At 46.0% G+C, this 127,653-nt stretch overlaps 1 protein-coding gene across 1 annotated transcript; it reads left to right on the top strand.

Annotated features, from left to right (window-relative positions):
* The first annotated feature begins 42,996 nt into the window (after positions 1-42,996).
* LOC115464394 (histo-blood group ABO system transferase-like) lies at positions 42,997-123,037 on the top strand. The gene is made up of 8 exons (XM_030194776.1): positions 42,997-43,061; positions 72,565-72,651; positions 88,234-88,263; positions 91,301-91,330; positions 115,119-115,172; positions 119,280-119,309; positions 121,659-121,694; positions 122,962-123,037. Exons 2-8 carry the CDS (start codon positions 72,584-72,586, stop codon positions 123,035-123,037), a joined length of 324 nt encoding a protein of 107 aa, XP_030050636.1. The 5' UTR covers positions 42,997-43,061; positions 72,565-72,583.
* The last annotated feature ends 4,616 nt before the right edge of the window (positions 123,038-127,653 follow it).

Genomic DNA, 127,653 nt, shown 5'->3' with positions numbered 1-127,653 from the left:
TAGTTGACAGTTTATATAAGTGAAACAAAAAGCTTGATGTTTCACTTATATATACTGTCATCTATCACATTTGCTTATTTCCGATTGATGAAGAAGGGCTACCTTTGAAAACTAATCAAAAAATGTAGTTAAGTTAGTCCAATGAAAAGGTATCATCTTATTTTATTTTCCATGTTTATTTGTTCTATTTCTATTGATTACCAACACGGCTACCACATCTCTATAACTGACTGGAAACCAGTGCAATTTTTTAAAGAGTGGAGTAACATGGTCACTTTTCTAGCATGGTACACTACTCAAACTGTCGTGTTCTGCAAAGTTGAAGATGCTTTAATCTGATTTTGAGAGACCGCAGTAATAGTACAGTAATCCAAATGTCACCTATAAATGCTTGATACAGAGTATGCAGTGAGTTGATGTCTAGGAAAGCTTGAAGTGATCTAATTTGAGAAGAAAGAAACCCAGCCTTAATACTGATGAGATTTGCGGTAAGAAGCTTAATTTCAATCTAAAATAACTTCCAGGTATTTGAATTGATTGGTTGGACCAAGGTACCGAACAGAATGGGGTGTAAATGAGGGATGGGGGCGATTGGCCTGTAATCCAGCATGCTGTTGTTTTTTGAGGATTCAGAAAAAGCTGCTGCTCCAGTAACCTTCTACACTGTAACGTGGAGGGGCATAATCGAACTGGGCTGGCCATCTATATGGCCGGCCCCGTAAAGCGACGTCCCGACTGTATTATCAAACAAGATAGCCGGCCATCTTTCGTTTTGATAATATGGTCAGAGCCGGCCAAATTTCAACATTTGGGCCGGCTTTAGAGATGGCCGGCATTGGTTTTCAGCGATAATGGAAACAATGGTGGCGATCTCAAACCTGGCCAAATCCAAGGCATTTGGTCATGGGAGGAGCCAGCATTTGTAGTGCATGGTCCCCCTCACATGCCAGGACACCACCGGGCACCCTAGGGGGCACTGCAGTGGACTTCAAAAATTGCCCAGGTGCATACTCCCTTACCTTGTGTGCTGAGCCCACCCAAATCCCCCCAAAAACCCACTCCCCACAACAATACACTACATAGCCCTTAGGGATGAAGGGGGTCACCCATTGGGTACAGTGTTTGGGGGGGGGTTGGAGGGCTCCCTTTACCACCACAAGTGTAACAAGTAGTGGGGATGGGCCTGGGTCCACCTGCTGAAGTGCACTGCACCCACTAAAAACGTCCAGGGACCTGCATACTGCTGTCATGGAGCTGGGTATGACAGTTGAGGCTGGCATAAAGGCTGGCAAAAAAATGATTTAACATTTTTTTTTTGGATGGGAGGGGTTGGTGACCACTGGGGGAGTAAGGGGAGGTGACCCCAATTCCCTCCGGTGGTCATCTGGTCAGTTGGGGCACTTTTTGGAGGCTTGGTCCTATACCTTCTGCATGGTTGAAAAAACATACGTTAGAAGTCCAACGTTTATGTACCCAATTGCCATGTTGAGCCTTTGATGGGATAGTCCCCACTATTTGAAAGAAGCGCTAGTAAAACCTAGTCTAAAGAAATCTTCATTGGATCCCTTATACCTACCAACTATAGACCAGTCTCTAATCTTCCTTTTCTATCCAAAGTTATAGAGACAATAGTGTTTAGCCAGTTGCAAACTTATGTCGATTCAAAAAATTTGTTACATCCCAGACAATCTGGTTTTAGGAAGGGTCACAGTACAGAGACTATTCTGACTTCACTGTTAAGTGAAATCCATGCTAAATTAGAGCTCGGTTATATTGCCCTGGTGTTTCATTAGATTTGTCTGCGGCCTTTGACCTGATTAATCATAACTTACTTCTTGATAGATTGAGTGAGATTGGTATTTCAGGGACAACTATGAAATGGTTTATATCCTTTCTCACGGATCGTTCATTTAAAGTAGTTCAGCAGCAATCCTGTTCTACATCATCAACCTATCATGTGGAGTTCCTCAGGGCTCGGTTTATCTCCACTACTGTTTAACCTATACATCAGTTCCCTGGCGCTCCTCATTCAAACAATGGGTATCAGTTTTTATTCATATGCAGATGATTTTCTGCTTCATTATGTTAGACCATCAACATAGATCTTACACCCATTCAATATGCTTGGATAAGTAGCAGACTGGTTGACGACATATCAGCTGGTACTGAACCCGGATAAGACTATAACATTTTGGATAGTAGGGCAGGCACATATCCCCCTGTGGTACCTATGCTATTTGGTCAGAATATTCCAACAGTTAAGTCCTTTAGATATCTCGGGGTCATTATTGATTCCACACTGACTTTTGAGGAACAAGTATCCGATGTAGTGAAAAAATCTTTTTTTCATCTGAGGTGGCTTCGGTCAGTTAGAAATTCAGTAAGTAAGGACTCCTCTCAAAACACTGACATCTGCATATATTACTTCACGTTTAGACTACTGTAACATTGTATATGCTGGGATTACTCAAGCAAACTTAAAGCGATTACAAAGAATTCAAATACAGCAGCACGTATGATCTGCAGGGCCCGGAGGGATGACAGAGTAACACTTTTACTGCATCGTCTGCACTGGCTCCCGGTTGAAAGCAAGAGTAAAGTTTAAGGCTCTTGTTCTGACCCACAAAAGCCTTTTACACATTAAATCCTAGCTACTTGTCGAATTTAACAATTCCCTACACCGCATTGCGAACTCTTAGATCCCTAACAGATAACAGGTTAGTTATTCCCCCTCTTGCTAAGGCTAGATGGGAATCTACACGGAGATCGGCTTTTTTTCTATTGTCACCCTCCCTTTGGAATGGCCTTCCAAAGGAGATTAGATTAGAGAAATCTTATCTCCATTACCGAAAAACTTTTGAAAACCTTTTTCTTTATAAGCTACATAGAAAAGAACAAGAACTTAGCATAATGAGATAAGGTCAAAAGAAAAAAGAAAAAAAAGGGGTAGCTTAACTGTATATTAGATTTTTTAATTTGTACTGATTTATTATGTAGTTTATTCTGGTTTGCTGTGCTTCCTGTCATGTAATGGAATTCCTAGTTTGGTTTATTTGTATACCACGAATTGTTTTTATACATATGTAAACCGTTCTGTTTTGCTGTTGCAATAAGATACGGTATATAATTAACATTAAATAAATAAAATAAATAAATAAATAAAAATAAATGGACCAAGTGAAGCCGGCCAAGTGCTCGTCAGAGCCGGCCTTCTTTTTTTCCATTATCGTCCGAAGCCGGCCATCTCGTAACCACGCCCCCATCTCGCCTTCCATACCCTGCTGACATGCCCCCTTTAACTTTGGCCGGCCCCTGCAATGGAAAGTAGTTGAAGCCGGCCAAAATCGGCTTTCGATTATACCGATTTGGCTGGGTTTAGGAAATGGCCAGCCATCTCTGATTTGTGTCGGAAGATGGCCGACCATCTCCTTCGAAAACAAGCAGGATAGTAAATGATGGCAGATAAAGACCTGAATGGTCCATCCAGTCTGCCCAACAAGATAAACTCATTTCACATGGTATGTGATACTTTATATGTATACCCGAGTTTGATTTGTCCTTGCTTTTCTCAGGGCACAGATAGTAAAATTCTACCCAGAACTCTTCTTGTCCTAAAACTTCTGAAGCTAACATCGAAGCCCCTTAAAATTTACACTCCAGGCTATCCATATCTATCCAGTTACGATCAGGGCGTAGACAGTAGAAGTCTGCCCAGCACCAGTTTTGCTTTCCCAATTACCGGCGTTGCCACCCGATCTCCACTAAGATTCCGTAGATCCATTCCTTCTAAACAGGATTCCTTTGTGTTATCCCATGCATGTTTTGAATTCCAATACTGTTTTCATCTCCACCACCTCCTGCGGGAGGGCATTCCACGTAGCTACCACCCTTTCCGTGAAAAAATACTTCCTGACATTACTCCTGAGTCTGCCACCCTTCAACCTCAATTCATGTTCCTCTAGTTCTACCGCCTTTTTGTCTCTGGAAAAGGTTTGTTTGCGGATTAATACTTTTCAATATTTGAACGTCTGTTTCATGCCACCCCTGTCTCCTTTCCTCCAAGGTATACATGTTAAGGTCAGCAAGTCTCTCCTCATAAGGTTTGCAATGCAAATTCCATGCCATTTTTGTAGCTTTTCTTGGCACTACTTCCAGTCTTTTTACATCTTTAGCAAGATGCGGCCTCCAAAACTGAACACAATACTCCAAGTGGGGCCTCACCAACGACTTGTAGAGGGGCATCAACACCTCCTTTCTTCTGCTGGTTATGCTTCTCTCTATGCACCCTAGCAACCTTCTGGCCATTGCCGTCGCCTTGTCACATTGTTTCTTCACCTTCATATCCTCGGACACCAAACACCCCAAAGTCTCTCTCCTGAGTCGAGCTTCTAATCTCTCCCCTCCTATTCAGTGTCTCTCTCTTGGTTTCTGCATCCCAAGTGCATCACTCTGCACTTCTTGGCATTACATTTTAACCAGTTATTCACTGCTGGGGTACAATTTCTCGTTCGGTTTTTATTTATATTGTTGAATACTACCTAAAAAAACACTATATTCTAGAAAACCTCCTAGTGTATAATATGTGTTTATTTTTCTATTTTTTCTTTGCTATTGTGCTCAGTGATAAAGGAAACCGGCTGAACCCACTCACAGTAGTGAACTGTGATTATTCCCGTTCTGACATCATCGCACCCCTACCTCCACCTTCTCTTAATTGTCTTAATTGCTATGCTATGGTTGAATATAAGTTGTTAAGTTGTAAATATCAACCAGGTATAACACGCGACCTTATCTTGGCATAGGTGAACTCTGTGTCAGGGAAATGTTTTTTGATTGGTCCGTTCGGAATCCCAACTCCAATAATTATTGATTAGACTGCAGCTTGTAACATCTGTGGCTCTGGTGCACAACCTTGCTTATCCTTCTTGTTCCCTACAGGCAAGAATGTTCCGCATGTATGCATCCTTAGGGGAATGGAGTGGCTTCAGGTGGAGCTGTACAGTCTCAACCTCTAACCGACCAGGAAACGCCGGCGCATGCGTGGTCGGTTGGGAGGTTGAGACTGTACAGCTCCCACTGAAAGCAGAACAAGGAAGACACAGAACTAGATTAAAACTGGGGCCCAGAAACGGGCAAGACCAGGACAAGGCAAGGACTGGATCCAGACAGATTAGACTGAATAAGACAAGGCAAGGCAACAACTAGACAGCAAATAAACAGGGCAGGAGCGAGACAACAAGAACAAACAGAAGCAAGACTATAAACAAGGCAGGAACAGGGATTCAGGAACGGACTGGCTTGGCACTGGAACAGGATTCAGGAACAGACTTGGCAGCTTGAACAGGATTCAGGAATGGACTAGGCTTTGGGGGCTTGGAACAAGATTCAGGAATGGACTTGGCTTGGCAGCTGGAACAGGATTCAGGAACGGACAAGGGCTTAGCAGCTGGACAGGATCAGGAATGGACTTGGCTTGAATAGCAGGAACACAGAGTGAGGCTTGGATTGCAGGAACGCCAGACAGAAGATGCATCAATGCAGGACAAGGCAGTCCAGAGAAGCCACAGAGCCAGATCACTGTGGAAAAAAGGGGTGAGTCTGGACGCAGGGGCATGGCCACAACCATGACAACAGCTATGTTGCGCATAAAGCTGGTTAGTATCTGCTGCTAACTGCAAATATTCATCTGAGGATACTGGTTATCTCCTACTGAATTCCACAGTAGGCACTAAAATGCTATTTAACCAGCCAGGAGCCATTCCTGGCTAGTTAAATAGTTTTCATATCGGCCAGTTGTTTTTTTTTTCATGTTTTTATGGTGACAACTACTTTTAGCGTTACTCCAAGTAATGTACTACTTTAAGGGAAAGGGGATGAGACTTGTTATACTGCTTTCTGTGGTTACAGTAAAAGCAGTTTATATATTATATACAGGGGGACAATGGAGAGTTAAGTGACTTGCCCAGAGTCACAAAGAGCTGTAATGGGAAGTGAATCCCGTTCCCCTGGTTCTCAGGCTGCAGCACTAACCATTAAGCTACTCCTCCACTTTAGCCATAATATAGCGAAGACACTTACCTGTAGCAGGTATTCTCCAAGGACAACAGGCTATATATTCTCACAATTGGGTAACGTGATGCCACTTTGCCCGGTCCCGGAGTTTGTATCAAGCTTTTCACAGAGCTCTTTGGAGCGTGAGGCACGCTCCAGTGCGCATGCGCGAGTGCCTTCCCACTGTCACAGTCTCAGATGACTAAGTATGTGGAGCCCTTGGGCTACTGCCGTTGAGCAGCACAGCAGGCAAACCCCCCAACCAGAACTGGACTAACAAAACAAGACAGAAGCTGCAGAGGTAGATAAGCAAGCAGGAACACATAGGACTAGAACTATCAGAAGTGCTCCTAAAGCACCCACCCACTGCGCGAACACAAGACCAACAGTACATACTATAGCGTAGAAGATGATTCCAAGGGAGGTTGGGAGGGTATGTGAGAATATATAGCCTGCTGTCTTTTTTTGTTTTGTTTTGTTACATTTGTACCCCGCGCTTTCCCACTCATGGCAGGCTTCAATGCGGCTTACATGGGGGCAATGGAGGGTTAAGTGACTTGCCCAGAGTCACAAGGCGCTGCCTCTGCCTGAAGGGAATTCAAACTCAGTGCCTCAGTGCCCCAGGGACCAAAGTCCACCACCCTAACCACTAGGCAACTCCTCCACAGAGAATACCTGCTGCAGGTAAGTACATTCACTTTCTCTGAGGACAAGCAGGCTAATATTCTCACAATTGGGGAATACCTAGCTACCAGGCTACTAGGAGACCACAACCAATGATGACTTGTACCTCGCAACAGCGAGGTCAAACATAGAGAAATCGTCGGAAGTGAAGCCTGGGAAAGAATAAAAGGGTCTAGGCGAGTGAGTCGAATTCTAGAATCCAAAGTAAAAGTGCATTACTATTCCATCAAATCAGTAATGGGAAATGCTGCCACAGGCATGCTACCAGGGCGGAAAGAGATGTAATGTGTGGATGAGAGAATACAACAGCTCAACCAAGCTTCCTAATAGAAGCAAACAATATAGTCATGACGTTGACACAGCAAGTCTGAAGAGGATAATCTTGGGTAGCCTGGCCTGGGGCACGAAGGAAAAGAAAAAAAGAAGGAGGGTAGCTAAACAGACATTTAGCATTCCTGATGGCAAGCCACCTATTGTAGGAAGGAAGGTAACTAAAGGCTAGGGAGAAAACCTGTGGAGCTGAGGCTGCATCAGGGATAGATCAGTGTCCACTTGCAATGTAATGAGTGGAAAAACGTGCTTGCATGCTGAGACTGCATGAAGAATGGAGGCAAGAGAAGCAACTAAGGTAGATCAAACCCCGATACAACCTGAGGTAGGAACCTAGGGTATGGCAGAGAACCACTCCATTGCGATGAAAGAAGAAACTGCTGACAGGGCCAAAGGTTGTAGCCCCAGGAGCCTATGTAATAGCCATCAGAAATAAATAGGTTGAGGTCGAGAATTTCCTTGACAGGAAAACAAAGAGCATAAGAAGCCTTTAAGAAATGGGAATGTTGATACTGAGTCTCAGAAGCCTTTATACAAAGATGAAAGCACTGAGGGAAAGTGAGGCGAATCTCCACTGAGTCAATGGTAGACTAAATCAGAAAGATGTAGAAGGTATGCCTACCAGTTGGCAAACCTAAGCCATTAGAAAAGAGAAACACTTCTCAAGAGGAATATTCTGAACAGCCAGAAAGACTTGTGGAGACACTTTCAGAAAAAAAACCGCCAGGAGACGCGTAATGTGCACAATCTCGATAAGTCCAGGCCGTGCGGGCCAGAGACCGATGATGGAATGCAGAAGAAGCCCGCTCCCCCCGTTACGTTGGGATGTGGGTTGGAGAATACTCCATGGTCGATGGCACCTGAAAGAGATTCCATACAGAGGAATTTAAATCTGGCAGAGGACAAAAAGGATGCATAAGAGTGTTGGCTCTTCAGTACTACCTGCTCGACCACAGAGCCTACCCCAACAGGGAGATGAGAGGAGACGAATAGAGAAGATTGTTTTCCCAAGGAAGGGGAAATATAAGTGATGGTAGACTGTTTGGACCTAGACGTGGAACAAAATGGAAGGACAGGTTATGTACTTGAGTAACCATGATAGATATCACAAGGATGTTCCAGAAAAGGAAGAACCTGGAAAGAACATCTCTTGGAATAGACCTATCTTGTGGTTAGATGCCCTAGTACAGTCAAATGGCCAGACTATTAGAATTACCCATCCAAAAATTGGCCTGAAGGAGCAGCCGACTACCCTGTGCCACATTTGTGCGGTCCCCTGACACAGAGGGGCAAAATTGGAGCATAGACCATGGGAATGAGTAGAGAGTAGCTGAATAGTTGCAATTATTGTGAATATCTCAGGTCATCCAGAGTGTCAGAAACTGTTGTTTCCAGGCTGATGGAACAGTTATGCAGAAGCCTGACAAGGCAGCTTCACACTCTAGGTTAATGGTAGGGTACCATAGGAAGATGCAAAGTCAAAGACCCAGAAGAACAGTCCTAAGGACTAATGGGGCAGACTCATTCCCAAATGTAAAGCAAACGAAACATGGGGACATGTGAAGGACATCTTCTAGGGTCCCCATGGTCCGATACCACAAAGAAGCTAGAGTCCACCAGGAGATCCCATGGGAAAAAGAGGCATGGGTGTTGTATGGGTGGTGGAGGCCATGTAATCACAACCTGAAACAGTTGTGAAGGTGGGAGCCACCGACAGGCCCAGTGCCATGTTCCAAGAGTGACCAGAGTATCCATATCCCATAGGGGAAGAAATGCCCCAGTTAGGGCGAGTATCTAGCAGGAGCCCAATGATGTCGAAGTGGGAGACAGGAAGCAGATGGAGCTGGGGGTAGTGAAAATTAATCCCCATAAGTCCAGTACCCAAAAAGTGCTCCATATGGACTCCTGAGCAACGGTCATCGATGTGCTCTGCATGACCCAAATGGGCAAAGAAATGGACTCATGGGCAGCACAGAGGAGCTGCAAAGAACATGAGACACATGGTGAAGTTCTTGGGATTGAACACAAAGCCAAAAGGCAGCACGTGGTACAGGAGGTAGAATATCCTCAGTCAAAATGAAAGAGACTGCCCATGGATAAATATCCAGCTACTGCAAAGAGCAGAGCCAATGACGGTCCAGAACCATGGGGAGTAGAATGCTTAAGTAAAGAACCCATCCCAAACTGTTATTTGCTGAGAAAGTAGAAAAAGAGTCAAAGAGGCAGGATGAAAAGTACCCCCCTTGCGTACATTGATACAATGAAAAACAAGGAATAGAATTGCAGCAATCATACCCTGGTGACACGGACTCGACTTGAAAGGCCTTCAGAAGGGCAGTGAGATATTCCAGAAAGAACTTCTCATACTGAGAACTGATTTGAGGCCGCTTCCAGTGGACAGGCTGTCTGCCTGAGGCACAAATAACCATGGCCTCTGTGCAACCAGGAGGGCGTAGTTGCACCGACTAGTACTAAAGAACTTTCCCTCTGGAGTCATCCAAAGGGGTACACTGCTGCATCTGGAGAGCCGTCCAGGTTAAAGCGCATTCAGAAGATGGAACACACTGGGGTTGAAATCCATTATGGCTAGCAAGAGGAGGCAATAAAAAACCTCCATTTTGTCTCAGCGAAGAGCTTCCTAGACAAGCAGGAAGTCAGAGAAGGCGCCCAAGAGGATAGAATGCAACGGCAGCTGTGCAGTCCATGAAGAAGGCAGTGAACCTTTCGAACAGTGTTCTAAAAGGTCATCTCTCCAGCACTTGACAGCCACCAACCTCCAACTAACATACAAAAGCAGAGAGATGCAGTCACCAAGGATCACGTGGCCATAGTGGAGGTAGAACTGCTGGAAGCTGCAGCCAAGACATGCACCTGACACAGTACTGGTGAAATCCCATCTGTTGCTCAGTCAACTGATGAAGTGACTTGACTAGCTCTAATGGGAGAGAAGCTGCCAAAGTGAGTGTGAAAGAAAGCTCCATAGTATATGCTCATGGAGAGGTAGCAAGACTGAAATCCAGAGAAGGGCCATGAAACCCTGTATTGAGCTTCCGAGTGGATCCATGGTACTAGCATCCCAGCTAGTGGACACTGAAGGATAGCTCGTAGCAATCCATACTCCTGTGAATGTTAATCCACCTCCCCTCGAGGGAGGAGCAAGTAGAGCCCAGGAAAACCAAGAGAGTTCTGAAACTGGTGCATGCAGGCTATATCTATGTGAGGGAGTGGACCACAGAAGTACCCTCCGTACCCCTCATGAGAACCTCATGGAAGAGATGACGGACCAGGATTAGTACAGATCTCCTTGGAGAAGACTCGTAGCCCAGGAACTCAAATAGGAACAACAGTTCTCCACCTCCGAAAGTAGTGAAAAAGCATTCGCCATGTCCCTGAAGGAAAAGACAGTGTTGTCAATGGAGAAAACGTCTGTGCCCATGGAGGGAGGGTGGGTGCAGATGAATTTGAAATGATGCCCTCTCTGATTGCTGTTGGGAATGTGGATCTGACCCCCATATGCTCTTCACCGGAGCCAGCCAGGAACCTATCATGGGTGGCCTGAGATTGAATCCTCCTCATCTGAAAAGAGGCAGTACCCCGAAAGGGTTATTGAGGATAGGGCTCCAGATTCGAGTTGCATTAAAACTGCGTGCAGCAGCATTTATCAACACAGGCAGTAGTCAACCCCAGTGCCGAAACCAACACTGGCAGCAGAGGCTACACTACTATATGGGGCTGATACAAAAGGCACGGCAGATGCATGTACCATCAACACCGTTGTGGATCAAGGCTCTCAAGTGGTGTGTCAGGAGCAAGCACTGTCGACGCTGATGCTTCAGAAAAGAGCAGAGCAGGTGCAAATGGAGTGCTAAGTGCAAGCACCTTCAAAAACCAATGTCCCAGGATTGAGGCTCATATGTCAAGAGGCATGTTGGGCACAAGCACCATCGATGCTGATGCTGTAGAAGAGAGTGGAGTCAATACAAACGCATAGCAGGCACAAGCACCTTTGATGCCGATGCCCCAGGATCGAGGCTTGGATGTCAAGAGGTATGGGAGGCACAAGTACCTTCAATGTCAATGCCTCTTGAAAAAGATGAAACAGTTTAGAACCACAGTGTAGAAATGAACTGCTGAAGGAGAAACCATTTGGGCTTAGTGAAGAAGCATGGCTGACACAAGCACCATTGATGCCGATGCACTCCAAAGGAGGCCAGGCTTCAAGGAGCAGGGTCCTGGTGCTCCAAGACTCCTGCAGAAGTAATAATTGGAAGGTCTTGTTTGGGCCATGTAGTGTTGAGCCTCAGAACCAGAAAAACCCAACACCCTTCCCAGACAAATTCCTTCAGCTGAATTTCTTAGTACCACCGGCTGGGTAAAAGTACCAAAAAACAGTTATAAACCACAGAAGCTTCTCACCTTATCAACATTTATTCTTACCCAAGAACATGAAAAATAAGAAATAATAAAATTAGGCACAACACATAAGAAACAGGATATTGAGGGAGCATAGATAAAAGCATGGAAATGGTTGCATATTCCTTAGTCTATTGAGATAGACTGAGGAAGATTTTCATCAACCCCCTTTGTCTACATATCAGGCAGTTATATAGAGTTTCTCAGCCCAAAATACAAAGAACTGTTTTTTTCAGGAACACATCATAAGTCATGCAGGATATGTCATTTGTTTCTTACAACTGCCCAAAAGGCACATAAAAATATATTGCATTTCCTTAACAGTTACATCTTCAGCACACCCTAAATAAAAGCACTCTTTACTTCAAAGGATTCAGGACTCTTTTCCCACGACCCCCCTGCAATTATGCCATTCTCCTATCTGTCCTGACTACAGGATTTTCGCTGTCTCTCTCTGTTCTGCCAGGTACTCCCCCCCCCCCCCCCCCCCCCCCCCCACACACACACATGGAACTATAGTTCTGCATCTCTCCAAAAGGCTAATAAACACACTCATGGCAAACAGTGAATGGCAGGCTCATTGTCTTTCACTTGCTTGCTCAGAGGAAGGGGAGGGGAGGGGTGAGGTACTTGCTTCACACCTGGCCTGCTCAATATCATAGAAGTTTACAGAAAAAAAAGAAACCTTCGCTTCTTATTGTCTATAGACTACTTCTTAGATAGACTGGAACTGCATAATCTAGGCAGTGGCGCAGCTAGGGTAGTTGACACCCGGGGCCAGTCATTTTTTAACACCCCCCCAAATCCAGTACTAGGCATACTGAGAATACAAAACACTCAGGACCTGTAGAGCAATTCTACCATACCATAAGCAGTCATTTCTACGAGTCACACAAGGAAAAACACTACAGTGAGCACTAGAACATCAATTCACCTATTGTAAAACGAAACCAGACAGAATAGTACAGATCGTCGATCCTGCACAGTCAATGCCAACCGAAAGCCATGTCTTTTTCACAAACACAGATACACCCTAATCCACTATAGAATAATAATAAACTTTCTATTTAGACAAAAATTAAACAACCCCCAAGATGCCAGACTCTGCATACCATGCAACACCACAGAAACAGAAAATGTCTCTTAGTACTGTGCAAAATATAAAGACAGCAGATGTAAATTTGAAAAAACTAACAAATACCAATCACCACTTTACAAATTAACAAATAGAAATAAAACAAATACAGAAAATAAAATAATACCATTTTATTAGACTAATACATTTAGCTTCCAGAGGCCAAAATCTCCTTCCTCAGGTCAATACAGTATAGTGCTGTTACAGTATCTTATCCTGACCTGAGGAAGGGGGTTTTGTTCTCTGAAAGTTAAGTCAAAATGTATTAAAATTAGTCCAATAAAAAGATTACCTTATTTACATGTTCTATTTATAAACATTTATTAACACAGCTACAATACTATATCCTAAAAAAAAATAATAAAAGTATATATTTACAGTTTGTTACTACTACTACTACTACTTGTTGTCTCTGGTTTCTGCTTTCCTCATCTTCTTTTCACTGTCTTCCTTCCATCCAGCATCTGTCTTCGCTCTCTCTCTGCCATCCAGTGTCTGCCCTCTCTAATGTCCCTTCCACCCACTGTCTGCCCTCTCTCTCTCTGCCCCTTCCATCCACTGTCTGCCCTCTCTCTCCCTTCCATCCACATCTGCCCTCTATTTCTGCCCCTTCCATCCACCATCTGCCCCAGTCTGCCATTTTTCTCTCCCCCTTCCATCAACATCTGCCCTCTCTCTCCCTTCCATCCACATCTGCCCTCTATCTCTGCCCCTTCCATCCACCATTTGCCCCAGTCTGCCCTCTTTCTCTCTCCCACTTCCACCCACCATCTGCCCTTTCTCTCTGCCCCTTCAATCCGTCTGCCCTCCCTCTCTCAACCATCTAGGGTCTGCCCTCCCTCACGCTCCCCCCTTCCATCCAGGGTCTGTCCCCACCCTCCCCAATCCCCTTCTCCCCTCTCTGGGCACCCATCTGGGCTCCCCAATCCCCTTCTCCCCTCTCTGGGCACCCATCTGGGCTCCCCCACCCTCCCCAATCCCCTCCCCTCTCTGGGCACCCCCACCCTCCCCAATCCTCTTCTCCCCTCTGGGCACCCATCTGGGCTCCCCCACCCTCCCCAATCCCCTTCTCCCCTCTCTGGGCACCCCCACCCTCCCCAATCCTCTTCTCCCCTCTGGGCACCCATCTGGGCTCCCCCACCTTCTCCAATCCCCTTCTCCCCTCTCTGGGCACCCATCTGGGCTCCCCAATCCCCTTCTCCCCTCTCTGGGCAACCATCTGGGCTCCACCACCCTCCCCAATCCCCTTTTTCCCTCTGGGCACCCATCTGGGCTCCCTACCCCCCCCCCCCCACCCTCCCAATCCACTTCTTCCATCTGAGTCCCCTCTCCCACCCGACCCGACGTGACCCGACACACCTACCAGCTCCATTGTCCTGCTCCCACCCTGTCCTGCCTTAAAACAAAATTTTTTGAAGCGCCGAAGTAGCAGGCAGCACCTGCCCAGCTAGTAAAAATCTCCTCGACGTCGCGTCGGGCCTTCCCACATTCAGTCCCGCCCTCCTCTGAGGTAACTTCCTACTACCGCGAGGGCAGGCGGGACTGAATGTGGGAAGGCCCGACGCGACATCGAGGAGATTTTTACTAGCTGGGCAGGCGCTGCCTGCCACTTCGGCGCTTCGAAAAACTTTGTTTTAAGGCAGGACAGGGTGGGAGCAGTGGGAGCGGAGCACCCCCCACCAGCTGACACCCGGGGTGGACCGCCTCCACCGCCCCGCCCTTGCTACGCCACTGAATCTAGGCCTTTATACGTATACACCATCATCTCCCCCCTCCCCTGGAAAAAGAGAAGACTGTTCCAGTCTTCAGTGTTCAGCCAAAGGAAACAAGATAGGGTGCAGCTGTACTTACTACAGGGGCAAATAGTGGCTGGAGAGGAGGAGGAGAGAGAGAATGATACTAAAAAAAAGTATTCGAACCTGTGTCCAGGAACCAGGAGGAGAAATTAAACACAAGCAGAGGTAACCAATGTGTCTCAGTATAAGAACTTCGTGGGGAATAGTTATAAAAAGGATTTCAAGTGGAGTGCATAATTTGTGTAAACAGGGGAAGATACAACCAAGCAAACAACAAGATAGGATAAATACAACAATAAAGCATAACAGTCCAATAAAAAGAGATCTGAAGGTACCACCTAAATTAGAGAACCAAGAGGTGAAAATATCCCACCTGGACATGTCTAATAGGCACTTGTAAGTGTCTGCAGCAACAGCTATCATGTCTTGTACAGCATTAATTACAATCTCAGACTTAGAGTTTAAAAAAAAAACACAACATGTGGAAGAATTAATCACGGCACATACACTTTCTGTGTGTGCAGGGAGTATATCTACTGCAAAGTGTGTGTCAGTAACATATCAAATGATATCATTAATTTGGGTTTGTAAAGCTAGGAAGGCCTTACTCTGATGGTGTGCAGTGATTTCTACCACAGCCTACAAATGCCTAATGGCTACTCCATATTCAGCAGCATAGTCAGGGTCCAAATGGCAGCCAGGCTGGGGGAGAAATTACATCATGAACTTGTTTAGACAATGGGGAAGTGCACTCTGGCATGAACAGGAATTGGATTAACCTTGGTGTATGAAACAAACGAAAGGAGTTGGGCCAAATAGCAAGTACCTTTCCATTTCGGGGGTAAGACCTGGTAGGCCCAAGAACCACAAACCCAATAATGACCCACTAAAAACATAGTAACACAGCAACACAGTAGACGACGGCAGAGAAAGACCCGCAAAGTCCATCCAGTCTGCCCAACAAGATAACCCACATGTGCTACTTTATGTGCATACCTGACCTTGGTCTGTATCTGCCATTTTCAGGACACAGACCGTAGAAGTCTGCCCAGCACTAGCCCCACCTCCTGACTCCCAACCACCAGCCCTGCGTCCCCCCACCAGCTCTTCCACCCATCTGGGGTTCATAACTTAGCGTGTGCATCAGCTGCATGGACAATGCAACAGATGTGCATTCATTCCAGAATCTACAAAATAAAGTGTAAGGGCCATAGAAAGGACAGGGGTTACCAGTACGGACATTGTGCATATTAAAGGCTGCCAAGTGGGCAGTGAGGGGGTCTAGGTAACTGGAAAAGAAAGCAGAGTGATTAAGAGATGACTGGGATTGCCACGTACCATTAGGAAGAAGGTGCATGAGACAGACAGAAGTATCAATATTGCCCAGAGCAGGGCCCGATCCCTTGTTAGTAAAGTAGAAAGGAGTGGGGGGGGGGGGGGGGGGGTAGTTGGATCAAACAAAAAGAAGCAAAACAGAACAAATTAAAGGAATACCACAACTGTGCATGTTCATACACAGAACCACTATGACATGACATAGAATGTAATTAGGGAAAACATCTGTAGAGAGAAAACAAGCTAAATTACCAGAGATGGACTAGGAGGCAGGGGGATGGCCAAGTTAGAACTAGGCACTAAGAGAGATGCGCAGAACTGGCCAGGCATGGGATCTATAGGTCATTTTTCCCAAAAGTAGGGCAACAAAAAAAATAGCAAAAGGGAAAGATAAAGGTGAGAATACATGACAGGGGTAGAGGATAATTTGCATTTTTTTCCTTCCCACATTAGAGGTAATACAGTAATACAAGCAAACATAACCTTCCCAGAAAACAAAATGCAAGACCAGTGAGTGTCCAGAAATTTGAATATAGCATGAGGGCCTATGCAAGGGAGGTCCACACAGAAATAAATAAAACACAGGGCAAACCCAGGAATGTAGCTACCAGAAAATAAATCAACTGATTCACAGAATATTGTAGCTTAAGAAATACAAAATCAGGCAAAATAGTTCTAAGAAGAAAAAGGGGCAATGATAATTTGAATAAGTCCATTAAGTCCACAAAGAGCAAATAACATTCTGTAGCAGTAGTGTATAAATGTCCAAAACGTAAGATCAGTCTGGTGTAGGCTGTGCATCGTGGAGAGGTGGTAGCAAGCATCAGAGTTCTGATTCTGGACAGCAAAAGGTGTGGACTTGCAGACTTTCAGTGGACTCTTAAACCAAGGCTAGTCCATAGGCGGGGTCGGTGGTTTCTCAGGTAGACCCAATCCGCAAGTTGGTAGGGACAAATTGGCACCAATGGCAAGTCTGGCTCTGGTGGGTATTATTGAGAAATAAATAGACATCATTAGTATTCTGAGAGACAGATAGAGAAAAGGTGGGGCAAAAATATCCTGCAGGTAAAAGTAATCTTTAAGGAAAACAAAGTATACTTTGGAAAGAGAGACAAAATTCTGTACTGAATGTGGGGAAAAAGTTACACTTTGCCTGTAGTTAATGTACTAAAATGTTGGTTAGTGACAGGACACAAGTAGTTAATGTGCTTAGTAGGGCATTCAGAAGAGAACACTTTTGTTAAATTTTACACACAACCAATATGTATTCAGGAGAGAAACTATTTGTACATGCTGATTGAGCTACCCACAAAATTAAAGGGATCAGAAATGGTCACTTATACTAAATGTATCTGATGGGTCACACAAAAAGACACAAACAAAGGACAGAGTTTGAAAAGGCCATATATATCAGATCTATCTTGTCGGATTCAGGAGTGGACTCAATCTGCAAATAAACACAGTATTATACAAAATAAAAATCATGTATGGTATCCAAGTGCATTACCAAAACAGTTTCTGTGAGCTCATATGTGCACAAATGAACATAGCCATTCCAAAAACAGAAAAGGCACAGGCATTACTTTTTAAATGCTCCTTACAGAATCTTTTTACCTCTGCAGTTGGTAAAAAGAGGCTCTTTGGAGCGCATTGAAATAAAATTAAAAGACAGAAAATATTTCTTTATATTAAAATTATCTGGATGACATGTATGAATGAAACCCTGATTCCATAAAAATCCTAATTTTGTAACTTGAAGTCTGAAAGAGAAAAAAGACACTCAGAAATTAATTCACAAGGTCACATATCTCCACTGTGCTGGTTATTTCATTCTTAAGACACTCATTCACAGATTTCTTCATACTTTCTCTGAGCAAACAGAAATAAAAACAAGCAGCACAAGTCTAATGACTGAGCAACAAATCATTCAATTGGTTCCCCTTACTAGTTTTTCCTAAAGAACCTCTATTTTTATTACATTTGTACCCCGCTCTTTCCCACTCATGGCAGGCAATGGAAGGTTAAGTGACTTGCCCAGAGTCACAAGGAGCTGCCTGGGCCAGGAATCGAACGCAGTTCCTTAGTTCCCCAGGACCAAAGTCCACCACCCTAACCACTAGGCCACTCCTCCATCTGTAGTCAGAATGTTTTTTTAAATCATAGAATACCACATGCCTGTGAACACAAATAATAAATTTTAACAAGGTAAAGATACCGTAAAAGTGCAAACCTGCCTGACAAAAGAGGCAACAATAAATATAAAATTAGCTGAAATGCAGCATGAACTTTTCTGGTTCCTAGTTCTGTTGGTATTAACACTTTGTTTTAACATATAAGTGGCAGGGCTTCTTGCTATATGCAGAAATCTACAGAACTAAATTTGTTTTTAGGAAAGCGCTTAGTGTCAATTAATTCTTATATCCTGTTAGTCTAATTTTAAAACTAAAGGCTCCCTATAAAAAGGGATGACGGGGAACCACATATTTTTCTACCAATCTTGTAAAAACAAACTTAATCACACTGGAATGTGGACCAATTAATTTTCTAATAGCTTAAACACATTCTGAATGTGACATTTAAGAATTCAAATAAACAGTAGATTTGGACACCTAATTACAACTGGGAATACTAAGGCAAACTGTTTTAACTTTTCAGGGGAACAGAGCAAACCCTGGCCCTGTCACTAATAAAAGAAACTTTTGTATAGGTTTTATTAGCAGTGTCATTAGTTCAGCTCACTTGCATTCACTAAATTGTTTCAGTGAAGAAGAAAAGGTAACTTAATCTTGTATCAGTATGGCTGAAAGGAGGAGCAGAAAAGTTCACATACCCAGGAAATACAGTGCAAAAGACAGGGAGAGAGAGAAAAAAAATCATGAATAAATTTTGCTCTTAAATGCCTCTACTAGATTCCGTTAATGGAGGGGATGCACAACCACTTTGGGCATAATTTAGGACTTTAGCAGTCCAGCGCTCTATCCTCAGGTAATCTTAGCAATACTAAGCACAAGTTTTTTAGCTGTGCTATATTTACTAAAGTTCTACCCTCCCCTACACTTGGCTTAGACCTGTTTGAACAACAAAATGTCTCAAAATACATAGGGGCTGCACAAAGGTAAAACAGAACAAAGAGGAATCCTCTTAATGCTTCAGTTGAAAGGTGTTACCAATAAATTTAAACTTCACAAAACAAACTGTTTCCTGTAGTGTTTTTACATATTGGTGAACATCTTCTCCCGGTGTCATCACCCTGCTAGATACATTACTAAAATTGCGGGTGTCCCTATATCGCTGTCTCAGGGCTTCCCAAAGCGCATTAAGCATGGGGCCAAATTCAGCTCCATCGCTATCAGTGCTTTGCAATGTCACCCCTGGAAACCCTGCCATTCTAAAGATTTCATCTGTATTACCTCCTACCAACCTGGCTGGTAGTGCTTTCACGTCGCCGACAGCTACAGAGTGGCCAGGTGTAATCTGTTCAAATTTAGCTATAAAAGCTGAGGCTCCCTTTTCCAGTGGAGGTAAGGACCTGCATACATTTTCTAGGTCCATAAAAGACCATGGGACATACTTTAATACAGGGGCTCCAGTTCTGTCCAAATAGTCCTTAGTAAAGTAACATAGTAACATAGTAACATAGTAGATGACGGCAGAAAAAGACCTGCATGGTCCATCCAGTCTGCCCAACAAGATAACTCATATTTGCTGCTTTTTGTGTATACCCTACTTTGATTTGTGCCTGTGCTCTTCAGGGCACAGACCGTATAAGTCTGCCCAGCACTATCCCCGCCTCCCAACCACCCGCCCCTCCTCCCAACCACCGGCTCCGGCACAGACCGCACAAGTCTGCCCAGCACCATCCCCACCTCCCAACCACCAGCCCCGCCTCCCAACCCAGGCTCCGGCACAGACCGTACAAGTCTGTCCAGCACTATCCCCGCCTCCCAACCACCAGTCCCGCTGCCCACCACCGGCCCTGGCACAGACCGTACAAGTCTGTCCAGCACTATCCCCGCCTCCCAACCACCAGCCCCGCCTCCCGATCCTGACTAAGCTCCTGAGGATCTATTCCTTCGGCACAGGATTCCTTTATGCTTATCCCACGCATGTTTGAATTCTGTTACCGCAGTGGAGCCGGCCTACGTGTGTGATTAGCCTGCTTGACTGCTATCAGTGTCTTGTCCTGCGTGTCTGACTTCTGCTTACTCCGGGTATTATTTGCAGGTACCTTTATCTGTTTCAATTTATTACTTCTTAGTCTCTGACTATCAGTCTGTTCCATTTCTGCACCCTCCTGTTCTTCCTGTTCCCCACCTTCATCTTCCTTTTTATTTACCTTTATAATCTTTCTAATTTCATTCCCAATCCTCCCTCTTTTATCCATTGTTCTACATATGCATCCATCATTAAAGGTCCCTTTAATCCAGTAAGATTCAGGAATCCACATGCTGTAGCCCACATACTATCGCCCTCCTCGGTATCGGAATATTCAGTATACACCTGCTTCACTGTTCCTTCGGGGAGATTGGGGGTATCACACTGAGCTGTCCCACTTGAAGTTGTGGGTACAGGAGCAGTGGGACCCCACCCTGCCTGTCCTATAGATGGCTGTGTGTCCGGCATTGCTTTAGGCTGTGCCGGTAGTTCTTTTTCAGACCTGTCTATAGCTGGGGCAGAGGGGGATGGGTGCTGTATAACCGGTAGCGGTAGGCCATATGGGCAGCTGCACCTGATTTCAATGTTTAGAATCTGGGAGCAGTGCTGCAGACCCTTCCCCTAGCAATTTCAGCTCAGGCCCGCCCACCCAGCTGATCTCTACAGACTCACAGTGGTGACCTGGCGGGCGGCAGCACTAAAGCATAAAGCAGCAAAGCTCTTCGATTCCGTCCTTCGCTTTCCATTTCCTGCCCTCTCAGCGTCCCGCCTTCCTCTGATGTCATTTCCTTTCAGGCGGGCGGGACGCTGAGAGGGCAGGAAACGGAAAGCGAAGGACGGAATTGAAGAGCTTCACTGCTTTATGCTTTTAGTGCCACCGCTCACCAGTTCGCCGCTGCGACTACAGAAGGAAGCCATTTAAAATCTCTGTTTCTACTCCCCTGTGCAGCCGTCGCCATTCACTTAAAACACAGCAAGCAAACCAGTGAGCTGCTGTGCTGCCTGCATCCACGTTGTCTTCTTTATTCAGCAGAGGGTGGTGAGCAGAGGGAAGGATGGGACTGGGAGGGATGGTGAGCTGAGGGAAGGAGCAGAAGATAGATGGGACTGGGAGGGTTGGTGAGCAGAGGGAAGGATGGTCTGGGAGGGGTGGTGAGCAGAAGGAAGGAGCAGGAGATAGATGGGACTGGGAGGGGTGGTAAGTACAGAGTATGGGGAATGGGGGACTAACGAAGTGGGTGAAAGATGGGGGAGGAATTTAGGAGACTGGGTAAGGGAGAGACAGAGGGGGGAATGGGAGTGCTGGAGAGGGAATGAGAGGGAGATGGTCAAAGGGGAGAGAGGAGCATCAATGGACATGGATGGGAGGACAAGGACCAGGGAGAGAGGAGAAATTGCTGGACATGGAGGGGAGGGCAGGGGAGAGAGGAGAATTTCTGGATATGGATGGATGGAGGGGGGCAGGGGAGAGAGGAGAATTGCTGGATATGGATGGATAGATGGATGGAGGGCAGGGGAGTTGCTGGACATGGGTGAATAGAGGGGAGGGCAGGGGAGAGGAGAGTTGCTGGACATAGGTGGATGGAGGGGAGGGTAGAAGAGAGTTGCTGGACATGGATGGAGGGAAGGGCAGTGGAGAGAGGATGGTTGCTGGACATGGGTGGATGGAGGGGAGGGCAGGGAAAGAATTGTTGGACATGGATGGAGGGGAAGGAAGGGAAGACAGGAAGGAGATGCACATGGATGGAGGGGAGAAAGAAGAAATTCTGGACATGGATGGAGGGGAGGGAAGACAGAGGAAGGAGATGCACATGGATGGAGGGGAAGGGAGAGAAGAAATGCTGACATGGATGGAGGGGAGGGAAGAGAGAGGAAGGAGGTGATATGAGGGAAAAGAAAGAAAGGAGAAAAACTGCACATGGATGGAGAAAGTAGGCAGAAGCTGGATCCACTGGACAGTCAAGTCTGCGGAGGACCCAGCTTTTACTTACGGATGTAGAGCAAGAAATGAAGAAGAAAGGAGGAAAGTAAAGAAATAAATGGAAAGGAAGCCCTGGAAACGGAGTTAAGAGGACAGATAGCAGCAGAATCAGATACTGGGCCAGCATGATCAGAAAAACAATGTCACCAGACAACAAAGGTAGAAAAAATCATTTTATTTTCATTATAGTGTTTGGAATATGTCCACTTTGAGAATCAGGTGCTCAACATTAAAAGTTTATATTTATTTATTTACTTATTTATGGCATATTATCCCACATTAAACATGAATTAGATTGGAACCTGGGATCATTTAATTTTTTTTTTCCTGGAGAGAGTAATGCATTGCCTCCACCCCCCCCCCCCCCAGGCTCTCTCCCCGGCTATAGCCAGCTCTGCAATTTTGAGGGGAGGTGGACCGGGGGGGGGGGGGGGAGGGGGCACAGAGGTGGACCGGGGAGAGAGCCTGTTGTTAAACATTTACCAGCAAACCACTGTCTAGTGCCCACCCATCCAACCTGTTGGCCCACCCAAAAATTGACTTCTGGCTACGCCACTGCCCTAGCATACACTGCTTGGAGACTGCCGGGTCTGTGCTGCCTGATCATAACCACTCAGGGGCGTAGCTAGGGGTGGGCCTGGATGGGCCCAGGTCCACCCAGTTTAGCCTCAGGCCCGCCCGCCCAGAAGCAGATCCTTACCGTGACCATCTCCCACCCCTGCCGCAGCGCTTTATTTAATGTCAGCGCTGCTGTTACAGTTTCCCACCCCCGCGGCGGCGCTTTACACTTTACCTAACAGCAACACTACAGACGCAGTGCTGACGTCCGACATCCTGCTCTGGGGCTTTCCGCGTCCCGCCTCCATAACAGGAAGTTACATCAGCGTGGAAGGCCCCGGAGCAGGACGTCGGACGTCAGCGCTGCGTCTGTAGTGTTGCTGTTAGGTAAAGTGTAAAGCACTGCCGCGGGGGTGGGAAGCTGTAACAGCAGCGCCCACAACATTAAATAAAGCGCTGCGGCAGGGGTGGGAGAGGGTGAGGAAGTCAGTGGGGTGCTGCGTGCTGGCCCAGTAAGGGGAGGCAGGTAGGGGAGAGAACAGAAGGGTGCTGGACTTGCCAGGGGCAGAGGGTTGGAGGGAAGGGAGAGAGGTTTTGGGATTTGCAGAGGGGAGGTTGGAGGGAAGGGAGGGAGGTTTTGGGATTTGCAGAGGGGAGGTTGGAGGGAAGGGAGAGAGGTTTGGGGATTTGCAGAGGGGAGATTGGAAGGAAGGGGAGAGGTTTTGGATTTGCAGAGGGGAGGTTGGAGGGAAGGGAGAGATTTTGGATATATAGGGGGGAGGAAGGAAGGGGAGAGGTGCTGGATATGCAGGGCGGTGGAGGTAAAGGGGAGAAGTGTGCTGGATATGCAGAGGGTTGAAGTGAAGGGGAGAGGTGCTGGACATGTATGGGGGCTGGATGAAAGGGAAAGAGGTGCTGAACATGTAGGGGGGCTGGATGAAAGGGAGAGAGATGCTGGACATGTGGGGGGGGGTGCTGAAGGAGAGGTGCTGGATATGCAGATGATGATATGCAGAGGGAAGGGAGAGAGATGCGGGGAGAAAGAGCCAGATGCATAAGGGGAAGGAAAGAGAGGAAGAGAAGCTGGTTGGGGGGTGGGATCAGAGAGGAGAGGGACACATTGGTGTGGAGGAGGGAGAAAGGGGACATAGGGAAGTATACAGATACAGAAGGGAGATGATGGGCATTAGGTGGGAACATGGGGACAGGGACACAAATGTGAGATGCTGTATGGGGATGGCACATGGGCACAGAGGGGTAATGCCTGACCAAGGGGGGGGGGGGGGAACGGGGATATGGAATAGAGATAAAATGCTGGACACTGGAGAGGGGGATATATGGACACGGAGGGGGAGAGAGATACCAGAGAAGGGAGAGAATAGGAACGCAGAAGGGATATGCTGGGCATGGGGTGCATAGGTGCACAGAGGAATGATGATGGATGAGGGGATATGAACACAGGGGAGATAATGAACAAGGAAATATAGGAAAACAGAGATGGGAGATGGATGATGGACATGAAGAAAGAAGAAATGTCAAATAGGAGATCCTGGCAAGTGAGTTAAGAGAAGACAGAGGGAAGCAGAAACCAGAGACTGGGACCAATATGATTTGAGAAAAAATGACCTGACAACAAAAAGGTATAAAAAAATATTTTATTTTCAATGTTGTGAATATAATATGTTGGATTTGGAATGTACATCTTGCCAAAGTTGATGGTAAACATGGCTGGGGTCCAGGAAAGAAATCTAGGAAAGGACCCCAAAGTCCATTACCAGGCTGCGCCTTCAGCTTCCAGCATGCAGGCTTTCTCTGGCCAAGGAACCAAGCACAATTGCCCTAGTTGCATCCCCTAACACCATCCCTGGCATGTGCCATCTTTATATTTTGCACAGGAGCAAATGCCTTTCTTTCTTGTTTCTCTGGTGTTGTACTACATGCAAGGTCTAGTTTCTTGGGGTTTCCATTTAATTTATATTTCTAGAGTTTGTGGTCACTTATTCTGTATTTGGCATTTGTGTCTTGTGTGTGTGATTGAGGTATTCTGTTAGCATGAAGTTTCCATGTAGCATTCTGTAGTAATTTGGCTTGCTCAGCTTTCCTGATAAATGTATTTGTATTTTAGGGCCCTACTATAATATTTAAGGCACTTCTTTTTCATAGGTAGGATCTTTGTTTTTGGAAGTTAGTGTTGGCATGGTAGATTTGTTCTAGGTTCTGAGTGACTTTTGTTTTATAGATTTTTTTAAAGTTAATTTATAATATGTCTGTAATTGAGATTACACTAGAAAACAAAATTTCTTTATATGATGAGTTTTATGGAGAATTGTCCTTGCTGTGCTCTGTATCCATTGTTGGTGGACGGCCAGGAGGTTCTCTGGATGCAGAATGTGTTTGGCTTCAATACCATATATGTGTTGGAGGACCATGGCTCAGTGGGGCTGAGTAGTGCACTCTATTGTACTTCCCTTAGCTCTAAATTGGCCTGCAGCCACTGAAGCCTGCACTGCAACCCTCATTGAAGTTATGGGGAGTAGGGGTAGGGACAGAGCATGGGTGCATCAGGTTTGCTGTTTTTTTCTTTTTCAAAAATGTTGGCAACTCTAGTGCCCACCCATCCAACCTGTTGGCCCACCCAAAAATTGCCTTCTGGCTACGCCACTGTAACCACTGTTTGCCGTGGTGTACCATAATCCCCACAAATTTAAATGTCTCTCCTTACTGTATTTCTTAGTTTTAGTGCATTCTATCCACAATTTTAAAGCTGTTAGAGTTTCTTTGTCAAAACTGCCTGACTGAGGCCAATTAATGCTCAAAAGTTTTAGTACCACTAACCCACTTCTTATCAGGGGCGTATCTGCGTGGGGCCTCAGGGGCCTGGGCCCCCGCAGATTTCGCCCTGGACCCCCCTACCGCTGCCAACCCTCCCCCTCCGTTGCTCGCCTACCTTCGCTGGCGGGGGACCCCAACCCCCGCCAGCCGAGGTCCGCGTCCTCCTGCCGCTGCCGGCTGCCTTTGGTCCTTTAATTCTTCCATTGAAGCTGGCGCCGACGAAAGTTTCTTTTGAGTCTGACGTCGCTGCACGTTGTACGTGCAGGACGTCAGACTCAGAAATTGTTTCTGAGTCTGACGTCCTGCACGTACAACGTGCAACGTGCAGCGACGTCAGATTCAAAAGAAACTTTTTCGTCGGCGCCAGCTTCAATGGAAGAATGAAAGGACCAAAGGCAGCCGGCAGCGGCAGGAGGACGCGGACCTCGGCTGGCGGGGGTTGGGGTCCCCCGCCAGCGAAGGTAGGCGAGCAACGGAGGGGGAGGGTTAGCAATGGCAGCGGCTGGGGGGAGGGGGATCGGCAATGGCGGCGGTGGCGGCGGGGGGGGGGGCTATAATGTGCCCCCCCTCTCTGGCCCTGGCCCCCCCTACCGCCGCAGTTCAGATACGCCCCTGCTTCTTATGGCATGCCAAAATTTCCTTTCGAGACCAGCTCTAGAGGAGTTTGCATGATTACAACAAAACAAATTCTATCTTAAAATCTTAAAGCAGAAAGAGGAAAGAACACAGAAGAAAATATAAACATAAACCCCAAAATAAACCCCAGTACTTACCACAGCCGTCTTCCTTTTTCTCACCGTTCGCCGTATGTCCTAAGAACCGTACCCTCGGTCAGTTGCTAGTTGGGACCAATTCTCTGGACTTTGCCAATTGCGACATGTTCACCTGTCACACCTGGAGGTTCTGATCCAAATAGAACCGAGCACAAACACCACTTTTGTTTGGGCCATGTAGTGTTGGGCCTCAGAACCAGAAAAACCCAACACCCTTCCGAGACAAATTCCTTCAGCTGAATTTCTTAGTACCACCGGCTGGGTAAAAGTACCAAAAAACAGTTATAAACCATAGAAGCTTCTCACATTATCAACATTTATTCTTACCCAAGAACATGAAAAATAAGAAATAATAAAATTAGGCACAGCACATAAGAAACAGGATATTGAGGGAGCATAGATAAAAGCATGGAAATGGTTGCATATTCCTTAGTCTATTGAGATAGACTGAGGAAGATTTTCATCAACCCCCTTTGTCTACAGATCAGGCAGTTATATAGAGTTTCTCAGCCCAAAATACAAAGAACTGTTTTTTTTCAGGAACACATCATAAGTCATGCAGGATATGTCATTTGTTTCTTACCTGTGGTCTTCAGTATCGACGCGATGCTCCATACCGACTTTTCTGGGCACCGATGGCGATGCACAGTATCCACATTGAGTCCTAGGTACCGACAAGGACAAAGTGAAACCTCATGTCCCAATCCGGTGCCAAAAACTGTAGGGTTCAGGGACTCACATAGCAGCCGCTGCCGAGGCAGGTGCCAAAGCAAACGCCAACGTCAACACTATAGACATCGATGCCAACATTGACATCGAGGCCTCAGATAGCACCAAAGAGAGTTCCCTGTGAGCCACTGACTAACTGGGTTCTGGCTTGAATTTGAAGACACAGAGCACAGTTAGAAGGGGTATGTAGTCATTCCAAAAGTGGCTCCTAACGGAAAACGGTGAGACTCGATGTTGTTGAAAAAGAACGAACCACCAGAGAACAATGAAGGGAAAAATCCCACCGGACCTCAGGACTAAATAAGGCCTACAGAGCTGCGGTAAAACAGAAAAAAATTAAAGAAAAAAATAAACAATCGAATTGGTTAAAAGAACCAAAACAAGGCACATAAGTGAAGAAAAGAAAACAAAAAAGGCACAAAAAGAAATTCTGTTAAGAACTGGAAGCTGTGAGGAGAGAAGTTATAAAATGTGTCCTCTCACCGCAGAAAAAAATAGATTGTTGGTCCCGCATTCGCACGGCGGGTGGGAAGGCACTCACGCATGCGTACTAGAGTAATGTTGCATTCCAAAAGAGCTCTTTGAAAAGCTCGACACAAGCTCTGGACCAGGCAACTCGGCATCGCGTTACCCTATTGTGAAAATATTAGCCTGCTTGTCCTCAAAGAATATACTTATTTATTATGATTTCATTGCTATAATTCATGTCCAGATGCTATCATGCATAAGGATGTGCCACTCAGAATGACAGTTATTGTCAAATTTATTTATTTTCTTAAACTGTTATGTAACTAACGTTTTGATTATTCATGAATATTATGTTAATGTGGATTATACCTTGCTTTGAATGGTTTTGATTAAATGAATAAAAAAAATTTAAAAAATTACTTCAGTTTTGTTCAGCCTCCTGAACACGCCAGAGGGGCGTGTTATTTATAGAGAGTTCTTGTTATGTATCAATCAACAATTTGTTGTATTGTGTGCTGTGAAGCTGTACTGGGATTATTTCCACTGACAGTTTTCTTAGAAGAAAATATTCAAAACAGGCGGATTTTGTGATGAGTGATGATTTAGTATCTGTTTTAGGATTTTGATTTTTAATATATCTTGTTTATGTTGTTTGAATATTTAGTTTGTTTTTATATTATGTATGTGATTATGTAATCCACTGAGAACTTTGGATCAAGTGGAATAAAAGTTTTAAAAATATATCCTTGTCTGAAATCTCTTTGAACTATAATTAGGATACCTTGAGCCCTGGAAAATTCCATTCTTCCTTCCCCCTCCCCTACTGGAAAATCCTGCAGCTAATCCATAGGACATGGTATTAAGGGGTCCTTTTACTAAGCTGCGTAAGCACCTACGTGCACCCAACATGCACCAATTCTGAGTTACCGCCCGGCTACCGCATGACCCAGGCAGTAATTTCATTTTGATGCGCGTCCGGTATGCACGTCAGAAAATATTTTTATTTTCTGGCACGTTGGCGGTAATCGGCATTTGGGCGTGCGTTGACCATTACCACCTGGTTAACACATGAGACTTTACCACTAAGTCAATGGCTGGCGGTAAGGTCTCAGACCCAAAATGGACACGCGCCAATTTTCGTTTTGCCACACATCCATTTTCGGCCCAAAAAGCAAAAATGCATTTTTTACAGGTGCACTGAAAAATGATTCTGTGCGCGGCCAAAACACGCTACCACAGGCCATTTTTCAGCGCATCTTAGTAAAAGGACCCCTAAATGAGCCCTGCTATTTTTTTTTTGGCAATTTTCAGTCAGTAGATTCAGGACATGGCTTCCAATTCCCTTTGTTCCCCAGACCCATGAAGTTTCTTACTATCAAGTGCAGCAATTCTGCAAAGCACTGAATATTATAAAAGCCACTATCCTTCTGTGCCTTAATCAAGATCTTCCCACCAAAATAGCCAGGAAACATTGTTCTCTGTTTTTGGCCTAGATGTCTAGCTCCATCAACACCTTTATTTCTGTTGAGATATAGGCCCAGGTATGTGTATCATCAATCAGCTAGATTGCTGGACACACACTTGTTCTGTTAATATCCAACCCCTCCACACTCTTGAATTGTACTAACTTCCACACAATCCCAATTTCCTGGTGTGATCAGTATCTTATTCTTTTCTCTATATATCATCCTCATCTATCCCATCTATTTCCTCTGGAAGATGGGTTAGGAAGCTTAGCTTGATAGATTTATCAGCTCAGGCACCATTTTCTGATGTATTTCCCCACGACGTTCAGTACTGCTTATGGGATGAGCAAACAGAGCCTCCGAGAGGGGGGGCAGGGGGGACAAAATTCCCCGGGCCTCCAAGGGGGCCCCAGCACTGCAGTCCCCTGTCTCACCCGCCCGCCCTTGGCTCCATCGACTGTCCGTCACCGGGCCCCCTGCATTCAAATTGGCAGTGCCACGGCCTCACCTCCCTGTGAAAGCAGCAGATCGCCTCCCTTCGGGCCTTCCCTCCCTGTGTCCCTCCCTCATCTGATGTAACTTCCTGTTTCCACGAGGGCAGGACACAGGGAGGAAAGGCCCGAAGGGAGGCAATCTGCTGCTTTCACAGGGAGGTGAGACCGCAGCGCTGCCAATTTGAATGCAGGGGACCCGGTGGCAGACAGTCAACGGAGCCGAGGGCGGGCGGGTGAGACTGGGGACTGCGGCGCCAGGCAGCCTGAGTGGTGATTGGGGGGGCTGGGCGGCGGCCTGGGGGGGCAGCGGCAGCTTTGGTGCCCCGGGGCCCGGCTCAGTCGGCCCTGTGAGCAAATATGTCTATGGAATACTCTACTTTGGAAAAAGCTGGATGAGATTGCCTCTATGCAGTTTTTTTTTTTTTTTTGGGGGGGGGGGCTCTTTCCACCAAAAGACAAAGAAGTCCCTGGCACCATCAGGCACTAATTCTGCTGAAACAAGTTAGATGAGCTGAGCATCTGTGGTGCAAGAATAAAAAGGAGAATTACCAGATCTGTAAACACCAACAGTGTTTATTGATTCTGGCAGGCAATTGTTCTCAGTTTTTTTCAAGTACTATATTTCCTCTCTAAAGTATCTTCTCTGCATTCTTCTGTTCCAGCCAAGTTAACTCAAAATACAGTCCTGACTACCATTTCCTCATTGAACTCACAATGGGCCTCCTTTAATGTACCTTCGATAGAAGAAATTAAGTCCACCATTTTGGGTTTGAACATCTCATTAAACATATTCTTTAGTCCCCTCTCTTGGCTTATTACCTCTCGTTCTGTTAGTGACTAGGAATTTAACTCATGGAATTATTCCTAAATCTCTTAAGTCTACGGTGATTAACCCTCCTTCTATAATTATTCTACCCCTGCCTCATCCAGCTGCCACCAGTATGCCATCAGATAGGGCTAGGATTGTGCAGTATTCTAAGGAGCCCTTTTACTAAGCTGCGTAGTCACCTACGTGTGCCCAACATGCATCAATTGTTAAGACTCTCATAGACTTATTACTGTAAAGCCATGATATCAGAGTATAACCTTGGCACATCAATCACACCTGAAGTCTCTATTATTTTTCTGAAGTCTCTTTTATTTGAAATAAATCACAGATAATTTACTCACAGACAGATGTTCAGAAGTGCTGTTCCAGGGCACAGAGACTCCTTAATCTGAGAGCTGTTGGAGGTGGAGATCTGAGGAGAGGTAGCTTTATTGCAGGAGAGAAAGATAGTTGAACAGGTAGAACTGGTCCAAAGCTAGGTGACTGGAATATGCGATATCTCATTAGGGAGGAGATATTTTCAAGGTAAAAAACCAGGTTCGTTACAGGGAGTTTCAGCAGGACAGAGCTGTCTGGAATAAGATGGTGCATGCTCCATGTCTCTGGCAAGATGGTGGAATGCTTCATAGCTGAAGGGGCAAAGAGGTGTTGAGGCTTCACACAGGCTCAGGGAGGAGCAGATAGAGACCAATGGAGACAGAGCCTACCATCGGGTAGCAAGGGGTAGTCCTAGAGGATGGCTCTCGGTTAGAGGGAAAGGTCATACCTGGCTGACCTCTCAGGACAGAGATAGTAAGACTGAACAGGAAATGATAGCAAGTAGACACAGGAGCCAGGCTTGGCTGAGAGAGTAAAGAGGTCTGGGCAGCCTCACTACCAGTGGTAACTGTTCTTGCACAGATAAGCAAGTGTGGCTGCACTGCCTGTGAACTACATTACCCACAATGCATTGCTCACGTATCTTTGTGGTGAGAAACTACAGCACTGAAAGTCTTTAGAAATGAGAATAACAGTAAAGGCATTAAACACCTTTTAGGATCACATTTTCCTTGTCATCAAGCAGATGAAGCCATTACGTATGGGTTATGTCCATCAACCAGCAGGGGAGATACAGAGCACTCAAACTTTCACAGTGCCCTCTTGGCCAGCTAGCTCCACTGCCTCTTCAGTATTCTCTATCTCCCTTAGCAGGGTGGCTGCAGCTTGTTCGAGCTCCAGAAAAATCTGCCGGGAGGTGGTTCCTGGCTTGCCAGTTGTTAACCGGGGTGTTGGAGGCTATAGCAGCTTCACTTTAAAGGCACATAGGTTAGCCCTCTCCCTGCCTTACCCATACCTCTGTGGATGTGGACATATTGCCTTGCTTTCCCTGTCCTTACCCACCAACAGTGGATGCAGGCATATAGGTTTGCCCTTTCCCTGCCTTTCCCACTCATCTGAGCCTCCGGAGTCTTCAATACCTCTGCTTTCCTCACAGCTTAAAAAAAAAAAAAAAAGTCGCGTCGCGTTTTTAAACGCAGAGACGCTGGAACAGAGGTTTTTGACCTGATTTTCAGCAGGATCGTAGTTGTACACTAGATCCTTTGAGGTAAGAGTGTTTTCCAACTCCTCCGGGGTGGGCCCGCGATCGGGGTGATTTTGGCGCGAAACCGCCATTTTGGGTTTTACCGCCGTTTTTCGGCGATGGCTGCAGACAATGTAAAGCGCTGTTCCATTTGTGGTAAGCGCAAATCAGCAGCAGGGCTCTGTAAATCGTGCTGTATTGGCGTAGGAGCCGGCCCGAGCATGGCGAGCGATGTTTCTTCCCGCTCTGAGCTGGCAGCGGGCTCCATTTTGCTTACACCGCATGGCGCGGCCTCCGTGGACACGGAGAGACCTGAGCCGGGTGGGGCACCTCGAGATGAGGTTATTTCAGGAGTGGCTAGCACCGGACAGGATTTGGGTGCCCAGGGTGAGATTTTCTCCCCGGATTTTGTGCTTTTGCTGCATATAGCATACATGATGAAAAGAGCCTTTCCTCAAGGGTCGCCTGAGGCTCCTCTGATTGCCCCCCCCCGATGGATTCTGGCCTGGGACTGCCCAGTGAGGTTTTTTTCCCGGATGCTTGGCCTAAAGATAAGCGCAAAAGGGTTAATTCCCCTTCAGATTGTGGTGCACCTTTTTCCCCCCCCGTGGTCGGGGTGTGAGGATTCGGAGAACTCTGACAGACGTTCTTGGTCTGAGGAACCAGAGTCAGGTGTGGATTTACCACAGGATCTGGATGATCCCTCCGCGGTGAGGATTTTCCACCGTGATGAGCTGCCAGCGCTTATTTCAGATACCCTGCAGGCCCTCTCGATTGAAGATCCTGACAGTGGCATGGCCTCCCTCGGGTAATCCCAGGATGGCTAGTACCAAGAAAGCTGCTCGGGCCTTCCCTTTGCATGACTCCATCCTAGAACTTGTTTCGGCTCAGTGGGCTGACCCCGAGGGACCTTTGAGAGTTTCCAGGGCTATGGGGCAGTTATACCCTCTGCGTGAGGGACATATGGCTCGTTTTCAAATGCCTACAGTGGATGCCCTAGTCACTGCGGTGACAAAGAGAACTACCCTCCCTGTTGAAGGAGGTGTTGCCCTGAAGGATGTTCAAGACCGTAGGCTGGAAACAGCGTTGAAACGGTCCTTTGAAATTGCAGGTCTCACTGTTCGGGCATCTGCATGCAGCTGTTATGCTGTGAGAGCCTGCCTAGCTTGGCTGCAACAGGCAGTGGCTCAGCCCGGAGATGGAGCGGAGCCCTTCTTGGATGTGGCTCCGCGGATGGAGGTGGCCTTGTCCTTTCTGGCTGATGCCCTTTATGACCTTGTCAGAGCTTCGGCTAAACAAATGGCAGTAGCAGTGGCGGCTCGCCGTCGTCTGTGGCTACGACTCTGGGCAGCGGACATGGCCTCTAAGCAAAGGTTGGTGAAGTTGCCTTTTCAAGGACTTCTCCTATTTGGTGAGGAGTTAGAGAAAATTGTGAAAGGCCTGGGTGATCCAAAACCCCAGCGCTTGCCCGAAGATAGGCAGAGGCCTTCCTCTAAGGGCCAGGCGGTCCACTCCTCGTACAGACCTCGCTTCCGTGAAGCTAGAAGGTACCGCCCGGGGCGTTCTGCTGGGTTCACTTCACGTGCCCGTGGTCAGCAGAGGAACTCCTTTCGCTCGTACAAGCGTTCCGCAGCCGGTGGCTCAAGACCAGGAGTTCAGGGGCGACCCTCTCAATGTTGGTGCGCCGGCCCTCTCCTCGATGCCTGTCATCGGAGGACGGCTTTCCCTCTTTGTCGAGGAGTGGGCCAAGATTTCCTCAGATCAGTGGGTTCTGGACCTGATCAGAGATGGATACAGAATAGAATTCAACGCCCCAGTAAGAGACGTGTTTGTGGAGTCCCGATGCGGTTCTGCCGTCAAACGGGCAGCGGTGGAGGAGACTTTACAAGGTCTGATTCAGTTAGGGGCAGTGACCCCAGTGCCTCCCGCCGAGCAAGGCTGCGGCCGATACTCCATCTACTTTGTGGTGCCGCGAAAAGGTGGGTCCTTTCGCCCTATTCTGGACTTAAAAGAAGTGAACAAGTCCCTGAGAGTGCGGCATTTCCACATGGAATCCCTGCACTCCGTCATTGCGGCGGTTCAGCCAGGAGAGTTTCTCACGTCTCTAGACCTGAAAGAAGCTTACTTGCACATACCGATTTAGCCCCCGCACCAGAAGTTTCTGAGGTTTGCGGTGTTGGGAAAACATTTCCAGTTCAGGGCCTTGCCTTTTGGCCTCGCCACAGCTCCCCGAACCTTTTCGAAGGTAATGGTGGTAGTAGCTGCTTTTCTCAGGCGAGAAGGTATCAGGGTTCACCCGTACCTAGACGACTGGCTCATCAGAGCAGACTCTGCAACAGAGAGCTTACAAGCTACAGCCAGAGTGGTCTCAGTACTGCAATCTCTAGGCTGGGTCGTCAAAATGGCCAAAAGTCACCTGTCCCCTTCACAATCTCTAGAGTTTTTGGGGGCCAGGTTCGACACAGTCTCGGGCTATGTGTTCCTACCCGAGCTAAGGCGGTGCAAGCTTCAGAATCAGGTCCGTCTGCTCCTCAGGATGCCCCGCCCGCGAGCTTGGGACATTGTCCAGCTGCTGGGATCGATGACAGCCACGATGGAAGTGGTACCCTGGGCGAGAGCGCACCTGAGACCTCTACAGTATTCCCTACTCCGGAGATGGTCTCCTATTTCTCAGGATTACCAATGCAGACTTACTTGGCTCCCTGCGGCCCGTCTCAGCATGGAGTGGTGGCTCTCGGACAGCATGCTGCGGCGAGGAATGCCGCTGACGCTCCCCGTTTGGTGCCTAGTGGTAACAGATGCCAGCCTGAAGGGCTGGGGCGCACACTGCAAGGGGAAGCATGCCCAGGGTCTATGGACACCCGAGGAGTCGGAGTGGTCCATCAACCGCCTAGAGTTGAAAGCGGTATTTCAGGCGCTTCTGGCCTTTCAAGTGACCCTGGAAGGATTGGCTGTCAGAGTGATGTCGGACAACACGACAAGGGTGGCCTATATAAATCGACAAGGCGGAATAAGGTGCAGAGCACTAGCCGCGCAGGCCGAACTGATTTGCCACTGGGCCAAGCTGCATCTTCAGTGTCTGTCGGCAGCTCATATTGCAGGTCAGAGCAATGTGCAGGCCGATTATCTGAGCAGGCATCAGATCGATCCAGCAGAATGGAATCTGGCAGACGAAGTATTCCTGCAGATCTGTGCCAAATGGGGCAAGCCCGTGATGGATCTAATGGCGACAAGTGCCAATACCAAAGTCCCGTGCTTCTTCAGCAGACGGAGAGATCCTCGCTCGGCGGGGTTGGATGCCTTGGCTCAACCCTGGCCTCCGGGTCTACTTTATGTGTTTCCCCCATGGCCCTTGATAGGGCGCCTGCTCTTGCGGATTCGGCTGCACCCAGGAGAAGTGGTCCTCATTGCCCCGGATTGGCCAAGGAGACCTTGGTATGCAGACCTCCGACAAAGGCTCCTAGAGGCTCCTCTGCCGTTACCTCTGGTACCGAACCTGTTGACTCAGGGACCGGTAGCCATGGAGGATGCCAGCCGCTTTGGTCTTACGGCATGGCTATTGAGAGGGCGCAATTGAGGGATAAAGGTTATTCCAATAAAGTTATTTCCACTCTCCTGCAAGCCCGCAAGCGGTCCACTTCCGTGGCTTATGCCAGGATTTGGTGCCTGTTTGAGTCTTGGTGTGCTTCCAGAGCCATTGTTCCAATGCGGGCTCCTGTCTCGCTGATTCTGGACTTTTTGCAGGAAGGTGTACAAAAAGGCTTGGCCTATAATTCCCTGCGGGTGCAGGTGGCAGCGTTGGCCTCCCTTCGTGGTAAGGTGGAAGGCGTGTCTTTGGCTGCTCACCCAGATGTGGCACGGTTTTTAGAGGGGTGCTTCGGCTCCGACCTCCAGTGCGAGCACCCTGTCCAGCTTGGAACCTGGGGCTAGTTTTGAAAACCCTGCAGGTATCTCCTTTTGAGCCGCTTCGGCGAGCATCGGAGAAAGACTTGACACTGAAGGCCGTTTTTCTGGTGGCCATTACCTCGGCGAGACGGGTGTCAGAGCTCCAGGCGCTGTCCTGTAGAGACCCATTTCTGCAATTTTCAGAGTCCGGAGTCACGGTTCGGACTGTGCCTTCCTTTATGCCTAAGGTGGTTTCAGCCTTTCACTTAAACCAGCCTATTTTCTTGCCCTCTTTTTCAGAGGAAGAGTTTCCAGAATCTTTTGGGCAGCTGCACCTTTTGGATGTGCGCAGGACTCTGCTGCAGTATCTGCGAGTTACTAACTCTTTCAGGACTTCTGATCATCTGTTTGTTTTGCTATCCGGTTCTCGCAGAGGGTCTCCAGCATCTAAAGCCACTATTGCCCGCTGGCTCAAAGAAACTATCTTTTCAGCTTATCTGCTGGCCGGCAGGGTTCCGCCTGTAGCCTTTAAGGCACATTCTACTAGAGCGATTTCTTCCTCTTGGGCTGAAACTGGAGCACTCTCTCTTCAAGAGATATGCAGTGCAGCAACATGGGCTTCTAAGCTCTCCTTTGCCCGACATTACAGGCTGGATGTGGCTGCCAGGAGGGATGCGCGTTTTGGTGCACAAGTGCTAGCGCGTGGTGTGGCTTGTTCCCACCCTATCTAGGGATTGCTTTGTTACATCCCATACGTAATGGCTTCATCTGCTTGATGACAAGGAAGGGAAAATTAGGTTCTTACCTTGGTAATTTTCTTTCCTTTAGTCATAGCAGATGAAGCCATGAGCCCTCCCTGTATGATTGTCTGTATGCTGTGAATCTGTTTTTCAGGTTCTGTTCTAATTTCCTGAAGTTCCTTCCTTGGGAGAAAGTTGGAAAACAATCTTCAGGATTCATGTTCAGTTTAAATTTAGGAGGATGTGTTCATTCCCTCCAGCATGTTTTTTTTGGAGGATGTGTTGATTCTCTCCAGGAGGCGCGTGTGTTCCCCTCCAGTTCTATAAATAGGAGGATGAGTTCATTCCCTCCAGTGTGTTGGGAGGATGTGTGATTCCCTCCAGTAGGCGCGTGTGTTCCCCTCCACTTATACAATAAGGAGGATGAGTTTATTCCCTCCAGGAGGATGTGCATTCCCTCCTTTATGAGTTCATGCCCTTGTGATGGGCCATCGTTCGCTGTGAGGAAAGCTCTTGTGATTCCCATTGCGGTTTGCCATACTGCTTTGGAAGCTTCAAATACTGAAGAGGCAGTGGAGCTAGCTGGCCAAGAGGGCACTGTGAAAGTTTGAGTGCTCTCTATCTCCCCTGCTGGTTGATGGACATAACCCATACGTAATGGCTTCATCTGCTATGACTAAAGGAAAGAAAATTACCAAGGTAAGAACCTAATTTTCCCATAAACTAGTGCGAGGCTGGGGGAGGAAGTGACGTCACCGATGTAAGCGGTAGCCTGATCGAAGAGCTCCGTGGGTTAAAGCTAAAAAGAAGCGTCTACCCCATGATAAAAGCGAGAAAAGCAACACAGTGAACGAGGGAAAAGGATAATAAAAGCGTATGGCGGCCAGAAAGAAGCTGGCGAAGTATAAATACTTGGCGGAATCGCCACGAGTTGTAAAAAAAGGGAGCGTGGCTCTCCTGCAGAGCGGAGCTAAAAGGGCGCCGAATGAGGAAGAAGAACCAGATAATGAGATGGAGGAGCTCAGCGCGGGTGAGACCGAGATAGAAAGAAATGAAATCATCAGATGGTTCCAGGAGCTTAAATCAGAGATGATAAATACCAGGAAAAGCATCCAGTCAGCTGTAGCAGAGCTCCGGGAAGAAGTAAAGGATATGGGCCACCGTCTAGTTGAGACTGAGGAACGAACGGAAGCTTTAGTGGGAGAGTTAAAAACCCTGAGAAAGAAAGTGAATACGGAACAGCAAATGAGACTGAATATAGAGCAGCAAGTAGAAGATTTGGAAAACCGCTCCAGGCGGTGCAATCTACGCTTCAAAGGCTTGCCGGAAGAGTCTCAATATAAAGATGTAGAGAAGACTATAAGAGAGATCTGTGTCTACATTTTGAATCAGGGAAAAGACTCCCAGGAAATACAGGAGGGGCCCACAATAAAGCTTGATAGGGCTCACCGAAGTCTGGGACCTCAGAGGAGTGATTTCCCCAGAGACATAATTGTTTGCTTCCACGATTTCCAAGTTAAGGAAGCAGTATGGCGGAAAGCACGTGCTCTGGGGGAAATTGCATGGAGCAATGCAAAGGTGCAGATTTTTCAAGACCTGGCGAGAGCTACTCTACAAAAAAGGCGGGACTTTAAAGATATAACTAAATACCTGCAAAAAGCTGGCCTGCGATATAGATGGTTATATCCCAGTGGCATCTTGGTATCAGTGGGCAGTCAAACAAGGAAAATATTGCAAACAGAAGATGCATGGAAAATATTGGCAGGGCTAGGGTGCACGGACCTGCCAGAAGCAACAACGGCACCACAAAGCTCCCAAAAAAACAAGACCGCTAAAGGTGCGGGGGGATGGATTCAGCAAAGCAGAGGCAACGCCAGTAGAAGTCCAGCACACGAAGATCAAGAGCATGAGAGAGACGCAGAGACTTGAAAAAGCTTCTTGTCTCAGGGCAATTGCCCGGATCTAAATCTGGTTGTATGAATACTTTACTATAGGAGAAGTTATGTTAAGAAACATAGAATGTTATCCTTTTTCTGTTACAAATGATTAAAGGAGGGATTGTATAAGATGGTTGAGGGTGGGCAAGGGGGGGACAAAGAGGATAAACTGCAGATGGAAAACCCATCGGAACGACACTTCCTTAGGGACATAACTGGCATCTAAATTTGGTGGCCAGTCAAGGGGATTTATTGGGGGAGGGGAAGGGCGAGGGGGGGGCAGGGAGGAGGGAGGGATAACAGTGGGTTCATGGAATGTGAATGGGTTGAATACCCCTGAGAAAAGAAGTATGATATATAGGGAAATTCATAAAATGCATTGGGATATTATCATGTTACAAGAGACACACATTCAAAAGAAAGATGAAAGATTAATACAATATAAAAATATGGGCACTGGATACTTCCAGGCCGATCCCAGAGGGGGAAAAAAGGGAGGGCTGGCAATCTACATAAAGGATACAGTCGCCTTTGTCCATGAGCAAACATTTGTGGAAGGTCAGGGCAGATGCATAGCGGTTAAAGGTAAACTAAATAATCAACCAATTACATTAATAAATGTCTATGCACCGAATGAGGGGCAGGGTGCATTTTTTGAAGCCCTAAGGTTGGAATTGCTGCACTTTGTATCAGGAGACATAATGCTAGGGGGTGACTTCAACTGGGCCTTGTCAAACTTGGACCGCTCTAAGGGTGAGAGGGGGAGGGGACAGGCAAACACGACCAAACTATTGAGAATGGTCAAGGATCTGGACTTGATTGATGTTTGGAGGATGCAGCATCCGGGGCAGAGGACCTATTCTTTTTATTCTCATGCACAGCGTACTTACACCAGGATAGATACATTATGGGGGTCCCGCAACTTATGGGGAAAGGTAAGAGATTCGGGCATAGGAACCATTCATGTGTCGGATCATGCTCCCATTTGGATCACTTGGAAGGGATTAGGGAGAGTACGGGGACATACTTTTTGGAGGCTAAATGAATCCTTGCTAGACACTGTAGAGGCCTGCGAAGAAATTAAAATAGTGGTGCAAGATTATTTAAAACATAATGATAATGGGGAAATCTCTGAGGGGATCCTATGGGACGCCCTGAAGGCGGTCGTGAGAGGGCATTTGATCAGGAGAGGTAGTCAGCGGAAAAGGGAGGGGCAACAGCAAGAACTGAAGGTGCGGCAAAAATTGGCCACTTTAGAAGCTCAGCATCAAAAAGGTCGAAATCAGGGAATCTGGGGAGAATTGCAAGACTGTAGGACAGAACTACAACAAATTCAATTACGTCAAATGGAATATCATCGAAAACTCATGAGACAGAAGTTTTTTGAGTTTAGTAATAAAGCGGGTAAAATGCTGGCACGAAGTCTTAGACAACAGCGGATAAGTAATACTATTACTAAGATAAAGGGGACAGGAGACCAGTTAGCTCATCAGGATAGGGAGATTAGGGACCGATTTGCTCAGTACTATGCAGCCCTTTATGCTAAAGAAATGAGAGCCAGCAAGGTAGGAATACAACACTATTTAGAGGGGCTGGGTCTACAAAGGCTAACGGAGCAACAGAGGGAATATTTAGATAAACCTATTAAGGAAGAAGAGATAGAAGGAGTAATCAAAGGATTAAAGGGGGGGAAAGCACCGGGATTAGATGGGTACACGGCCAAATTCTATAAATTGTTGGGGAAGGAATTAGGACCACTATTAGTGAGGGTGGGGAATGAATGCTTTCAGACTGGGACGCTGCCGAAGAGTATGTATGAAGCAGGGATAACGGTCCTCCCTAAGCCAGGTAAAGATCCAACACAATGTGGCTCGTACAGGCCAATCTCTTTAATAAATATCGATATTAAGATATTAGCTAAGGTAATGGCTGAAAGAATCAATATATTCCTACCCCAGTTAATTCATAAAGACCAATCAGGCTTTATTCCCAAACGGCAAGTGGCTGACAATATTCGGAGAACGCTTAACATTATATGGGAGGTGCAGCAAAGGGAGGAGGCTATGGTGCTGTTAACAACTGATGCAGAGAAGGCCTTTGACCGGGTTGAGTGGAATTATCTGTGGGAGGTGTTAAGGGTTATGGGGTTTGGACCAGGGATTTTGACATGGCTCCAGGGATTATATGCAGCACCAGTGGCAAGGATAAAAGTTAATGGGGGATACTCAGAACAGGTACAGATACAGAGAGGGACTAGACAGGGGTGTCCACTCTCTCCCTTGCTCTTTGCTATTGCAATTGAACCACTAGCACAGAAGATTAGGGAGACAACACTGATACGGGGATTCAGAGTGGGAGCAAGGGAACACAAGATAGCATTGTTTGCGGATGATATCCTCTTTTATGTAAGTCATCCGGATGAGTCTTTAGCTAGCATTTGTAATGAGATACGAATTTTCGGTGATCTGTCTGGATTTAAAGTAAATTATGATAAGTCAGAAATTTTGGGCATTAACGCATCACAACCCCTTCTGGAGGCCTTGTTGCAAAAATTCCCCTTTAGGCTCGCACGAGATAATTTTAAATATTTGGGAATTCGGATACCAGGGGACATAACACAATTATATGGATTGAATTACGCTCCGCTGTTCCGAGAGCTGCGCTCAGACATGAGCAGGTGGAAAAACGCACTGTTGTCATGGTGGGGTAGGATAGCGGTGATAAAGATGAATCTGGTTCCTCGGATGCTGTTTCTATTCCAAACATTGCCGATAGAGGTCCCCACAGCAGCCCTAAGTAAACTACAAGCTGATATATCTCTGTTTGCATGGGGGGGCAAGCGGGCCAGAATATCGAAAAGAATTATGTGGGGGAAAGTGGAGGAGGGAGGCAGGGGGCTACCCAATATATTGTGGTATTATCAAGCAGCGCAGTTAAAACAGGTGGCGGAATGGAGCAAAGGGCATAACTCTCCAGTGGCAACTTTGGAACAGGATTTAGTACCTTGGTGCAATCTTGAACGAGGAGTATGGGGATCGGTAAAGATGTATAGCCCACACCGGGGACATATTAATCCGTTCATAACTCATTTGCAACGTATTTGGGATGTATTAAAGAATAAATATAAGAAGGGGGTCAAAACCTCCACCCTAGCATACATTCGGCAAGAAGCTGAGTTCCCGGCAGGACGAGAGGGAGGGGTATTTTGGGAGTGGAATCGAAAGGGATTGAAAAGATTCAGGGATCTTATGTCAGAAGGGGTATTGAGAGAGTTTGTAACCCTTCAAAGGAAATTTAATCTGCCAGACTCCGATCATTATGCTTATTTGCAAGTTAGGCATTTTATGAGGAGACAAGGGTGGTTGCAGTCTGACCCACGGGAAAGAGAGACATTGGAAAACATCTGGGTGACCCTGGAGGGAGGGAAGAAAGGTGTGTCCAGACTCTATAGGTATATTAGGGGAGATAAAATGAAGAAGTTACCCTATATGAATGCGTGGGAGCGAGACCTAAATATTGAATTGAGCGTGAAGGAATGGGAAAGGGTGTGTATGGAGGTAAAAAAAAGCATCTATTTGTGTATTAATAAAAGAAAATGCATACAAAGTTTTAAGCAGATGGTATTACACACCGGACAGGTTAAAACGAATATACCCTATGACATCCGATCAATGTTGGCGGTGTGATACTGGGATAGGTAGCTTTCTGCATGTATGGTGGGAATGTCGGGCTATACAATCATTTTGGGTTGATGTTACCACGCATTTGACACAAATTCTAGATACACAATTTCCAATAGAGCCAAAATGGTGCCTATTAGGTTGGGGAAACAAGCGGGGCCAGAAATGGCAAAGGCGGATTAAAAGGTTGGGGTTAGCAGCTGCAAAGTTGGAAATTGCGGCCCATTGGAAACAAGGAATTGGTCCCACTGTTGCATCATGGAAGATGAGAATCAAAAATATTGTGGGCCTAGAGCAGTTGACGGATAGGAGAATGGGCAAATATAAACCTGATGCTAAAGAATGGACTCATTTAGAGAAACTATGGTTTAATATGAGGCCAGAATAGGGGGATTTCACCAAGCAGGGGATTATGATGAGCAGGGGAGGGTGGGAGTGGGAGGGGGGAGGGTAGGGAGAAAACTATTAAAATTTAAGATATATTGCGATGTTACTCAAATGTCTGTTGTATTTAAGACTTCTGAAGGCTACATAGCCTTATACTGTATTATTTAAATTGTGTTTAATAAAAATTTTCAATTAAAAAAAAAAAACTAGTGCGAGGCTGTCAGAGGACAGAACATCAATTAGGAGTTATCACCCGGCTACCGTGTGGCCCGTGCAGTAATTTCATTTTTGACGCACATCTGCTATGCGTGCCAGAAATTATATTTCATTTTCTGACATGCAGTGAAAATCAGGCAGTAACTCCAACTTGACGTGCAAAGGCAATTACTGCATGGTTAATGTGAGAGACCTTACCGCTAAGTCAATGGCTGGCAGTAAGATCTCAGATGCAAAATTGTCCTGAAAGGTACTTGGTAATTGGCAGCTAAGAGCCACACCTGAGAGCTTAGGGGAGTCTTCCCTCAGCAATCCCCCCAGGGAAAATAACAAGACCTGACCTGGGTCTATTCTTCAACCTGTAATCAGTGAAAGATACACCCTTTGCTGTTTTTGTTTCCTGAAACTAGTGTACTTGATTGTAGCTCATCTTGAACCTGGATTTGGAAAATGCAAGTAATTAAAATCTTGACGTGTATAGTTTTGCAACTGGATACATTTCCTTGTTTCTATTTTAAACTAATGTATTCTGATTTGATTTTACTGACTCGGGCGGACAGCCTCTGGCAGAGAGAGAAAGATCCTGGCAGACTGAGCTGCTATAAGTTGGGCTCCTGCGTGGAAAGGTAAACTTACTTATATTTCTTCTATACTGTTAACATTTCATCTTTCTATTTTTTAGATGATTGATCATCTCTAGTGTTAGCTTGCATTCTCAATGGGAAATAAATGCTAAAGGTGGACTGTCAATTATGTATTTCTAAGGCAAGTGTCATACTCCCCATGAAGCATACAGGTGAACTACAGCACTTACAAAGTACATGTAAGACACTGACGGGGCTCATTTTTGAAACAGAAAAACATCCAAAAAATGGCACAAAGCGGCAGATGGAATGTTTTCGCAAAAACGTCCAAATCATGATTTTTAAAAACTCATATTTAAGACATTTTTCATTGCAGCTCATCTAAATCGCAAAGGGGCATATTGGAGGTGTGCTTTGAGTAGGACTAGGGTGGGCTTATGATTTGGACATTTTTCTGTGATAATGGAACATGGAAAAACATCTAAGGCAAAAAAAATAGGACTTTTTTTTGTCTAGACATGTTTCAATAATGACTAAGGGCCCTGTTTAGTAAGCCGCACTAGAAGCGCGCTAGCATTTTTAGCGCACACTAAGCACGTGAAAACCGTGTAGATGCTCATAATATTCCTGTGGACATTTGCACGGTTAGTGTGCGCTAAAAATGCTAGCGCACCTTAGTAAGTGTTAAAAATGTGCCCTAACTGACCAGATGACCACTGGAAGATGAAGGTATGACCCCCCCCCCTTAATCCCTTGTGATCACTGACTCCTTCCCACCCCCCTATAAGTGAAAGTGACAGTACATAGCAAGCTCTATGACAGCTGCAGATATAAAGGCCATTTCTCTTAGAGCAGTACACAGGTCCCTGCAGTAGCCTAGTGGTTGGTGCAGTGGATTGTTAGAGAAGGGGACCCAGGCCCATATCCCACTCTAACTAGTACACTTGTGGTAGAATATGTGAAACTTCGAAAAGCCACAAAATGCCTTGTGAACCTATCTATAGGTGACACCTACAGGCTTAAGGGCTATTGCAGTAGTGTACAGTTGGGCACAGTACATTTTTGCTATTCCTGGAGCTCTCACCATATAACTGTAAAAGAGGTAGGGTCTGATGTGTACCTGGGACCTTTTATGTGAAGTCTACTGCAGTGCCCCTAGGCTGACCCACTGCTCTGCTGGGATTTCTGTGCGACCAGTCTAATAGGACTGTTGACCCCTAGACATCCCAATGGCTTGTTTTTGTGTATTTTTCCCTTGGACATTTTCTTTTCAAAAATGGTCCCTAAAGAAAGACACACTGAGCACAAAAAGGTCTAAAATATAGCGATTTTTGGACCAAGAAGCTAGATGTTTTTCTGCTTCGAAAATCGCTGTGTTTGACACTGGAGTTTTGGACATTTTTAACAAAACGTCCAAAGTCAGATTTGGATGTCATATCAAAAATGCTACTCCACATATGATGATTTCAAACTTTTTGCCCACAGGACTATACATTCATCTTCAATGTGGCCAGCATGCACAATGCAGGTACATAAGTACCCATGACCTTTGCATCTGCAAGTGAAAGCACATGCTGAGATTTAAAAATGAAGGGACAGATATTCAAAGGACTTTGCTCATTTAAACCCCAATCATTGGGCTGAGAGGGGATATTCAGCGACATTTAACTGGACAGTATCACTAAATATCACCTCTGACCCCCAGGGCACTGTCTGGTTACTGTCGAGGTGATCTGTGGTTTGAATTCAAGACCTTGGAGAATTACTTGTGATACCTTCCTCTGGACTTAGCCTTTGTGGCTTTGTTATTATTGTACTCTACAAATAGGTTATCCCACTGTTAAACATATACGCTTTAAGTCCATTTGTGAACATTCCTTCCCATTCCAAAGGCTAGGCTGTGGAATATGTTACCTATGGAAATGAATATGCAATGCCAGTTGCCTGGACATGGCCCCACATTGATTATCTGGGTCTAATGCAGCCTGTGACTCTCTGTGGTTTTAAAATCACTGGCTGCCATGGGCTGAATATCACCAGCAAAATCTTTGCACTCTCCAACCTAATTCCAGTCACTTTTATATGTACATACAGGATAGTAATAAGTATAGGCAAACTGCATTTTTATCAGGTAAATGAGGATTTACCCATGTCAAAGATGATTTATTTTGTCCTTTAGGGGGCAGTTATCAAATGGTCTACACTGGGAAAAAAATTTGAGTTTACTTTTTGTTCACAGGCTTTGCAACAAGTTTCATAAAGATAGCATGCATGCACATTCACTGTCAAATTTTGCCATGGGTGCAAGGTATGGTTGACCACTAGCAGACACTGGAGATGCCTGACGTAACACAAGAGCAACCAGATAACCTCAGTGGGGAGGAGCTGCAGGACCGGCCTGCACAGAGTTCTCCTAGGGGGAAAGCAGATCCCTTGTGGGCAGAGACCCGTTAGTTGGCATGGCCAGATGCCGCACTAGCTGAGATCCAGCCATATCTACAAGCTAGAGCGACAGCAGCTAGACCAGCTGAGGCAAGACGAACGGGACTGGGAACTGAGTTCAATTCCCACTTCAGGCTCAGGCAGCTCCTTGTGACTCTGGGCAAGTCACTTAACCCTCCATTGCCCCATGTAAGCCGCATTGAGCCTGCCATGAGTGGGAAAGCGCGGGGTACAAATGTAACAAAAAAAAAAGCGGCAGTGGCAAGCGAGGAGCGACAGCGGCATGAGGAGCGGGAGTACCAGCTCTGGAAATTAAAGATGGAGATGGAAATGGTTCATACCCAAAGCTCCAGTCCAACCCCTGCGTCAAGGCCCAAGGCAGGATCCACTGTTTTCGCAGTTTGATGATACCCGAAGTGACATTGATGGATACCTAACTGCCTTTGAAAAAATTTGTCACCTCAATGAGATTCCTCAGAAAGACTGGGTATGCTATCTGGGAGGAAAGCTCACCAGTAGAGCACTTGAGGCATTCCAAGGACTGTCCATGGAGACGTGCTCCAAGTTTAAGAAGGTGCGCAAAGCTTTGTTGAACCATTATGTCATTACACCCCAGACCTATAGACTGAAGTTCCGGACTTTGCAGAAGGGGGCAGATGATACTCACAGTGAGTTTGTGATCCAGTTAAGATACCAGCATCAGTGTTTGCTCAGTGGAGCTGAAGTTAAAACCCTGGAGGCCTGCCAAAACCTGATGGTCCTGGAGCAGTTTCTTCAGCATTGCCGTCCAGAGGTGAGGGAACATGTTCAAGATCACCAGCCCCATACTCCAGAGAAAGCGGCTGAGTTGGCTGACATCGTTATGGCTAATCGTCCCTGGTTGGCAAAGAGAAGCCGTCCTTATCCGCAGCAGCCAGAGCCCTAAGCCAAATATCCCTGCAACCTCAGAGAGTATCAGCAAACCCTCAAGTGTTCCCCAAAATCCTAAAGACTTTAGGCATGAGCGCTCTTGTTATCAGTGTGGACGTACAGGACATTTCAAAGCGGATTTCCCTGATAATCCCAAGAATGCACTAAAGAGCATTTCAGTTCCTTCACAAAGGTTGGCGGCTTTCGTGGGTGGCTCCAGTACCATGAAGGAGACCCACACAGCTGCCACAGCACAAAAAGTTACTGACCATTCATCAAATCAAGTTACTGGCCATTCACAACACTACAGTACCCCAGTAACTGTGAATTAGACCCAGGTGGCTGGGCTTCTGGACACTGGCTTTAGCATGACTTTGTTACGATCAGAGCTAGTGCCAGAAGATGCTATTCTACCAAGGCGCACTGCAGAGGTAGTGCTAGCCAATGGATCCAGAGTACCCATTGCTCGAGTATTCCTGGATTGGGGTACCAAGCCTGGATACAGAGAAGTAGGCATAATTAAAAGCTTGCCGGTACCAAATGTAACCCTATGGGTTAAATGTTAAAAGATTACTTGGCTCATTCTGAATCTGGTGTGGAGACAGTGAGCAGTGCAGTGAAACTGAGTGGTCTGTGTGCATGCGCTGAGTGTTCCGCATGCTGATGGAACTCTCAGGAGAGTGACAAACAGCTCAGGCTGGCAGTTGGGAAGGAGCTATATTGATGAAAACATGTTACTAGGATAAGACTGGAAGAAAGTTGATGCTGGAGATCATCACCTGAAAGAAAAGGCGCCCACCCCCCCACCGTTCAAGAGAGCCAGAGAGAAAACAAAGAGAGCAGCTAAGTGACTGAAACTATTTTAAAAAGTGCACATAAGAGAAAATAGTAAAGGAAACCTGAACAATAAGTGAGAGATAACTAAAAGAAGAAAAAAAGAGTAGAGGAAAACTTACATGTTGAGATCCTTGGGGGTCTCCAGGGGTCTGAGGGACAGGAGAGGGGAGACTTTGAAGAGTCTGGTGTTTTGTGGAATTGAATACACTTAAATGATTTATGTAACTAATATTTATACTTATCTGAAAATGCACTCAATGTTTCTAGAGACTAAACTGATTTGTGTTGCAAACCTGTAATTAAAATACATATGTTAAATTTGCAAGTTGGTAAGATTTCGGTAGCATTTAAATATAGTTCAAATAATAAAAAAAATGTTTTCTTTTTATTGTTAAACTCCCTGGTTGGTGTTGAGTCATTTTGGGGAAACACTGTGACATATTTGGTACCATCATTGTAATACCTTGCTCTGCCACCAGGGGGTTTACAATTGGCGTCATGGACAGGATAAATCACCCCACTTAACACCCTGGGGGTGGCCTTGCCTGTAAATTTAAAGTGTATTGTGGAATGTGTATCAGTGGGTTGTTTCTGGCTAATTTTTAGGTCCCCCGAGGGTCTGAGTTCACTTCCAGCCACAGAATGGAGAAACAGAGAAGATTTTGGGATCGAGGAGCAGATTATAATAGAGAAGATTACTGGGAAGAAGAAGAATACTGTAGAAAAAATGCAAGTTGGCATCATGGACAGTGGTGTGAGAATGCTGGGAGGTTCTCATTTCAAGAGGACTGGAGGCCTCTCATATGTCACAAATGTGGTCAAGCAGGTCATGTCTGGCGACACTGCCGAGCTGACTGGGCAGTGGAAGACCTCCATCATGAGAGGATGCCGAGGTCCATGGCAACCAGAAGCAGCAACCTAGGCCTGTGGTAATATGAGTCAAGCCCTGAAGTTGAAAGGGTCCGGCAACCCAGGTCTAGTCCAACACAGTGGTACCAGGTCTATCAGACCACTGAGGTCCTGACCCTCTCATCTGAGGAGTTGGTTCAAAGACAGAAGAAAGCTCAGTTACTAGCACTAATGGAAGAGAAATTAGATAAGATTGAGAGGGCGTTTGAAAAGTTGGTTGAGGAAGAAAGAAGGAAAAAGGAGGAAGTTGTGGAAAATTCAGATGTTCAGCAGGACGTGGAGTCACCGGTTCCGAATGTAAAAAAAGTCCGTAGACGGTTCAGGAGAGCTGGGGGAAGTGCTCCGGTGCACTTTCACAGCGGGTTTTTATTTTAACGAGGTGGCAGTGACGATGTTAGCGCTGCACGCGCTGAAGAAAAGCCAGGTGCAGGAGTGGACACGAGCCAGCTGTAGCTCGTGCACGGAGCGGACAGGAGGCTCGTGCACGGAAGAAAAGAAGATTTTTGGGGGCTTAAGGAACACTTAGGTATTAAAATTTACATTATTTTAAGATGCTGTTGGCATGTACATGTTTAAGATTTGTTTAAATTGGTTTAAAATGCTGTGTCTGTGTGCTGGAGAGAATTTGGAGTGTTGGGCTTGTGCTAGCAGCGTGAGCTGGGGATAGAGTTCCAAGCTTGGCAGTTAGTCAGTTGGGAGGTGAGTTGGACACTGTTCAGACGTGTATTAAAGGTCTGTGAACAGTGATGGTTTAAAATCTGTGTTAAAACGGATTTTAAGTGTTTTAAGGATGAAAGTGTGTGTGTGAGTAATGTAATTTATGTTTATTAATTGGTTTTGAAAGCCTTTCGCGTTTTGTGGCTTTGATAGGAGAGAGTGTCAGCTGGTTAATCAGCTGTGACTGAATAATCCTAAAAGCTTGATTAATAAAATCAACTGTAGAATTTATAAGCAAGGGGTAACCTGGTTAATAGAAGGACACTATAGCAGTTTAAAAGAAACTGCTGACCGTGGTGTTCTTCAATGTTTAATATTTGATATAATAAGCAGGAACTCTGAGGTGTCCAGAAGTGAAAAGATACTTGAAACCTTATTAATAATAGGGTTAATTTAAATAACCTACACAGGTTATTGTGAATTTAGTTCTCAGTGTATTTGGGAAAAACTGAGAGTTGTGATCCTGAGAATCATCCCACACACATTTCTTTAAATTAAATTAATAAAGAATTGGGAGGGTTTAGAATAGGGTTATATAATTATATGTTTATTTTAATGGGTAAGCTAGTTAGGGAAGTAATTTAAACATTCTAAATAAGGGTTACAAAATATTCTGCATTAGTTAGGGATCAGGGTTTCTTTTATTGATTTTTAAAGATTAGGATAATAGGTGTGGATTCCTGGCTCCATCTGAGGTCAGCGCATCTTCTTATCGCGCTCTGGAGAGAGAAGAGGAGTGAAGAGGTGAAGCGTCTGCACAGCTGCAGAGACACTGGGCCCCCACGCAAGAAAGAGGATTTCAACTGGAAGCCAAGGACTGAGCTAAGTGGGAGACCCAAATAAATAAATAAAAGAATACTTACCTGCGGTCCTGTGAAGAAAGAATATCAGTAGTTCTGCTTACTGCCACCTGAAAAATAAAATTAGGTACAAAGAATCAAATTCTTTGGAAAAGAAAAGCACTCTGTTTTATCTTAATAAGGAAGGGGTTTTATTACTAAGTTCTAAAACAGGAAAGTACGTATCTGATATTGAGGTGAAGCTTCTGTTGCGGGTGGGTTATTCGTCTGGCAAAAAGAATCCTGAAAAATAGAAACATGATTAATAAGTTTGCATTTCACTGTAATGTTTTATAATTTAATATTCTAGGAAAGGAAGTTTGGGGTATGCATAGGGGACTAACTGGAGGGATTATTTATTGTCTTAAATAAAAATTCATATATTACATTTTTATTGAGTTTTTTTTTTATCCTTCCCTTTCTCCTGAGTCAGGTATTTACGGTACTCGGCTCTGACTATAAAAGGAAGGGATTTTAGAACCTTATTGAAGTTTGTGAATTGATTCAGGAGAGGGGCCGGGTTACAAAATGGCATAGTCGGCAGGATAGTGCCTCACTTTATTCATCACAATAAAGTGAGCGTGGGTCACTCATATGTAATTTTGTGGAGATATTTGTTTTGAAAACCTTGTGGTGCAGCATTTACCATTGTAAAGATAATTGTTCATTTTGAATTGACACAGTTTTGGGTGTAATCCATTTGGGGAAAGTTGACCTGAAGGGGTGGGGAAGTTCTGCTTTCTGATTGGTCCCCACACATCAGGTAACAGAGGAAGATGGAGGAGTTGCAGAGGCAGATCAATGAGCTGAGAAATTCAATGGAAGGCTGGAGACAGAGTGGGCTGAGTCAGCAACCCATTACCATGGTGATCCAGAAGGAAAAGAATATCCCTGATTTTTATGGGTTTCCTACCCATCCCGGAGACTTAACAGTGGAGGAATGGATAGAGACAGCCAGGTCTGCCCTGAAGATTTTCCATGTTCCAGCAGAAGATCAACTAGAAATCCTGAAAGATCATATCAAGGGTCAAGCAAAGGACACGGTGAAGTACATGGCTCGGGAACGAGGACGCACGATAGATGCAGTGTTTGAGTTGCTGCTTCAAGTTTATGGAGACAAGGTCCCATTGGGGTTGAGAATCAGAGAATTCTATGAAAGAAGACAGCATGACAAAGAGACAATCAGAGCCTTTGCATACCAGCTACAGGAGAAGCTAGATGCAATTCGTGCACGAGACATCACCTGAGTAGGGTGTCCGGAGAGTGCTTTGAGAGAGCAGTTCTTGCTAGGCCTGAGGGATGATACCCTGAGAAGGGAGATGACCAGGCGCTGGGAGGAGAACCCTGAAATTTGATTCATGGAATTAATGCAGGCTGCCATCAGGTGGTCAGAAGAGGAGCGAATGCCGGAAGTGGGATCCTCAGGAGTAAGAATTTTGCAGCGAGGACGTGGCAAAATCTCGGGACAGTCTACTTCATCAGAGAGGGGGGTATTGGTTTCAGCACTGACTGAAATAACCAGATTATTGGGACAGATGGGCAAGAAGCAAGATGAGTTGCTCGAAAACCAAAGGAAAGAGACCCTGTACCGTTTGGAGGACGGGAGAAGAGAAAGCGCAGTGTCATTCAGGAGTGCAAGTCAGAGAATCCCTCTGCGTAACGACAGGGAACTGTTAATATGTTACAGGTGCCAGGAACCTGGGCATATAGCCAGGTTCTGCCAAAGTGAGCGGAGGGTGGTCCCTGGAGTATCGCAAACTAGAAGTGTGGGGGAAGACAGCCAACTGTCCACAAGTGCAAGCACTTCCAATCTTGAGAGAAAAGGAAAGGCACTGGTGAAGTCTACTACTCCGGAAGAAATGCAGAAGATAGCAGTAAGAACGCAGAACGCACAGGAGAAGAACCCTGAATCACACTGGGAGAGTTTCAAGGAAAAAGCAATTGGGGCCAGCCCAGTGGTGACAGTGTCTCTTGGAGGGATTAATACCCAATGCATAATAGATACTGGATCGGATGTCACCACTATTGTGGCGAGCTACTTTTATAAACATTTTAATGATGTCAGCAAATTGCAAGATGCCAGCTGGGTTACTTTAACAGCAGCGAATGGCACTGATTTACCGGTTTTGGGATGCATTGAAGCAGACGTGGAGTGTTTAGGGCAGAGAGTGCCGTCCTGCTGCATCTTCATAGTCAGAGACAATTTAAATGCTAACAAACCAGAAGAGAATGGTATCCCTGAAATTTTGGGGATGAACCTGGTCAGAGTATCTTCAGAACAGAGTGGACTGAAAGTGAAAAGAGCTTATGATCCGCGTGCCTGTGGACAGATTCTGGAGCCTGGTGTGTGGGTTCAGATCAGGAAGCAGAATTTCATGGGACGACATAAGCTTCAAAAGGTTTGGGAGGAAGAACCATATAAAGTAGTGGAAAGGTTGGGAATATGTGATAACGTATATAGAATTCAGACGCGGTGTAGAAAAGAAAAAGTACTGCATAGAAATCAGCTGAAACAAATTAATTGGGACATTAATGAAAATATCCCTTGTTTAACTGATGATATAATCATTTCAGAGAATGTTGGGGAGTCCCCAAGGAATGAACAATTATCTAAAGAGCTGGATAAGACTAAAATGTAGCAACCTAAAACATCTTGGATCATCATTACTAAAGGGGCTGTTTCTTGTGAAATGGAACAGGACAAAAACTGTGAACCTATTACAAGGGATGATGTGGGTGTACGACTCTCTAAAAGAGAAACTAAAGGGAAGATTCTTAGTTATTTACATGAGCATTATGAAATGTAAAAACTGTTGAATAGAGGAATGAAGTGAAATTGGTGGCATGTTAAAAAAGAAATGTTGTGCACAAAGTTGAATTGGGATGGAATGTAAGTTGGTGGGGTGAAAAAAAATGTTTACTGCGTACATTTTTTTTTTTACTTGGCCAGCGTGAATGTAACCCCTAAGGGGTTAAAAAAATCTTACCTGGGCTCCTCCAGAGAGGAAAAAAATAAGGGTTCTGTTCAGTGACATCACTCTGGGACAACCGCTGAGCAAGCTGAGACCTGGTTGTCTTGGCCAACAGCTTGCTGGGCAGTTGAGAGTTGAGCAGAGTGAGGAGAGAGGAAGCACTGTGAGTGTGTCTGTGTTTGAAGTAAAAGAAGGAGAAGGGGAAGCTGTTACAGTGCAGGAGTGTGTGGATGTGTGAGTCAGTGTCTCCACTGCTGAGGAGAGAATCAGAGCAATATTTGAAGGTTGGAGGGATTCAAATTTAGGGAAAAGGTTATAGAAAGTGTGAGTGGCTGGTGGCTGATAGAGAGAGAGGTGGGGGGGGGGGGGTTAAATAGGAAATTAATTAGGTGAGTTTGGTGTTAAGGGTTCATGTGTGAGGAGAGTGGAATGGAATACTGAGAAAGCAAGCTTATAAAGAGCAAAGGTGCTGATGATGACAGGATGAATGTGCTACTAACCAGCTTCTGAGAGATTAGGGTGAACAAGTGAAGGTAGGATTCTTATTGTAGGGGATTTTATTTAAATTTATTTTGAAAAGTTAGAGTGTCTAGTGCATATTGAATCTAAAGTCACAGGAAGGTGAAGGACCACAGAGAGAAGGGAGAGATTCACTTGTCTATTAGATTGTAAGCTCTTTGAGCAGGGACTGTCTCTCTTTGTTAAATTGTACAGCGCTGCGTAACCCTAGTAGCGCTCTAGAAATGTTAAGTAGTAGTAGAGAGGGTTTTGCTTTCCGTTATTTTTATTAAGAGAAAGGTGAAGGGAGAAGAGGAGAGAAGCGCCAGAGTGCATTGATACCTGCTGAGACGTTGGGCCCCCACGCAAGAAACAGAGTTGCAACTGAGAACAAAAGACTGAGCTAAGTGTGTATTGCTAAATAAAAACACAATATACTTACCTGGGATCTTGAAGAGAACAAGACATCTGCAATTCTGCAACCTAAAAAAAATAAAACAAAGAATCAAATTCTTAGGAAAAGATTATTTTATATTAACAGTAAAAAGGGACACCATTAAGGAGTGAAATAAGTTAACAAATACTTATCTGACACTGAACAGGAGCTCTGGTGATATATGGTTGATTCTGAACTGAAAGAAATATGAAACTTTATTTTTGTTGAGCTTGGAAAGTTAAAATACTGATAGCAGAAAATAAATAATAAAGAGAATTGGGACATAGCTAATGAATGCATGTTACAATTATAAAGTTTAGAAACTTAGTTGCTAAATATAAATATAGTTAAGCTTTTTAAATGCTTTAAATAAAACAATTTATAATTTAGTTCTTTCTGTGAGTTTTTTTTGTACTCTCTCCTTTCCTGAGTTTTGTGTTCATGGTACTCGGCCCTGACTATAACATAGAAAAATCCAGAACACGGTTGGTGAGTTTTGGACTCAGGGAAAGGGGCGGGGGTTACACAATGCTGTGTGTGGGACCGACATGGGTCCAACGAACATTACCCTTGGTAGCGGAGTCAGCATTTCTGCTACGGTTACCTGTAGTAAGGCCAGGGCAGCCTAACAAACAGAAGCAGCAGAGATCATCTCTCCAGTTCCGGATCCTGAGCCAGTCCAGGTGGAACCAGCTGACCAAGCGACAGGAGGAGACGCTCCAGCGCTTTCATCAGGACTAGTTCCAGAGGTGACTGAGGCTGTGACTTAACTGACACACCTATTGATCAGACCGTTGACCCTGATTTGTCAGAGTCACTAGCAGAGACCTTTCCAGATATGGATACTGATAAAGGACAGAGATATGCTTTTCAGGAAGCACAGCGCTCTGACCCTGACCTGGAAGCCCTGAGGCAGAGGGATGGTCAGCCAACCAATGAGACTGGTAAAGATCGTATCCTATGGAAAGGGGGCTTGTTGTACAGATACTGATCCTGCTGATCCTAATAGGCCCTGGCAAGCAGCCTATAGTGCCCAGGGCATACAGATTGCACATGATATTCCACAAGCAGGACATCAGAGAGTGACACACACATGCACTAGACTGACCCACCTTCTAATGGCCAGGAGTATCTCGAGCCATAGCTGACTATTGTTGAACCTGTGATGCATGCTAAAAAGTGGGTAAGACCCAAGATCATCCCTGAGCTCCCCTAAAACCTTTACCCATTATCAGTGAGCCCTTTGAGTGAATAGCTGTGGATATAGCGGAACCTCTAGCTGTTCCTAGCTGGACTGGGAAAAGATATATATTGACTGTGGTGGACTTTGCTACCAGATATCCTGAAGCGGTAGCCTTATTCTCCTTAGAATCAGAGAAAATTGCTACTGCCCTGCTAGAAATATTTTCCCTGGTAGGCTATCTACAAGAAATACTCTCAAACCAAGGGACACAGTTTATGTCTGAGTTGATCCAGGATCTGTGGGAACACTGTGGAGTGAAATCTGTACATACCACACCATATCACCCTGAAACTAATGGGTTGGTGGAGAGATTTAATGGGACATTAAAGCATATGTTAAAGACTTTCGTAGAAACAGGAGACGGGGACTGGGAGAAATATTTGCCCTACCTACTGTAATGAGAAGTACCTCAGGAGTCTACAGGGTTCTCCCCATTTGAGCTGCTTTATGGCTGGAGGGTGAGAGGGCACCTTGACTTAATAAGAGAACATTGGGAGGGGAAAGTTGATACCTCTCACACTCTTGTAATTGAATATTAGTTAATATGCGGCAGAGACTGGAAGAACTTGTGGGCTTTGTCAGAGATAACTTGCAGGCAGCCCAAACTAAGCAGGCTCAAAAGAGTTTTATGAGGGCCAGCAGGTACTTGTTTTAGTCCTAGTTTGTCAGAATAGACTTCAAGGTAATTGGGCGGGACCTTACAAGGTCATAAGGCATCTGAATAATGCAAACTATTTTATCTATGGACTCTCAACGCAGAAAGCAGTGTACCTTTCATGTAAGTATGTTAAAGGCCTATGCAAATCGCACAGCTATAGTGCTAGCTGTGTACAACCTACCAGAAGAGGGTCAGGATAGTGAACCCATACCTGAGCTCTTAGCAGAGTCATTACCAGATGGATCCATACAACAAGTTGTAGTGGGAGAGCAACAGCAGTTAGAAGCAGTATTGCAAAAGTATGTTGATGTGTTTTCCACTAAACCAGGACTTAACCATTTGGCTAACCACAATGCAAACACTGGTGGCCATGACCCACTGAAGCAGGGTGCCTATCGAATATCTGCTGAGGTGGAGAGGCAAATGAAGCAGGAGATTGATAAGATGCTAGCCCTAGGTATTATAAAGAAGTCTCCCTGGGCTTCTCCTATAGTTCTTGTTCCCAAAAAAGATGGCACAACCCGCTTCTGCGTGGATTACAGGAGATTTAATAAATGTACTGTATCTGATGCCTATCCGATGCCCCAGATGGATGAGTTACTAGATCACTTAGCTGGGGCCCAGTACCTGACTACAATGGACCTTAGTCGAGGGTACTGGCAGATTCTCCTAACAGTTGTTGCTCAGGAGTGATCAGCATTTATTACCCCATTTGGTCTGTATGAGTTTACTGTAATGCCTTTTGGAATGAAAAATGCCCCTGGTACATTTCAGTCATTAGTGAATTGTCTGTTCGATGGACTCCAGGAGCATGCTAGGGCTACCACTTTATTTCTCATGCTGGAAACGTTCTTCTATAATTGACTATTTAACTTATAGGATAATCTACTATATCAAGCAGGAACTCTTTGCAATACCACTCTGTATTACACTTTACCATGTACCAATGCAATATCATCTGTAACTCCTCATCCGTCAATGGCGATCGCCATTACGGCATAATGTAAGCCACATTGAGCCTGCAAACTGGTGGGAAAATGTGGGATACAAATGCTACAAATAAAAATAATTAAATATTGCTGTGTACAGTCAGACTTGGGATGACCTCCTGGTCCATTTGAGTGGAGTACTGGACCGGATCAGCGAGGCCCACCTGACTATAAAATCTAGCAAATGTCAGGTGGGGGTGACAGAAGTGCAATATTTAGGGCACAGAGTGGGAGGTGGACAGCTGAAGCCTGAACCAAGTAAGGTGAAAGCTATACAAAACTGGCCCACTCCCCAAACTAAAAAGCAAGTATTGGCCTTCCTTGGAACAGTGGAGTATTACAGGAAGTTTGTGCCTCACTACAGCACCATAGCCAAGCCCCTGACTGACTTGACTAAAAAAAAGACTACCCCGAATCATTATCTGGTCACAAGAATGTGAATCAGCCTTTCAAAACTAAAAGACAGCATTAGCTACTGATCCAGTACTAGTTGCAGTTTGCACCTGATTACCAGCAAAGATTTGTGGTACAGACTGATACCTCAGCATATGACATTGGGGGCTGTACTCTGCCAAGTGAATAGCAGGGGGAGGAGCACCCCATTGTGTACCGAGTTGCAAGCTCTTTTTCAGAGCGGTAGCATATGCCACGATTGAAAAAGAGTGGTCAGCCTTAGTGTGCACCCTCAATAAGTTACAACCAGATCTGTATGGGTGTGACTTTACGGTCATCACAGATCACAATCCTTTGGTCTGTCTTAAGAGAGTCTCAGGAGAGAATGGGAAACTACTCAGGTGGAGCCTATACCTACAAATGTACAACTTCACCATACAGGCAGTGTACATGGTAACACTGATGGCCTCTCATGAAAGGAAGAGCCAGAACCACCCTGACACTGGACTATCAAGACCCAATCCGTGGTCTGTAGAGGTCTCTCTCTTAAGACCTGATCCGTGGTCTGTAGAGGTCTCTCTCTTTTTTTTTGTATACTTTATTTATTCATTTCACATTTATATTAATAACAAAACATAAATGTATGGCAATATCAGAAATAAACATACGGCATTACAAAATACCTCATAAAGATAAGGGAAAATAAATTTTTCATTTTGTCCACAATCAAATGAATCAAGAGCTAAGAAATCCTAAGGAATTATTACATAATTATTAAACTAGCAAACGGGAAAGCAAACCGTCCACAGCCAATTTAACAGCACTCTTCAAAACTATGGGGTCATCTCTAATGGCGGTACAGCTTTTTCTTTTGATTCGATGAATTCAAGTAATTTTTTAGGATAAAAAAAAAGATAGTTAACCAATTCATAAGAAATACAGCATCGACAAGGAAATTTTAAAGTGAAGGAACCACCTAACTTCAAAACTCTAGGTTTATAAGTTAAGAATTCCTTCCTTTTCTTTTGAGTGGCACGCGCTAAGTCTGGAAAAACTTGTATTTTTTGTCCCAAAAATAACTCATTAATATGTCTAAAGTAAAACCTTAAGATATTGTTACGATCATATTCAAGCGCAAATGTGACCAGTAATGTTGTCCGTTCTGAATCAATTCGAGTGAAGACTCCAGAAATTCAGTTAAATTCAAGTCTTTAGATGTAGCTGGTTGGTTTTTATCTTTAGGTAAACCAGATATACCCGTTATATATTGTGTTTGTGTTATAGGAGGGTAAGCCTCTTCTGGTATCTCCAAAACATCTTTAAAGTATTTCTTAAGCATATCAAGGACATTAATCAAAGGAGATTTTGGAAAGTTAAGGAATCTTAAGTTATTTCTTCATACATTATTTTCTAAAAATTCCATCTTTCTTTCCTGAATTTCTTGTTCTTTGATTAAAGCTTCCATTGTATTTTGAAGTTTAGCAATATCTCCTTCTGTTTTCAAGTTCTTAACACTCTGTTCTTGAAACTGAGCGCTCAATATCTGATTAGATTTTTTTTAATCCGTTATTTCATTCTTGAAAGAAGCATTCATCAAAAGTAATGTACTGTTCACGCCCTGGATGGCATCCCATAGTGAATCCATAGTCACCACATTTGGTCTTATTAATCCTCCGATACTCACAGTTCCGATCTCCGGGATACTATGCATGGTTCCCCGAGGGGGTTCCTGCAACGATGTTTCTTTGCCCGGGGTTGATGTAGTCATGGGGCCTCCTTCTACCAATGCCGAGGCTCTAGGTAACTCCAAGGGCTCCAGACGCTGCTCTCCCATGACTAACGAATTGCTTCCGGGTTGTGGAGGTGCGGTGAGAGACGGGGGGGCTAAGCGTCACTCCCTCAGTGCTGCGTTTGGCGCTAGATGGTGCTGAACCAATCAAAGTGGGTGTCTGCTCTCCAGGGACTCCAGTCCAAAAGCCCTGCAAAGTCATCTGGTGAAGGACAGGGGTTGATGGCGGTACCTTGGAGTAGTAACCGCCGTTTTCCCTTTTCTTTTCCCCATCTCAAGTCGGGAAAAATAGTTGCTCGTCAGTTCGCTTGTTGAGCATTCAGGAGCTGAGAGTCCCGACATCTGCTCTTGACGCCATCTTGATTCTCATAGAGGTCTCTCTCTTAAGGATGGAGGTGTGACAAAACAGTGGATATTAAGCCTGTAAATTTTATTGAATATTTCTTGAAGTGTATTTCTCTAGTTTGGCCAGCAGGTGGTGCACATTTATGTATAAAACTGTTACAGAGGAATGACCGTTCCTTCTTTTAGTTAGCACACCAGATAAAGGAAATGCCTGTAGTGATGTAACCAGCTATTTATGAAACTTGTTCTACGCTCTGATTGGCCCAGGAACTCATTTCATTTGGATTGTACTGGCTTTTGCTCCACTTTCAGCCCGGGAGAAGAGAGAGAGAAAACTATTTGCTAAAGTCCTGTAACACAGTTATATTTGATAACTGGTGAGCAGCTATGTGTCTTGATCTCCCCTGGTACTTTCTAGAAAGTAAACAAATGTTTAGTTACGGTTATAATTGATCCATATTTCAGTTACCTGTTATTGTTTACTGATTGCACTTTTTATGTTACACTGATCAATTTTTAAAACAATAAATAATTTTCAGTTTATTGCCTCATTGTCTGGACTGATAAAGAATCCTGGTGGTTTGTGTGTTGGGTCTGTGAGTGCATTCTGGGAACTGTGGGACCATTGAGCGTGTGGAGTCCAGTAGTTTAGAAATCACTGTGGATAACTTGAGAGTGGAAGACTCGCCCAGAAGCGGTTGTGACCCAGTCGGTGGGAGGAGGGTGCTAGTGTACAATACAAGTAGCAGGTGCAGGTGGACCTAAGCTGTACTGGAGATAGACCCTCTAAGTGGCCACGGGGTAACCCCAGGTAGGTGGCTAGGCGTTTCATGACAGATGCACTTAGTTTTAGGCGCTGAGATATCAACTAAGTGTATTTTATATACCACACGTATGAGAGATCACGTGATGCGGTGGGAGCAGTAACAGTGTTTTTGTACTGCTCCGAGATTCCCGCTCATTTCTGGCTCTGTGCCTCATTAAAACCTTCACACAAGCGGAACCTGCACTGCTAGAGATTCGGGTAGAGTGCATGGAACAGTACCTTGTACCCATGCCGCTCGGAGGAACCAGGAAGACCGTGAAAAGTGAGAAAGAAAAATCCCCTTCTTTGATTAGCAGTGAATCCAAGATGGCGGGCGTGTCATCTCACAGAGAGGCGGAATTTACCGAACGGCAACTGGCACAGCTTGTAGCAGCAGTTGGAACCGCGCTGGAGCCCCGATTCTCCTCATTGGAGGGCCGGCTAGAAAAGTTGGATGGGAGGCTGGCGGACATTGTTAGTAGAACCACAGAGGCTGAGAAAAGGATTTCAGAGTTAGAAGATACTTGGCAGCGCTATGAGCCAGAAATTGCAGATTTAAAAGCGCAACTAGCCGGCCAAGCTGAGAAACTGGACAAGCTTGAGAATAGGGCCAGGCACAGCAACCTTTGGCTGGTTGGCCTGTCGGAAAAAATCCCTGATAAGAATCTGGGAACTATGCTTGAGGAGTGGTTATCCAAGGAATTTGCTTTGTCGGATAGCAGAGGCCCCTTATGTATTGAGCGAGCGCACGGGCTTGGGCGGCCCCAGCTGAATGGCCAGAGACCTTGTGTGGTTATCATCAAAGTACATAACTACTTGCATAAAGAAGAGGTTCTGCAGGGGTATCGGCAAAAAAGAGAGTCTCTGAGATACGAAGGGGCCCAAGTTAGAATATTCCAGGACTATTCCACCAGCGTTCAGGAGAAAAGGCGGAAATTTCACCCGATCTGTGCAACACTGGTGAAAAAAAATGTGCGGTTCATGCTACTCTATCCAGCCACGTTGAAGATACAACACGCGGGGAAATGGGTTCCCTTTACATCAGACCAACTAGCACTACAGTTCATCAACCAAGAACTGAAAGGGGCTAATGCTCCCTCTTGAAACCGTTATGTTATATCCCTGGTGGAGGGGAATGGAAGAAGCTAAGACTACTGCAGATCGGGTCTACTTATGACTGGTGGACTTTTGTGTGTGGAGGTTTATACATTAATGGTATAAGTATAATGCGTTGAGAGGTGGGGGGTCCGGGGGTGGGGGTGGGGATCTTAGCACGTTGTGATCTCGCCTTGGTGGGGTTAGTCTCACCCAGGAGCATAGGGGTTCAGAGGGGGGGGGGTTGCGGGGAGGCAGGGGGAAGGGGGAAGGGGTGGGTTGGAGGGAGGGTGTTTGGGTTTTTTGGACTGTTGTTGTAAGGGCGTTGGGGAGGGTGGGAGGAGGAATTTTGGCATTGAAATACCTATGGGGTACATGAGTGTAAAGTGGCTTAACAGAAAGTGTGGATGCTGTATGTGGTATGGGAGAAGCATGGTGGAGGCCGCGGGGGTGGGGCTGGGTACCCCGGGCTGGTACAAACAAAGCAAGCTGGTTTCACCGGGCAGCTGGGAGACTGGCTAGTTGTAAATTAGTTTCGTGGAATGTGGGGGGCATTACGTCCCCAATCAAGCGCCATAAGATTCTATCTCACATGAGACGCCTACAAGCAGATATCGTGTGTTTACAGGAAACAAGACTTTCAGATGTAGAACATAGTAAATTAAAACGGGCATGGGTAGGCCAGATTCACTTTGCATCATCAGGGACCCGAAGAGGTGGAGTAGCAGTCTTGTTTCATAAGAGACTGGCTTACACCGCAGAAGTCATCCTATGTGACGTGAAGGGTCGGTATATTTTGTTGAAAGTATGGATACAGGGGCATGAAGTGTACCTTCTCAATGTATATGCCCCGACCCCCTTTGCTAAAAAAGTTTTTCCTGAACTTCTGAAGGTGATGGTTCCGTACCAAAATAAGGATATAAGCGTTGTGGGTGACATGAACACCTTAATGGAACCGGAGATGGATTGTACTGGGGCTAGGAGCAGTGGGTCCCCAGGTGGGCCAGATAAGGTATTAAGTGCCTTTATGGCATCGCTTAAATTGGTTGATCCATGGAGGTTGTTACACCCTAGCGAGAAGGATTTTACACATAGGTCACGTGCACATGAGACCTGGGCCAGACTTGATTATGTTATGGTGGCATCTTCCCTGTTCCCCTGGGTTACGGGAGCGAAGGTGGAACAGGTGGTGGTATCGGACCATGCTCCGGTCTGGGTGGAAGTGGAGGCTCCGGGTGGATTCTGCGGGGTGCGTAGGTGGCGGTTCCCCAGCTATGTGGCAAAAGACCCAGACTTCCAAAAATTTCTGCGTGATAAATGGGAGATATATGAGGGTCATAATGCTCGGCACCATGCTGACCTGCAGCTCTTTGGTATACCGCGAAAGCGGTGCTGCGTGGAGAGATTATCTCATATGTCACTGCGAGGAGAAAAAGGGTTGCTGCCAGTATTTCAAATCTCCAACAACAATTGCATAGAGCCAAGAGAGTATTCTTGAACTCCCCTACTAAATCCAACAGGGAGGTGTATGTGTCTTTACAAGTGTCCATCAATACTCTATTGCATGAGCAGACTCAGCGTCAGTTGATGTATCAGAAATACCGTTTTCACCGCTTTGGGAACCGTACGGGGGGACTTCTAGCGAGGCTGGTGACAGCCAAGGAGGGCTGCCGTTCTATTACAGCACTATGTACTAAACAGGGAAAGGTCACTAACAGGCCAGCGGAGGTTGGCCAAATCCTGCATGATCACTTTCAATCTTTATATAGTGAACGGGCATCCCCAAAGCAGACAGACATTGATGACCTGTTGAACCGGGCTGGGATGCCTAAATTGACAGAATCAGTGATAGAGGGGCTGGCGGCCCCATTACAGTTTAAAGAGCTCCAGAAGGTGATTAAAGGGTTGAAGCCTCATTCGGCACCAGGCATAGATGGATTCTCCGTGGAATTTTATAAGGTTATGGTTGGCACAATATGGGGAGACTTATTTGAATATTACAATTTAGTTATACGGGAGGGCACATTTCCGGCTCACGAGAACACGGCACTGTTGTCTCTCCTACTTAAACCCGGCAAGCCCATAGAGGAGCCTGAATCATACAGGCCTATCTCTTTAATAAACCTAGACATTAAAATTTTAGCCAAGATCCTGTCTAATAGGTTAGCGCCACACATGGCGACTCTTATCAGCCCTGCTCAGGTGGGTTTTATCCCTAAACGAAAGTCTGTTTGGCATGTCAGGAGAATTCTCCTCTCGATGGCACAAAATAGTGGGGAGGGCGACTCTATGCTGTTGGTCAGTCTAGATGCGGCTAAGGCATTTGACCAGGTGATCGGGGGATATTTTTCGGGTACTGGAATGGGTGGGCCTGCCGGAGTGGGTCTTGGGGGCAGTAGGAGCCCTTTATTCCGGGATGGAGGCACAAGTGCTGGTTAATGGGGGTCGTTCAGACAGATTTGGAGTGGGTAGAGGAACGCGGCAAGGATGCCCTTTATCACCTTTTCTGTTTGACATCTCTTTGGAACCCTTGATCTGATTATTAAATAATACTCCTGAGGTTACAGGGGTTAGAGTAGGCAATGAAACTATGGCTGCTCTCGCTTATGCAGACGACATTATGTTGCTGTTGTCTGAACCGCAAATATCTCTTCGTAGTGCCCTGGAGGTCATAGAGCAGTATGGTATGGTATCAGGATTCTCCTTGAATTTACAAAAATCATGCGCCCTGGCCATAGATGAGAAACTAAAACAATCTTGAAGAGGTCGCTTCCCTCTTCGGTGGGCAAATGGATATCTGAAGTATCTGGGGGTACACATAACTAGAGATGCTCAGTCATTATACACGACTAATGTGGGACCGCTGTTGGAGAATACGAAACGAAAGCTCCTGTTGTGGCGAGATCTGCCACTCTCTCTGTGGGGTCGGATCGCACTTTTCAATATGATTGTTGTGCCCAAGTGGCTATATATCTTTCAGCAGTTACCATTATATTTACTGAGGAAAGACGAGCGGGCTTTGGGACGACTTATACAGGCATTTCTTTGGAGGGGGAGACGTCCCAAACTTCCGATGGCTACTTTAACCACACCGAGAGAGAGTGGGGGGATGGGTTTGTTGAGTATAAAGTCTCTCACGATAGCCTGCTCCATGCGTCACATAAACGATTGGTACAGAGAGACGTCGGAGTTTTCTTTAACAGTATTGGAGACCTCCATCTTTCCTGAGCTTCACTTTAGTCAATTGCTTCATACTGGAGGGCGGCTTCCACGGGATGCATTCCGGCGCCACCCTTTATTAGCTTCGTTAAGAGCCACTTGGCGCTGGCTGTGCAGGAGGCATTATTTTTCCGCCAGTACTACCCCGTTGCTCTCTATTTGTCAGAATCTTGCTTTCCCACCGGGGCAGGGGCTGAGTATATTTGGATCCTGGGCTAGGAAGGGTATTATCTATCTTGCACAGGTGGTTAACGAAGCAGGTCATATTAAACCGTTTAATGACCTACAAGTGCAATTTGGGGTACATCCTGGGCAATACTTTGCTTATCTTCAATTGCAACACTGTATTTTTTCATTGCAGTGGACAGATCTAACGGAGGATGTTCTTGATATCCTGACAAAGGGATACTCTCTTGGCTCACAGCAATCTGTATCCCTGAAGTTTCATCATCAGCAATTGAAGGACACGACAGAGGAAATTGATTATGAGCGGCTGGCTCAAAGCTGGACACATGATCTAGGTTGCGGGGTTACCTCAGCGCTGTGCCGAGCATTCATAAAGACTCTGTACTCGCAGCGGCTATCGGTATTTCAAAGAGAAAAGCTTTACCGGTTTCTGCTGCGACTTTATATATCTCCTAGGCGGGCAATGCTGGCACGGATTGGGGGAAGTGGGGCATGCTTGAAGTGTGGCAGTGGGATGGTCTCCCTTGGACATACAGTGGTGGAAATAAGTATTTGATCCCTTGCTGATTTTGTAAGTTTGCCCACTGACAAAGACATGAGCAGCCCATAATTGAAGGGTAGGTTATTGGTAACAGTGAGAGATAGCACATCACAAATTAAATCCGGAAAATCACATTGTGGAAAGTATATGAATTTATTTGCATTCTGCAGAGGGAAATAAGTATTTGATCCCCCACCAACCAGTAAGAGATCTGGCCCCTACAGACCAGGTAGATGCTCCAAATCAACTCGTTACCTGCATGACAGACAGCTGTCGGCAATGGTCACCTGTATGAAAGACACCTGTCCACAGAATCAGTGAATCAGTCAGACTCTAACCTCTACAAAATGGCCAAGAGCAAGGAGCTGTCTAAGGATGTCAGGGACAAGATCATACACCTGCACAAGGCTGGAATGGGCTACAAAACCATCAGTAAGACGCTGGGCGAGAAGGAGACAACTGTTGGTGCCATAGTAAGAAAATGGAAGAAGTACAAAATGACTGTCAATCGACAAAGATCTGGGGCTCCACGCAAAATCTCACCTCGTGGGGTATCCTTGATCATGAGGAAGGTTAGAAATCAGCCTACAACTACAAGGGGGGAACTTGTCAATGATCTCAAGGCAGCTGGGACCACTGTCACCACGAAAACCATTGGTAACACATTACGACATAACGGATTGCAATCCTGCAGTGCCCGCAAGGTCCCCCTGCTCCGGAAGGCACATGTGACGGCCCGTCTGAAGTTTGCCAGTGAACACCTGGATGATGCCGAGAGTGATTGGGAGAAGGTGCTGTGGTCAGATGAGACAAAAATTGAGCTCTTTGGCATGAACTCAACTCGCCGTGTTTGGAGGAAGAGAAATGCTGCCTATGACCCAAAGAACACCGTCCCCACTGTCAAGCATGGAGGTGGAAATGTTATGTTTTGGGGTGTTTCTCTGCTAAGGGCACAGGACTACTTCACCGCATCAATGGGAGAATGGATGGGGCCATGTACCGTACAATTCTGAGTGACAACCTCCTTCCCTCCGCCAGGGCCTTAAAAATGGGTCGTGGCTGGGTCTTCCAGCATGACAATGACCCAAAACATACAGCCAAGGCAACAAAGGAGTGGCTCAGGAAGAAGCACATTAGGGTCATGGAGTGGCCTAGCCAGTCACCAGACCTTAATCCCATTGAAAACTTATGGAGGGGCGCTGAAGCTGCGAGTTGCCAAGCGACAGCCCAGAACTCTTAATGATTTAGAGATGATCTGCAAAGAGGAGTGGACCAAAATTCCTCCTGACATGTGTGCAAACCTCATCATCAACTACAGAAGACGTCTGACCGCTGTGCTTGCCAACAAGGGTTTTGCCACCAAGTATTAGGTCTTGTTTGCCAGAGGGATTAAATACTTATTTCCCTCTGCAGAATGCAAATAAATTCATATACTTTCCACAATGTGATTTTCCGGATTTAATTTGTGATGTGCTATCTCTCACTGTTACCAATAACCTACCCTTCAATTATGGGCTGCTCATGTCTTTGTCAGTGGGCAAACTTACAAAATCAGCAAGGGATCAAATACTTATTTCCACCACTGTATGTTTTGGCTTTGCCTCCAGTGGAAAAATTTTGGAGGGGAATCCTGCAGAAGGTTCAGTCCATGTGGCATTGCTCATTAGTATGGGACCCGCTGCTCCTGTTTCAGAGTTACTCTTTCACCTCGGATCCGCCTGCGGGTTTCAAGGGATTTATAAGCATAGCCGTGTTTTTCGGAATTAATACCATCTTAAAGTCTTGGTTCTCCCCTTTGGGCCCCTCTTTGCAAGTTTGCAGAACTCAGATGATACATCAAATGAGGGTGGATAGATGTGGCGTTAAGCAATGGGACAGTGTCCCTGGGACAAGGTTTTGGACGAGATGGGAACCATTATTGACTACCCTGCCTCATAAAGGGAGAAGTTATATTTTAAACTGTTGATCCACACTTACCATTCCAAGATACACTTTTGTACAAGTTACACTAATGTATTCATAAGGGTGGGGGGAGGGGGGGGTAATTGAATAACTAGTTGAAAGGTGTTTTATCAAGTTACTTGGTTAAGATTTACATATAGTACTGCTGATAATGTTTCTGTCCTTTTATTATAATTTAATCTGTTACAATATAGGAAGGGGGTAGAAGGGTGGGAGGGGTGGGGGTAAGGAAGGGATTGTTAGCAAAATGGATGATGATAGCTTAACATTGTTTCTTCCTTTCTAATGTCAAGGTTGAATGCTCTGATGGTGGCATCTCTGTTGTGTTTGAGATTGGATATGTTGTTTCTGTTTAATATCATCAATAAAAATATTGAACCATATACCACACGTATTTCCCAGGTGCCATATATAGAATCTCCCCCTTAGAAGCTATCTGGCTATATTGTATGATAGAACCGGCTATCTGCAATTATTCAGTGCTTGGCCGGCTACGTTTAGTGGTCAAATTGGGCCACCAAAATAGGAGGCCTATCTTTGGTTGCTATAAACTTAACCGGCCAGCGATGAATATTGACTTGGCGGGTTAAGTTGAAGCTGGTAACCGCCCCCCCCCCCCACCCCAGATATTAAGTGCCTGTCACCGGAAATGGCCTGGCATTGAATATCCTTACTCTGCACCGATCGTGACACTTAGCCAGCTTGCCTCCCGCAGGCTGAATAACAGTCGGTGATTGTTCATATTTTTAGAATGAACGAAGGCATACAACCTTAGTCCGTTGATATCAGGTTGCCTCTGTAGGTAGCTGGCAGGAATCTTCTCTGTTGTTGATCTTGGTCTTTGCATTGATGATGATGATCTGGATGAGTACTGACTTTGTGCCCATTGTAGGTGCATCTTTATGTACAATCGGGTGGAGCTATGAGGTACGTGTGTAATTTACAAAATACACTTTTACCTGCATAGAGAGCATACACTGAAGCAGGTATGACTTTGCTCAAGATCATTTAGGTGCTACTGTTGCTACTTCTGAGACCCTGTCTTAAAAAGACATACATGTTTTATTTATAAAATAATTTCAAATGAATATTCAATTTCTGTTATATACAAATAACATATATGGACCTCAGCGGTGCCTCTCACTGATACCCAACTCTAAACCAACCCACGAAAAAGGACACACACTAGATATCATAACAAAGATTCGAACCGGACTCAACTATCACACTCACTAACACAAGATGGACACCTACATTATGGTCAGACCACCATAAAGCAAATGTCACTCTTTACTGGCGAAAAACACAACTAAACACAATCAATAAACATGAGCGAACAACCTACACAACGAGAGGAAAAATAGACCCCACAACATTCTGGCAACAGATCTACCAGAGTGAATGGACTACAAACGCTGACACCATCCAATTCCTCCAAGAATGGGATGATATAAGCACAACAACATTAGACAAAATCGCCCCAGCCCAAACCAGAACATCACACAGGAAAAATGCAAATCCATGGTTCACCGAAGAGCTGAAAAAACTGAAAACACAAGTCAGGAGACTTGAACGAGCTTGGAACAAAAGAGAGACGAACAAACACTAAATGACTGGAAACAACTTCGGAGAAAATACAAATACACCATCAAACAGACAAAAAGACTACATTATAAAACATTAATAGGACCAAACTACAAAGACACACATAAACTCTTCAACCTCGTGAACAAACTGTTAGACACCACACCTGTTACAACCAACGGCAAAGATATACCAAGTGTCGACAACCTTGCGAAATACTTCAAGGAGAAAATTATACTATTACGACAAAAAATACCCGCCAGCCCTATAGAATACACCACTCTCCTAGACTGTCTAGATCCAGAAGAAGGAACACACCCAGCAGACAGAACCTGGACCGAATTTGAACTATTATCTGAAGACCTCATCTCTAAAACTCTCAAAAGATATGCCAAATCCAACTGCAAACTAGACATATGTCCAAATAGCCTCATGAAATCTGCTCCTCAATAATTCATAATAAACCTAACAAACCACATAAACTACATGCTACAAAATGGACTCTTCCCAAAAGAAAAAGGAAAAATCTTACTCACACCAATTCCTAAAGATACAAAGAAAAACACGAGCGAAATAACCAACTACAGGCCAATAGCATCCATACCACTAATAACCAAGATAACCGAAGGTATGGTAACTAAACAACTCACAAACTATCTAGACAAACATTCAATACTGCATGATGCCCAATCAGGATTCCGTTCGAATCACAGCACAGAAACAGTATTAGTCACCCTTATGACCAAATTCAAACAAATAATTGCAACCGGCAACAATATACTCCTCCTACAATTTGACATGTCAAGCGCCTTCGACATGGTTGACCATGGAATCCTACTACACATACTTGAATACTTTGGCATCGGAGGAAATGTCCTAAACTGGTTCAAGGGGTTCTTAACCCTGCGCTCGTATCAAGTCACATCAAATTCAACCACGTCCAAGGCATGGATACCTGAATGTGGAGTCCCACAAGGATCACCTCTCTCACCAACTATATTCAACCTAATGATGATCCATTTAGCAAAACTCCTATCAAACCATAACCTCAACCCGTATATATACGCTGATGATGTGACAATATACATCCCATTCAAACAAGACACCAAAGAAATCTCCAACAAAATCAATCAAAGTCTACACATCATGAACATATGGGCAGATGCATTCCGCCTGAAACTAAACGCAGAAAAAGCCCAATGCCTGATATTCTCTTCCCAATACAACACAACTGAATTCAACGTGATAAACACACCAACCTAAACTCCCAATCTCAGAAACGCTAAAAATCCTTGGAGTGACTATCGACCGCCACCTAACACTCGAAACCCACGCAAACAACATAACCAAGAAGATGTTCTTCTGCATGTGGAAATTGAAAAGGATAAGACCATTCTTCCCAAGATTCGTCTTCCGCAGCCTAGTGCAATCCCTCGTCCTTAGCCACTTGGACTACTGCAACTCATTATACGCAGGCTGCAAAGAGCAAATACTGAGGAAACTTCAAACAGCCCAGAACACAGCAGCCAGGCTCATCTTCGGAAAACCTAGATATGAAAGGGCAAAACCACTTCGAGAGAAACTACATTGGCTTCCACTCAAGGACCGCGTTACTTTTAAAGTTTGCACATTAGTCCATAAGATCATTTACGGTGAAGCCCCAGCGTACATGTCTGATTTAATAGACCTACCACCCAGAAACGCTAAAAGATCATCCCGAACTCACCTCAACCTTCACTACCCAACTTGCAAGGGCCTGAAATACAAGACGCTACACACGTCAACCTTTTCCTACATGAGCACGCAGTCTTGGAATACATTACCGCGCAACCTAAGAATGATTAACGAACAAGCCTCCTTCCGTAAACTACTGAAGACTCACCTGTTTGAACAAACTTACGGAAAGAGCCAAAACACATAGAGACCACACTCACTGTTCACCAATGCAATACACATCCACGTCTGATCCCTCATCCCGTTATCCAGTCAATCATACATCTATTCACGGAACTATGTACACCATATGTCTTGGTGTCTAACAATGCCCTTTTTTCCCATTGTCTCCTTCCAATGTTTCTATGTTGATGTCCCATTGTTATATTCCCAATGATATTCGAATGTCTCGCACAACTCTGTTCAATGTAATCCATAACCTAGTTGTAACAAATGTATTTCTATTATTCATATCTTATTGTAAGCCACACTGAGCCCGCAAATAGGTGGGAAAATGTGGGATACAAATGCAATAAATAAATAAATAAATCAGCAAAACTTACACACCCACCTCATCATCGTATATAACGGAGATTGAATATTCATTTAGAATTGTTCAGATCGGTTTTCAAAGGCCAGTATTTCTATGATTATTTATAAAATAGGCATGTTTAAAAAAATTCTTTTATAGGTACTCAGCTATAAATTACTGTAACACCTACTAGGCTGGGGAACTTTATAGCAGCTACTAAGGCAAGCAGGGGCACAGCTGCAGGGAGGCATCAGTGTAATTTTCAGGTGTAACTCTCTGGGATAATTCAGGTTCCAGGACAGGTCCAGTTAAACTGGAAAGCTTTTGGCACCAGGATCCGCTCCCTCCTCTCCACACACATCCACATCCACAAATTTAAAGACCAGATCTGTGTGTGTTCTGAATCAGTACTTTATATAAAATGAGGTAGAATGGCAGATATGAAGCAAAGTTCACAAATCAGCAGAGTAGGAAAATATAAAAATACACTTGCTCCTCCAGGAAATCACTCCCCTAGGGAACCCCCTGTCTCCTAGAATCCAAATCTAGTCTAGAGCAAGAGACTGACCTCAAATGTGATTGCAGACTCTCCTGTGGAACAGCTCTCAGGATCTTCTGCTGTATCTTCTCCTATTGTCCAAGAACAGGGGCACCCTTTTCCTTCTGGATATTTTAGGGTCCGTGCTCTTGGCTTTCTTAATCCTCCTATGCATTAATGTAATACAGTGGCCTAAGTTACCAATGCCACCATATGCTTTGCTGGATCCAAGACTGGGGAAGTTCAAAACCCCCTCTCCTGTCTTGTAGTGTGATGGTGTTATTTTTTTAATTTTCTACTGCACACGGTGTTTCCAGCGGGAATTGGCAGTTGGCATTCACTGAACAGTTACCGAACATGTAGGGAGTGAGCCCTTACCGCTAGATCACTGGGTGGCGGTAAGGGCTCAGGCCATAAATAGGCATGCGCTAGTTTTGATTTTAGCGCACACTCATTTCCCGGCCCATTAAAAAATGCCCTTTTCCTCAGACACGGTAAAAAATGGCCTGGAGTGCACCAAAAACACAGATCCATACTACAGCAGGCCACTTTTTATCGCGGCTTAGTAAAAGGACCCCTGTAAGTGGTACAGAAGGGTTGCAATGCAATACCCTTCTACAGTCACTGAAGGGCTCTGCCACCTAAGCAAGTCAGAGCTTTAGAGATTTCTACATTACCTTCAAAAATAACAATATACCTTGGTAAATTTGCCTAAAAATAGCTAAAAACTGCATGCATTCTACACATATACTTTTAGCTGCATTACAAAGGAGCATTCCTTTGGGCATATTCACATTGAGGGATAAACATGCACATGCAATTGGCATTTTCAAAAAAGAAGAGTTATTTTATGCCCTCTGCTGCACAGATAAAATAGCAGATGTAAACTATACGAATGCTTTTAGAGTAGCTGTGTATTTTAGATTACCTTTCCAATTTTTGCCCGGAAAAGTTTTCAAGCAAAATGGTTACTTAAGGAAGCGGGAGATGAAGTAACTTGCCCGCAGTCAGATGGAATGTCAAAGGGAAATGTGTGGTTTGAGACCTGGCTTCTGTGGTTCCCGGCCTGTTGAATTAACTACTAGGCCACTCTTACCCCTACCTACAACTAGCTTATTTCAAAGGGAAAGTATCTGGGTAATTTCCCTTGAAAATTAGCTATAAAGTAAGCATGAAAAAGTAACCACATTACTCCTCTTTTCTACTTAACATTTTAATGTCATGTGGTCTAAGGCTCTAATTGCCATATTGATCCTGAAGAAAATGGGAATTTTGATAGGTTGTGATATCTGAAGGACAACAATAAGATGCTGCAGTTAAAGCTTTTGAGACCTTAAAGCACCTCTTGCTGATCCATCATTTTACTTTTAACTGCATCCCTTCTCTATTTTCAGGTTGAAGATATTTCAAAACATGAGTAAACCATTTGTCTCATTGATAATTTTCATCATGGGGACCATGATTGGATTTTTAATGTCAAAGTAGGTACAATTCATCCTTCAGTAATTCATTCATTGTCTTCATTTCATATCACTCCTATTCTAATATTCCCTGCTGCCTTTCTTCCAGCATTCATTCCTTGAATCCTTCCATGCATTTGTCATTGTTTCTTGGTAATTATTTACTTACCCTCTCCATTCAGATGACCTTGAAGACACTGCTATACTTCTTAAGATGCAACTGTCCAGCAGGGAAGATTTCCGTTCCCACCCAAAGGAATCTCGAGGATCCTGCTAACGCTCGCCTCCCCTTGGACCCTTATGTGCAGGGCAAAGGAGAGCTGTGGTCTTTCCGCTACTATTTTGGATTTCAGTGCAAGCAGTGTGGTTGCACAGGGTGCAAGGGAGATGGGGGTGCAAAAATCATTCCCCGTCTTTTGTCTCCCCTGTGATGGCTGCAGTGAAATGGGTGGGGTGGGGACACCAGAGGGACATGCTGCACAGGGCATGATTCCAGTTCGGGACACTCCTGAACTGCAGCACTCACTTATTGCACTTTAGTAAAGATGAGGTGCTTTGAAAGAACTTTCCATTGAGGAAAGAATTTAACTGGTGATTGGAAAATTACTTTTAAACTTTGGAAGAGGTAGACTTTTGGATTTGCACAAATCCTAGGTTTATAATGGCAGGACTGGCGCTGATATATAAATATAAGAAGCGAATATAGATACTTTGAATGTTAAATTGAGTCAAAATACATCAAAAAGTAATAAAGCAAAAAGGAGATTTTTTTTCCTGATGATAGAAACTTAACAATGGCATAAAAGTCCTGCCATTGTAAACCTAGGATTTGTGCAAATCCAAAAGGTTTCTGAGGGATTTTCTCCTTGTGAAACACCACATAAGTTTTGACAGCCTATGATTGACTAGTGTTTAAACGTGTTTGTATAGATTTACCTGATTATTACACTAGTCACCTCTGCACATTTTTGTATAGTGTTGATAATTGGGCCGATATTCAAAGGGATTAATGGGCAGCAGAGGCTCTTGCCCGCTTAAATCCACTGGGTCCGCTTAAACCCCCAATATACTGTGGCACCAAACTAGGCAGTGCGGCTGAATATCATCTCTGACCACTCACAAAAAAAGCGGCAGGTCTGGGATGGGACGGGGCAAGCGCTGGGGTTATGTGGGTGCCAGCACATATAAGCTGTCCTAAATTAAGCTACTTACAAGTAGCTATGCAGGTGCTGGCACTAAATACTGGCCAGCAGCTGCGTAACGTTTTGTTGTTGTTTTAACCACCCCCCCCCCAAGCCCCCTTACAAAGCCCTCTCCTTCCTTCCCACACCCAGGGCTGTGTCAACACGGTAAGCGAGGTAAGCATGGCAGGAGGGCGCCATCCTCTGGGGGGCGCCCCGCCGCACCATGCTTACCTCGCCCTCTTCTCCCCAGATCCTTTTCCTTTTTTTTGTTTGTTTATTTTACCTCTGTCCGGCGGCAGCGTAGCGTAGTGAGAAGGAGGCGCGCTCCCCCGCCCTGACCGTGTCAGTCTTCCCTTCGCTCAGTTCCGCCTTCTTCTGACATCAGAATGACGTCAGAAGAAGGCGGGAACTGAGCGAAGGGAAGACTGACACGTCGGGCCGGGGGAGCACCGCCTCCTTCTCACTAACGCTACGCTGCCGCCGGACAGAGGTAAATTTAACAAAAAGAAAAGGATCTGGGAGAAGAGGGCGGGTAGTGTAGCGATCGTTTTCCGGGTGGGGGGGCGGGGGCGGGCGCGGGCCAACTGCAGGAGGCGCCGGAGACCCTAGGCACGGCCCTGCCCACACCCCCGGGAGGTCAACCCCCCCTCACATCCTGCCCCTTGCAGCTGCTAGATGAAAATGGCGGCTGTGAACCTCGTTTCAGGTCATGATACTTTGTGTAGTACCATGTGCTGCTGTGAGAGGTTGCAGCAGCCATTTTTCTTCTAGAGGCCAAAGAGGCAGGAGTGAGTGGCCTTCACTCCTGCCCCCAATGACCCTAAGGATCACCCGGGACATAAGGTAGGCCCGGGAGGGGAGCCTGCCTATACGGCAGTGGGGGGGGGGGGGGGGGGTTGGATCTCCTGGGGGTGGCAAGGATTCAATTGTTGTGGCGGGCCGCAGGGAGGGAAGGAAGGTGCTTTGTAAGGGCTCAGGGGGTGGGGGTGGGGGGTAGGTTAAAACAAAAAAAGTTATGTGGGTCCCGGCTGATATTCAGCCCGGGCTTGCATAACTCTCTTATGCGGGCCGTGGTTGATTATTGGCTAGGGTTCCCTAACCTCCAGCAACCTCCCCACCCATATTTAGCCCCTAATGTCCGGCACAGGCACTGAACATTAGGGCCAAGTCAGTCAGTGATGTAAGAGTATTAAAAAATGCTGACTGTCATCGGCTGAATATTGGGGGATATCTTTATTTTAAGATATTCCAGCAGCGAGATGGGAGCTATCTAGTCTTTTTCACAGTGCGTCACATGTTTGATTATCTCCCAGTTCATGAGAGGTCACATGTGTCTACTCAGTGTAAGAGCTCCTAGCATTCAGGGAACGGAGGAGTCTCACAGCCAGGGTGTGTCTCCAGGGCTTCTACCCAGGAGGGAAGGGTTAGGCCATTTAATTGGAGATTCAATCCTTAGGCATGTAGATAGCTATGTGACTAGTGACCTGAGAATCCTTTGGTCACTTGTCTGCCTGATGTGAAGGTGGCAAACCTCACACATCACCTAGATAAGATTTATGGGCAGGAGCCTTATGTCTTGGTCCATGTGGGAGAGAGGTGTCTGGAAGCCAAACTGAGGCTCTTAGAAATTAAAAAAAAAAAAAAAAACACTTTAGAATTAAAATCGCTCACAAACATTGGTAAAAAAAAGAAAAAGAACACATCTTATTTCAGCTTTAATGACTGGAAAAAATATCAGTTTGGGAATGGTGTATTTCATACATCTTAGTATTTTGCTGAGTACAAAAGAAATACACTTTGATTTGTATTCCTCTTGTGTTCTATTGCTCACAGGTACTGTGGCTTTTCAGGATTCCCATTTCTAATTTTTGGTCCTTATTTCTATATTTACTGATGGTTAGGGCCCTGTTTACTAAGCCACACTGGGAGGCATGTTAACAGCTTATTTTCAAAAGAGAAGGGCGCCCATCTTTCGACACAAATCGGGAGATGGCGTCCTTCTCCCAGGGTCGCCCAAATCGGCATAATCGAAAGCTGATTTTGGGAGTCCTCAACTGCTTTCTTCCATCGTGGGGGACGACCAAAGTTCAAAGGGGCTGTCGGAAGCATAGCGAAGGCGGGACTGGGGTGAGCGTAACACATGGGCGTCCTCGTCGATAATGGAAAAAAGAAGGGGCGTCCCTCATGAGCACTTGGCCGACTTTACTTGGTCCATTTTCCTTTTTATACCAAGCCTCAAAAAGGTGCCCCAACTGACCAGATGACCACCGGAGGGAATCGGGGATGACCTCCCCTTACTTCCCCAGTAGTCACCAAATCCCTCCCACCCTAAAAAAAAAAAACTGGTTAAATATTTGTTGCCAGCCTCAAATGTCATACCCAGCTCCCTGACAGCAGTAGGCAGGTCCCTGAAGCAGTGTTAGTGGGTACTGCAGTGCACTTCAGGCAGGCGGACCCAGGCCATCCCCCTCCTACCTGTTACACTGTGGGTGGTAATGTGAGCCCTTCAAAACCACCAGAAACCCACTGTACCCACATGTAGGTGCCCCCTTCACCCCTTAGGGCTATGGTAGTGTTGTACAGTTGTGGGTAGTGGTTTTGGTTTTTTTTTGGGGGGGAAGGGGGCTCAGCACCCAAGGTAAGGGAGCTATGCACCTGGGAGCAATTTCTGAAGTCTACAGCAGTGCCCCTAGGGTGCCCAGTTAGTGTCCTTGCCATATGAGGGGGACCAGTGCACTACGAATGCGGGCTCCTCCCACGACCAAATGGCTTGGATTTGGTCATTTCTGAGATAGGCGTCCTTGGTTTCCATTATCACCGAAAACTGGGACGACCATCTCTAAGGATGACCATCTCTAAGGTCGACCTAAATTTGAGATTTGGGTGTCCCCGAGCATATTATCGAAATGAAAGATGGACGCCCATCTTGTTTCGATAATACGTTTTCCCCGCCCCTTCGCTGGGACGTCCTCAGGAAAACTTGGGCGCCCCATTCATTATGCCCCTCTAAGCGTTTTTAACATGTGCTAAAAACGCAAGTGCACCTTAGTAAACAGGGCCTGGTTAGTGTGTGTGTGTGTGTGTGTAACCAATGGAATCTGATGGAGATTTATAACAATCTGACGTGTTCAACTTTTCCAGTTCTTGCTATCAAAGAATTAAGGGGGTCTTTACTAAGCCACGTAAGCACTTACTTGCGCCCATGATGTGTCAATTCTGAGTTACTGCCTGGCTATCACGTGGTCCGGGCAGTATTTCATTTTTGATGCGCGTCCAATACACACGGCAGCAAATATTTTTATTTCTGGCGCACAGGGTGGTAATCGGCATTTGATGCGCGTTGACAGTTACTGCCTGGTTAATGTGTGAGACTTTACCGCTAAGTCAATGGCTGGCAGTAAGGTCTCAGTCCAAACATGGACGCATACCAATTTTCATTTTGTCACACATCGATTTTCTTACCCCCCCCCCCCCCCCAAAAGGCATTTTTACAAGTGTGTTGAAAAATAATCTTGGCGCGCAACCAAAACCCATGCCTCACTACCGCAGGCCATTTTTCAATGTACCTTAGTATAAGGACCCGTAAAGGAGCTATCATATGAAGATGAAAGTAGAAAACACAAAAGGAAATTAGAAAATTCTTTTTCATTGAAGGAGAAGTGGATCTCTGGGACAGACCTCCAGTGGAGGCTACAGGACACAAAAGACAGGCAGAACTCAAGCATGCATGGACAGCCACTAATGGATATGGTTTATTAGGATTTGATAGATCACCCCTTAGTACAATACAGCAAGGCGGTTCACAGCAAAATAATTTAGGAATAGAGAAAGGAACTTCATTGTGTATAGGAAAGTGAAAATGTCAGCCAGAAAAATCAGAGAAGAGGGGGAGAAACAGCAGAAATATACAGTGCAGGGATATAGAGCATAGAGTATATTTGTGGTAGGGGCAAAGGATGGAAGGGATAATTTATCAAATAATATAAAAGGCAGGCACCAGTGGATGGCGAAGAGGTCCTTATAAGTAAACAGTATTGCCATACTGCAACAGACCAAAGGTCCATCAAGCCCAGCATTCTGTCTCCAACAGTGGCCAATCCAGGTCACAAGTGCCTGGCAAGATCCCAAAAAAGTACAATACATTTTATGCTGCTTATCCTAGAAATAAGCAGTGGATTTTCCCCAAGTCCATTATAATAATGGTCTATGGACTTTTCCTTTAGGAAGCTATCCAAACCTTTTTTAAACCCCGCTAAGCTAACTGCTTTTACTACATTCTGTGTCAACGAATTTCAGAATTCAATTACACGTTGAGTGAAAAAAACGTTTCTCCGATTCGTTTTAAATGTACTACTTTGTAGCTTCATCGCGTGCCCCCTAGTCCTAGTATTTTTGGAAAAAGTAAACAAGTGATTCACATCTACCCATTCCACTCCACTCAGTGGCATACCAAGGGGGGGGCGGTGGGGACGGTCCGCCCCGGGTGCCAGTGGGTGGGGGGTGCTCCGCTCCCGCCGCCTCCTTTAAACAAAAATCGGCGAAGCAGCATCGCGGGCAGCGCCTCGCCTGCCCTGCTTGTGAAAAAAATCAAATCTCCTTCTCCTTGTCTTGACGTCGACTCGGGCCTTCCAATCAATCACTATGTCCCGCCCTCCTCTAAGGTAAATCCCGCGAGGGCGGGCGGGACATAGTGATTGATTGGAAGGCCCGAGTCGACGTCAAGACGAGGAGATTTGATTTTTACAAGCAGGGCAGACGAGGCGCTGCCTGCGATGCTGCTTCGCCGATTCAGACAGTAGTGAGAATGGGACTGAGGTGGGGAAGGAGAGGGGATAGGGACTGGGGTGGGGTGTTCAGAGGGGAAAAGGGGAGGGGAGAAGGGGACTGGGGTGGGGATCTCAGACAGGGGAGGGGAGAAGGGGACTGGGGTGGGGGTCTCAGACAGGGAGGGGAGGAGAAGGGGACTGGGGTGGGGTCTCAGACAGGGGAGGAAGGGGAGAAGGGGACTGGGTGGGGATCTCAGATGGGAGACGGGGAGGGGAGAAGGGACTGGGTGGGGTTCTCAGGGGGAGGGGAGAAGGGGACTGGGTGGGGATCTCAGACGGAGAAGGAGGGGAGGGAGAAGGGGACTGGGTGGGGGTGTTCAGAGGGGAAAAGGGAGGGGAGAAGGGGACTGGGTGGGGTCTCAGACAGGGGAGGGGAGGGGAGAAGGGGACTGGGGTGGGGTGTTCAGAGGGGAGATGACTGGGGTGGGGGTCACAGACAGGGGGAGGGGGAGAAGGGGACTGGAGTGGGGATCTCAGATGGGAGAAGGAAGGGGAGGGGAGAAGGGACTGGGGTGGGGGTGTTCAGAGGGGAAGAGGAGGGGAGAAGGGGACTGGGTGGGGGGGTCTCAGACAGGGGAGGGGAGAAGGGACTGGGGTGGTGGTCTCAGATGGGAGAAGGAGGGGAGAAGGGGACTGGGGTGGGGGTGTTCAGAGGGGAAAAGGGGAGGGAGGGGACTGGGGTGGGGATCTCAGACAGGGAGGGAGAGGGGAGAAGGGGACTGGGTTGGGATCTCAGATGGGAGATGGGGAGGGGGAGGGGGACTGGGGTGGGGTCTCAGGGGAGGGGGAGGGAAAGAGGACAGGGTGGGGGTCACAGACAGGAGAAGGGGAGAGGAGAAGGGGACTGGAAGTGGGGGCTGAAAAAAGGGGCAGTTAGAGAGGGGACAGATCCTAGATGGAAGGGGGAGCGAGAGGGAGGGCAGACCCTGGATGGATGGGAGAGGGAGGGCAAATGGTGGATTGAAGGGGCAGAGAGAAAGGGCAGACAGTGGAGTGGATAGAAGGGAAAGGGCAGACAGTGAATGGAAGGGGCAGAGATAGAGGGCAGATGTGGATGGAAGGGGCAGGGTGAGAGGGCAGACATTGGATGGAGGAGACAGCAGAGAGGGCTGGCACTGGATGGCAGAGAACGAAGACAGATGCTGGACGGAAGGAAGATGGTGAAAAGAAGATGAGGGAAGCAGAAACCAGAGACAACAAACTGTAAATAAAATATATATTTTTGTTTTTTGCTTTAGGATAAAGTAGTATTGTAGCTGTGTTAATAAATGTTTATAATAGAACATGTAAACTGTTGGATTATTTGTAGTAAATAATTAGCAGATGTTTTATACACACAGCTTCAGCTTTAGAAATGTTAATTTCTTTTCTTCATCTCTCTCACATACACCCCAGAATAATTCACTGCTGAGTCACTTTAAAGTTGAATTAACAAAACATCTGTTTACTCACAGTTTTTAGTTAGATTGATATTCAGGCAGGCTTATATAACATATACAATACAGTTGGATTATCACGCTCTTTCCATATGCTTAGATGGTAATGGATGCTCACACCATAGATCCTCAGGTTAGAGAGACCTTTAAGCTCCATGTGCTGTTCCTAATCACACCTACAGGAAGTTGCATGGGTGTGACCTCTCTAGGCAATTCACATCAGAGGTCACAGAGTAATCACAGAGAAAGAAAAAAAAAAAAAAAACTTGCTGACAGAAAATGCATGTAAAACACAATACATTATTCCACATAAACAGGTAATCTTTTATTGGACTAATTTAATACATTTTGACTAACTTTCGGAGAACAAAACCCCCTTCCTCAGGTCAGGATAGGATACTGTAACAGCACCTATACTGTACTGACCCGAGGATGGAGGTTTTGGCCTCTGAAAGCTAAATGTATTAGTCCAATAAAATGGTATTATTTTACTTTCTATATTTGTTTTATTGCTATTTGTTAATTTGTAAAGTGGTGATTGGTACTTGTTAGTTTTTTTCAAATTTACATCTGCTGTCTATATTTTGCACAGTACTAGGGGACAGTTTCTGTTTCTGTGGTGTTGCATTGTATGGAGAGTCTGGCATTGGGGGTTCAGTTTAATTTTTGTCTAAATAGAAAGTTTATGATTACTTATTCTATAGGGGATTAGGTGTATCTGTGTTTGTGAAAAAGACATGGCTTTCAGTTGGCATTGACTGTGCAGGATCTACGATCTGTACTATTCTGTCTGGTTTCGTTTTAACAATAGGTGATTGATGTTCTAGTGCTCACTGTAGTGTTTAGATGCTTTCCTTTTCCTTGTGTGACTCGTAGAAATGACTGCTTATGGTATGGTAGAATTGCTCTAAAGGTCCTGAGTGTTTGTATTCTCGGCATGCCTAGTACTGGATTTGTTTTTGGGGGGGGGGGGGGGAGGGGTGGGGGTGTTAACAAATGACCAGCCCCGGGTGTCAACTACCCTAGGTACGCCACTGACTCCACTCATTATTTTATAGACCTTGTAAAGGGGGGGGCCGCTTCCTCCTCTTGGGTGGAGCCAGCAAGCCTGAGGGGCTCCCAGGGTTCCCAGACAGAAGGCTGCTGATACTGGGACTCAGGGCCAAAGTATTTATTATCAAGGCAATTTCATACCAAAATCATAATATATTCTTCAAACAAAAGGTACAGCCCTCTTAATATAGTCTTCAAAAGAAAAAGGTACAGTTCTCATAAGATCAAAAGGAAAAAAGGTACAGTCCAGGTCCCAAAATCCCTCAGCAAACGCTCAGTTCCTCAAGACCACAGGTCTATTAGGGCATTAGCTTTCCCTCCCCCCTCCTTCAGAGGGTTTAGTAAGAGTTCAGCACACTTCCAATATAGAACAAGAGTTCAGAACGAATCTTTATGGACAGTCTTTGTATATCAAACCAATACCACAAATCACCTGCCTTTTCACAGCACAGAGGGAACCCTGTAAAGAACAGGGTTGGCAGTTTCTCCCACCTCTCAGCACCACGGCCCAGTGTGGCCTCCTCCACTGGCCTTCAAGTGCTGGGCAGGACAACCTTTGAACTCTCCCACTCCATGGTTGCTGGCTTCTCTCCCTTAGGCAGCTCTAGTGGCAGGCTATTTCCTTCCTCCACATACTCCATGGAATCTCTCTTTCCAGTCGTCTCCCCTCTCTCCTGTGATTGAGAGCCTCCAGGATATCTGCCCTCCCCTTCTCACAGCTGGGGGGAATTATATTACCTAGATTGTAAGCTCTTTGAGCAGGGACTGTCTCTATGTGTCACATGTTCAGCGCTGCATGCGTATGGTAGCGCTATACAAATGTTATTAGTAGTATGGTGAAGCCAGGGAAACCGAGCTTCATCCTTCCCTCGCCCTCTAGTGGGGAATGGAGTAACAGGCTCACCCTGCCTGGAGCCATTGCTCCCCCTGCTGGGACTGGGAATCCATTCATCTTTTTAGGACTACTCTCCTCACTCATCCTTGAAAAGACTTCTGGGACCCGGAGTTCTGGACTCAACTGCTTCATTTGGACTCAACTGCTTCACTGGGGAATCTCTGGGGCTTGCCTTGTCTCAACCTATATCATATCTCCCCTCATAACTATTAAAGGAATCCAAGAAAACCACTTTGTCCCAGAGAAAGTAAATAGACTCCAGTCTCAATCAAAAGAATACCAACATATTAGTTTCAGATCTATTTCAGAAATAGGTAAGACAAGTTTAATGAATTTTATATCATTGTATTTTTTCTGATATCTTGTAAACCAGTTGGATGAAGCGGTCTGTAAGTGTTTAGATTAGATTAAATTAAATTAAAAGAGTTCCAGTGAAGGTGGCAGGGATCACAACAATGAAATAAATCATATTCCTTAGCATCCCTCCGGACCGGCCCAGATTGGACTGATGGGTTGTGCTCGCCTTCCAGCAGGTTGGAGACTGAGAAAAAAACTCTGACTCTAGCGAGCCAATAGGAGCCCTGGTCACGTGACCCTAGCCTCTGTATTTTCTCAGTCTCCCAGCAGGTAGGAAGTGAGCCCATTAGTCTCTCTCTATTTTCTGACTTGTCTGAATTTTTTGTCTAGTTGGTACTTTATTCTGTACTTTATTCTGTGCCACAGGAATTCTTTGGAGGCTTGTTAGAATTTCAATTTTGCCTCAGGGGTGTTATACTCGGGTGTCCCGGGTCCCTCCCCCTTTTTTCCTCCCCACCTCCCTGCTAACGAGTAAAATTTTTCAGGGAAGGGGCCCCCTTTTGGCAAGCAAAGGGGTGTTGCCTTTGGGAGAGGCAACCAGATTTAAAATATAAAAAAAAAAAAGAGAAAGCTAAGCAGAAGCAGTGCTTCCCCATAGACCTAACGAGCAGACAGCTCCGTTTAGTGTTTATTTTTCTTCTGTCTGTGTGCATGTTAACAGCTCCTTAAAAAAAAAAAAACGCTGAGAACTTTTCAATTTTTGTTTCTGGTTCTCCTATGGTTGAGTTTCCCGGGTGTGTAGTTTGCTAAGCGCTATTTTTGTCTTCGGAGCGTCCTTTGCTTTAAAAGAATTTAGGCGCCAACCAACTCGTCGCGTGCACGCGCGTTCCAGCGATGTCGGCAAAGCTTAAGCGGTGCGCTGTATGTCAGCGTCGGGGGGGGTTGGCTCCTCCGGCGCTTGCAAATTTTGTACGACGGTGATTGGAGCGTCGGGCTGTACGGTTCCTTCTGCTTCGGGGATTCAGTCTTCAGCTTCCGTTCCTTCGCCGTCACGGTACGCGCGCCGCCGCCATGTCAGAGATGCTGAATCGATGTGCTGTCCGCTAGTGTCGGGGGGTTTTCTTCCGGCTCCTGTAAGTACTGTACCGCTCTGGCGGGTGCATCGAGGCCTTCTTTGCTTTCGTCGTCAGCAGTTCATTTGTCGGTTCAAAGTTTATCGCCGTCGATGCCGGTGTCAGTTCTGAGGGGTCAGGCGCTGCCAGAGGCCGTTCCCGCGGTTTTGGCGCGAACGGCGGCCATTTTGAATTTTGCTCCATCTTCGCCATCGCGTGCACAGACTTCGGACATCAATGTCTCCAATCCAGATTCTGGTATTTTGGGAGCTCTGGTGCAATCTGGGCCTACTCAGGCAGGGGGTTTTCCTCCTGAGTTTGTGCTCCAGATGTACCAGGCCTTTTTGATGCAGCAGCTGGGGCAGGGAATTTTGTCAAGCCTGCTCTTCCACCTCCAAAAAGATTTAGGGAAGGTGATTTGTCTGGAGATTTTTATGGCGATCAGGAGAGGTCCTATTAATAGAGCAGAAAGAGCTTGCAGAAGATTTCTGGGATGGTCTCTCCTCCGCAGATTCAACTTAAGCGCCATAGTAGCTCCATACATGTCTATTCACCTATTCTTAGGGCATAGGTTAAAGCATCTTTGTGCTTGCTTAAACAATGGTTATACAAAATATTACTTTTTCCATCAAGCCATATACTTTGCATGGCTTTACATGCAGCAGTTTTTCTACAAGAACTGCTTTCTTTTGGAAGGAAAGCCCTGTGTAAATTGACATGGCTCTTTAGGCCTATCATGCTGTATGTTATCTTTGCACACTGGGATGCAGCTGTTACAAGCATGTTTTTTCTGTTGGAACTTCACAGGCCCATGTCCTCCGAAGTAGTAAAGAGAGTCATTTTAGAATAATGCAGTTTATTGTTTTTCTTTTCAATGCATCTTAAAAAAAAAAAAAAAAAAGCTCCATTTCCCTCCTCCTCCTTCCCCCTCCCCTCCCCTCCCCTCCCCCAGTTTATTATTTTACTGGACATTCCCACAGGAAAGCTTTAGGAACAGTAGGGAGAGTAGCACTGCTACTTTCAACAGCTATTTACAACGTCTTAACGGGAATACTAGTCTACTAGTTTTACATGTTCATAGATCTTTAAATACAAAGAAAATACAGAAACTGTTTTTTCATAAACCGCTCGGTGCAAACCAATTGAGCATAGTTTTTGGGCAATTCACTGGCTGTGCACAATGCTTCATTTGTTGACACATTTCCAACTTTACTTCAAGCTGAAGCCATCTTTTGTTCCCCTCTCCTTCTCAGAATGTCAAGATGCTCATAATTCTGTTTATTCAAACAGCAAAAGTATCCTTGGATCTGGTATAGGCAGTTGAGGGAAGTTCTGTACTAGTTTTCAGATTGAAATACTCAGGGATTTTGTTGAGCAGTGTAACTGCAGCTTATTGTGGTCTATGCTACCAGCCTTCTAGATCTATGAAACTTAAAAGCAGTCTCCTGGTACAATTTTGCACATCTCTTCAACTCTGCATGCTGCCCAAGGAAAAAAAAAAAAAATGTACTCTGGTTCAAGACATTCTAGTCAGCTGCATTGTATTTTAGCCTACTTATTTCCAGTCAAGAATGATCCACAAGACTAGTAAACCTGTAGCACTTATAAGTGGTCTATTTAAAATGCCCTATGCCTCCACACAATTTGAGGCATTCAAAAAAATGTTACTTCTACTATATTAAGTGTAAGCATTGTGGATCATCATACTTTTGGTTTTCACTGACCTTGCTACTGCAAGTACAACTTTTCAGGGAAATACGCACAGCGCTAGACGGTTAATGGGATGGATGTAGGTGCTAGGAGAACAGTAAGAGGAGTGTGCCCATCCCTTATGGAACCTTCACATTTAACCAATTTTGAAGCCGTTTTTTTTTTTTTCCACACAGATGTGCAGGTCAAAGCTTAGTTTGTTAAATCTCAGCTCTAAAAAATTTCATATTTGAAATCTTGTAAACAAATAGCAACTCATTATTTCTCTATTTCGTGGGATAATTGTATAAGAGGTACCCTGGGGGAAGGGGGTTCACTATATTGGGCTCCAGCATATCTCTGGTTGGACTGACGATTTATCAGTAAATGGCACCCAGTGGCTTGGTGGCCTGGGAAGATTAGACTAATAATTTCACAATGGATAGGACCTTGTTACAAGACAATATCAATTTGGTTTTGGGAAGGGACAAGTATTGTTTCCCCCATTTTGTATAGTCTGCCATGTCCTCTTTCTTTCTTCAAGTGCATCTTCTTTACTGGCGTAGTATCCTGCTCTTTTGCCTTTCTGCCGGTTATAAGGCTGGTAGTTCTTGACAGCGCCTCGGCAGTAGCCTATATCAATCGGCAGAGGGTAACAGGGTGCCGGTAAGAGGCGGAGTGTTTCCTGGTATGGGCAGAAGCTCATCTCACTGCCATATCAGCCTCGCATGTAGCAGGAGTTGACCAATATTCAAGCGGACTTCCCCAGTCGTCGCACGCTCGATCCAGGCGAATGCGCTCTCAGCAATCGATGCGTTTTAGTTGCTAGTACGTCATTGGGGCACTCCGGTTTTCCATCTGTTTGCTTACAGACTCAACTCAAAGTTCCTCCGAATTTCTTTACGTGCTTCCTCTGTAGCCTCTATTAGCTCGTTTCCTTCAAAAGATAGAGAAACTTGGGAAGCCAGTGATTCTGGTGCTCCCAGATTGGCCTTCACGCTCTTGATACGCGAATCTGCAGCGGCTGAAGGTGATGTCTTCTCTTCGACTTCCGCTATACAAGTCCTTGCTGATTCAAGGGCCGGCTTTCCCCGGCTCGATTTTGTCTTACGACTTGCTTATTGAACGAGCCCGTTTAGATCAGAGGGGTTTTTCTTTTTATTTCCACAGTGCTTCGGTCCTCGTCGTCGCTCCACCTCTCTCAGCTATTTTTGCTCCTGGAGAATTTTTGAGACTTGCTGTGCAGATGCTGGGGTTGCTCCTTTTCGAGTTTCCGTGGCTCAGATGTTTTTCTGCAGCGAGGATTTGAGGAACGATTGTCTCTTTCTTCACTTAAAAAATGCAGGCGGCAGCTCTGTCCGGTTTCATAGGTCGGATTTGGGGTAAGTCGGTGGTAGTCTTCCCGAAGTCGCCCATTTCTCATTTCTTAAAAGGAGTTAGCCTTCGGCCACCGGTTAGATTGATCTTTCCAAGTTGGGACCTTAATTCCGGTGTTTTCGGCTCTCACGGGGCCTCCGTTTGCACCATGGCAAACTTGTTTTTGAAGGACTTAACCCTAAAGGCAGTGTTTTTTGGTGTCTATTGCGTCCGCTAGGAGAGTTTCGGAGGTGCAAGTTTTTTTCCTGCAGGTCTCCATTTCTACAGTTTTCTAAAGAGAGAGTGGTCCTTCTCTCTCTGTTTCATCTGTCACAGTCGGTTTTTCTTCTTGTTCTGGGATTGGTCTCAGGAAATCTGGACTGACCCTACTTCGACTTTTCGCCCATTAGATTGTAAGCTCTTTGGAGCAGGGACTGCCCTTTTTTCTTAATCTGTACAGCGCTGCGTAACCCTAGTAGCGCTCTAGAAATGTTAAGTAGTAATAGTAGTACACATGAGCAGTAGACATTGCATGCTTTGCATGGTAAGAGAGTGCTTAAACGATATCTCGCAGTCACTGAGGTTTTTCGCCGCTCGGATTGTCTTTTGCTTGGTGCTGGTCACCATAAGAGTTTTTTTTTTCCCGGCTTCTAACCCTACGTTATCTAGGGGGGTTTTTAAAGAGTTGATAACTTTAGCCTACCTCTCGGCAGGCAAGGCAGTCCCGGAGGCTAGTAATGCTCATTCCACTACAGCACAGGCAGCGTCATCCATGGAGTATCCCTTGATGCCTCCTGCAGAGATTTGTAAGGCGGCGACTTGGTCCTCTCTCCATTCTTTTTTCTATACATTACAGACTTGATGTTCATTTTTGGCAGGAGACGGTCTTTGCATCGCGGGTACTCACTGCGGCCTTGCTGGGGTCCCACCCATAGAACTACTGCTTTGTTACGTCCCATCAGTCCAATCCTGGGCCGGTCCGGAGGGATGCTAAGGAAGGAGAAATTAGACCTTACCTGCTAATTTGCTTTCCTTTAATCCCTCCGGACCGGCCCAGGCCCCTCCCTATTTCAGTTTTCTGTCTGGGTTTGCATGTTCTATTTATTTGTTTGTAGAGCTGTTTTTTGCTAGTTAGTTAGACAAATAAAAAAAAAATAAATAAATAAAAAAAAGAATCATTGATCTTCTGTTATGGCCATACCGCTGCTCTGGTAAGGGTATGTGGTGAGCCATTACAGTGAGGCCATACCGCTGCTCTGGTAAGGGTACGTGGTGAGCCATTACAGTGAGGCCATACCGCTGCTCTGGTGAGGGTAGTCGGTGAGCCATTAAGATAAGGCCATACCGCTGCCCTGGTAAGGGTACGTGGTGAGCCATTACAGTGAGGCCATACCGCTGCCCTGGTAAGGGTACGTGGTGAGCCAGTACAGTGAGGCCATACCGCTGCTTCTGGTGAGAGTTTGTCGGTGAGCCTTCATTAGAGCACGTTTTTAATAGTGCTCCCTGGTTGCTGGAATTCCTTGGGGCACAGAATGTCTTGTTCTTCTTCTTGCTGCTTTGTTATTCAAATACTGAGGCTAGGGTCACGTGACCAGGGCTCCTATTGGCTCGCTAGAGTCAGAGTTTTTTCTCAGTCTCCAACCTGCTGGAAGGCGAGCACACCCATCAGTCCAATCCTGGGCCGGTCCGGAGGGATTAAAGGAAAGCAAATTAGCAGGTAAGGTCTAATTTCTCCCTTTTTCTTTTCTTGCACAGGTGGCTAGAGGTTGGATCTCTAAGAGGCAGGTCATATACTTTCTTGATAAACTTGAATACAATTAGGGCCAGATTTATAAATCAAGGGAAGAAAATAAACCTGAAAACGTTTTTCCATATTGTCTTTGAAAGTGTACTAACCTATCATTTTGGTTTTAGCTTAACAGCAAATCCTCAGGTTTCAGTTTAGACCTTAGGGCCCGGTTAACAAGGCGCACTAGCGTTTTTAGCACACTCTAACCATGTAGATGCCTATAATTCAGGACAGGGGAGGGGAGAAGGGGACTGGGTTGTGGATCTCAGATGGGAGATGGGGAGGGGAGAAGGGGACTGGGGTGGGGGGTCCTCAGACAGTTGGAGGGGGAGGGGAGAAGGGGACTGGGGTGGGGTCTCAGACAGGAGAAGGGGAGGGGAGAAGGGAATGGGGTGGGGGTGTTCAGAGGGGAGAAGAGGCACTGGGGTGGTGTCACAGACAGGAGAAGGGGAGAGAAGGGGACTGGAAGTGGGGGCTGAAAAAAGGGGCAGTTAGAGAGGGGACAGATCCTAGATGGAAGGGGGAGCGAGAGGGAGGGCAGACCCTGGATGGATGGGAGAGGGGAGGGCAAATGGTGGATTGAAGGGGCAGAGAGAAAGGGCAGACAGTGGAGTGGATGGAAGGGAAAGGGCAGACAGTGAATGGAAGGAGCAGAGATAGAGGGCAGATGTGGATGGAAGGGGCAGGGTGAGAGGGCAGACATTGGATGGAGGAGACAGCAGAGAGGGCTGGCACTGGATGGCAGAGAACAAAGACAGATGCTGGATGGAAGGAAGATGGTGAAAAGAAGATGAGGGAAGCAGAAACCAGAGACAACAAACTGTAAATAAAATATATATTTTTGTTTTTTGCTTTAGGATAAGTAGTATTGTAGCTGTGTTAATAAATGTTATAATAGAACATGTAAACAAGGTAATCTTTTATTGGACTAATTTTAAAACATTTTGACTAACTTTCGGAGAACAAACCCCCTTCCTCAGGTCAGGATAGGATACTGTACAGCACTATACTGTACTGACCCGAGGATGGAGGTTTGGGCCTCTGAAAGCTAAATGTATTAGTCCAATAAAATGGTATTATTTTACTTTCTATATTTGTTTTATTTCTATTTGTTAATTTGTAAAGTGGTGATTGGTACTTGTTAGTTTTTTTTCAAATTTACATCTGCTGTCTTTATATTTTGCACAGTACTAGGGGACAGTTTCTGTTTCTGTGGTGTTGCATTGTATGGAGAGTCTGGCATTGGGGGTTCAGTTTAATTTTGTCTAAATAGAAAGTTTATGATTACTTATTCTATAGTGGATTAGGGTGTATCTGTGTTTGTGAAAAAGACATGGCTTCAGTTGGCATTGACTGTGCAGGATCTACGATCTGTACTATTCTGTCTGGTTTCGTTTTACAATAAGTGAATTGATGTTCTAGTGCTCACTGTAGTGTTTAAGATGCTTTCCTTTTCCTTGTGTGACTCGTAGAAATGACTGCTTATGGTATGGTAGAATTGCTCTAAAGGTCCTGAGTGTTTTGTATTCTCGGCATGCCTAGTACTGGATTTGTTTTTGGGGGGGGGGGGGGGGGGGGTGTTAAAAAATGACCAGCCCCGGGTGTCAACTACCCTAGGTACGCCACTGACTCCACTCATTATTTTATAGACCTTGTAAAGGGGGGGCCGCTTCCTCCTCTTGGGTGGAGCCAGCAAGCCTGAGGGGCTCCCAGGGTTCCCAGACAGAATGCTGCTGATACTGGGACTCAGGGCCAAAGTATTTTATTATCAAGGCAATTTCATACCAAAAATCATAATATATTCTTCAAAACAAAAGGTACAGCCCTCTTAATATAGTCTTCAAAAGAAAAAGGTACAGTTCTCATAAGATCAAAAGGAAAAAAAGGTACAGTCCAGGTCCCAAAATCCTCAGCAAACGCTCAGTTCCTCAAGACCACAGGTCTATTAGGGCATTAGCTTTCCTCCCCCCTCCTTCAGAAGGGTTTAGTAAGAGTTCAGCACACTTCCAATATAGAACAATAGTTCAGAACGAATCTTTATGGACAGTCTTTGTATATCAAACCAATACCACAAATCACCTGCCTTTTCACAGCACAGAGGGAACCCTGTAAAGAACAGGGTTGGCAGTTTCTCCCACCTCTCAGCACCACGCCCAGTGTGGCCTCCTCCACTGCCTTCAAGTGCTGGGCAGGACAACCTTTGAACTCTCCCACTCCATGGTTGCTGGCTTCTCTCCCTTAGGCAGCTCTAGTGGCAGGCTATTTCCTTCCTCCACATACTCCATGGAATCTCTCTTTCCATTCGTCTCCCCTCTCTCCTGGTGATTGAGAGCCTCCAGGATATCTGCCCTCCCCTTCTCACAGCTGGGGGGAATTATATTACCTAGATTGTAAGCTCTTTGAGCAGGGACTGTCTCTATGTGTCACATGTTCAGCGCTGCATGCGTATGGTAGCGCTATACAAATGTTATTAGTAGTATGGTGAAGCCAGGGAAACCGAGCTTCATCCTTCCCTCGCCCTCTAGTGGGGAATGGAGTAACAGGCTCACCCTGCCTGGAGCCATTGCTCCCCCTGCTGGGACTGGGAATCCATTCATCTTTTTAGGACTACTCTCCTCACTCATCCTTGAAAAGACTTCTGGGACCCGGAGTTCTGGACTCAACTGCTTCATTTGGACTCAACTGCTTCACTGGGGAATCTCTGGGGCTTGCCTTGTCTCAACCTATATCATATCTCCCCTCATAACTATTAAAGGAATCCAAGAAACCACTTTGTCCCAGAGAAAGTAAATAGACTCCAGTCTCAATCAAAAGAATACCAACATATATTAGTTTCAGATCTATTTCAGAAATATGTAAGACAAGTTTTAATGAATTTTATATCATTGTATTTTTTCTGATATCTTGTAAAACCAGTTGGATGAAGCGGTCTGTAAGTGTTTAGATTAGATTAAATTAAATTAAAAGAGTTCCAGTGAAGGTGGCAGGGATCACAACAATGAAATAAATCAATATTTTTCTTTTCTTGCACAGGTGGCTAGAGTTTGGATCTCTAAGAGGCAGGTCAGTATACTTTCTTGATAAACTTGAATACAATTAGGGCCAGATTTATAAATCAGGGAAGAAAATAAACCTGAAAACGTTTTCCATATTGTCTTTGAAAGTGTACTAACCTATCATTTTGGTTTTAGCTTAACAGCAAATCCTCAGGTTTCAGTTTAGACCTTAGGGCCCTGTTAACAAAGGCGCACTAGCGTTTTTAGCACACTCTAACCATGTAGATGCCTATAATATTCCTATGGGCGTCTACATGGTTAGCGAGCGCTCAGTTTTAGCAAGTGCTAAAAATGCTTGCATGTCTCTGGCACAGGGCCCTATCTAATGAGTGTGGATTTGAAAAAATAACTTAAATATAAGTGTGACACTTCTAATGTTTTAAGTAAATCTTTTAGGGTTCAATATTGGAAAAACTGCTGGCCTTCTAAATATGTCCCCTATTTTTAGTCACAAAGAATAACAGTGAATAAAGGTAATAGCATGCCCACTTATTATATAAGGAGGAAAAAAACCTCATCAAAACTGAGGCATGCAACAGTCAATGAAACCGGATCGCAAAATCAGCAGACCAGCATGCATACAGCAAAAAAAGGTCATCATTGGTCAAAAAACCTCCTGTAGTGTTCAAGTGTTGCAAAAAGCCATTCTAGAGCAAAATTAGTCTTCAGTTCTTAAATATAATGTACAGTCAATTATCAACAAACACTTATCTTCAATTATGCGTTGCGTCAGTGCTCGAAGACAACTGTCTGTTGACTACTAGAAAAGGGGCATCTTTTTTTTCCATAACTCTATAGCCATAGAATGCGCTGCCTCAGAGTTTGCAGGCAGAGAAATCATTATCCCATTTTAAGCGTCCTCTTAAGTCACATTATTTCACTATTGCTTTTGATGTTGTTTTTCCTGGGAGTTAAATGGGATTATAAATTGTATTTTATTTAGTTTTAATGTCTATGGCAGTGGTTCCCAAAAGTTTTCAGTTCATGGCACCCTTCATGTCCGAGCAACTTTTCGTGGCACCTCCCAACCTCCGCCCCCCCCCCCCCTCCCCAGCCACACAGGTCTCCATCTTTTTATCTGCACAAATATATCAGTGCTAGGGTGTCCCTATAACCAGCCCCTCCAAATAACACACTGATTACGATTTATAACAAATTACTATTCTACCTATCAGACTAACTGTCCTTCTATGTTAAATTGTACAGCGCTGCGTAACCCTAGTAGCGCTTTAGAAATGTTAAGTAGTAGTAGTAGTAGTAGTACCTATGAAAAGTTATTCCATTATTATACTTCCTCTTTGTACATCTGTATGCTGCACAAGCCAGCATGTTTAAAAATGTAACTGAGATTAAATAAAAAATGCTACCAACAATAAAGAATGACAACGCAGATGCAGTGGCTCATAGGTTTGCTTGCTTTCTTTGGAATGGAAGGAAAACAGACTACTGACCTATTGGCTTCAATTTTTTTGACTTCATCCCGTCTCCTGTTTTCATCCAACCTCCTTAGCAGTCACCTCTGGGCCCTGAACGCCGTCTACTCCCTGTCTCCATTGGCCACGACAAAAAAAAACTAGTTTGGGCCCGCAGCAGCCTTCAGGCATGTGCTATCAGCTTTGCTGGTCCTCTGCCCCCGCTGACGACAACTTCCAGTTCGGGGGGTAGAGGACCGGCAGAACTGACAGCACATGCTTGAAGGCTGCTGCAGTCCTGCACTTGGGTTTTTTTTTTCTTCCGCTTCTGCACTGCTGTGTGCAGTAGTGGTTCGGGCGGGAGGGAGGTCGGGATTTGCTGTGGCACACCAGGGTGCCATTGCGCACAGGTTGGAAAACGCTAGTCTATGGTCTTGAATGGATGGGCTTTCCTATTATTCATTGTAGCCCATTTTCTTTCTTTCTTTTTTGTTTTCAATTTTGTAATTTATATTTTATGATTTTAAACTGCTGTGATCTTATGTAAAGCTAAGCAGTATAACAAATGTAATAAAGTATGGGGCTCATTTTTGAAAGCAAAAAAAAAACATCCAGAAAGTGTCACAAAGCACCATTTGGATGTATTTCTTCTCAAAACATCCAAATTGGTATTTTCAAAACCTATTTTGCAGATGTTTAGCTATGCATTTCGTCTGCAATACATCCAAATTACAAGGGAGTGTGTCGGGGGCGTTTTGAAGATAGGATTAGGGTGGGTTTAGGGCCATAATGAAACAAAATGAAAATGTCTAGGGTGAAAACTTCAATGTTTTGGTCTACACCTGTTTTTATAATAAGGCATCAAAAGGTGACCTAAATGACCAGATCACCACTGGAGGGAATGAGGGCTGACCCCTCCCACCCCAAAAATGCGAATAAAAATAGTATTCATCATCCTCTATGACAGACTCAGATGTTATAGCCAGGTGTATTAGAGCAGTATGCAGTTCCCTGGAGTAGTGTGTAGTGGGTGCAATGCAGGCCCATACCTCACCCTACCTGTTACACTTGTGGTGGAAACTGTGAGCCCTCCAAAACTCACAAGAAAACCACTGTACCCACATATATGTGCCCTATTCAACCTACCCTAGCACAACTCTTCATATATAGTCATTACTTTAATTAGTATAACAAGAGGAGTGTTTTCATTAGAGTTTTAATTATATCTTTATTAGTTTTAATTACATTTAATTAGTTTCTGGGAAATAAACACCAAATAAATTACACATTATACCATATAATCTTAAGGCTCTTTATATTCATCTAATATCACTAGTACGTGAAGAAGTTTTAATTAAAAAAACTATGTAATACTAGGATACAAAGAGCAGGCCAGCAGTGTGAGGGCTGAGTGTCACATGTATGATTATCTCCCAGTTGGTGAGAGGTTATATGTGTGTGATCAATGCAAAGAGCTCCTAGCTCTCAGAGAACGAGAGGCTAGAGTAGCAGACTTGGAGGAGCTGAGGGAGACAGAGAGGTACATAGAGGAGGCCTACAGGGACGTTGTAGAGAAGTCCCACCTCAAGTCTGGCAGCCCCTATGCTGCCTTGGAGGAGGGAGGCCTCCTAAATTGAAAGCATCATCCTGGTGAAGTTGGAAATAATCCTGTAGTCAGGACCAGCCCACCAGGGGATGCAATATCTTCTCATACTGAAGCTGTGTCTCCAGGAGCTTCTGCCCAGGATGGAAAGCTTAGGACAGCTGTTGTAGTTGGTGATTCGATTATTAGGCGTGTAGATAGCTGGGTGACTGGTGAACGTCAGGATCGCTTGGTGACTTCCCTGCCTAGTGCAAAGGTGGTGGACCTCACATGTCACCTAGATGGGATTTTAGATAGTTCTGGGGAGAAGCCTACTGTCTTGGTACATATATATTCGCATATTGACTTTTCAGACTGTTTGTTGTTCCTATTTACATCTTGCTCAGCAGTTGACAGTGATAATGTGCAATCTTGAAAATCTGTCTGCTTTTATTTAAAGACACCTGCAGGCTCATTTTCAAAAGAGATAGACGTCCAAAAAGTGACATAAATCCACACAAAAGGTGCCCCAAATGACCACTGGAGGAACTCGGGGATCACCTCCCCTTCCTTCCCCAAATCACAAAACATTTTTCCAAACAGCACTTTCTAAAGGAAAAGATAGACTTTTTTTTTGTAGAAAATGACCTTTCCTGTTCTGATTTTATACATTTTACAAAAAATGTCCAAATTCAGACTTAGATGTCATATCCAAAAATGCTCCTTGTGCATTTGACTTGCCCAAAGTCACAAGGAGCAGCAGTGGGAATTGAACCCATGTTGCCAGGATCAAAGCCTGCTGCACTAACTATTAAATCACTCCTTCTCTGTTTTGGACATCTTGCATTTGGATGTCTTTGTGTTCGAAAATGGCCGAAAATCCAAGGACATCCATGGTATTTTCGAAAACAAATATGGACGTCCATCTTTTTTCAAAAATGACCTTTTCCCCCGCTTCCGAATTTGGACATTTTACAAAGACGTCCAAATTCCAACTTAGACGTTTCTTTAGAAAATGCCCCTCTTGGTCTACTATGCTCTCTATTGCAACCTCACTATCTGGATGCCCTATTGTTTGACGTCGGTGGTAGGCAAAATGGTAGAGACTATTATAAAGAACAAAATTACAGAGCACATTCAAAAGCATGGAATAATGAGCCAAAGCCCACATAGATTTAGTGAAGGAAAATCTTGCCTCACCAATCTAATCTAGTTGGTTAGAGTGCTGGTGTAGATAGGAAGTAACCAATAGAAAACAAAAAGGAGGAGGAAAACCCTCACATGCAACGAAGGCAATAGAACAAAAAAAGTGGATGTCAAGGAGGATGTCAAGAAGTCTTTAATATAACAGCTAAAATAACGACCCAACCCGGCTGTGTTTCGGCTCCAAGGCCTGCATCAGGGGTCTATTAGATCTACATGAAAAACAAAATAACTAATTACATAAAAAGTAATGTAATTAGACAAAAATGACATATATAAAATAGTGACATATATAAAATCAACTTGTGCAATAATCACATTCAAATATATATACAGAGATTAAAAAGTATAAAAAATCAAAAGTAAAAGATGAGTCTTGGCTTGTACATTATGTATTAGACTTTACATGGGTCAGAGGTAATCAGGTGATAATCCAATATGTTTAGAATCGGACAAACAAATGTGCAAACTAAAAACAAGTAAAAAATGCTATCAATAGTATATACACATAGACCTGATAATAATTATCTGTAAATCTATGTGAAAAATGGGTTTTACCTCTTGTGTTTGGCTGATGGCTTAATCAAGAGAAAAGTAGCTGTTAGGGTTCTGAAGAATAGAAAAACAATAAGGTTAAGACATTTAAAAGTATATATTTTTTATTACATTTGTACCCCACGCTTTCCCACTCACGGCAGGCTCAATGTGGCTTACATGGGGCAATGGAGGGTTAAGTGACTTGCCCAGAGTCATAAGGAGCTGCCTTTGCCTGAAGTGGGAATCAAACTCAGTTCCTCAGTTCCCCAAGACCAAAGTCCGCCACCCTAACCACTAGGCCATATATCTAGACAAACCTGAATATATCAAACTTAACATGCAGTGAAACTGTAGTGGTTGATGCCAAAGTTTTAAAAGAAACAATGTGTCTGTAAATAAAATGCTGAAAAGTATGGCTGACATTAATGGTGACAGTCTACCAAATCAGAAATATGTGACGGACTTTGAGTCACCTTTGAATGCTGTGGAGACATATGCCTAAATGTATTGGAATAGACGCAGATGTATGATGCAATATCTATAGTAGGGAGTCAGAAGGAGAAAAAGGAATTACGCCAAAATGAAACTAAAACGGAACAGCGTGTAGTCGGATAGAGTAGTGAAGATGACTATGGAGTACATAATGCATATAGCTATGAAATAAAAAAGTGTCAAATAAAAAGAGGGAAAACTTAACCTTAGCTGAGAAAATCCAGTGCTGCTGTACACCGTGATGGTAGAACGCATCTATGACGTCAACAACGTAAACATAATGATTATTTGTAAACTGTAACTTGTAAATTTCCACTCTGTGTTTTTAAAAATAAAATGCAGTTGGAGAGGAGAAATATTACTATCTTTTAGGAACCATATTAGAAATTGCATCTGTTGTGAAAACTGAATTTTTGTAAATGTTTTACTGGCGATCGTGGTGGTATGGTGACGTGCATATTTCATGTATCTAATGTTATTGAGTATGTCAAGTGTGGCTACGTCAATCTGAAAGAAAGAAATTTAAACCAATTAGCTTTGAAGCTACGTCGCACCATAGAGTGTTACTGGGATCAATTTTTATGGTCATGTATCAAATTAAGAACGTGAATGAATTTATGGACTGAATCACAATATGGCATCTACATAGGTGTATGGCAGGTTGTACGAGTGAAAACTTGTAAAATGTAATACACTGGACTGTAGAGATGAGCCGCATAAAATATTTGTTGGAAATAATAACTAATGCTTATTTTCTATCTTGCCAGGAAATGCTGCCGATTAAAAATATAATTAATAGAAATAAATTGGTAAAATATGTGTATAAAAACAATAAGTGCCAAATGAAATGACTGAAAAACGATGTGTGAGAACAAATTCTTACGATCCGACTGCATGGAAATCTTGCCATCAGGAATAATGCTCGTTAAAAATGAACTGAAATTGAATGGATTGGTGTTGTGGCTGTGCCAACCAATAAAATGTAAACACAAAATGGTTTTTTGAGACCAAAAAACATATATTAAAATGTCCAAAGAAGGGAAAATTAGGTTCTTACCATGATAATTTTCTTTCCTTTAGTCATAGCAGATGAAGCCATTATGTATGGGTTATGTTCATCAACCAGCAGGGGAGAGAGAGAGCACTCAAACTTTCTCAGTGCCCTCTTGGCCAGCTAGCTCCACTGCCTCTTCAGTATTTGAAGCTTCCAAAGCAGTATGGCCAACCGCAATGGGAATCACAAGAGCTTTCCTCACAGCGAACGATGGCCCATCACAAGGGCATGAACTCATAAAGGAGGGAATGCACATCCTCCTGGAGGGAATAAACTCATCCTCCTTATTGTATAAGTGGAGGGGAACACACGCGCCTCCTGGAGGGAATCACAAATCCTCCCAACACACTGGAGGGAATGAACTCATCCTATTTACAGAACTGGAGGGGAACACACGCGCCTCCTGGAGGGAATCAACACATCCTCCAAAAAACATACTGGAGGGAATGAACTCATCCTCCTAAAGTTAAACTGAACATGAATCCTGAAGATTGTTTTCCAACTTTCTCCCAAGGAAGGAACTTCAGGAAATTAGAACAGAACCTGAAAAAAACCCAATTTACAGCATACTGACAATCCAACAGGGAGGGCTCATGGCTTCATCTGCTATGACTAAAGGAAAGAAAATTATCATGGTAAGAACCTAATTTTCCCTTCCTTGTCATCAAGCAGATGAAGCCATTACGTATGGGATGTAACAAAGCAATCCCTAGATAGGGTGGGAACAAGCCACACCACGCGCTAGCACTTGTGCTCCAAAACGCGCATCCCTCCTGGCAGCCACATCCAGCCTGTAACGTCTGGCAAAGGAGAGCTTAGAAGCCCATGTTGCTGCACTGCATATCTCTTGAAGAGAGAGTGCTCCAGTTTCAGCACAAGAGGAAGAAATCGCTCTAGTAGAATGCGCCTTAAAGGCTACAGGCGGCACCCGGCCGGCCAGCAGATAAGCTGAAAAGATAGTCTCTTTGAGCCAGCGGGCAATAGTGGCCTTAGACGCTGGAGACCCTCTGCGAGAACCTGACAGTAAAACAAACAGATGATCAGAAGTCCTGAAAGAGTTAGTAACTCGCAGATACTGCAGCAGAGTCCTGCGCACATCCAAAAGGTGCAGCTGCCCAAAAGATTCTGGAAACTCTTCTTCTGAAAAAGAGGGCAAGAAAATAGGCTGGTTTAGGTGAAACGCTGAAACCACCTTAGGCATAAAGGAAGGCACGGTCCGAACCGTGACTCCTGACTCTGAAAATTGCAGAAATGGGTCTCTACAGGACAGCGCCTGGAGCTCTGACACCCGTCTCGCCGAGGTAATGGCCACCAGAAAAACGGCCTTCAGTGTCAAATCCTTCTCCGATACTCGCCGAAGCGGCTCAAAAGGAGATGCCTGCAGGGCTTTCAAAACTAGCCCCAGGTTCCAAGCTGGACATGGTGATCGCACGGGACGTCGGAGCCGAAGCACCCCTCTAAGAAACCGTGCCACATCTGGGTGAGCAGCCAAAGACACGCCTCCCACCTTACCACGAAGGGAGGCCAATGCTGCCACTTGCACCCGCAGGGAATTATAGGCCAGGCCTTTTTGTACACCTTCCTGCAAAAAGTCCAGAATCGGCGAGACAGGAGCCCGCATTGGTGCAATGGCTCTGGAAGCAAACCAAGACTCAAACAGGCACCAAATCCTAGCATAAGCTACGGAAGTGGACCGCTTGCGGGCTTGCAGAAGAGTGGTAATCACTTTATTGGAATAACCTTTATCCCTCAATTGCGCCCTCTCAATAGCCATGCCGTAAGACCAAAGCGGCAGGCGTCCTCCATGGCTACCGGACCCTGAGACAACAGGTTCGGTACCAGAGGTAACGGCAGAGGAGCCTCCAGAAGCATCTGTCGGAGGTCTGCATACCAAGGTCTCCTTGGCCAATCCGGGACGATGAGGACCACTTCTCCTGGGTGCAGCCGAATCCGCAAGAGCAGGCGCCCTATCAAGGGCCATGGGGGAAACACATAAAGAACCGGAGGCCAGGGTTGAGCCAAGGCATCCAACCCCGCCGAGCAAGGATCTCTCCGTCTGCTGAAGAAGCACGGGACTTTGGCATTGGAACTTGTCGCCATGAGATCCATCACGGGCTTGCCCCATTTGGCACAGATCTGCAGGAATACTTCGTCTGCCAGATTCCATTCTGCTGGATCGATCTGATGCCTGCTCAGATAATCGGCCTGCACATTGCTCTGACCTGCAATATGAACTGCCGACAGACACTGAAGATGCAGCTCGGCCCAGTGGCAAATCAGTTCGGCTTGCGCGGCTAGTGCTCTGCACCTTGTTCCGCCTTGTCGATTTATATAGGCCACTGTTGTCGTGTTGTCCGACATCACTCTGACAGCCAATCCTTCCAGGGTCACTTGAAAAGCCAGAAGCGCCTGAAACACCGCTTTCAACTCTAGGCGGTTGATGGACCACTCCGACTCCTCGGGTGTCCATAGACCCTGGGCATGCTTCCCCTTGCAATGTGCGCCCCAGCCCTTCAGGCTGGCATCCGTTACCACCAGGCACCAAATGGGGAGCGTCAGCGGCATTCCTCGCCGCAGCATGCTGTCCGAGAGCCACCACTCCATGCTGAGTCGGGCCGCAGGGAGCCAAGTGAGTCTGCATTGGTAATCCTGAGAAATTGGAGACCACCTCTGGAGTAGGGAATACTGTAGCGGTCTCAGGTGCGCTCTCGCCCAGGGTACCACTTCCATCGTGGCTGTCATCGATCCCAGCAGCTGGACAATGTCCCAAGCTCGCGGGCGGGGCATCCTCAGGAGCAGACGGACCTGATTCTGAAGCTTGCACCGCCTTAGCTCGGGTAGGAACACATAACCCGAGACTGTGTCGAACCTGGCCCCTAAAAATTCTAGAGATTGTGAAGGGGTCAGGTGACTTTTGGCCATATTGACGACCCAGCCTAGAGATTGCAGTACTGAGACCACTCTGGCTGTAGCTTGTAAGCTCTCTGTTGCAGAGTCTGCTCTGATGAGCCAGTCGTCTAGGTACGGGTGAACCCTGATACCTTCTCACCTGAGAAAAGCAGCTACTACCACCATTACCTTCGAAAAGGTTCGGGGAGCTGTGGCGAGGCCAAAAGGCAAGGCCCTGAACTGGAAATGTTTTCCCAACACCGCAAACCTCAGAAACCTCTGGTGCGGGGGCCAAATCGGTATGTGCAAGTAAGCTTCTTTCAGGTCTAGAGTCGTGAGAAACTCTCCTGGCTGAACCGCCGCAATGACGGAGCGCAGGGATTCCATGTGGAAATGCCGCACTCTCAGGGACTTGTTCACTTCTTTTAAGTTCAGAATAGGGCGAAAGGACCCACCTTTTCGCGGCACCACAAAGTAGATGGAGTAACGGCCGCAGCCCTGCTCGGCGGGAGGCACCGGGGTCACCGCCCCTAACCGAATCAGACCTTGTAAAGTCTCCTCCACCGCCGCCCGTTTGACGGCAGAACCGCATCGGGACTCCATAAACACGTCTCTTACTGGGGCGTTGAATTCTATTCTGTATCCCTCTCCAATCAGGTCCAGAACCCACTGATCTGAGGAAATCTTGGTCCACTCCTCGGCAAAGAGGGAAAGTCGTCCTCCGATGACAGGCATCGAGGAGAGGGCCGGCGCACCATCATTGAGAGGGTCGCCCCTGAACTCCTGGCCTTGAGCCACCAGCTGCGGAACGCTTGTCCGAGCGAAAGGAGTTCCTCTGCTGACCACGGGCACGTGAAGTGAACCCAGCCGAATGCCCCGGGCGGTACCTTCTAGCTTCACGGAAGCGAGGTCTGTACGAGGAGTGGACCGCCTGCCCTTAGAGGAAGGCCTCTGCCTATCTTCGGGCAAGCGCTGGGGTTTTGGATCACCCAAGCCTTTCACAATTTTCTCCAACTCCTCACCAAATAGGAGAAGCCCTTGAAAAGGCAACTTCACCAACCTTTGCTTAGAGGCCATGTCCGCTGCCCAGTGCCGTAGCCACAGACGACGGCGAGCCGCCACTGCTACTGCCATTTGTTTAGCCGAAGCTCTGACAAGGTCATAAAGGGCATCAGCCAGAAAGGACAAGGCCACCTCCATCCGCGGAGCCACATCCAAGAAGGGCTCCGCTCCATCTCCGGGCTGTGCCACTGCCTGTTGCAGCCAAGCTAGGCAGGCTCTAGCAGCATAACAGCTGCATGCAGACGCCCGAACAGTGAGACCTGCAATTTCAAAGGACCGTTTCAATGCTGTTTCCAGCCTACGATCTTGAACATCCTTCAGGGCAACACCTCCTTCAACAGGGAGGGTAGTTCTCTTTGTCACCGCAGTGACTAGGGCATCCACTGTAGGCATTTGAAAACGAGCCATATGCCCCTCACGCAGAGGGTATAACTGCCCCATAGCCCTGGAAACTCTCAAAGGTCCCTCGGGGTCAGCCCACTGAGCCGACACAAGCTCTAGGATGGAGTCATACAAAGGGAAAGCCCGAGCAGCTTTCTTGGTACTAGCCATCCTAGGATTACCCGAGGAGGCCATGCCATTGTCAGGATCTTCAATCAAGAGGGCCTGCATGGTATCTGAAATAAGCGCTGGCAGCTCATCATGGTGGAAAATCCTCACCGCGGAGGGATCATCCAGATCCTGTGGTAAATCCGCACCCGACTCCGGTTCCTCAGACCAAGAACGTCTGTCAGAGTTCTCCGAATCCTCACACCCCGACCACAGGGGGGAAAAAGGCGCACCACAATTGGAAGGGGAATTAACCCTTCTGCGCTTATCTTTGGGCCAATCATCCGGGAAAACCTCAGTGGGCAGTCCCAGGCCAGAATCCATCGGGGGGACCATCACAGGGGCCTCAGGCGACCCTTGAGGGAGGGCTCTTTTCATCATGTATGCTTTATGCAGCAAAAGCACAAAATCCGGGGAGAAAATCTCACCCTGGGCACCCAAATCCTGTCCGGTGCTAGCCACTCCTGAAATAACCTCATCTCAAGGTGCCCCACCCGGCTCAGGTCTCTCCGTGTCCAGGGAGACCGCGCCATGCGGTGTAAGCAAAATGGCGCCCGCTGCCAGCTCAGAGCGGGAAGAAACATTGCTCGCCATGCTCGGGCCGGCTCCTACGCCTGTACAGCACGATGTACAGAGCCCTGCTGCTGATTTGCGCTTGCCACACGTGGAACAGCGCTTTACATTGTCCGCAGCCATCGCCGAAAAATGGCGGTAAAATCCAAAATGGCAGTTTCGCGCCAAAATCGCCCCGATCGCGGGCCCACCCCGGAGGAGTTGGAAAACACTCTTACCTCAAAGGATCTAGCATACAACTACGATCCTGCTGAAAATCAGGTCAAAAACCTCTGTTCCAGCGTCTCTGCGTTTAAAAACGCGACGCGACTTTTTTTTTTTTTTTTTAACGCTGTGAGGAAAGCAGAGGTATTGAAGACTCCGGAGGCTCAGATGAGTGGGAAAGGCAGGGAAAGGGCGAACCTATATGCCTGCATCCACTGTTGGTGGGTAAGGACAGGGAAAGCAATGCAATATGTCCACATCCACGGAGGTATGGGTAAGGCAGGGAAAGGGCTAACCTATGTGCCTTTAAAGTGAAGCTGCTATAGCCTCCAACACCCCGGTTAACAACTGGCAAGCCAGGAACCACCTCCCGGCAGATTTTTCTGGAGCTCGAGAAGCTGCAGCCACCCCTGCTAGGGGAGATAGAGAATACTGAAGAGGCAGTGGAGCTAGCTGGCCAAGAGGGCACTGAGAAAGTTTGAGTGCTCTCTATCTCCCCTGCTGGTTGATGGACATAACCCATACGTAATGGCTTCATTTGCTTGATGACAAGGAATGATGATTTGTATAGCGTCTGTAATTCGTGGCGCAAAATTGATGCAGTTGATTTTAATGAAGTGATTTCCTAAATTTATCGTAAATCTAAAACATAGTGGAAAAAAATTATCTTTATGAATAAAAGAAATAAAAAATAGAAGTAAAAGAGGAATAAAAAAAATGAAATTGTATGAAATGGTAAATTAGAAAACACTGCATAATGAAATACATAAATATAAGAGATACGCAGAGCATCAGTTAATGTTTAAATGAATTGAAAAATGCCTAAATATGATTGTGGTATATAGTAATACTTACAAAAAAGTAAAGCATCAACTGATATGTGAATGAATCAAACATATAAATGGCGAGTGACCGACTGACTCGCAAATGCGCAGTAGAGACTTCCCTCTCTGTCCCGCCCCCGCGTCAATACGTGATGACGGGGGCGGGACAGAGAGGGAAACTGCGCAAAGCCGCCAAGGTCACTACCGCTCCCCCCCGCCCGAGGTCACCGCTACCGCTCCCCCCCCAACCGGTGTCGCCGCCGCCGCCAGCCCTCCACCCGGCCCAGGTCCTCTCTCCGCTACTGAACTTACATCCATTCGCCGGAATGCAGCACGCACATCAGCTGAGCTGCCGTCCGCCTTCCTTCCCTGCCTGTGCCCCGCCCTCGCTGACGTTACGTCACATGAGGGCGGGACACAGGCAGAGAAGGAAGGCCGACGGCAGCTCAGCTGATCTGCCCTGCTGCCTTCCGGCGAATGGATGTAAGTTCAGTAGCGAAGAGAGGGCCTGGGCCGGGTGGAGGAACGGTAGCGGCGACCTCGCGGGGGGGGGGGGGGAGCGGTGGCGACCACGCGGGGGGGGCCAGCGTCGACCTCCGAAACCCCAATACCAGCCCGTTTTAACGGGCTCAACGGCTAGTTGATTAAATAAGTTAAAGAATGCCGTAGATATGATGTTGGTTAAAAATAAAATTATATACAATAAATATGTAAACACTGCACGAGTGGCACCATACATGTAAAGAAAACAAAGAACACAAAAAACCATCAAATAATATATAAATGAATTGAACAATGCCATAAATATAATTGTTGCTTAAAATGGAATTATTTGATGTAATAAAATTATAAAACACTGCCTAAAATGGAAACAAATATATAAAAGATACGCATATCAAGACTCTTAAGGCTTGATGACTTAATGCCCCAATATCTTGGAGTATAACCTTGGCACACCAATCACCTGAAGTCTCTATTATTTTTTATGGAGTTTCTTTTATTGAATAAATCACAGATAATTTACTCACAGATAGACAGTGGTGCACCAAGGGGGGGGGGGGGGGCGGTAAGGACGGTCTGCCCTGGGTGCACGCCGCTGGGGGGGGGGGGTGCTGCGCGCCTGTTGGCACTTGTTCCCTCCCTGCTGCTCCCTCTGCGTGGAACAGGTTACTTCCTGTTCCGGGGCAGAGGGAGCAGCAGGGAACGAGCGGACTCGGAGCCGACAGGCGCACGGCACCTCCCCCCAGCAGGTAAAAATGCACCCGGGGGGGGGGGTGTAATTTGGCCGGGGGGGGGCGCATCGGCGATCCGCCCCGGGTGTCAGCCAGCCTAGGAACGCCACTGCAGATAGATGTTCTGAGGTGCTGCTCCAGGACACAGAGACTTCTTAATCTGAGAGCTGTTGGGGGTGAAGATCTGAAGAGAGGTAGATATATTGCAGGGGGGGAAGGATAGTTGAACAGGTAGAAATGGTCCAAAGCTGGGTGACTGGAATGTGCAATATCTCATTAGAGAGGAGATATTTTCAAGGTAAAAAAAAACCAGGTTCGTTACAGGGAGTTTCAGCAGGACGGAGCTGTCTGGAATGAAATGATCCATGCTCCATGTCTCTGGCTAGATGGTGTTGGAATGCCTCATGGCTGAAAGGACAAAGAGGTGTTGAGGCTTCACACAGGCTCAGGGAGGAGCAGATAGAGACCAATGGGGACAAAGCTTGCCATCGGTTAGCAAGGAGTGGCCCTAGAGGACGGCTCTCGATTGGGGGGAAAGGTCATACCTGGCTGACCTCCCAGGACAGAGATAGTGAGAATGACCAGGAAATGATAGCAGGAAAACAAAAGAGCCAAGCTTGGCAGAGAGAGGGAGGAGGTGGCAGAGAGAGGGAGGAGGTGGCAGAGAGAGGGAGGAGGTCTGGGCAGCCTCACAACCAGTGGTAATAGTTCTTACACAGCCAAGCAAGTGTGGTTGCACTGCCTGTGAACTACATTACCCACAGTGCATTGCTCATGTATCTTTGCAGTGAGAAAGTGCAGCAATGATAGTCCTTAGAACTGAGAATAACAGTAAAGGCATTACACATATTTTAGGATCACGTTATAAACTAGTGTGAGGCTGTCGGAGGACAGAACAACGCAGAACATCGAATGATGTATAAATAGATGAGCCTCCATATAGTCATAATGTATAATCATACAAGTAAAAAATTGAAACATCAAATGACATAGTAAAGTTAAAACATTGCCATGAACATAATTGTTGCTTAAAGTAGAACTAATGTTGGTATATTCACATGCAACCATCTCAGCATGTGAATGGTTGAATTAAAAATGAAGTATCAAGAGATAAATGTATGGTGCCACTCGTGCAGTGTTTTACACATTTATTGTATATAATTTTATTTTTAACCAACAATCATATTTACTGCATTCGTTAACTTATTTAATCAATTCATTCACATATCAGTTGATGTTTACTTTTTTGTAAGTATTACTATATACCACAATCATATTTAGGCATTTTTCAATTCATTTAAACATTAATTGATGCTCTGCGTATCATTCAAATGTCACTTCCTGAATATCAATGCTTTAAATTTGTGCAACTCCCGAATCTCCGTTGACGTTATATTAAAGACTTCTTGGCATCCTCCTTCAGCTGTCCTCACTTTTTTGTAGATAGGAAGTAAACCGGCGTAGAACAGAACTAGAAATACCCATTGTAGATAGCCAATATAAAAGTAGATCATGTTCAACCATATCAAACGTAGAATGAGAGACCCAAAGAGACAATGAGAATGGATGATTTATGATCCAAGGAGGTGCAATCTCATTGTATAGTGTAGTGAGAAGAGTTTCCGTACTGTGAGCTGTTCAGAAACCTGCCTGTCTAGGATGTAAAGTGAGAGTTTTTTCAGAAAAGGAGGCTAATTGTTTCAGAACAACTTTTTCCAGAGTTGTAAGATTGAAATAGGGCGGTAATTTAAAGGGAGAGAAGGGTCTAAGTCTAGTTGCTTAAAGATCAGCATAATGATGGCTGATTTCCAGGAACCAGGCACAATGAAGGAGTGCAACAGCAGCATCAAAGTAAGGAAAATGGTTTAACTAATGTAGCTGGTCATGGATCAAGTGCTGAAGATGTCAGATGGATGGAAGGCGATAATCGTAAGAGATCCTGTATTGTCGGGGAATTAAAACTGCTCCAAACTGCTGAAAGTGTCGGGCTGGAGTCTTGGATAATTGGAGAAGGGACTGAGAGATTCATGGAACTTCTAAGAAAGGGTATGATACATACCTGTAGCAGTTGTTCTCCGAGGACAGCAGGCTGATTGTTCTCACGACTGGGTGACGTCCGCGGCAGCCCCCACCAACCGGAAAGAAGCTTCGCGGGACGGTCGGCACGCAGGGCACGCCCACCGCGCATGCGCGGCCGTCTTCCCGCCCGTGCGCGACCGCTCCCGCCAGTTGAATGACTAGCAAAAGATGAAACACACAACTCCAAAGGGGAGGAGGGAGGGTAGGTGAGAACAATCAGCCTGCTGTCCTCGGAGAACAACTGCTACAGGTATGTATCATACCCTTTCTCCGAGGACAAGCAGGCTGCTTGTTCTCACGACTGGGGTATCCCTAGCTCTCAGGCTCACTCAAAACAAGAACCCAGGTCAATTGAACCTCGCAACGGCGAGGGAACAACAGAAATTGACCTACGAAGAACAACTAACTGAGAGTGCAGCCTGACCAGAATAAATTCGGGTCCTGGAGGGTGGAGTTGGATTTACACCCCAAACAGATTCTGCAGCACCGACTGCCCGAACCGACTGTCGCGTCGGGTATCCTGCTGGAGGCAGTAATGAGATGTGAATGTGTGGACAGATGACCACGTCGCAGCCTTGCAAATCTCTTCAATAGTGGCTGACTTCAAGTGGGCCACTGACGCTGCCATGGCTCTAACACTATGAGCCGTGACATGCCCCTCAAGAGTCAGCCCAGCCTGGGCGTAAGTGAAGGAAATGCAATCTGCTAGCCAATTAGAGATGGTGCGTTTCCCGACAGCGACCCCTAGCCTGTTAGGGTCGAAAGAAATAAACAATTGGGCGGACTGTCTGTTGGGCTGTGTCCGCTCCAAGTAGAAGGCCAATGCTCTCTTGCAGTCCAATGTGTGCAACTGACGTTCAGCAGGGCGGGTATGCGGCCTGGGGAAGAATGTTGGCAAGACAATTGACTGGTTAAGATGGAACTCCGACACCACCTTCGGCAGGAACTTTGGGTGGGTGCGGAGCACTACTCTGTTGTGATGAAATTTGGTATATGGAGCATGAGCTACTAGGGCTTGAAGCTCACTGACCCTACGAGCTGAAGTAACTGCCACCAAGAAAATGACCTTCCAGGTCAAGTACTTCAGATGGCAGGTATTCAGTGGCTCAAAAGGAGGTTTCATCAGCTGGGTGAGAACGACGTTGAGATCCCATGACACAGTAGGAGGCTTGATAGGGGGCTTTGACAAAAGCAAGCCTCTCATGAATCGAACGACTAAAGGCTCTCCAGAGATGGCTTTACCTTCCACACGAAAATGGTAAGCACTAATCGCACTAAGATGATTCCTTACTGAGTTGGTCTTGAGGCCAGACTCTGACAAGTGCAGAAGGTATTCAAGCAGGTTCTGTGCAGGGCAAGAACGAGGTTCTAGGGCCTTGCTCTCACACCACACGACAAACCTCCTCCACTTGAAAAAGTAACTCTTTTTAGTGGAATCCTTCCTAGAGGCAAGTAAGACCCGGGAGACACCCTCAGACAGACCCAACGCAGCGAAGTCTACGCCCTCAACATCCAGGCCGTGAGAGCCAGAGAGTGAAGGTTGGGGTGCAGCAACGCTCCGTCGTTCTGCGAATGAGAGTCGGAAAACACTCCAATCTCCACGGTTCTTCTGAAGACAACTCCAGAAGAAGAGGGAACCAGATCTGACGGGGCCAAAAGGGCGCTATCAGAATCATGGTGCCGCGGTCTTGCTTGAGCTTCAGTAAGGTCTTCCCCACCAAAGGTATGGGAGGATAAGCATACAGGAGGCCGGTCCCCCAATGGAGGAGAAAGGCATCCGACGCTAGCCTGCCGTGTGTCTGAAGTCTGGAACAGAACAGAGGCAGCTTGTGGTTGGTCTGAGAGGCGAAAAGGTCCACCGAGGGGGTGCCCCACGCTCGGAAGATCTTGCGTACCACTCTGGCATGGAGCGACCACTCGTGCGGTTGCATGACTCTGCTCAGTCTGTCGGCCAGACTGTTGTTTACGCCTGCCAGGTATGTGGCTTGTAGGAGCATGCCGAACCGACACGCCCAACGCCACATCCCGACGGCCTCCTGACACAGGGGGCGAGATCCGGTGCCCCCCTGCTTGTTGACGTAATACATTGCAACCTGATTGTCTGTCCGAATTTGGATAATTTGGCAGGACAGCCGATCTCTGAAAGCCTTCAGTGCGTTCCAGATCGCTCGGAGCTCCAGGAGGTTGATCTGCAGATCCTTTTCCTGGAGGGACCACAGACCCTGGGTGTGAAGCCCATCGACATGGGCTCCCCACCCCAGGCGAGATGCATCCGTCGTCAGCACTTTCGTGGGCTGCGGAATTTGGAATGGACGTCCCAGGGTCAAATTGGTCCGTATGGTCCACCAGAGCAGTGAAGTGCGGCAACTGGTGGAGAGGCGGATGACATCTTCTAGATTCCCGGTGCTTGGAACCACTGGGAAGCTAGGGTCCATTGAGCAGATCTCATGTGAAGACGAGCCATGGGAGTCACATGAACTGTGGAGGCCATATGACCCAGAAGTCTCAACATCTGCCGAGCTGTGATCTGCTGAGACGCTCTGGTCTGCGAAGCCAGGGCCCAGAGATTGGTGGCCCTCGCTTCGGGAAGGTAGGCCTGGGCCGTCTGGGAATTCAGCAGCGCTCCTATGAATTCCAGAGACTGAGTTGGCTGGAGATGGGACTTTGGGTAATTTATCACAAACCCCAGCAGCTCCAGAAGTTGAATAGTGCACTGCATGGACCGGAGGGCTCCTGCCTCCGAGGTGTTCTTGACCAGCCAATCGTCGAGATATGGGAACACGTGCACTCCCAGCTTGCGTAGGTAGGGCCGCTACCACCACGAGGCACTTGGTAAACACTCGTGGGGCAGAGGCGAGCCCAAAGGGCAGCACACAATACTGAAAGTGCCGTGCGCCCAGGCGGAATCTGAGATACTGTCTGTGAGCTGGCAGTATCGGTATGTGAGTATATGCGTCCTTTAAATCCAGGGAACATAGCCAATCGTTTTTTCTGAATCATTGGCAGAAGGGTGCCCAAGGAAAGCATCCTGAACTTTTCTTTGACCAGGAATTTGTTCAGGCCTCTCAGGTCTAGGATGGGACGCATCCCCCCTGTTTTCTTTTCCACAAGGAAGTACCTGGAATAGAAACCCTGCCCTTCCTGCCCGGGTGGTACGGGCTCGACCGCATTGGCGCTGAGAAGGGCGGAGAGTTTCCTCTGCAAGTACCTGCTTGTGATGGGAGCTGAAAGACTGAGCTCCCGGGGGACAATTTGGAGGCAGGGAGGCCAAATTCAGGGCGTATCCGCACCGCACTATTTGGAGAACCCACTGGTCGGAGGTTATGAGAGGCCACCTTTGGTGAAAAAATTTTAACCTCCCTCCGACCGGCAGATCGTCCGGTACGGACACTTGTAGGGGCGGCTATGTTCCCGTGGATCCAGTCAAAAAGCCCGTCCCCGGCTTTTGCTGTGGAGGCGCAGGGGGCTGCTTAGGCGCACGCTGTTGACGAGAACGAGCGCGCTGGGGCTGTCCCTGTGCCTGACGAGGCCTTCGGGCCGGCTGGTTGTACCTACGCTTCGCAAAAGAATAGGGTGCAGCCAGCCGGCCCGGGAAAAACGTCCACCTGTGGAGGTGGATGCTGAAGGCGCCCGGTGGGAGAGCTTGTCGAGAGCGGTTTCCCGCTGATGCAGTTGGTCCACCATCTGCTCGACCTTCTCACCGAAAATGTTATCGCCCCGGCAAGGGACGTCAGCCAGTCTCTGCTGGGTGCGGTTGTCCAGGTCAGAGGCACGCAGCCATGAGAGCCTGCGCATCACTATACCTTGGGCCGCAGCACGAGATGCCACGTCACAGGTGTCAAAAATACCCCTGGACAGGAACTTTCTGCCACGCCTTCAGCTGCCTGACCACCTCCTGATAAGGCCCTGGACTGCTCCGGCGGGAGCTTCTCGACCAGGTCCGCCAGCTGTTGCACATTGGTCCGCATGTGGATGCTCATATAGAGCAGGTATGACTGGATGCGGGTCACGAGCATGGAGGATTGGTAGGCCTTCCTCTCAAACGAGTCCAGAGTGCGAGACTCCCGCCCCGGGGGCGCCGAGGCGGTATCCCTCGAACTCCGTGCCCTCTTGAGAGCAGAATCCAAGGACCGTCTGAGTCATGGGGCAATTGGGGCGCACTGAGCTCTGGGTCAGAAGTGGATCCTGTACCTGGGACTCGCTTTCTTGGGAATGGTGGGATTAGTTAGTGGGTCGCACCCAGTTCCGGAGCAGCGTCTCCTTCGGACATTGTGCAGCGGCACCGTGGAGGACTCTCTAGGTGGTGATGGATAGTCGAGGACCTCGAGCATCTCGGCCCTCGGCTCTTCCACAGAGACCACGTGGAAGGGAATGCTGATAGCATATCCCGCACAAAGGAGGCAAAGGAGAGACTCTCAGGAGGTGAGAGCTTCCTCTCCGGTGAAGGCGTGGGGTCCGAGGGAAGGCCCGTAGGACTCCTCTGAGGAGAAATATCTAGGGTCCTCCTCTTCCCCACCACGAGTCCTCATCCTCGGTATCGGACCATTAGCTCTGTAGCGTGAGTCCTGTACCGGGCCCGGATCGACGTCGAGGCACCGAGGTCTCGGGTCAATCGAGCGGTGGACTCCCCGCGCCGGCGGGGACGGAGCTCCCTCCATCGACGTCGACGGGGACTCCACCTGCGTGGCGGTCGAGCCGGCACCGCAAGCGGCGGCGGTGTCGACAGCCCGCGCCAGGGGCTAGAGCTCGCCGGCGCCACAGTCATCGGCGCCGAGGGCGCAAGCACCCCCGGCGCCGGCACAGCCTGGCGCATCAGCCCTTCCAGGATCCCCGGAAGGATGGCTCTGAGGCACTCGTCCAGGCCCGCTGCCGGGAAAGGCGGTGGGGCCGGTAAGGGTGTCGGTGCCGGAAGCTGCTGGGGGCCAGGAGACGGCACCTCGGTGCCGGAACCCCGACGCGTCGGTACCTCTACAACCGACGGAGACCTCTCCTCACGATGATGACGCTTCGGCGTCGCCTCCTCTCCGACATCGGGATGCACCGAAGGCGACCGGTGACGGCGCTTCTTGTCTTTCTTCCGATGCACGTCACCGGCGCCGGAGGGCATGGAGGAGGAGGAGGTCGATCCCCCTCGGTCTCGAGATACCGGGTCAGACAGGGTTCGGTCCCGTGGGCCACGAGCTGAGGGCGTGACCGGGGCCGACTGCCCACGCGGCCTCTCACCCCCACTCTCACCGGAGGACCGGCGGGCCGACGGGACCTGTTCTCCTGGGGTCGCTGCCATCGGTGCCGATGTCTCGGGCATCGATACCGGTACCGAAGGGCCGGGCGTCGATACCGATGCCTTCGAGGTCGACGTCGAGGGGCCGGCGCAAGTTCCAAAAAGACGGTCCCGCAGAACTTGCCTCGCAACCTGAGTCCGTTTCCGGAGACCGAGACACAAAGAACACGACTTGAGATTGTGCTCCGGCCCGAGGCACTGGAGGCACCAAGCGTGGGTGTCGGTCTGCGAGATCGGCCGGCCGCAGCGACCACACTTTTTAAATCCACTCGGGACCTTCGAGGACATCGACGGAAAAATCGCGTCGGCGAAGTCAAAGTCGTCAATGGTGGCTAAAATCACACCACGAAAAACAACGACCGAGCGGCCACTAGGCCGCAACGTGGCGTCCCCGCTGGAAGCGAGGGAAAAAAGGGAGCGCGTGTCCCACACGCGCAGGGTTTCTTTTTTTTTTTTTATAAAAGGAAACCGGGCGGTTACGAAAACCGAAAAAACAATAGAAAAAAGCACGATTCGCGTAAACGCGATCGCAAAATCCGGCGGCTGAAGTAGAGAGAGCGGCAAGGCACGACTCTCTCCAGGCGCGGAAAAAAAGGAACTGGCGGGAGCGGTCGCGCACGGGCGGAAGACGGCCGCGCATGCGCGGTGGGCGTGCCCTGCGTGCCGACCGTCCCGCGAAGCTTCTTTCCGGTTGGTGGGGGCTGCCGCGGACGTCACCCAGTCGTGAGAACAAGCAGCCTGCTTGTCCTCGGAGAATGTTAATTTTATGTTGCCAGGCCATGGCGACAGTATCAAAGGAGATAAAGATTTGAGAGAGAGATGGAGGGGGAAGGATAGAAGGGAAATGTTTCTCATTATCTGAATCAACTTCTGAGACTTGTTACGAGTGAATTTAATAACCTTAGAATAGTGATATTTCTTAACTGCAGTGATTAATGAGTGATACTCAGTATACTTGAGTTTAAAGCAATAATGAATAACAGGGACTGGAGCTTTAGTGTTTGTTTATTTTGTTATTGAAATACTTTTTGAAAGCATAAACAATTGAATCAAATGCACGTGTAACTCCTAATTAGCGCCAATTACCTCCAATAATTGATGATTAGTGCCTAATAGACTAATTAGTTACATGCACAACTCAGAAGGAGTGTGACTATGAGAAGGGCATTCCTGGAAATTAGGCACAATGCTATAGAATATTAGCATTTGTGCACCTAACCACCATCAGTTGGGCGCGAGCATTTACACCAGCTTTCGGCAGGCAAAAAAGCTTGCACACACAGTTAGGCATCTAAAGGGCGCTCTGTGCAGACTGTTATTCTTTCAGTGAAATACTTCTGTAACAACATCAAAGGATTTATGATGCAGGCAATATGCTGAAATGTGGCTGTGTTAGGTTTTTGATTATTTTCTTCAATAAAGCCATTGTTCTCATCTTACTCTTTTCCTGTCTTTGTATGTCTTGGCACTCCTTTCATTACACCTTGCTGGATACTAGCCTCTTATTCATCCTATTTCCCATACTACTTACAGGAACTTTAGTATTGTACATTTGTTTTGTTACGGGAGCAATATCGTTCGTAGCTCTCACTCTTTTGGAAAGAGTGAGTTCTCTTTCACAAGAGTGCACACTACTCATGAAAATCATGCCCTGTTTTGGAAGAGTGCGCTTTCTTTCCAAAAGAGGACGCACTATTTTCCAGTAGTGAGTGAATACATGCAATTACTGTAACTTTCCCCCTGCCCTAACGGTCATGTCTGACTTCATTTTGTCTACCTTGTTTCTTTCGACTATATACTGTAAGTATATAAGTATTGCCATACTGGGACAGACCAAAGGTCCATCAGGCACAGCATCCTGTTTCCAACAGTGGCCAATCCAGTCACAAGTACCTGGCAAGATCTCAAAAATGTACAATACATTTTATTCTGCTTATCCTAGAAATAAACAGTGAATTTTCCCCAAGTCCATTTTAATAATGGTCTATGGACTTTTCCTTTAGGAAGCCATCCAAACCTTTTTTTAAACCCCGCTAACTGCCTTTGCTACATTCTCTGACAATGAATTCCAGAGTATAATTACAACTGAGTGAAGAAAAAAAATTCCAATTCATTTTAAATTTACTACTTTGTAGTTTCATTGTGTGCCCCTTAGTCCTAATATTTTTGGAAAGAGTAAACAAGTGATTCACGACTACCTGTTCCACTCCACTCATGATTTTATAGACCTCTATCATATCTCCCCTCAGCCATCTTTTCTCCAAGCTGAAGAGCCCTAGCCACTTTAGCCTTTCTTCATAGGGAAGTCGTCCCATCTCCTTTATCATTTTCTTCGCCCTTCTCTGTACCTTTTCTAATTCTACTATATCTTTTTTGAGATGCGGTGACCAGAATTGAACACAATATTCAAGGTGCGGTCGCACAATGGATTGATACAAAGGCATTATAACGTCCTCATTTCTGTTTTCCATTCCTTTCCTAATAATTCCTAATGTTCTGTTTGCTTTTTTAGCCGCTAAGGGTGGGATAGTAAACGTATAATAAACTTGAATATTTGTGCATGCGTAATGGTGCACATATGTGTGAATTAACAGGAATGAGTGTGCCCTTGTTCAGAAACAGTGTGCACTCTTTATGAAAAGTGCACACTGTTTCAGAAGAGTGTCCCCTATTAACAACACCTCATCCCCCTAAAAAAGTCAGAGTTTTTCCTATCGTTTCATTTTATGAAATGAGATTGGAAACTGATATTTCCCATGTCATTTCAAATGAATGCACAACTCTAATTTTATATACTTTTCCCAACAACAATCTACCTGCAGATATCCAGAAGAGGTACCAGGACAGGACCTGTTGCAAGGATTAAAATTGCACTGGTGAGTATTTACCTGCTGGGAAATTGCACTCAAAATTAGTAAAAGGTAGTCTTGAGGTTAAAACGGTAATTTCAATGTCTTTAAAAAATTACTCTGCATATTTAACATAGGCAGTTTAGACTATAGTTTTAGCATTTGAAGTCATTGTTTAAAGTTAAATAGAATCGTAAAAAAAGAGGGAATCAACCACACAATGTCAAACAGTACAACAAAGGAATGATGTAGGCCCAAAGGTGGATCAAGGAAGCACTTTATTGCAATATCTCGAAGGACCTGACAAGGGCCGTGTTTCGGCAAAACTGCCTGGGTCAGGGGTTGATACAGCATTTATGCTGTAATACTTTGCAAGTTTTTCATTGCTCTTGTATTTTATAACTGAAATAACTTTGTGTTTCATACTAGGATTTGCAGTATCAACCCCTGACGCAGGCAGTTTTGCCGAAACACGGCCCATGTCAGGTCCTTTGAGATGTTACAATAAAGTGCTTCCTTGATCCACCTTTGGGTCTACACCATTCCTTTGTTAAAGTTTAATAGGGCATCAGTTTAGAGCACAGCTAGCAGACAAAAAAATGTCCTGCCTAGAAGGATTGGGATGGCTATTTTAGTTGAAGATTCAATTATTAGGCAAATAGATAGCTGCATGGCTAGTGGATGTAAAGATCACTTGCTCACTTGCCTGTCTGGAGCAAAGGTGGCGGACCTCATGTGTTACCTATATGATTTTAGACAGTGCTGAGGAAGAGTCAGCTTTCTTGGTACATGTGAGTACGAACAACATAGGACAATGTGGGCGAGAGGTTCTGAGAGCCAAATTCAAGCTTTTAGGTAGAAAGTTGAAATCCAGAACCTCCAGGGTAGCATTTTCAGAAATGTTTCCAGTTCCACGAGTAGGACCCAAGAGGCAGGCAGAGCTCAGGAATCTCAATGCACGAATGAGATGATAATGAGGGGATGAGGGATTTAGATTTGTTAGAAACTGGTAACAATTTAGGGAAAGGGGAGCCTATTTTGAAAAGAGGGAATTGAATCTAACAGAATAAAATTCTGCAGGAAACGGATAGAAAATTGGAATCTTTATGGATAGAAATTCCATCTGGGAAGGGAATGAGAATACTGGTAGGGCTGTACTACCTCCGCATGGGCACAACATACAGACAGACGATGAAATGTTAATAGAAATTAGGGAAGCTAGAAAATTTGGCAGCACTATAATAATGTGTGATTTCACTTACCAAGGGGCTCTGTTACTAAGGTGCGTAGGCGCCTACGCGCATCCAACGTGTGTCAGTTTGGAACTACCACCCGGCTACTGCGTGCCCTTGGCGGTAATTCCATTTTTACGCACGTTGGAAAATATATTTTTATTTTCTGACAAGCGGCGCTAACCGGGCGGTAATTGGCAGTGTACATGTGCTGGCGATTACTACCCGGTTAACGTGTGAGACCTTACCGCTAAGTGAATAGGTGGTGGTAGGGTCTCAGGCCCAAAATGGATGCGCGCCAATTTTTATTTTGCTGCACATCCATTTTTGGACATAAAAAAAAGACCCTTCTTGTTGGTGCGCTGAAAAATGGACCTGCGCACGTCCAAAACATGTGCCTACATTAGCGCAGGCCATTTTTCAGTGCACCTTAGTGAAAGGACCCCCAAGTTAACAGTAAGAGTAGACAAATTCCAGAAAAAAAAGCTGCTGAAATCAAAGAAGCAAGGATTCTTTCCAATGGGAAATGGACTTGAGAAAGCTATAAAAAATAAGAAAGTGGAGACAAAGACCTCTAACTTATAAAATTAATAGGGCTAGAAATCTATAATTATTGGTCAGAAAAAAAAAACTCCACTTAAAACATACAAAATATTGAAAAAGACTATAGGTTCCTGCTTCAATCCAAAAGATGACAATGAGGGGCATAATCGAATGGCGCCGGCGAAATAGATCGCCGGCGATCTATTTTGGTGGCGGCGCAACAGCTGGCCGGAACTGTATTATCGAAAAAGATGGCCAGCCATCTTTTGTTTCGATAATACGGTTCGAACTGGCCAAATGCCTTGGATTAGCCGGGTTTGAGATGGCCGCTTTTGTTTTTCAGTGATAATGGAAGTTAAAAGCGGCCATCTCAACCCTGGCTATATCCAAGGCATTTGGTTTTGGGAAGAGCCAGCATTTGTAGTGCACTGATCCCCAGGTGCATAGCTCCCTCACCTTGGGTGCTGAGCCCCCCAAATCCCCCCAAACCCACTCCCCACAACTCTACACCATTACCATAGCCCTTAAGGGTGAAGGGGGGCACCTACATGTGGGTACAGTGGGTTTTGGGGGGGTTTGGAGGGCTCAACACTTAGCACCACAACTGTAACAGGTAGGGGGGGTGGACCTGGGTCTGCCTGCCTGAAGTGCACTGCACCCATTAAAAACTGCTCCAGGGACTTGCATACTGCTGTCAGGGAGCTGGGTATCACATTTGAGGCTGGCATACAGGCTGGCAAAAAAGGTTTTTATTTTTATTTTTTTAGTGTGGGAGGGGGTTGGTGACCACTGGGGGAGTATGGGGACGTCATCCACCATTCCCTCCGGTGCTCATCTGGTCATTTAGGGCACTTTTTTGAGCCTTTTAGTCGTGAAAATAAAAGGACCAAGTAAACCCGGCGAAATACTGATTAACGCCGCTTTTTTTTCCATTATCTGTGAAAGCCGGCTATCTGGTAGCCACGCCCATGCCCGCCTATGTCCCGCGTTCGCTACACCACCGATACGCCCCCTTGAACTTTCGCCGGCTCAGCAACGGGAAAGCGGCGATGGTGTCATAAAAGCTTTCGATTATACAGATTTCGCCGCTTTTGAGAGATCACCAGCCATCTCCCGATTTACATCAGAAGATGCCCGGTGATCACTTTCGAAAATAAGCCTGAATGTGTGTCTCCTTCACTTAGGGGCCCTTTTATTAAATGGCGGTGCGGCTACTGAGCAGGTAGTGTGCAGGAAATCAGCACTACTGCCAGGCGTGCCCAGGCACCTAGCAGTAGTTCTGATTTTGCTGTGCGCCATTTCCCACACCGGAAAGTAATTTTCTAGCACGGGCCTATGGTGTAGGCGCACCCGGTGGTAATCGCTGCCCGAATACTGCTCGGTTAATGCAGGAGCCCTTACTGACTACTAAATAGGACACTAAGGTCTCAGTCAGTAAATGGCCGCTTGCAGACTTTTTTTTTATTTATCACATGGCCATTTAAGCCTTCATTTTAAAAATAGGGATTTTACTGCAACGGTAGTAAGTGGCCTGGGCGCATGGCAATTCTACGCGCCCACACTACCACGGCCACATACTACTGCAGCTTAGTAAAAGGACCCCTTAATTATCAAACAACTCAGAAAATGCCAAGACACCAAATTCTATAAATGGCGCCTTCAGTTGTGTGCGACAATTTGGCTGCATGTGCAAATTGCACACACAACTTAATTGATTAACAAGCCAATCAGCACCTATAATTAGTGATTAACAACCAATTAGCAGCAGCACTAATTGGCTTTAATTACAATTTACGTGCACAATTTTCTAGGCATGTTCTATAACGTACTGTGTGTAAATTCTAATGCATGCAGCCAAAAAGGGGGCATGGCCATGGGCAGGTTGTGGGCGTTTCAAAAAACTATGCGCACTATTATAGAATACACTTGATCAGTGCAGGCATTTAGGCCTGGTTTTAGGTGGCCTAAATGGGTGCGCCTAAATTGCAAGAACGGCACATGAGCCTATTCTATAAACTATGCCTAACTTTAGGCGTAGTTTATAGAATCGTGCTAAGGGTGTGGTTTTCCAGTGCCAATTTCTAAGGCACCATTTATAGAATTTTGCCCAAAGTATCCTGCAAAAGTTCTTATCTCAAAAAAAAAATCATTGATAGCCTACACAAGTTGGATTGTCATCTATTGATAATTTTTTTTTTGAGATAATCATAATGATTTAGCTGTATGCTAGGGAAAACATTGATTTTTACAAAGAAATGATGAAATATTGTGCAGTTTATTTTATCGTGGAGTACATATAAAGAAAATCATAATGTGCTGAAATATGATGCCAATGTTTTTCTTTTCTGACAATTACTAGGATGCCAGCGAATGGATCTTTACCTATAAGGTGAATATCAAGCTCATTTTCAAAGCACTTAGCCTCCCAAAGTTCCATAGAAACCTATGGAACTTAGCCTCCCAAAGTGCTTTGAAAATATGCCTCTATGTGCTCCATATATTTACATTCAAGGTTGGGAGGAGACCTTTAGTCATGCTAGTCATTCCAATAAGTTATCAAAAAAGTCCCAAAGCCTACTTCAGGGGCCCTTTTACTAAGCCATGTAAGCATCTACATGTGCCCAACGCATGCCAAAATGGAGTTACCACCAGGCTACCGCTTGGCTCTTGCGGTAATTTCATTTTTGGCGCACATTCGATACTCATGTCCGAAAAATTTATTTTTGGATGCTCGTATCGGACGCACGCCAAGTGGCATTTGATGCATGTAAGTCACTACCGCCTGGTTACCGCGTGAAACTTTACCGCTAGGTCAATGACTGGCGGTAAGGTCTCAGACCCAAAATGGACACATGCCAATTTTCATTCTGCCACATGTCCATTTTCGGCAAAAATTTTAAAAAGGCATTTTTTGCAGGCGCGCTGAAAAATGGATATATATTACCGCAAACCATTTTTCAGCGCACCTAAGGAAAAGTACCGCTCAATGATTAATCAAAATTTGCCCCAGGTACAATATATAACTTAGATTGTGAGCCCATTAGGGACAGTGCAAAGTACCTGTAACCGCATAGTCGCCTCAGGAATCACTTGCGGTATATCAAATGCTGAAAATAATAAATAAATAATAGCTTTTCTCCCAAAATCTTGTACAAAATCATTCCTAGAAAGCATGAAGTTAGTGTGGTTCTTAAACTGAGTGACAGCAATCCCCCTTCCCTGGTCAATCATACGAGCAATTGATCAGACACCCTTGAAGATAAACCTTTGCTACTGGTGACCTGTGATTGTTAGCAAGCAGAAGAGGCCCCTTTTGAAAAAATGACACAGAACAAAAAAACAGAAAAAGGGGAAGCAGCCACTGATGTTCAAATCTTGGGATATTTATTAACAATTTAACACTATACAAAACCCTACATATGACTTGACGCAGTCCATTTTGGGGAAAAGGTGCCTGCCTCAGGAGTCTTAGGGACGAATCAATCAACTGTGTAGTTGTCAAAATACAGCAAAACATATAATGAAACAGCATTTTAAAAAAGGTGATATCAGGTGCACAAAATGTAACAAAACCGGAAAACACCAGCATTTTCCAGTTTTGTTTTCATACTGTGTCACATATCATCACCTTTATTTTTATGGTGTTTCATTACATGTTTTGCTGTATTTTGACAACTACACAGTTGATTGATTTGTCCCTAAAACTCCTCAGCAGGTGCCTTCTGCGCCGAAACACAGAACTGTATCGAGTCATGTATAGGGTTTTGTAAAGTGTTGAATTGTTAATAGATATCTTGTTGAACAATAGTTCTGAAAACATTTTTCAGAACAGGCAAGAACAAGGCTAATAAAAGAAAGAGATGATCATCTGTAAAAGTAAGGATGACCTCCATAGTACCTCAGGGGTGTGGACATGACTATTTGTGGGGCCTAGGTTAAAAATTGCTGATTTCCAGACCACTTACACAAAATTGTCTGGATAATGACTATACAACATGACAAACTATAATTAGTTAAAATAATATAAACAGATCAAGTAAAAAAGCAAATAAAAGAGAACTGATTTTATTCAAACTGTTACCCAACATGGTCACGTTTCACCCTCAGGCTGCTGGTAAACTGATACGAGTGGGTCAGGTTGAATTGAGAAGTGTGATAAGTGGTTTGATATGTTAACTATAAGGGGTATGCCTAGTTTTAACCCCTTTTAGTCTTTTTACCCCTGATGCAGCCTGAGGGAGAAACGTGAATGAAGTGAATGAAACCACTTCTCTTTTATTTATTTGTTTTTTTACTTGATCTGCTTTTATATTTTTTCATTAATTGTAGTTCTTCATGTTTGTATAGCCATTATCCACACAATTTTGTGTAAGTGGTCTGGAAATCGGCAATTTTATTTAAGTAGGCAGATCAGTGCCTCTTGTTTTGTTGAACTACAATTAGTTTACAGTACTCATTAATTAGTTATGACTAGTTCTTGTCTGTGAAAGTCTAAACCCCTGTTTACTAAGCTGTGCTAGCGGCTGCCGTGCACTAATGCCGACACAGCCCATTCACTTTGAATGGATTGTGTAGGCACTGCCATGCGGCTTAGTAACAGGGGATAAGGGCTGTGTTGTGATTTGAATTAATAGGCCTGCACATTATCTCCCCAGTTATTAATGCCATACAGACCTGAGTGATTTTTCTGATTTTCACCCACCCTTACTCATTTCCTACTTCTGCTCTTTCTTTCCAGAACGCACTATAGCAAACCTGATATTGGACAGGTTCCGTGAGTAATTGCCCTTTTATAATAGAAATGCCAAATGCATTTTTATAGTTTTTAAAATATTTTTACCCTGGGAATGGTGCATTAGACCATGGTAGATTAGGGATATGAAAGGAAAAAAAAACATTCCTTCAATGTGATTTAAGCAGGCAGAAGAGGCTCCTGGCCCTTTAAATCACTCATGGCTGCTCAAACACTGATATTCAGTGACACTTAATCTGGCAGTGCCACTGAAAATCCACCAGTCATCCAATTTCCTTAGGTCTTCCTGCAATATTTCACAGTCCGCCTGTGTTTTAACAACCTTGAATAGTTTTGTATCAGATAAATGTGTTTCTTGTAAAAAGATTGTTTGCATTTTTTTTTCCTTTTGAGAGCTACAAAGTCTTTTTCTTTTTATAGGGTGTCTCATACCATGGACATGCCACGACACAGTGTTCAAATTAACCACGGAGTATTACAATAATTGAGGACCATAGGGAGTCGAGAGACAGAGTATGCAAAATAGGTAGTCTATTAAGAGTCTCAAGAAAATAACAAAGGAGAAAACAGTAGCTACTAAAGGAAAACAAAAGAAGAAGGAGAAAAAAATTGAGATGTAAAGACTGAAAGGTATACAGAGCGGAAAGCCTGGCCAAAAAGGAATATGTAGAGTGGGGAAGACAAAGGCAAGTCAGCAAAAGCTCAATCCCCCTGATACATCTGAAAAACAAAACAAAAAAAAACCTGGTGTAATCTATTATCACAGATAGTAAACAAAGAGTCATATATTGAGGTATGGAATGACATAGAGAGAAAATTAGAGCATCTGGATGGTTTGAGATAAACCTAACATTTGTCTAAAGTTTAAAAAATACAAACTCTTTACTAGAAGCAGGTACAATTCAAGCAATATGCTTAGAAACAATGAACGTCAAATAGTGCAGTCACATACATGTAACTAACGTAGATAACAAGAACATTTAAATACCGCATTCTCAAGTGATAACATCATATCCATAACTAGCTTTGAATTTATAAAATCAGATAGATGTTTTCAATACTTAGGTGGATATTTGTTATGTGGTATTGGAGACTGATATGAAATAAAGAAAGAATAATCAAAGGAGAATTAGGAAGTGTATTAATACAGACGGGTCTTATTATTTATTGATAATAAAGCAGGAATAGGATCTTTCCTGAAAGTAATGAACATATATGGACTTACTAAGTCCTAACGGCTTAGTAAAAGGACCCTCAAGTCTCTTGACTAACAAGTTGACTCTTTCAGACGCAATGAAGTGATGATTCTGACTCCCTGGCTGGCCCCAATTGTCTGGGAGGGACTTTTAACAGCGATATCCTAAAGGAAGACTATCAGCAGAAGAACTATAGAATTGGTCTTACGGTCTCTGCCATTGGAAAGTAAGTATCCCAGTCTCTGGCATTAGTTAGAGTTTCATTTTTTGGTATTAATTTATTTAAGTGAAGCAGGACCTATGAACACCGCTGGAGAAAACTGCAGCCTAATCCCATGGGTGTAGTGTGACTGTTTCATTCGGGGGGGGGGGGGGGGGGGGTGGGGGGGGGGGGGGCAAAGGATGGGAAGGGCATATTAGCATATTAATTTGTATATATATATATATTTATATAATCCACTTAAGTGCAAGGGTCTGGGACCAAAGAAATGCATGCAGTTAACTGGAGCCTGCACTTAACCGTTGTGACCCAAAGAAGCTTGACATCTGATAAACATATGTACAGTACTGTTTATTATTATACGTACAGTATACAGTCTCTGTTAACTGACATTAGGCTTACTTGAAGTAATTAGTTATAGTCCTCTGTACACTCTCGGGTCTGTGAGTCCCTAGACTATGTCTACCAGATGGTTACTTCCTGTTCCGGGGCAGAGGGAGCTGCAGCGAACGAACAAAGTTTAGCGAACTCGGAGGAGCAGGCGTGCGCCGCGGCACCCCCCCAGCACCGTGCACCCGGGGGGCTGTCATTTCGCCGAAGGGGGGGAGTGTCATCTAGCGGGGGGGGGGGGGGGGGGGCCGCTGCACCCAGGGGGGGGGTGCACCGGCGCTCCGCCCCGGGTACCATCCAGGCCAGGAACGCCACTGCATCAGATTCTTGTTTCTCACCATGCTGTTTCTTGAATTTTATGCTGTTCTTCTCCTTCCATCTTTCCAGCCATCCAACAGTGGCTTTGAATTCAGTTAGTCCAAGACTTTCTGCTACCTGGTTAGCTTTCTCCATAAGCAGTGGACCACTGTCTGCTCTTGACTCGAGAAAACCACCAAAGAAGAGCATCTTCTACATCCTCAGCTTTTTCCGCCCGTTTTCGTTTCCGTTTCCGTTGTGGATTTGTATTGTTTTGCCAGTCTTCCAGAAGACGGTCTTTCTGCTTCAAGACACGTGAAATTTGACTGGGATTGACACCATATTCTTTAGCAATAGATGCTTGACTTTGTTTGTTTGTTTTCTAATTTTTTAATTACTTCTATTCGTTCAGTCAGTGTTAAAGTCTTACAGTTCCACTGCCACGTCGACCCCAGTGTACACTCTAACAACATTTTTTTCGCTTATTCTGCCTGTGGCAGTTAAAGGGGTGGTAAATTTGAAATCTTGTTGGTTCTCAACGCCAATCGGCTTCCATATTCCGTCCACGCGCTTACGCAGAGTCTTTTCTGCAGAGGAGCAATCTTAAACCATGCAATAAACCGAAGTTTGTCAATATAGAAATTGATGGTGCCAAAAACGGACCGAAGTATGGCATGCAGTTAAACAGAGAATGCGCTTATCCGACATGCACATACATATTCATTATGGTTATTCCCAAAAAAGCCTGCTCTTTCTCCCTTCCTTCCTTCTTTCCTCCTTATCCAGAACTCCCTCTTCCTCTCTAATAGTATTTCCCCACCCCCTTTCCCATACCATGCCAGTGTAGACCTTAGAAATGCATAAGCTCTATAGTAGATCATAGGAGCCAACTTTTCAAAATGATTGGGGGTGCTGAATTTTTTTTACAGGTGTGCATTCCCCACCCCTCCCCTCCCCCCTTCCTCTCCGCCCCCTCTCCCCCTCCCCTCTGCCCCCCTCCCTTCCCTCAGAGTTCCAGTCCCGCCCTCCGTCTGAGTTCCAGTCCTGCCCTCCCTCCTCCCAGTTCCAGGGCTCCCTCCCTCCCAGTTCCAGGCCGCCCTCCCTCCCCTCTCTCCTTTCCCTCCCTCCCTTCGAGTTCTAGGCCCCCCTCCCTCCCTTTGAGTTCCAAGGCCCCCTCCCTTTGAGTTCCAAGGCCCCCTCCCTCCCTCTTTCCGTCCAAGTTCCAAGGCCCCCCTCCCTCCCTCTCTCCCTCCCAGTTCCAGGCCCGCCCTCCCTCTCTCTCTCTCCTTTCCCTCCCTCCCTTCGAGTTCCAAGGCCCCCCTCCCTCCCTCTCTCTCTCTCTTCTCCCTCCCTTCCTTCGAGTTCCAAGGCCCCCCTCCCTCCCTCCTTCCCTTCGAGTTCTAAGGCCCTCTCTCCCTCCCTCCCGGCCTCCCTCCCTCCGAGTTCCAAGGCCCCCTCCTCCTTCCCTTTCTTCGAGTTCCAAGGCCCCCTCCCTCCAAGTTCCAAGGCCCCCCCTTCGAATTCCAAGGCCCCCCTCCCTCCCTTTGAGTTCCAAGGCCCCCCCTCCCTCCGTCCGTCCGTCCGAATTTTAAAAGCCCTCTTCTTACCTCATCAGTGAAAAGCATGCACTGCAGGCTTGGCGCTTCAGCCTTCCCTTCTGTCTCTCAGCTCTGGTCGCGCCCTCATTTCCTGTTTCTGCAAGGGCGGACCAGAGCCGAGAGACAGAAGGGAAGGCTGAAGTGCCGAGCCTGCAGTGCACGCTTTTCACTGACGAGGTAAGAGGGCTTTTAAAATTCGGACGACGAATGGATGGAGGGCGGGCCCTGGAACTCGGAGGGACGGACGGACGGCCCTGGAACTCGGAGAGAGGTGGATGGCTGGCCCGCCCTGCAACTCAGAGGGAGGGAGGGAGGAAGGGACTTTTAAATTCTGGCTGGGCTGGAAGGGAACTTCCGGTGCGTAAAATATTGGGGGTGCTCGAGCACCCACAGCACCCACGGAGTCAGCGCCTATGATGTAGATCCTTCAAGAGGTAGTGTGTCATGATTTAGGCTCTACACCCTTTCTGATGTTTTGGTGCCACCATAAGGCCAACACACAATCTCTCCACTGCAAAACGCTATACACAAACTTGTGCAAATACCCCTCATAACCTTACCAAACCATAACAGCACTAATTCCAGACAGGATGAGCTACTCCTTATGCGTGGAAAGGCAGCACTGTAATTACACCGGCTCTAAAACACCAGTACACTACCTAATGAAAAAAAACAAAAAAGGCTGCAAATACTACACACTAGCAGAATGCTGCATCTTGATCACACATGAAAAACACATGACAACAGATATGACACAAGGAACTAGAATAAAAAACATATGAAGGCAATATACTGAACTGGAAAGTTACCTCAAGAAGTCAGACTCAGCATACAGCAATACTAGAAAATTGAAACTTACATGCAAAATATCACAGATGCACATTTCCAAAAGCTGACGTATTCCAATTAATAAATTCAGAAATAAATACTTTTTCTACCTTTGTTGTCTGATCATTTAGTTTTTCTATTCGCTTTGGTCCCAGTGTCTTCTGTTTTGCAGTGTCTTCTTTCCATTGATATTTTTTCTGTCACCATGTCCACCATCCTCTTGTGTCTTTATGCGTCCTGTCTACCATCTGTAGCCCTGTCCCTATCCTTCCTCCAGTTTCAGCATCTACCCTCAAAGTGTTCCGATCCAGCCCTTAAATTCAGCAATTTACCCTCCATCCATATCCAGCTTTCTCCTCTCTCCCTCCCCTCCATCCGTTGCATCTCCTTCCTTCGTCTTTCCTTCCCTCCATCCTTGTCCAACATTTCTCCTCTCTTCCCTGCCCTCCACTCTATCCATGTCCAGCATTTCTCCTCTCTTCCCTCCTCTCCATCCATGTGAATTTCCTTCCTGACTTCCTCCCCTCCATCCATGTCCACAACTCTCCATTCTCCCCTGCCCTCTCCTCCATCCATCCAGCAAATTCCTCTCTCCCTCTCCCCTGCCCCCTTCATTCATCCATCCATGTCCAGCAAGTCTCCTCTCTCTCCTGCCCTCCCCCCTCCATCCATCCATGTCCAGCAACTCTCCATGCTCCCCTGCTCTTCCATCCATCCATATCCAGCAAATTTCTCTCTCTCCCTCCCCTCCATCCATCCATGTCCAGCAATTCTCCATCTCTCCTGCCCTCTCCTCCATCCATCCATATCGCAAATTTTCTCTCTCTCCTGCCTGCCCCCTCCATCCATCCATGGCCAGCAATTCTTCTCTCCCCTCTGCCCTCCCCTCCATGTCCAGCAATGTCTCACTCCCCCTGCCTTCCCCTCCCATCCATGTCCAGCGATTCTCCCTGCCCTCCCATCCATGTCCAGCGATTCTCCTTTGCCTTCCCCCCATCTATGTGCAACTATTCTCCTTTACCCCCCACCCTTCCCTCCCATCCATGTCCAGTGACTTCGCCGGCTCCCCCTTTTCAGTCCCCTGAGTTCTAGTTCCCTCCTTTCCATCCATCCATGTCCAGCAACTCTCCATTCTCCCCTGCCCTCTGCCTCCATCCATATCCAGCAAATGTCCTCCCTCCCCTGCTCCCTCCACCATCCATGTCCACATTCTCCTCACTCCTCTGCCCTCCCTCCATGTCCAGCGATTTCTCTTCTCTCCCCTGTCCTCGTACTCCATGTCCAGTGATTCTCCTTTGCCCCTCTCCTCCATATCCAGTGATTTCACCTCTGTCCCCTGCCCTCCCCTCCCAGCCATGTTCAGCGATTCTCCTCTCCCCTCCCCCCTATCCATGTCCAACACTTCTCCTTTGACCCCCTCCCTCCATGTCCAGTGACTTCCCCAGCTCCCC

The sequence above is a fragment of the Microcaecilia unicolor genome, chromosome 3 (assembly GCF_901765095.1).
Source record: "Microcaecilia unicolor chromosome 3, aMicUni1.1, whole genome shotgun sequence".
Taxonomy (NCBI): Eukaryota; Metazoa; Chordata; class Amphibia; order Gymnophiona; family Siphonopidae; genus Microcaecilia; species Microcaecilia unicolor.
Note: the sequence above shows the minus strand (reverse complement) of the source record. Positions and strands in the feature narration are given on the sequence as shown.

Coding starts and splice junctions, on each gene's coding strand:
- LOC115464394 (XM_030194776.1), top strand. CDS start 72,584: ATGAGTAAACCATTTGTCTCATTGATAATTTTCATCATGGGGACCATG. Junction 88,264..91,300: donor GTTGGATCTCTAAGAGGCAG/GTCATATACTTT, acceptor TTTCTTGCACAG/GTGGCTAGAGTTTGGATCTC. Junction 119,310..121,658: donor AATGGATCTTTACCTATAAG/GTGAATATCAAG, acceptor CTTTCTTTCCAG/AACGCACTATAGCAAACCTG.